General features: G+C 36.6%; 1 protein-coding gene across 1 annotated transcript; it reads right to left on the bottom strand.

The window, feature by feature from the left end:
- Nucleotides 1-3,888: 3,888 nt before the first annotated feature.
- LOC121422397 (protein kinase C-like) lies at nt 3,889-101,079 on the bottom strand. Its single transcript, XM_041617409.1, has 5 exons — nt 100,853-101,079; nt 83,691-83,722; nt 55,828-55,910; nt 29,787-29,898; nt 3,889-4,734 (listed from the first exon to the last, which is right to left on the bottom strand). Exons 1-5 carry the CDS (start codon nt 100,996-100,998, stop codon nt 4,514-4,516), a joined length of 594 nt encoding a protein of 197 aa, XP_041473343.1. The 5' UTR covers nt 100,999-101,079; the 3' UTR covers nt 3,889-4,513.
- Between the last annotated feature and the right edge of the window lie 5,310 nt (nt 101,080-106,389).

The raw sequence follows: 106,389 nt of genomic DNA, 5'->3' as shown, positions 1-106,389 counted from the left end.
TTTTGTGGATAACTTAGGCTGTCAATTTACCATTCCAAATGTAATTATTTTCCTTGAATTTATTTTTATAATTTACATGCATTCAATATCTTTTTCAAAGAATAAAACAGTGATGAGTAATGCCATATACACACCCCGAAGGTGGATAACTGCCCGATATGTACAAAAAACATATTACTCAACAACATTTAATGCAATAAATATCTAATCATATAAAATGCTTTTTGCTATTTAATCACCATTGAGCAACTTGTCATGTAGATTGATAGTCTATCTTATAATGGAAAAAAATATATTATTGTCAATTTGAACAGCAATAAATGTGTTTTTATTGTGCATTATTCCAATAATCTCTCAGAGCACTTGATCCACTGGCAAATGTACAATAGGGAAATTACAGAATTCAGTATTCATTTGGTTAAAAGCAATTTAAAAACTGTGTTATTCTATATTTTTTGTCACTAATCGGTTTTAAGGATTTAAGGTTAAAGGATTTAAGTGACACAAGAGTTTGGTTTATCTATATGCACCACTGTAATGGAAATATGCTTGATGTGGAACATTGTGTGAGTCATCAAAATCCATGTCCCCTGCACCATTCTTATTGACTTTCTTTGGAACCCAGACAGACAAAAAAATGTGAAAGCTAACAGCTTCTGCATGTTCAATGCTACGGTCAAAAATACCTTTACGAACACCGTACAGGCTATTCTATACCATTTATTGCCATAGATATCTTCATACAGTGTTCCTAAGGGTATTTGTGACATTTCTTGACACTACAAGTACATTAAAATATTTTAAGTATATTAAGTCAATATCTTAAGTCGTTTATCCTTCATAATTGATTCATTTTATCTTCACTTTCCTACATGTATATGTTTGGGGATACTACATGAATGAATTACTCAAAGGAGAATGAAACCATTGGAACAAGATAGCTTGTGTGAAAACAGAAAAATCAAAGAAACAGATCAACAAAAGTTTGAGAAAAATCGGACAAATAATGAGAAAGTTATGAGCATTTGAATATTGCGATCACTAATGCTATGGAGATAGCAAATTGGCAATGCGACAAAGATGTGTGATGTCACTTGTGAACAACTCTCCCCATTACTTTAGTATATTTTTCACTTGAATTGCCTCTTTTATCACATCTATCCATAGATCATGTGTTCTTTCTACATGAGGGCATGTAATACATATTTCTTAAGAATACATCATGGATAAAGAGTTTGTATCATCATTAGAAAAAGCAAAAAGAGACATTTTGAGGGTATTTTATAGTCCACCAAAGGGAAAGTTGTTCATCAGTGACATCACACATCCTTGTCGCATTGTCAATGGGAGGATCTCCATAGCATTAGTGATTGCAATATTCAAATGCTCATAACTTTCTCATTATTTGTCTGATTTTTCTAAAACTTTCTTTATTCTTATTCTTTGATTTTTCTGTTTCTACACAAGCCTATTTGTTCCAAAGGTTTCATTCCCCTTTAATATAGCTGAAATACTTCTACCTATTGACAGCAATTAGAAGTGCATTTTGTGCATGCAAAAACATATCTTTAAAAAGTGTCACGCATACAATCCTCACTTTAAAAGAAATTATCAAATCTGAAGTGTGCATTTCAACACAAACTAAAATCTACCCTCAGTTTCATTGATGGAAAGCAATAATGTTGTTGAATAACTGTCGGTCAACCAAGTCCACACACTCAACCATAACCCAGATCCTGTACTCAGCTTAAAACTATGTTTTGAATCCACAGCCTTTGTTTAGTGACCTCAAACATTGTTGTCATGCCATGAGTGCTTTCTACATAAGATATGAACACATTCTTTAAAAGCATTCTGTGAAGAAACACACAGCAAACGTTGATGCAAGAGTACTTTAAACATGTGGGTTATATATGTGACTTTATGTCAAATTATTATTAATTCTAGGTCTCTTTGAAAAAAAAATGGAATGAATCACCCTTTTTTTAGGTCAAATTAAGACCATGAATATTTTGATGCTTCATTGAAATGATACATTTAAAAATGGAAATGTTTCACTATTGGATATAGGTATACTGAAAGGAGATAGGGAAATATTTTGTTTTGTTTGTATAACTGAAATGATACAGCCAAAGAAAACACTTGTTGAAGTTATAGTAAACGTGTCTACTCTCTACTAATTAATATGACATGATAGAAAATGAAATGTGGGGTGAGACACATGATAAGATTATAAGATTGATGCTTTCCTGAATGGAGGAACAATAATTGGGGGCTACCAAAATTTCCTGCTATAAAGAGTCCATAAACTAGCAAACGATGATAGATGATGTTTAGGGGATAATTTCCAATATCGATATCATTTTCTTGCTGATATAATAGTTTCTGGTGGGAGGAAGACACAAGAGTTTATTGTGCTTAATGAATTAGTTCTGATGTAGACTTACCGCTTGGCTTTTTCAATGCAATGACAAGATGGAGATGAAAATGAACTGGGAGAAACAATGGAATTTTTTTTTTAAATAGGATGCTGAACCTTTTAGTCACCTAAATGATGTATCATAATTAGGAGTTACGTACTCCTAAAAGAATCAAGTCTGTGATAAATATGATCTACATATGAACGAGTGGTTTCCACCTAGCATAACAACTTAAAATAGGGAATCCAATCTGGTCTAAATGTAATTAATGTCACTTTTAAGGCGACCCCCAAACCATTCCTAGCGCCATTATTACATTCCCTTTTCACCCTATCACTTTCATCTGCCCTGGTTTCATCCATTTCTTCCTTCTTCTCCCTCTTTCCTTATCAATCCACCTCTCCCTTTCTCTCTCTCTACTACGGTTCAGGCGGTGAGGTGTGTCATCCACACATATTAATTCCTGCCAAAAATAAACTCCCAGCTATGGGTTGAATGAACTTGGCCAATACATGACATACTCCAAGTTAACAATGATATAAAAAAATCCTCAGACAAGGATGAGCAAGAGAACATGGCGACGACCACAAACAAGCCTGTCTTCATCAACCCAAGTATTCTAGTCATCCCATTATTTTTTGATCCAGTGAATGATTCCAGCCGGATCCTTTTTATGGTAAATGATGGGCATCACATTTTTATCAGTGTTGATGCAGTTCCTAAGGCTCACCATTCATTCATATACACTGTAAAAAAAACCCTGATTTTACACGAAAAAACAAGATTTTGCAGAAAGCAATAACAGAACCATTCTGTAAATTCATAAAACAGGAATTTTTCTACAATTTAACAGAACTGGTCTGTTTAAAAAGGGGAAAATGGTATTTTATTTAAGGAAATTTGTAAGGTTCCATACACTAAATACTAATTTCCTGCAATTTTACATGATATAATGTAAGATTACGCAATCTGGTAAGATTACAGGTGTTCTCGAGACTCTGCTGCAGGAGCTTCTTTTATTTTAAGGATGAGTTTTCTAACAGTGTAGATGCTTGCAACCTATGAACAGCTATAGGAAACACCGATCAGATTATCTACAATGAACATAGAGTTAGCGGGCGATTTCATGGGTTTTATCTCAACATCAGTCTAGAGTCAATCAAGTTTCTTTTTAATTTGTCGGCGGTCTTCCAAACTGTCGTATCACACATATGACGGTGCAAACCCATTTTAGAGAAAATCGACTTTAAAGTTTACTATAATTTTGACACTTAGTTCCCTAGCCTTATGGTTGGAAAGTCCAAGACAATTGCTTGACAATGATATACTTATTTTTACACAAAATGAAGGATAGGAGAACATATTGCAAAAGAGCTACATGCTTGTAATTTTGGTTTGAGCGGTTTAGATTCCCCCGCACATAAACGCCATAGGGAATACAACCCTGACCGCGTTTTCAATGCAAGCAGTCGGTCAAAACGTGGTATCGCTTTTCACATGCAAAGTCAATGCAGTGCAGATGGCCGATACGACGGTTTAGCTGACCGCGCGCTTTGAAATCGCAGTCAGTGAACACGTCGTATCGCTCTGTTATAGTACACGTTTCCAATGGGATTTCCGCATTTTATTGAAAAAATGTATGGCATCGCCGTGAAAATCCTCTCATATCTCAGAAAATGAAATAAATAGCTTTCTAGAAATTTAATTATGAGTAGAATAGGACCCAGTACTCTAATTTTCTTCAAACATCTCAAAATCAATTTTTTGACCAAAATTGACTGATACGACGGTTCGGATGATCGCCAACGAATTGGTCAGTATTACTTGAATTATTGTTCAGAGACACCAGGGTTGCGAGTTGGGATTAGTTTTTGTTTTCATCGTGGTACCCAACTATGGGCCCATCTTCTGGACCCTCAGAAGAAGCTTGGCTGGAGACCTATCCAGACATTATTTGGAGAATTAATTCAAATTTTGAAATATAAAAAGTGCACTCAAGGTAGTCAGTAGAAAAGAGCCATCGCATCAAGTGCAAATGCACTCCTATTTTTCATAATTCCATAAAGAATTTTTGATTAACAGTGGAATGATCTTCATGATGAGTCACTGTGCTTGATTCCTGCCAAACGCAAATGCAAAAAAAATTCAAGAAAATTGGTGTGAATAAAAAGACTTGCACACTTACCTGTGACCTGGAGTTTGTTTCCAATGACCTCGGCTTTGACCTTGATACGACCTCGTCTCTCTGTATGGTCTGCTCCACATAAATTTGGTACCGACTTCTGACATCGTTTGTGTACGTTCATGTCACATGCTGTAATAGAACAGAAGAATTAGGTCATAATCGTAATTACAATCCATCATCACAGTTGTTTACCCAATATTTTGTTAACAAAATTAATTTTGACTTAAATCATAAATGATCCATCAAAATAGTCCTTGACCTCTTCATGCAAGTGTTCTTTATTACTTGTGTTTTACCTTTACTCCATACACTACTAAGATGCACTTTTGCAAATAGATTCAGTCATCATACTGTACCAATATAACAAAATGAAAAAAAAAACAAGAATCATACTTCCTGTGTGTGATCGGTATACATTCCCCTTTCCATAATTGGCATAAAGTAATTAGGGGTCAAATTATTACACTTTCATTATATGTTAAAGCTACATCCAGCAAAACACTATTCGATCAACATACTATTACAGTTCCCAAATGCACCATAAATATAACAGTCGATCACTCTGGGGGCTTAGAACATTATTAAAATGAGGTAAATGATGCGGTAATAATAAATAAATTGAAAATTATTTCCATAATAAAAGATCACCGATCATTAATTGGAAGACATCAATATTGTGGAACCCAACACCTGCTGACACTGGATAAACAAGTTTAATGGTCCTAAGTACATATTTCCTTTCATTATCGCCTTAAAAACAGTTGAGATAAAATGGAAATTGTGAAAAGATCAAGTGTATTACTCATAAATCAATTAGGGCTATTCCATTTAATAATCAACCTTATTGTACATCCGCCCCCCCCCCCCCATTTTTCTCAAGTTTTAATTCACTTCATAAACTGGCCAAGTCATGGTCATTTGAGAGCATTACAGACTGTCAATAGAACCAGAAATCAGAGATGGAAATTTTCATGAGGGTCCCACATGGGGTCGGACGTACATATTTTATGGAATTGCCCAAGAGACAATTGGCAAATCAATCACCAAATCATTATCATACAATTATATTAAGCAAATTCTGAACAACTAATCATGAAAAAATGCATCATAGATCTAATGACTTACATGTAAAAATATATGGAAACATCTCAGTTGCTCCTCTCTTTTATTTTAGCATTAATTCAGAAAAGAAATACCTAATGTTAACACTACAATTTCCTTTACATTTGTTACCTAATGATTATAATCCAAATAAAAAAATTCATGTTTCAGAGAGTTTCCTTTCTCCCCTGCCCTCATTTTCTTCCTCCTCATCCTCCTCCTATTCCCCTTCTTCTTCTCCCTTCTCCTCTTCTTCTTCCTCCTCCTCTTATTTCTCCTCTCCATCCTTCTCCCGTTTCTCCTCTTCTTCCTCCTCATCCTATTCCCCCCCTCCTCCTCCTCCTCTTTCTCCTCTTCTTCCTCCTCCACCTATTCCTCTACTGCCTTCTCCCCTTCCTCCTCTTCTTCCTCCTTCTCTCCATCCTTCTCCCCTTTCTCCTCTTCCTCCTCCTCCTCCTATTCCTCTTCCTCCTCTCCATCCTCCTCTTCTTCCTCCTCCTATTTCCCTTCCCCCTCCTCTTCTTTCTGCTCTTCTTCCTCCTCCTCTCCATCCTTCTCCCCTTTCTCCTCTTCCTCCTCCTACTCCTATTCCTCTTCCTCCTCTTCCTCTCCATCCTCCTCCTATCTCCCCCTCCCCCTCCTCTTTCTCCTCTTCTTTCTCCTCCTCCTCCTAGAAAGCATTTTTCAGCCAGTTAAAATGATAAATCTTTCGTGTAATTTCCATGTAGAAAATCAAAGCAGGAATCAATTCCATTATCTGGCTAAAGATGAAATTTCCTACTACAACCATAAACAGTATTTAATATGAAACTTTTGCCAGATAAAGTAATTGACTTCTACATCGATTTTCTGCATATCAATCAAGGTTGATATTTTGATCCAGGGCCAACTGATGCAATGGCCGGACAAAATGGCAATGAAATAAAAGGTTTTCTTTTATACCTTTTCTGCTGCAGATCGCTTGAGGATTACACTGCATTTGAATAAACCTTGACAAAAATCCAAGATGGTTTGATGGAAAACCCTTTAATCCAATTCTACTCATGCAATCAATTATTGTTTGCTACACACCTATTTCCTGAATATCTCTCGCAAATGAGATGCAATGATCTAGGAAGCCCCCAAGGAATTATTAACATGCCACATCACTCTCCCTCTACACATCCGTGGAAAGCAAGATCGTCATATTTGCCGAGAAATGACGAAAGGAAAAGCGGGCCTCAAGTCAGATCTGTGCCAATGACTACGCAACATCCAACACACTAAACCCTTGGGGGAGATATTGAGAAACTTATCCGTCATGCCACTATTTTGATGAGCAAGATTCCAGGCATATTGATCAATAAAATCTATTATCTCTTCTGCTTAAAAAGAGATTTCCTTTTCCGTTTGCTTGTGATGCATCATAAAAAAGGAAATTGCTCTCAAAACATGCTTTGAGGGTTTGTTTCTTCTTATCTATTTTTGTCCTCACTGCCCCAAAACACTCCAGCAAATAAGTATACAACATGTACATGGGATCTGAGTGTGAACGTGCAAAGTATGTAACAAGTTAAACAAAAGATTAATAAATCCACACTGCAAATCTACTGCCCTGTTTTCTCAGTATGAAAAATAATTGATTAGACTTGAAACTCACAAACCCCGAATATTTCTTCATGACTGGTTTCGAGATACATAACACCCTATCTATAGTGTTTTACAGCTTCCATCACACAAATAGATGGAAGATGCTCCTTATTTAACGATAAAAATCCCATTCTACCTGTTTTATAAGGTGGTTTCAGATCGCCTCGAAGTTTGTCAGTTCCAGGTATTTTCTGATCGGGAAATTTACCCCGATCAGAAAATACCAGGTAATATTGGCAATGTTAAAGCAAATTTTTGCGTAATCTCCCTGAAAGAAAATACCCACTAATATAGGTACATGTCAAAATTACGAGAACTTTCGTGGGGATTTTCCCAAGGTCACAGGTATTTTGGCAATGTGAAAGTAATTTATGGGAACTTTGAGCCCAGTGTGTAGTTGGGTGTGCTTGCCGTGGGAGGCTGCTGAGCTAATGATTTTGAATCTCGCGCCTCGCTAGCTTTCAGGCCATACTGCGCATGCTCATGACTTCAGGAACTTATCCCGAAGGGTATGTTTCAGGGCAGTGTGAATGCAGGGATAATTAATGGGTATTTTTTAGCCTTAAAAAGTTCTCGAATTTAACGGGGATTCTTATAATCAAGGTGGTTTGAAACCACCTATATTCTGCCATCCCCAACCCCATCTCCCCCCTCATTACTGCCACTATATATATATTTCTCTTTCTCCCTTTCTTTCTTCCTTATTTTCTTTCTCTCTTTTTCACATCTCACTCTTTCACTTTCTCCGCTCTGTCAATGCCTTCCTATTTTCAGAATCCTAGCCCAATGTGATCAGTTCCTGACATTATGTGTCAGTAGATAATTCTCTCTATTACATATGGTGCATACAGGTGTTGAACAGTGAACTCAAAACAATATAGATGGCAAATTCCATTTATGATTTCCCAAACATCAATGGATTTAATCTGTATCACAAATTCCCTAAATTTTGCTCCATGTCTTTGTCACAATTGGGAAAATAATAATTACAGCTCTAGCTACACAAGCCTTTAGAATACAATGTCATTGGTTATTAACTCAATTTTCTCTAAATAAATTTTGCACTGTCATATCATGGTTTGCATGAATGACGATGATTAATGAAAATTAGTGATTGCTTACAAAGACAAGTGGAATGCCTCTGGCCGTCTCACCTGCATCACGCGGTTCAATATAGCAGCAGTGCTGACGTTGAATACTACTCTAACTCGCACAAGATGTTCAGTGATACATGGTTACTCTTATGTCCACTTTTTATGAACTAGACCAATAAACTTACAGAGATATGATGGTTATTCACCAAAAAACTCCAACATGGCCAAAGTTCATTGACCTTACATGACCTTTGACCATGATCATGTGACCTGAAACTCAAACAGGATATTCAGTGATACTTGATTACTCTTATGTACAAGTTTCATGAATCAGATCCATAAACTTTCAAAGTTATGATGGTAATTCAACAGATACACCCAATTCGGCCAAAGTTCATTGACCTTTGACCTTGGTCATGTGACCTGAAACGTGCACAGGATGTTCAGTGATACTTGATTACTCTAATGTCCAAGTTTAATGAACTAGCCCAATAAACTTCCAAAGTTATGATGGTAATTCAACAGATACCCCCGATTCAGCCAAAGTTCATTGACCCTAATGACCTTTGACCTTAATCATGAAACCTGAAACTTGCACAAAATTTTCAGTGATGCTTGATTACTATTATGTCCAAGTTTCATGAATCAGATCCATAAACTTTCAAAGTTATGATGGGAATTCAACAGATATCCCCAATTCGGCCAAAGTTCATTGACCCTAAATGACCTTTGACCTTGGTCATGTGACGTGAAACTCATGCAGGATGTTCAGTGATACTTGATTAACCTTATGTCCAAGTTTCATGAACTAGGTCCATATATTTTCTAAGTTATGATGACATTTCAAAAACTTAACCACAGGTTAAGATTTTGATGTTGATTCCTCCAACATGGTCTAAGTTCATTGACCCTAAATGACCTTTGACCTTGGTCATGTGACATGAAACTCTAATAGGATGTTCAGTAATACTTGATTAACCTTATGGCCAAGTTTCATGAACTAGGTCCATATACTTTCTAAGTTATGATGTCATTTCAAAAACTTAACCTCAGGTTAAGATTTGATGTTGACGCCGCCGCCGCCGCCGCCGCCGCCGTCGCCGCCGCCGTCGGAAAAGCGGCGCCTATAGTCTCACTTTGCTTCGCAGGTGAGACAAAAACCAGGTATTCACCAGAAGACATTGTTTTCCATGAGATAACCGGTGCACAGGTACACTTGCATGCCCTTGGTTATACCTTTGCTGGCAATTTCCTGCATTTACATGGGTTTTCACCCATTCTCCAGTTCACAAATATCTTTTATGTTTATCTTTATTCAGCCCCATTTTCATATTTATCTGACTTAAACCATGTCAGAATTCACTATATCATGCCATATCATCATCATGAATCAATCTTGAATTTGAAGAATTCATTTTTACATCTTGCTTAAAATGGTACATGACTTTTCTAATTAAAATCAAAATTTAGAAAATGTAAGATTATGTAAAAGCAATGTACCTTTAAGGTTTAAACAAAAGTAAACTTGTCTCTACTATCTCTCTGTAGCAGGGGGATGTCATGTTATCTGCATACCAAATTGATGGCAGGACAAGCAATGTCATTTACTAAATTGCTCTCCGTCTGATTGTTTGGGAAGATGCAATTCATTCTGAGCGTTGTATACACCCAACACCAGGTACAGCGATAAATGAATGGTCTAGTATCAAGTCAGAAGGTATTTTTTCTATTTCATTAAGCTGGCAATCATGGCATATTAAAATAGAAAATTGGTTTGTACCCCTGCTAGTTGACTGTTACACAGACATTTTCAGCAAATAATAAATGAATGGTCTACAGGTCTAGTATCAAGCCAGAAGGTGTTTTTGTTTTATTTCACTATTAAAGCCGGCACTTGTGGCATATTGTAATAGAAAATTGGTTTGTTCTCCTACTATAGTAAGAGTTACACAGATATATTTCAACAAAAATTAAATTAATGGTCTTGTATCAAGTCAGAAGGTATTTTTTTATTTCATTATTAAAGCTGGCACTTGTGGCATAATGGAATAGAAAATTGGTTTGTTCTACCAGTAAGAGTTAAATTACACAGAAATTTTCAACAAAAAATAAATTAATGGTCTTGTATCAACTCAAGTCAGTAGGTATTTTTGTATTTTATCAAGCTGGCACTTCCCCTGCAGAAATTTAAGCGTGCCGCTTGCTAGTAACTAGCATGCGACTAGCAGGGCGCTCGCTTAATAAGCGAGTGCATGCTAGCGAACAGTCCCTGCTCGCTAAAAGATCGCTTAACTATTACTCTGCACGCATATCACACGCTTATTAAGCTAGCCGCATGCTAGTTACTAGCATGCCGCAAGCTTGCGCAAGCTAGTCGCACGCTTCCCGCAAGCTTGGAAATTTCTGTAGGGGTTATGGCACTTTGGAATATACAATCAGTTTGCTCTACTCGTGAGAGTTACACAGACATTTTCAACAAAAAATAAATGAATGGTCTAGTATCAAGTCAGAAGGTATTTTTGCATTTCATTAAGCTGGCAGTTATGGCACATTGGAATAGAAAATCGGGATGTACTTCTGCTAGTTGACTGTTTAACAAGACATTTTAAACAAAGATAGATCAACTCATTTATTCATTTTATCAAAGATGACACTACAGAGGAAAAGTGTCCCCCCCCCCCCACCACCACCAATGATCATTTTTGTTTTGCTTTTTAGAGTAGTGAAAAACACAAGGAACAAAAAAAGGAGAAAAAAAATAAATCTGGTTCATGTCACTTTATATAATCCATTATTCAATTACACCAGCCCTGCATTTAAGCAGGGTGCTACATAAGCACTTGCCCGATTGCCCGGGGCAAGTAAAAATTATAGTTGGGCAGGTGTTTTGAAGTGAAAACCAAAACAAAAAGCCCGAATTTGGCAAGCAAAAATCATGTCTCACAGTAGAATTACCAAAATTACCAAAATTCGGGTCGATGGGATATACCGACCCTAAATTTGGTCATGGCGGGCAAGATAAAATCATTCTGTATAAAACATGCAAGAACAAGGTAATAAAGTTCATGTCAAAAGAGAAAAAAAGGCATTTGGTTTCTAAAACCATAATATTTTCTTTTGAAAAAAAAAAATTTAAGGATTTTTTCAGGCAAGTGAAATAGATTTTCGGGGAAGTATATTTCAACTATTTAAAAATTTACTTGCCCAACAGGGCAAGTTCATTTAAGAAGTTATGTAGCACCCTAATTTAATTAATCCATTCATATTCTTTTTTTTAACATTGACCAAAGTAAGCAAATGGAGGCCTGATACATAACTTTCTTTAAACAGGTGCACTTAAATAATACTACATTGTTTTAAAGTACCAGTAGTAAAAGTATTTGCTAACACAAGTGCAATGAATGTTAAAGTAAGTGTGCATGTAAATCTATTCATGAGATGCATTATAAGAGAATGAATTTATATCTTTATCACATCAAAAAAAGTTTGCATACACATATCAGTTTCAGTTTAAAAAAAATCAAATTAGGCAGCAATGCTATTCCCATCTAGATCAACAAGTGTTTTTCCACACTTGCTGCCAATTACTCTACATCCACTATTTACTTTGGAGAAAGTCAAAATGTCAACCCATCCTGCCATGCCATCGAACAGATTGAAATCAAGCATATACGGGCAATAATTGAAGAAAACAACTGCATACAGTTCTCCCTATCAAAACATGAAATGAACCATGAAATATCTCCGAGAAATGCCAAGAAAACATGCCTGAACCGAGACATGGCGTATAAACTTCTACGTCAAAACTGAAAACCTCGAAGGGGCAACCTGGGCAAACTAGGTAACAACCAGTGGGATATGTCAGGTCAAACAGTCCTGACTTGACTGTAGATAGGTGCTCTGTTACAAATGATTCCCTGGATTTTACCAATGTACCTAATGTATCCCTCTGACATCAACAATGTATATGAGAGTGGGTCAATTTAAAAATTTAAGGCTAAATTGATCTTGCCATGGAACCTTGGAGGAGATGAATGATGGAGGATTTGCCTAACAACGATAACCATGTTCGCCCTCCCCCCCCCCCCCCATCACATCACTCCAATCCATAATAGGTGCTTGGTAAATGCTCCCCATCGGTGCTCCACTTCATTTCTTCGTCAATGTGATTTTATTCCTTTGCTTGCAGAGTATTTACCCTCTCAATTAAAAAGGCAGGAATATCAAATTCCTACTTCAGATGTAAGAGTTCATTTACACAGAAAGTGCAACGGCACTTCGAATTGTTGTGCATGTTGTGTGTAATAGGCTTAGTATATATACTTGAGCATTACTGCAGGACTACAATCACTTTAAAAACACTTTAAACATGAATTACCGAGGGTAATTTTAAAGGTATGTGGATGATTAATTCTACAACACTTATATTCGTATCCAGACTAATACAAAACAATGTTGATTACATCAAAATATAAACAAACTTTTTAAATCGTAATAGGAAAAAGGTTCATCTAGATAGGGTCGTTTTCTTCTTGGCATTCTACTTTCCCTCGTAATTTTTCATTCCACTGTCTTTAAGAATAGAAGTCACCATTAATTTCTTTAAGAAAAAACATATTAAAGATGAATGGTTAATACTGTATTATGTGAGGGGCTTGCTCTGCTGTATGGGGGGGGGGGGGTAAATGCAACATAAGAGAATATAAACAAATCATATCACTAAAAGGGATATATTCAAATATAATAATTGAAAAGTAGAAAACACAGGAAAAGCAGTAAGTCATATGAAAAAAAAAGAGTAAGAAGACTTAATTCTACAGCCTTGGTGGTAGAATTATGTCTAGTGATCATGGGAAAAGTTTTGTTATTGCGAGTATTAAGTAATTGAATTGCAAATTAGGAATGGCGGCTAAATGGCGTCAAGTAAAGTCGGATAAGCTAAAATTGTAACCACTGAAAAACTATCCATTACTTAGTATATTTTCTTTAGCTCCCCCTCTTTTCTCCTTTTCTGACTCCTGTCCTGGTTATGTCCTCTTCCTCAGTCATTTGCAATCCCTTTTTATCTTGACACCATACCCTTCCTGTTCTTTCTTCCCCCTCCTTCTCCTCTTTGTCCTCCTCCTCCTCTCTCTCTCTCTTTCTATCCTCTTCCTCCTCCTACAAACAGTCCATTGCTCCTCTCCCTTATTCTCTGTTCATAATTCTCCCCTCATCGAGGCCTCTTCCTCCATTGCCTCCCACTCCCCCCCCCCTCCGTCCATCACCCCCTTCCTCATGTTTGAACCGTCCTCCCTCCAAGAAATTTAGCCAAACCATCTTCACGAACATTTAAGATACGGCCATATACCAAGAGTCCATGTCTGTTGCACGCTCTGTACAATATGATACCAAGACCTATTACGAAAAGCATGATCCATTATCAGGAGTACTCCATTACTGAATTAAAATGGACAAGGGAGGCACAACCAGGCTTCATTTAATAATTGGTGGGCTAGCAGCTCATTCTGCCTATAATTTGGCAAACAAACTCTTTCTCTACCTCTCTCTCTATCTTCCATCTCTCTCTCTCACTGTATCCATCTCTCTCCTTCCTGTTTTCCCTCCATTTAGAATACTTTGAAAATATTTTAGTCTAATGGCTCATGATCTCTCGCTTTGTTTTTGTTGTTTTTTGATCTCCTGAATAATAAAATCTCTGAGTCCTTCAACGCCATTTGTAAATTGGCAACACACATGCTGATAACAATAATTTATATTTGCATTCAAGGTAACTAACACTGTGAATAAAAAAAACATTACTACTTTATTATGTTAAAAAGCATTACAGCTTGCAAGGTAGAGGAATACTATTAAGTTCAAACAAATGAATATAGGTTCGTATCCATTGCCAAAAAAATTCTCAGCAATGGGCATGGTGTAGAGCGGGTTCAGAAAAAATATTCATGTGATTTCAATATCTGTTTTGCTATATTCCAAAATACCACTGTTAACTTCTTTTTCCCCCTGTTCTATTTTTCTTCCTCATATCTTTTCTCCAACTCTTTGTCTGTTCTTCCCTCTTCTGTGTTCCCCTTATCATCTGTTTTACTCCTCCACTTTTACCGTGTTTACACATTGACTCGGCTCGCGTGTTGAATCCGCGAGCCGGGTTGAACACTGCGAAGAAGGGATCAGAGATCGCGTTTATACGTACATATAAAAAGGCGAGTTCAACACGGCTCGCGGATCTCGAACGGAAGAAGAATTATGACGTAGCAAATTAAAGGCGGGAAATTCACCACCGGAATCGAATCTTGTCCGTGCGAACAACAACAATGCCAAAAGTGAAAGCGCGCGCAGTGACCTAGGTCAAGAGAGTTCGACACGGCTTTCTGTTTACACACGAAAAAATTGCCGAATCTGACTCCTTCCTCCCTTCCTCTTCCTCTCATGCCCTATCAACACTTTCATCCCCTCCCTCTCTCACACACACCCTCTCATCATCACTACATCCATTCTCCCCCCCTCCCCTCTTTCTCTCCCTCTCTCTCACACGCCCTCTCATCATCCTTCCTACATCCATTCTCCCCCCCTCACCTCTTTCTCACTCTTTCTCTCTCATCATCACTCTCTTCCTCCTCCTTTTCCTCTCATTCCCTACCCCCACCTCCATTCCACCCTCTCTTTTTCTCTTTCTTACGCCCTCTCATCATCCTTCCTACATCCCCCCTCCCCTCTTTCTCACTCTCTCTCTCATCACTCTTTTCCTCCCTTCCTCTTCCTCTCATCCCCTACCCCCACCTCCATCCAATCCCCTCTCTCACACATATCCTCTCATCATCATTCGTTTCCTTCTCCTGTTCCTTTCAACCCCAACCTGGACTACATCCGTCCTTCCCCCTCCCCTCTTATTCTCTCTCTCATCATCAGTATCACCCTCTTCCTCCTCCTTTTCCTCTCATCCCCTACCCCCACCTCCATTCCACCCCTCTCTTTTTCTCTCTCTCACGCCCTCTCATCATCCTTCCTACATCCATTCTCCCCCTCCTCTCTTTCTCACTCACTCTCTCTCTCGTCATCACTCTCTTCTTGTTCTCCTCTTCCTTTCATCCCCTACCCCCTCCTCTCACACACCCTCTTATGATCACTTGCTGCTTCACCCAGAATCAGTCAACGTGACCTGCATCACACTAAACAGCCAGTAGGTGCGTGAGATACTTCCCTTCGTTAATTTACCCTCGATATCGGTGTGTCTGCATGATGAATGCGGATAGCCCTAGCACACAGATGGAACACGGCGCAACCATACATCACACATAATCACAGCCGTCTCCAGGCACCATCAAATGCTAACGGACCACACATCTGTCTCTGACCAAACACACACACACGCACCAATCTCATGAAGATATGAACTAGCACCAGTCTCCCCTCTCATGCTCGATACATGATGTGACCAGATTGAAAATATAAAACATGCATTCCCTGCAAAAGTATATTGACTTACAAGTACCCTAGATGCCTATGACATTGAAAACATTTATAAAGGTGCCACAATGCATTCACCCTTTAATGCATGTATTTATTTTCCAAGATCAACCGAGACATTTTGATTCCTAAATGCACTTTTATTGTGCATGGAAAGGTCGTTTACAGCCCTGCAATGTTCGCTTGTGTTGAAGATGTATTTGTATTCTTGTCTACAACAAACCATTTTCAACATGTGTGATATAGATGAGCACTGTCTCTCAGCGAGAGAAGTCATCAAGGACCAAATGATACCAACTTTCAAATCTTGTTCTTGTGCAAAAATGAAGAGTGGTTTTGCCCTTTCAAACATCATTCTTTTTCGGTTTTCCATAAAGACTCTCAATATACGATGTATACAAAAGATATGAAATCTCGGAATTATGATGTTGAAGCTGGGATAAAGGAGCACAAAATATATACAGTAGTCTCAGCGTTTACATTACAAGTATTCAAGATGTAATTTTTTCAAACACACAGCTAGGACATATACTTTTTGTTGCAGTGTGGATGATAAGCTCTGAATAATGTTATTTTTTGTCAATATTGACAATGTAAAAAAAAGAGAGATTACAAAATAACGAGAAAAGAACATAAAGTTTGATATCAAATTGAACATTTGCTGTGCATATTGTGGATTTTGAGCTCATGTCTTACAATTATAGACAAAATTACAAGTTTACTAAATTGTATAGCCAATGAATTTTCATGCTGCCTACAATGAAGCTTATCTCCTCCCTGTCTTTATTTTACTAAAGCACCCCCAATAAAAATCACATATATTGATAACCATTAACTACTGGCTGGCAGATTTGCAAATGAGTTTGTATACAGTACCCAGCTCCAGTATACAATGGGCGACATTAAACCCAAGTTACATTCAGTCCTTGAATCTAGGTGACGGATATCTGTCTCAAGTAATTCACTTTGGAAGATCATCAAAATGCTTTATAATTACTGTTTCACATACTTTATCCATATAGAGCTATAACATCTGTAATAGCTCTATGCTTTATCCCATTATAATTACTTTGTCACCCATGGTGTTACCATAGAGCTATTATCTGTAATAGCTCTATGGTGTTACCTTTAATTTCTCTAATTTTGGGGAATGTAGGATTCACTTTCTTGGTGCTGCAGAAGCAGACTGGGAAAAAATATATGAACTATGATGTGGGTGTTCCGTTGTCAGATCTGGGGCCTGTTTCAAAAGATTTGTGCAATGTCTATAACAAATTTACTATTAGCCAATCAGATTAAAGGATTTCAGTAACTTTTAACGGTTATTGTAAATTTGTTATTGTAACAAGTTTTATGAAATGGATCCCAGGTCTAAAAACCCAAGCTATCATCTTGAAAAACATTTTCCATTTTACAAAGGTGGGATATTTCCAACTATAACACCATCATTGGGAAGACCATTACCATGGAAACAACATATTTCATCTCTCCATTTTACATCACTGCATAGATTGCATTTTTCTCACTTCCTCGGTTCCCAATAAAGGCATACTGCAGAATGGCAATTCCACAACTCTCTCTCCCTACCAAATTCTTAAATCTCTTTTCCATCTTTCTATATGGTTCATTGCAAGAAACATGCCATTAAATGCAATTACATGCTGGTCTCCAACCACTTAAGAACCATATACTTATGAATCAATTAATTTGCAATTTGTGCTCCAGTCTCCTCTCGCCATAGAAAGCAAAAAAATTATTTACTATATTTTGAAAACCTTACTTATCCATTGCAAATTAACAATATAAATTTTGGGTTTGAGTAAGACATTATTCATGCCTTTAGATCATGTCTTAAATATCAAACAAATATTTGCAAATAATTATAATTATCGATTTTACAAATGTAAAAACAAAATCAGTGTAAATCAGCACGAAACAAAAATGAAAATCCACTATTATACAAAAATAAACATATTTATGGCTGAAAGAAACTGCCATCATGGCAGCAAGCCTGGTAACAAAAGTAGCCTCAAGGGACTATTTATGATCAAATTACTAAGAGTTTATTTTTCGCAACAATTTTCTCCGTCTTCCTCCCTTCCCGGTGTACTTTCAGTATTTTCAGTACTTTTGCATCTTATTTTCTCTGTATTACAATACACTTTTAGGAAGCATTCCCCCCAAAGACTGCATGCATGCAATGCTATATTTGCAGCTGCACATGAAGGTTCACCACACATAAAACCATGAATACATAGTTTCATTCTACTTCTTTTTTCTTGATTCTTTTCACTCTTGATTCAACTCATTCAGTACATTCCCCTCATAAAATACAAACTGAACTGACTAAACTCCATCAGGAATTCATTTAACAGTAATTTTCCTTGCAGAGAGAGCTCAACCATCAACTTGGAACACCATCAAGTCTACTAAATGTATATGTACAAAAGGTCTGGGGAAAAGCATATTTTTTATTCCTCACCACATAAATTGAATTATATAAAGAAAGTGCAAGCATAGGGTGAGTAATTTCATATTTCCATATATTCATACTCATTCTTTTGTAAATATTTCAACACACATTTGCACTTGAGTGAGTGAATTTGGCAGTGCACATACATTCGTGGTGGAGGTTTATTGACGTAATTGTTATTCTGCTGGTCCAATACAGTGCGTATCAAAAAAAAGTTTACACTTTGCAAAAGCCTTGGGAATTAAAAAATATAAAACATGTGGGTAATTTTTTCACATATCTTGGGTTTGGGTCTCATCTATCCGATGAAAGTGAAAGTTTTGACAAAATGTTACACTTGAGTGAGCACTGTCTATTTTTGTAAAACTCGCAAAAATCTGTTTGCGCAGAAATGCTTGTTTTTATGCTGTGTCAAGGGAAAAGGGCAAAATCAAACTTACTCTGAAAAACATTTCTTACATTTCCCTTGCACTTTTTGTCAATTGAAATAAAACGGATACATTCAAGCATTTTGTAACAATTTTGCCACTCAAATTGAAATTTAAACACTTACTAAGCACGACCTTTACCCTTTTTGTGCAAGCTTGATCTGAGGACATGAACTGAATCTGAACAAAAGTTTATATCAGACTTCTCCCACATTTTTTCACTAAGTTTTTATCATTTGAAGTGGGTTTACATTTCATTTAATAATTGTTTCTCCTCACTTTTTCCAAGCTTGACAATGACCAACAAAATCAAAATCAAGCCTAAGCCATTTCATGTAAATCACAGCTCAGTGTAAAGCAAATATTGTCACGATGGCCTTGGTTTGTGGAAAGTGGGGTGGGGCGCAATGCACTCTTCAAAACGTTTGGGCAAGGAAACAAATTAAAAAGGGAAAAGATATCTTCAAATCAATCATTCTAGCTAAATTACACGTTATTCATGATTAAGTTCTACTTGTATTCGCATACCTATTTTAAAGTTCTGCGCAATCATTTTTCAAAAGGTATTTGGTTAATGAATGAATATTTAAAAAAAATTGTTGTTTTAATAAGATTTCAGGCGATTGTTTAAACTGTTTAAAAAAATAACGACTGTGCAGTTCGTACAGTGAACATGATGTATGATTTTTTTTAAAGCATTTTCACTGTGTGTATGGCTAATAGGCTATAAAAGTTATGATAGAGTAATGAATTTTACATAAAAATGGCTACAACAAAGTCATTTGTCTCCTACAAAAGTTGCAAGCCAGTATTGCGTACCATTGCAATGGGAGTATTGCATAGTGTGTGCCCATCAATTATGTATATAAAAATGTCTTTTTTTTAGCTCAAAGGTCATCAAATGTATGCATTCAATGTCGGGTAATTGCTTTTCTTGGCCTCAATTTAACAAAATTTCCATTAGTGGGTGGAAATCACCAATCATTATGCAAAAAAAATATCAAAAGGGGAATAAGGGCACAAAAACATAAAAAGGGTTATATAAAACTACACATACACATCCCGCGCAAGCCTTTCTGCTCCACCCACAGAATAACAAATAAAATAATATGGCTTGTATAATTGCATCTGCTGTATATTATCAGAATCAGACAAGTGTCACAAAGTAGTAGACAAATGACCGTTGAGCCGTAACGCAATGGTTTCTAAAAAAAAAATACTATGAAAGCATTGATTGCCCTGATCTTAATTGCAATTTACTAATGGGGAGAAAATTACAATTCGCTGTCAGTCCCTGAAACTCTACGCTGCTGACTGGCTTGCCTGCCTTTTAGCCTCCCTATTGCATGGCAAGAACGAAGGCTAACAACTAAAACATACATTATCTATTGGGAACCAGGCAATTAGGCCATATTTGTAAACCATATATCTATATTCAAGGCTTGTTAAGACAAGGCATGCCTTGCTTGGCTCAGTAACATTTTGTGTACAAAGTCAATGTTTTATATTTGCTAGTCTTGTGTAAAGACCCACTTGTTGATCAAAGTTTTAATTAGGGTCTGTACCTGCAGACTACTTAAAACCTACCTAATGCCCAATGATTTGGTATAGGATGAATAATGTGAATTATATTATAAATATCATGAATCAGTCTAATCATGAAAAGAGGTCTTCAATGAAAAGATAAAACTTTGAATCTCCACAATAATTTGAGCATCAGAGACTATTTTTTTTTTTAAATGTCACTTCCATAATCACAGGGTCTGAGGTTTTCAGATGTGTTAATTACAATCAAGTGTGCACATCCTTTGATATTCAGGAGAAATCATTTCAATCAGGAAACATGCTGCAGCTGCTAACTTTAAAACTATTAAATTGTTTACGTCTGGTTATGAAGGTACCGAGGATATATATTGGGAACTTTCATGTTTTTGCTACTTGCCACGGATAACAATATCATGTTTTTGCTACAATCACCAGAATTGGTAAGTAGCATTTGTCAGCTGATCAGTAAACATGTCATCCAGGCATTACAAAAAATAACATGTTTTATGCTCCAAATCGACATAATTGTGATGTATGATGCATCACAATCCACAATGCGTATTGACCATTAATACGTTGCAATGCCAATAACAGAGTTGTATGTTTCATCTTTATTAATCAAAAGAAGTTATACATTCAACCCAGGTCCATGGCATAGGACTATAACAATATAATTGTTATGCCATTCGCAGGGAGTAATGTACATAGACAATACATACATGACATACATACAATAATAATACGATAAAAGTAAGATTCGCACAATTATAGGCAGGGCAGGGGTGATCAGGAATGTGTTCAAAACATTGCCAAATGGTAGCAAAAGATCACATATTAATTGTGAAAGACCATTAAGACAATGGTCCATATTCTGAACTCGGGTCTAAATCAAACCCCCGTTTAAAGTTGTGGTTTAAGTATGGAGAGCCACTTGGGGCATAAATCCCTAACAGTACACATCCAATTTATTACCTTATTTGACTCTCAAATTGTTCATAATTGTCTGGGAATGATAACTGAAGGATTTTTCTTTATTATAAAAGCAAAATGAAAGAATAATAGTAAACATATTAAAGAAATATAATAATAATAATAATAATAAGCATTAATTTATATAGCGCAGCTTTCATATGGATATATTCCGCTGCGCTTGTTCAGAGCTCTTTTTTACTTATTCTGGTCTACATAGCATATTTTCTTAACTAAAGAGATATGTTTTTAATTTTGATTTAAAGAGAGCCAAGGATGGAGAGCTTCTTATATCAATTGGCAGGCTATTCCATAGTTTGGGGGCAGCAATACATACAATATAAACAGAAGTCTTGCCTCCCCATAATTTAAGCACAGAGTTAGACCGTGGTCTAAGTTACACCCAACTTCAGAATACGGGCCAATGCAACCTGTTGCCTTTTGAAAAATGTAACACAAGACATTTTACAGCAACCAGCCGGTTTCACAATTTACAGCTACAGGCTCAAACTGCAGGGGAAGCTATCTCATAAATACAGCAGTTCACCCATCATGATTACGGAACAAGAAACTAGAGATCGATTGAGGAAAGGTCAATTTGTACTTCAACCTCTTGAAACAAGTGGACCTAGATGGAGACCGAATGTCCAGTCGCGTGAAAAATCTGTTCTTAAAAAGAATAAGAAGAAAAAAGGGTTTAGCTATGGACATGCTGAGAATCAGGAATGCATATCCTGACCTTTTTAAAAACTGTCCTGGGAATGCCATATGCCTGATGATTCAACCAAAAATCAAGCGGTTAAAGGACAAGTCCACCCCAACAAAAACTTGATTTGAATAAAAAGAGAAAAATTCAACAAGCACAACACTGAAAATTTCATCAAAATCGGATGTAAAATAAGAAAGTTATGACATTTCAAAGTTTCGCTTATTTTTAACAAAATAGTTATATGAACGAGCCATCCAAATGAGAGAGTTGATGATGTCACTCACTCACTATTTCTTTTGTTTTTTATTGTTTGAAATATGAAATATTTTGATTTTCTTGTCATTGTCATGTGAAATGAAGTTTCATTCCTCCCTGAACACGTGGAATTCCATTATTTTAACATTTTGTGCTTTAGGCAAGGAGGTCCTAATCATCAAATTCGTAAAAATTGCAAATTTGTATTATTCAAACAATAATCATTGACTCTCTCATTTGGATGTAACTGGCTCGTTCATATAACTATTTTGTTAAAAATAAGCAAAACTTTGAAATGTCATAACTTTCTTATTTTACATCCGATTTTGATGAAATCTTCAGCATTGTGCTTGTCTGATTTTTCTCTATTGATTCAAATCAACATTTTTCTGAGGTGGACTTGACCTTTAAAGAAAAAAAAATCAGGAAGCAAGGTGCAGATCAAGAAATTTACATAAACTTCTGAAGGTATATTTTAAATGCAGCAGTTGGTGACTTTATTATACATCTTGAAGAAATAATTTTGTTACGTTTTCCAACATCATGTTGACCTGGAATGCACAAAATTACAGATCATAATATTTTTTTTGCTTTTTCATCATTATGCCAGATAGACTTACATAAAATTTGGCTAATATAATATGAATTTTAAAGACCTATCTGCAAAATAGCCACAGAATAAGCATTCAAAAAGAAAGCAAAATACAAGTTTAATTCACGTAGTCCTATTCATCTGTCATCAAAAGAATGATATAGAAGACGAGCATACATGTATCTGAATGAGGAAATTGATGTTAAGTTTCGACTGTAACTAAACCGAATGTACAAACTTGCATCAATCGCATGCAAGGGGTTAACTTCAATCAGGGGAACATTTCATGACGAGTTTTGACAGTGATTCTTGCTGACCAATGTTATAAGCTACTGAAATCCTTTCATCTGACTGGCAGAGAGCAAACTTATCAGTGGAAATCACCGACAAAATGCTTTGTGAAACACTCTCCTTGACCATTCTCATGGAAAGTTTACATCACGTTCCTTGCCTTTAACCTGATTTCATGGGAGACATAAGTCTGGCAATAATCAAATAATGTTCCAAAACATACATGTCCAAGTCAAAATTAATGTACTTGAAACGATCTGTCGTGCATCATTTTTTTTTTCAGAATCATCGGCTGGTTGAACATGATAGGGGGGTTACAGGGAGATATCTGCGTATCTGGGAAACTTGGTCTCCCCTGAATGATTGAATTCTATTTGCTTGATGTATTTGAACTGTTTGGATTGCTGGGGCTCCATTTTGTGTGACATGTTTAGATCATGAGCATGCATGCCTTTGCAACAATAATCAACAGACTCTGTCTCTTTCTATTCATGTAATTCATCAATTTACTCTGGTCTATTTCTGTCTTTCCTCCTTTTGAATGTAAAGGTCGGTCTCACAGTCAGTCAGTTAGTTAGTCAGTCAGTCAAGTGGCCTGCCTGTCTCTTGTTCTCCCCCTCTTGGATTCCCTCTCTCTTTCTCACTTTCATTCTCATTTCTTCCCCCCCCCCTCCCCTGTCTTTGTGTCAATTTTCTGATATCTCTCCCAGTCTAAAATATGTAATGGTATTGCACATGAACTGACAGACCCTACATCAATATACATGTATGTCAATGATATACTAAGATATTTTCTATCAAAACTGACCCCCCCCCCCAAGAAAAAAAAATCACAATAGTAATAAATAAATAAATGAAATAAATAAATAAACAAATAAATAAATATATAAGTAAATAAATGAATGTATATGTAATACTAGTAGATACAGAGAGTGAGGGAGAGATAAACAGATTAGAGGAATACAGGATGCAAGTCACACACAATACCCACTTGCATCTTCCTTCTCTGATCACCGTTCTTATCAAACGCCGTGACAAAGAGGATACCCATGATGCCATTCCATCAAAAGCCAAATTGGTCATGCGACAGCCATACAGGATGCAAATGACCAACCCCTACAATGGTAGCTTGGTGGAGAAAACCTTTTTGGGTCATACAGCTATTCTGATGATTTATCAGAAAAACAAATGTAAGAAGCGATAGAACCATCCCCCCAGGCATTAATTACAAAAAATGACCCCCCCCCAAAAAAAAAAGGATGAGAAAAGAAAGAAAGGGAAAGGAGAAAGAAAGTAAAGAGTATGAAAAAGTCCAATTTTTTTAAGAATGAACAATAATGCCTGTATTGTCTTTTTTGTGTGTATTTTAATTGCTGCGAGAGTGTCTTGCTCCCTAACAAGCTCCTTAAGACCGATCCTGTTTGAATAATGATCTACTGTAATCACGATTCTTTGTATTCTTTCTCATTGAATTACTGCTCACTGCAATGTTCAAACTTCTACAGTTCAATCAAGGTCTGTACCAGTAGACTATTTCCAAATTGTCCCGATCCATTGGTCTCTACATCAAGCGGAACATGGCCTAGTTGGACAAGACGTGATCTGCAACAATGAATGTCCTGTGTTCCAGTTGTTATTCCATGCATAGTAAATTATGTGCTTTATTGCATGAAACACTCTTATAGGCTATAAAGGAATATCTGAACATCATAGCCTATATCGGAACAAGCTGGTATACCTGTACCATGGTTGCCTGCAGTCAACAGGTAACTGGTGGAGTGGTGAATGCCTTCTTGATCCAAATGGTTCCTATTCAAAATCCAAGGCATCCACTTTAAGAGGTATAATAGCTCATTTCGAAGAGCTTCTGAATCAAGTTTGAAACCAATTTGGCTTGCTAGTAAACCATTTGGGTCAGGCATCTGTCCTTAGAAACTTCTCGATGGTCTTTTCACACGTGAATCTCGAATCATCATTGTAGTGATGATTGCTATTGTAACCGTGACTGTGAGTAGCGTTTGTGATTCTAATTATGTTCTAGTTTAGTTTCACACATGCTTAAAGAGAAATGCCAGTAGCTGCAGTAAACACTGATTTCATGAGAAAGTCTGTAAAACCAGGCTTAAATGTCAGTACATCATCGAGGATCTAGATCTGGTACAGTTACATAAACTGAACTTTGTGAAATCTTGAAATCTACGCTGAAAAATGTTCACACTGAAGATCACCAACACAGATAGGCACACGTGGGACAGTGTATTACTATTGCTGGAATAAAGACCCGACGGAAGTCACCGAATCCGTGCTTATTTTGCTTATTTATCAGCAATTACACAATTTCTTCCAGAATCCTTTGGCACATATTTTTTTATTCATACAAACAGACACTTGGGTGGTCATTATATTAGATTCTGTAAAAAGTCATTTTGAGATCGTTACCAAAACTGGAATTTATCTTTAATATTCGTCATTAGCCTTACTATTCACTGGAATCATATTCAAATTACGATTTGTTTACGGTGTGAAAGGGCAGTAAAGAAGGTTGAATAAGTACAAGCATCCATGTTTCTCAGCAGTTAAATCGTTAAAATTAATGCTACTGGAAGATTATAATTAATTTGATATGGTAAAATACTGCCTGAAAACAAATAATTCTATGTATAAAAGAATTTGTGAATAATTAAGACATTTTTTTTTCTTGTAAATAGTGTAAATATGTTCACTGAAAATGATTGAAACTTTCTGCAACATTAATAAGTAGAATTAGTATTGAATTAGTTGTACAATATTGAGATTTAGTTAAATTTATTGTTTAAACTATGATAATGACATTATTTGGGGTTAACCTCGATTAGCATCTTGCTATTATGTTAGCTCCAATTACCAAATGTAAATATGTGATGTACTATTCCTTGTGATTGTACCCGACAGTAATATTTGGTAATAAATTCAATTCAGTTAGGTAAATAGCCATCTTATCACACCAATAGTGGTGCCTGTACATAGCTGTCTTAGAAGTCTTCAATAATTCAACATTCCACATATTACCTTGATTTGAAAAAAAGAGAGACCTGAACACTACCAAAAAAAGGGAAAGAATAGTTAGGAATAAAATACTTCTGAGAAATAAGGAACCTGATCACTCAAGATAGTAGCCCCACTTTGATGGCAGAGCAAATCATCAATGCTATCATCTGTAGTAGATATGAAATCCTATCACTCATTCTATTCATGTCTCTAAAATATACCCAGTAATGATATAACCTCAGTATAATAGTGGAAGTGAAACCTATGCATTTGTACAATATTTTTTTTTTATTATCTTTTGTCCATTCTTTCTGTACCTTACTTACTTTTAACACGCAAAATATACAAAACCTTTAAGAGTTCCATTTTTTAATCGAATGATACAGTTCACCTATTTTTCTCACATGTAGCGGTGGACAAAGGGGGCAGCCCACTGAGAAGGTAAAGCCCATAGCTCATTAACATTCATAGATAACACGATCACCTGGCAAGCTGGGATGCATGCTCGTTTATCATGAATAATTCATGAGGGCTGACTGTCGGTGAGATACCGATTATTTGGTCTTTCCTGGACTAACCAAGCTAGAAGGCAGTCTCTCATACCCCTTTCACAAACCAAATTATGCAGATAATATCCGTAAAATGTAACAACAAAAGGTGTTGTAATAATAATAATAATAATAATCCGCTTTTATATAGCGCTTAATCCATCGGAACGACGTGTCTAAGCGCTTTACAGATATATTATTACCCCGGTCATCGGATTCAATTAGTCATTCCCGCACACAATGTGTGCACAATGTGTGCACAATAACACCTATAGGTGTAAAACTAACACCACCAATTTAACACCGGTGTAAAATAACTGGTGTGGTCCTCTATGTACACCGGTTAACACCACATGCAGGAGTGAAGATTCTCAGTATCCGGTAAAATTTATATTTTAAACAAATACAAAGCATAGAAAAACATACTACATCTGTGTCGATGAATCCCCCACCCCTTAAAAAACCTGTTTGTACCGGTATACATTTAAAGTGTGCAGTACATTTCTTAACTTGGAAACCAACAATTGAGGCCCAGTGGAATGTAAGACTTTGATCGTAGCTGTGTGGAGTTCTGCCCAAAAAGGTTGCAAACCTTATTTACAAAGGTCAGTGCAAGCAACACAAGCCGGCATGCTGTCAAATGTTTATCTCTCTTTCCCTCATCTTTCATGCACTGCGAAGATGCTATCTTGGGCCTGTAACCACGGCACATACTCTTCAGTGACACATAATTATGTAAAACAAACATCACTTCCCCACTGAACTCTAATGTAGACAGTATACCAAAGGGGGTGGTGCACGACAATGTATAGCACTCGCCTTTCCGGGCCAGCAATGAGAACGCGCCTGTTAACACAGGTATTCTGGGATATGTTACAACTCTAGGGCATTGCATGAACGCATGGATATCATAAACATGGGGTGTATTTCGGCACTCAGCATGCTCTCATGTTCTGTATTATCTGGTAAGAGGCTACATGAATACCCCCTATAAATGCACCTGCTTGGCCTTAAATGGACTGTAAAGGTAAATAAACAAGAGAAGTAGATTGAGAAAGAGCCCGAGGGCAACAAATTTCATTATCCTGCATCATTAAGTATATTCTGCCAAGTGCAGACCCTTTCTCCGATAAATTTTTTATAATTTCAATAGTAGATGTTCATTTGTTAAAAAGATGTATGTGTATATGTACCATTCATCTTTTATTTCATATTTTGTGGAAATCGGTACAGAAAAAAAAATTACATGTGCATGTATGAGCAACGCTTGTCCACATACAGCATGTTAAATATGAATATGTGACTAGATACAAATCTAGATGTAAATCAAGGGGGAATTTGGAATAGGAAAGAGAGAGAGAGAAGACAAAAAAAAATTAAAAGATGAAAAATTCACGTACATGTATAATAGATGAGAGAGAAAGAGAACAGGGGTGAGAGCAAGCAAGTGAGGTGACAAGATAAAGAGAGAGAGAGAGAGGGGGGGGGAGACGGAAAGAGAGAGGTCAAAATACCTTGAGGGCAAGAGACATGGGCAAAGATTGCGCGGAACTGATCAGATTGATGAATTGAATTTACTCTTAAAAAAGCCCTTGATCCATATTCATCATGCCTGTATGATTGGATAAACTATGATTATGCCTCTGGCTATGAATAGACTGAAAACTGATAGAACGCCGCAGTCAATATGCTCTTCCTTTAACCAATCCTGATGCAAAAAAAGACACAGGGAAATGGCGATTGTTCTTTTGGACACACCGGCAACGTCCAATTCTTGGCTGATTAATTCATCACAAAATGCTTAGTACTTTTTATGTCTTGTTTGAGAAGGAACTTTTCTGTGATTAAATTCCATTAGAAGAACAACGACAATCATGATATTTCATTTCAAGTATTAAAGGTTTGAATCCTCTTAAATAGAGAGGCCAGATTTGCATGTAAAAAGTGAAAAAGTTATAGCTGAATCATAGCTGAGAGTCACCCCCACCCGCCCCAGCAATTAAATTCCAAAGGCTATTTTATTCAAATGAATTTGCTACTGTACGTAGACCACTCATGCTACATGCAAGTTATCCACATGATACATGCACACTAGCGTACCTACGGGGAGGGCAGGACAAGTCACAACCCATAGAAAGGACGTATCCCCCTGACGAGCTTGAATACCTATTTTGCCCCCCCCCCTGACAAATGTTTTTTTTTGTTTTTTTTGGCTTGTCAAATTTTTCGGCGGACGGTTTTGCCCCCCTGTGGAAAATCCAAGGTACGGCACTGTACATGCACATTATAAAAAGCCTGGTTTCCGACCTGCACTGAATGAACATCAGTATAAATCCCATTACTCCTCGCTGTATGAATATAAAATATCATAACTTGGAAGTGGGATATGAGCCATGAACATGTACATCCATCATGATCATTAAAGAGGAAGAGATTACGCCGTAAATCAGTTATTGGTCCGACTCTAATGGATTCAAAATATGATTTAGCCTGATCCTGCGACCGTCGGTCTGCGATGTTTCGGATGTAGCACTGCCAGAGAATTTCATTTTCCTGGAGGAAAGGAGATTGATTGTCAGTTGTTGCTCTTGTTATTGTCCAATTTGGATATTGAGTCTGTGAAAATTATTTTTTATCAGTCCGAGTTATCTCCATCTCTCTCTCTCCCTAACTCCACGATCACTCACTTTCTCTTCCTCTTTCTATTGCTCTCTTCATCCCATCATTTTCCTCCTTCTATCCCCCCTTCTTTAGAAATCTGCATCGGCATATCCTGCAAATCATCACCACCATCATTATCATCATTAAAACCATCACTATTGAAAACACTGTCTCATTGTTTCATCATCCATCATTACCATCATCAACACCATCATCATCATCACAATCACCTCAACCATCATCACCATTAACATCATCATCATTCTCATCATCGTCATCATCCTCATCCTCATTACTATCACTGCCATCATAATAAGTATCATCATTATCATCATTATCATCATCATAATCAACATCATCATCACAATCAAATAAAATATTTGACTTACCTCCACATTTCATGCCCTGGTGATAGAGCCCATATAGGAGAGACCCACAGTGGTCACAGAATGTGGGACTGTTATAACTGTGAACTTTGAACTTATGCTTGTTCCTAGGATCCTGTAAAAAACAATACAATATTCTGTAAATGTTATCGTACAACTCCCAAGAATGTTCTGTAATCTGATTGGTCCGAATCGGATTACATGATATTCAGTGAAATGCACTGTTGCATCCAAAATGCACTATCCTGCACACTGACGTCATACCAAAAGTACTATCCTGCACTCTGACGTCAGGTGCAGGAGAGTGCGAGGTCTGGAATTATCTAGAATTTATATCAAATATAGCATTCGGGGCAACTCAGTAACATGAGGGATGAAGAGGTTATATAAAACAAACAATGCACGCATTCTTGTGCATAGAGGACCTAAATAAAGAACTCTGTGCTCAACTCGCCAAATGTAATACTGCACTCGGTCATGCAGACCTCGGTGCGGTATATCCATTGGCTCTTCTTGCACATCATTCAGTATTTGGCCCTGCATGCACGGGCTTAAATGTATTATTTGTATACTGTCACTATCATTCATCACCATGGTTAGATATCCCTTTAAATCAGGAACCAAGAAAGTATTGGTGAATTAATACCATGTTCATACACAATGGATACCTGCAAAAAAAAAGTGCAACATTTATGGACATGCTCCTTTTGATTATGCCTATGAAAGGCTCAATGAATTTTTTGCTTCCTACATTTTAGTGATGTTTGGTGACTACATGTACGTTATTGGATAGGACCCTTATACAGAGTATCAAGTCATTGTGGGGAGTAGGGTTCATTATCCGCACCTGTAACTTGTAACACTGTTAATTAAATGCTCACTTTACAATGTTTACCATCATTTCATATCCAATTATTTAGGTTATGGAGATGAATGGTGTACATTAGCTGCTTGAAAGGCATTCTGGCTCATCCCCATTCATTTATGCTTCTATCAAGATTACAGTGTTAAAAAAATCTTTTTTTTAATCTGCTTACCAGTTTCACCATAGACTCCTTCTATACCCTGCATTATTAAAAGGTTATAACCCTAAATGAATGATTTCCCCCTATAGGAATCTATAGAGTTCGGCACGGCTCTAGACTTCTAGCATAGATAGGCCAGAAATCCTGTTCACTCTTCTTTTAAAGAAAATATGCAAAAAACAATTCAAATGGGATTTCGAACGTGTATATGGTTTAATTTATTATTGCTTAAATTTCATTTCAATTTCAGGAAATACTTAATGGTTTACATATTTTTTCTTCTTAGATTCCAAATTTATTCACGGTAATGCAATGATACATCATTGTACTATTGAACATGAAAGGTTGTGACAGTTTCTATAATGAACAATTTTTCTAATCTGTATTTTTCACTTATAAATGAAAAATGTTTGCAACTTGAGGATCTACCAATATAGCTATTCATCATTAAAGTTGAAATCACCCCTTATCATATCCACATGAAATAATGGGATTCCGTTTTCCATGTAATGATTTGAGTAAGGTAGCTCCAATTCTCATTATACAACAATCTGATATATATGTGAGCAAACTTCAAGCCTGCAGGGGTTGGATAGAAGAGATGATATTACACACATGCATGAAAAACAAGTTTATGGCTGGTGGCTAAAAGTCTTGTTTGAATTAATAACCTGGAATAGAAACCCAGTTGGCCTGATTTATACGGGATTGTATTGGGCCTTCATAATCACCCCTGCCATTCTCATTTACTCCTACTGACAACCTTTCAAAATCATATTTACTCATGATGATATGAAGCCATTGCTTAAAGAAAAAATCACAGATGCCTTAGAAATGGTGATCATTCAAGATTAATCATCGTCGTACTGGAATTGAATCGGTAGAACTATAACTTCAGAAAACGAATGGACTACCTATCGCATCCCTCCACACAGACATTCCCTTCTATACCCTTGTTTCAAATTTTTATTTAATTTGTTCTTTTTTTACCATTTTGTTATTGTTCCTACTGAATAGAACACATTTCACTTACAATTGCTGATTCAAGAACATTCTTCAACTTGAAATAATTTTATTTAGATTATATTTATGATATATCCTTTTATCTTCTGGGCCTCAGACCACAGGAGGCTCTCTACCAACCTACGTTGGTGATGGGGGGAGGTACAGTACACTTGCTCTGGCGACAATTGCTCCGCTATCAATTCCACACACAAATGGAATGACCAACTTCAACCCTGGATTTAACACTATACCCTCTAATAAAATCTAACCCTAAACCAGCATAAAACCCTTATTCGCAACCCTAACGCTGCATGTACATCTTAGACGAAATACTCAGAGCAATTGTCACCGGAGCAAATGTCGCATCACCGGTGGGGGATCAAGTGAAAATAGTTGAGATAAGCCAGATAAGGTAAACCTAGCATGGTTATTTCACAGTAAATTTTCTAAATTCACTTCAGGTATGTTTCATACTAAACCTTGTGTAAAATAAGTCATATACAAAGGCTCGATGCACACATAGTCTCACTGATGATAACGCACAACTGTATATTCCATGGCAATGACCTGACCAATGACATGTAATGCTACTGTTAATGCAAGAGTGAACTTAAGTTACACTTAAGGCTAAAATAATAGGAAAACCCCTCCCCCCCCCTCAACAAAAAGGTGACAGGATTATAAACAATGAACAAGTTGCTATGGTGTCCATTTTAGTGCAAATTTTTAATGGAACTGCATGAAATATTTAAGTAAATGTGACGCAATTCATAATCGCAAATAAAATTGTGCACCAATTTGGACCAATTTGTTTAATCATATCAAAGTGTGTAAAGATGTGTATTTACAAGTAGGTGTAACTTTAAGACATCTACAGTAGATCTTAAGCTGTTGTTAGAGTAAAACAAGTATAAAATTTAATCTATGGCATGAAAACAAACCTGACACTTTAACTTTAAGTCACACTTGTGAGAATTTAATTCATGTATGTACAGTAATTCATCCTACTGATCTACAGAGTAGATCTGAGTCTCATTTTATAAACATATTTCTATAACAAGTTTACTATCGGCCAATCAAATTGAAGGATTTCAGTAGCTTTAAACTGTTATTGCAAAGTTGTCATTATAAAAAGTTTTATGAAACTGGCCCCTGGGCCCCGTCTTACAAAGAGTTATGATTGATCCAATCAATCGTAACTATGGAAATCCATCAGTGTCATATTTTTTTCTACAGGATATTTGCCCTTTGTAAACAAAGACAAGCACAGTATATTTTCAAAAAAAATGGAATGCTTGAATATGCATCATAGGAAATACTTTGAACAAACAGGCATAATAGATGTTGACGCTGCTGGCCGCCCATAGTTGTGATTGACTGGATCAATCGCAACTCTTTGTAAGACGAGGCCCAGATTGTCTTCCTATTGAAAAGAAATCGTTAAAAGTCTATGGCTCGAATGTACATGTAAATGCATCTTTGTCGCACAGTACTCTCTGTAAGTGCACCCATATCTAAAGTAGATCTGAAATGATTTATCATCATAACTACATGTATTTATGGCATATTTCAAAGAAAAAATGCAAATGCTTTTGAAATGTAATAATCTTAAAATGCTATTCTACAATAGAATATTCTTAAAATATATTTATAGAAGCAATTGTCAAATCATTCACATGTCACAAATTTTAAAACTTAAAAACAAAAAAAATGGAATGTCAACTATTACACCAACTCACTGCTATGAGTGACACAATGTCAACATGCACTGCACTGCTATGGGAGTAAATTCTATCTTGAGATGGACACGTAACACACTTTGGACCTTAAATTCTACATTCTTATGATTATGCACGTAGACGTGACGGCCAAAATGCAATAATCTTGCTTCATTCTCAAGACCAATGAGCAATGAAACGTGTCACAATTGAATCGAATTGAGATAATTATCTTGAACAAGAGAATAATATAACGATATCATGATACAGCTCTGCGTTTTTGCACAATAATCAGGTTTGTGTATATATTCACCATGATATAAGTGACAGCATAAATGGCAATGATAATGTCATGCTATATAGAAGGTAGATATTTGTTAGAGAACACCATCAGTTAAATTTGAAAAACACTAACGAAAATGGATTATATACATGACTGTACGCTGCAAGGGGCAGATACCCCCCCCAAAAAAAAAAAGAAGCTGTATTAACTGAAACTTGTCATGAAATTCACCAAAATTGTGCACAAAATCCTTCAACTTCACTTTACAAAACACAAAAGCATCCCCATGACAAACTTGGTCACTTTACTCCCTCGACTTCAAGTGTCTATGAACATTTCTATCTGTAATTCCCTCCCAGGAAAAAAAATTGTGTACAGCAATGATTATAAACATGTGATTTTGGAAAGAAGTTACATTATCAGTACTAAGTCATACCTACATACGTGTGAAGAATGCTGTATACAGTTCATATAGAGTGTAAACAGCAATAAGAATGAAAATCATAATGACAATATCCATGATGAAGTTGAAGTGACCGATATTAACATTCAATAGAGATATACAATGGTAACCCAAACAAGAACGCCAATGTATGTCAATCAATAACAACATGGATGTTGAATATCACATGAATAACAGTGTGAATGATAAAATGAATGATATGACTGACAAGGATACATATAATTGATGACACGAAAATGTGAATGGCATCATGATCATGAATGACAACATTTATATGGTTTATATTTATTTATTTACACATATTTGTGTTTTATTTCACAATGCCCTTTTCAGATGACATAAGCTATCTCTCAGTGAAATATGTTGTGAATGACACAAATGAATCTTATCGTAAATAACAACATGAATGAAAGAATGATGGAATGAGAATGCGAATGATTGACTACAACATGGATAATTAATATGAGAATAAGAATGTCATCATAAATGATTTGGTGGATTGAAAATTCAAATGTCATCATGAATGGCGACATAGGGATGACATTATCAAAGGAAACTTCACAGCAAAAACTGTGGTGTTAACCGGTGTACATAGAGGACCACACCAGTTATTTTACACCGGTGTTAAATTGGTGGTGTTAGTTTTACACCTATAGGTGTTATTACAACACCTATGGTTGTTACATTTACACTCTTTGGTGTTATGTTCAATCTCAAGGGTGTTCATTTAACACCTCAGGGTGTGGTCCTCTATTAACACCAATTGGTGTCAGTTTTAACACCAGTTTTTACAGTGTTGTATTAATGGAAATGCGACTACAAGGCATGATATTGCGCATGACATGAAGACACATTGAAACCATATGGAAATGAATACATATATGACATCTGAAAACTAATCATCTTGAAGTAAAATGGTAATGACCAATCGAATATCACATGACGCTCATGTGCATGACCCTCTTTGTATGTCTTCAAACCGGCCTGTTTATTTACACAGAGTAGAAACAGTCAACGCCGATATGCAAAACATGCAAGAAATACTGATATCAATCACACATCAGTGTCAGATAGGAAAATATTTAAGTACATGGAAATTGATACAAATATGATGGTAGCTAATTGTGTCAAGTAAAGGGTGGGGCTTTTATAAACCCAACATCAAATTACTACTGTGTTTTTATTCACAAGATAACATCCCTGTATACATGTAAAAACTATCAGTTCATTCTTATTTCCTCACCTTAAAATACCAACACACAACAAAGTTACAGTTCAAGAACTAATCATTTGTGAAAATATGGACAATTCTCCCTGATTTAAATACTGGACACAACATTTGCAGTTGACCCAGGAAGTAAAGGTCTCCTTACTGTAACAGTAAGGGATGTATATCAAGGCTGGAGGCAAAGGTCAAAGCAATGGTTTTCCAAAATGAATGAGATAGGCCTACTTTCAAGCAATTCCTACTGACCATGGTTGTGCAAATCACATAATGAAGTTTTGCCAGCATTTCAAGTTTGCATTTTGAAACATCTTCATTTTAAAACTAAAGAAGACATGAAATACAACCATGCCTTCATCGAAAAGTCTTTGAAAAGGACTGTTTTAGGGTGAAAAGATGGACGTTTGAATTCCAACTTGGTACAGTTATTTTAAATCTTGAAGGGCACGGTGAAAATAGTGTAGGAAGATGCATTTGACTGCCAAGTAACAACTCACTTCTCTCAACGAAATTAATGTTTTCCTACCGCAGGGGAAGGAAGAAACTATTGATCCGAAACCCAGATTTTTTTTCCCTCCCTCGAACCTCTTCCTTCCTTCTCTCTCTCTCTCTCTCTTTCTCCTCTCTCTCTTGCTATCTCTCAACCGTCCAAGCTTTTTAAGACACTTCATAATTCCTAGCTTTGCCCAATTGATTTTTCTCTGTTGGCTCATTTGGATACTGTGTTAGCAAATGTTGTTTAAAGGTAGTTGTTTGATTAATAAAATAGGTTGTGCCTCAATGTGCTTGCATGCTAATGGCATTAAGAGCTTGATGGGGTATCTATTTATTGCAGATGGGAACTTTAACACAGCTAAAAAATAATAATATTAAAGGTCCAAAATGCACCCTTCCATTCAGTTGAAAGCAAAATTGGATACATATAAAATTATTGATTGCGAATCTTTCTGCAGTAAGCTATAGGAAAATAAGTTCTGTCAATACATTTTCTTAATCACCTTCTTTAAACACTGGGTGATTAAAGGTTTGCTGTAGGTGTTGGTGTTGATATTTTGGGCTATTGATCGAGCTGCTAACGCTTGCTCCAAGACAAGAAGTGGATTTACAAAAATGACACAATTACAATAGGATATGTGAACACCTGGTGGTGTCATGGTGTCCAGCAACACTAGCTGTTGATATCAAAATTTAATTTAAAAAAAAAACACATAATCACTTCAAAGCTATATGATTTTTGAACAACCCCAATTATCGCTAACCCCCAAAAAATCATGGTTTCTGTTAATGTGAACAGGCATGCACAGCACAGCCTGCGTGCAGAGGCTCTACATAATAAGACTCTCTATTTATGTTACATGAGAAGCTTGCCTATTAGCTATCAACAGCAAGGCCCAGCTAAACACTTATGAATTTCTGCTGCTCTAGGACTAAAATACCAGCATGTAAACAAAAAGGTGAAATGGGATACTTTAGCACGGGCTTAATAACCAATTTCAGAAAGGAGAATGAGTTTACACAGTTCCATTTAGGTTTACTCTACTGCCAGGAGAAATACTAAGAGCAAACAGGCCAGATGAGAATGTAACCTCTACAGGCTGGAAATAGGCAGAGAATCAATTCTAGGTTTATTAGTATCGTCTCTTTCATTGCTAACTCTTTTTTTTTGCATCAAGTCATATTTCATTCATGAAAAGGATGGATAACAATACACAATTAGCTCTCTAATACTTCTCATTTTTAATTATTTTTTATGTAAACAAAGACAAATATTCCACTCCACTGGATTACTTTTAAACAGACTTAATAAATAATGAATGTGTAAAATGGGTACAACAGTCAGGCTGACAATTTCTGTCTGGTCCCATACACTTATTTTTAGTGTGTGCTGGGTGCATGTGATTTGCTGGAAATTTGCATCTGATCAATATCAAAACTGCAATTTCAAGAGCGAAAGTTGGAGCAAACTACATGAACCTGCACCAATGACTCATTCAATAAAAATGGCACCTAAATTCCCAATTGCGCGTGGTTACATCACCGAATTGGTCAGATAAAACAAATGGGTCAACACAGTCAACCATAAATCGAATGAGATTATGAGTTAGATATTATGTGTGGATGAACATGTTGATGATCAGAAAGAGTTGTAGGCCTTCTACTGAAAGAGAGAAAAAATTAATTATTGTAAGAAACATAAAGGCAACAGGCAGAGAGGGGTACTGAGAGCTTTGTAATTGGTTGCAAGTTCCTGCCTGCTATGATAAAAGAGGATTATTACATACTGAACATGCACGATCTCTGGCACTGTTGGACGCTGTTGTTCTTGCCTCAATCTTCATCACGAAGATCAACGTAAGTTGCATGCAGGTGTCAGTCATCAGCCAGTCGCAGGGAACATGCATATATTCACATACGCTATGCTGCTTTGGGCTACATCAGCATTGGCCCACATCTGTCGACATTGCTTCATGTGCACAGCAGAAGGAGGCGGAGACAGCCCTGCCAAAATCTTCGAACACGCAGCAGCTGAAGTGTAAGCAAACTGACAATCACAGACCTTAGGTATTTAGAACATGGTATCTAACAACTTTCTAAAGTTTAAATAAAATCCATGTCATTTTCCATAATTTTACATAGAGTTACTTTAGCACCAAATATGCCAAAAAAACATGGATTTATGTGCTTGATTTTTTGCAATCGAGCTTTGAAGTTCACCCGATTGGTAGATCTCAAGAATTGCACATTCAAAAGGATTGGACATTTGTAGACCTCATGAGGCTACTCTGTTCAGTTTAAACTCTATTACTACATAAAAATCCATGTAAATTTGATCAAATTTTACAGTATAGTTCAAAAATTGTGTATACTTAAGATGGAGATTCCATTCATTTTGTTATTTGTTTGCCCTTTTAAGGCTAGCAGCAACTTCACAGGCTTCCCTTCCTGAAAATGGTGCCAAAAGTCCACAAAACCTATCTCAAAAATTCGAAATTTCTATAAACATATAGCAAAGTACAATAAATGCTGCACTTTTTTTTCAAAACCTATGTCATTTTCACCAAAATTTGCAAAATTATATAGGAAAGTATACCTAAGAAGAGTAAACATTAAAAAGATGGTGTTCATGTGCTTGTTCTTAAATTATCAGCACTCTTGTTGCAGCAAAGTGCTTTTTTAATCACCAAAATATGCCAAATGCTAATGTATCTACGGGGAGAATAATTTCAAGCTACTTTACCACTCATTCAAACTCGAGGTCATATTTGTCATACTTTGCAGCAACGCAGAGTTAAGTATTCAGAAATTGTAGAGATTTATGGATAATTTTTAGCTTAACAACTTCATAGAATAATAATAAAGGGAAAATCATCTATACCTAAAGCTAACCAATCAAGAAATGCTGCCAACCAACTTCTTTGATTGTGGAAGACAAAAGCCTAAAACTGAAGAAAAAGTTGGTGGAGTATAAAGTCCTCTACGGAGCAGAAAGCTGGGCATTAACACAAAGTGACAAGAAAAAGATACAGTCATTTCAGCTGTGGATCAGTTGGAGAGCGAGGAGAATGAAAATGCATGGGTTCGAGAGGAAGTCAAGAGTCCCTGAAGACAAAGGCCTACAAACGCAGCCAAAGAAGAGTAAACTCTCCAAATACAGCTATTAGAAAAGACCAGGTAGCTTTTTAGTCCAAATGACGGTTGAAGGAGACGTGGAAGGAGAGGCCAGACCAGGATGGAGGAAGACGGGATGGGATTGGACAGTGGGTGGCATAGCCATGGCAAGAGAAATGCATACATGAGAACGCCAATGGGATTTTGAGAACTAGGGCAACGCAGTAGTAGTAGTAGTAATCAATCACCTGTTCATTCATTGTGACGTCAAATCGCATGGCGTAATTATGCGCAGATCATGATGAACGCAAACGTAACCATGGAACATCCTTAAGCGTCGCATAACGTTGGTCTAGAAAACCGGCGCCGTCTGCAGCGCGTGCGTATGTCCAACAGTGCCCTCTGAATCTGGGTATTATACTCCTTTATAAAAGAAAAAAAAAACAATAAAAATTGTAGCTGGTATAAAGGTACCACACCTGAAGTTTGAAACACTAAAAGCTTCCTTTAATATGCTAGTACTACATGTACTTGAAAACAAATAGGAGCCATATTTCCCCAGAGAAAGAAACCAAATTTCAGTTCGAGATATTTTGCCATGGGAATTCCTTAGTGGCCACAACTGTAACGCCTCAAACAACATTAAAGACGCGGATGGAAAACACTCTTTAAGATGACAAAATATATAGCTGTGTCTAAATATATCCCTAAAAACAGCTATATTCCCATGAATGTCATGACCTTTTAAATGCCATCTTGGATCTACTTTTGGATTCTACATTTACTCCGTTGAGGATACCATGCCAAAAGGGCATCTGCTTGTATATCATTACATTATACAGTTAAAATCCCTTTGGCTTTGACCGAAGGTGTTGAAAATTCAGTGGGCATGGTATGGTCAAGTAGCGTAGTGGTAATTAAGATACACCTTAATTCAAACAGTATCGGATGATCAGTATTGGTAAGGCTTCAAGAATCTGATAAGACAGCAATAACTCGAATCGTGCTCATTAGCCGATGCAATCGGAACCTTACCACTAGATTTTCTAACCTTAAGAGCAGACATACAGTGACCTAACTTGAAAAATACCCTAGTTTCACTAAATTATGCATTCTATTCATTATAATAAAATGGAAAAGATGTTGAAATGCCATAAAATATATAAACAATATGTTCTGATACACTGTTCTGTGTGCTAGACAGCCCAAGAGTCCAATATCAAAATGTAAAATAGGTAATTTGTACTAATTAAAGTGAGGATTTAATTCTGTCCCTTATTTTTTTTTGTACCAGGGACGAGGAGAAAAAAAAGCATGGCTCATGAATACAAAATAATGTTCTATTCCCAATTTAAGAACATAATACCAAATTTATAATTTTCTTATTCAATTCATAATTAGTTTTAAAACATTTATTCAAACAGATATGCTACTCTCATTCTCACTCATATCTACTCATCAGAGTACTGTACCAAAACCCAAAAGGATGTATCGGTTTAAACTGCTTTAATGATAACAAACCTGCTCTACAGACCACCTGCTTAGAAGGACCATCTATCTTTTAAGACCCCAAATTTGGTTTCCTTTGAATAGAACTCCTTATATAAGCAAATGATAAAGGTCCATAGAGACCACCTTTCTTACCCCTTGTAGTGAAAAGCACATGAATGCAAATGACAGAAAGATATCAGTACTAAGACAGGGATTGATTCTGGGAAACTGGGTTTTTCCCCCCAAGAGGTACCTTATCTCCAATTATACATTCGGGTCGCGGCGACGGGCTCCTTGAGAGGCGAGTGTCAGAGTGTCACACCCCCTACCGGAACTGATGAAGTGCATTAGACTGTGTTATGCATGCATACAGGAGAAGGGCGCTTATCAAGTAGGGCCGCAATGAAGTACTAGTAGTAGTGATATATGATTGTGCGAGCTGTATAATGCATGACTGTGTCCTGAAATGAGAGTTCAATTGTAGCTTCATATCGGTTAAACCACCACTCCCAGATGATTAGAGGAGTAAATGAGGCAAGTTCATTAGAGCAAAAGATATCACTAAGTTAAGTACTGCATTCTGCAAATCATGAAACGGTTGAAATTGGAATATTTAAGGATCACAGTAAAAGTCTGTAACACCCCTTTGACATGCATGCACTTAATAAATTCTGCAAGTTAACATATCATTAACTTTATATGTCACTATTCAATTTAATAGCAACTAAATAACATTCTGAGATTGCATTCCTATAAACACCCATCCAATTATTGGGCAGGTGCCACCAGTTATTAGACAGCTTGTTCGGTTAAGGTCAAGACAATTGTGGAGAAGTGAGCTGATTTTGAAAAAAGGAAATTGGTTCAAAGGAAGACGAATGATGAGAGTTTCACGATGAACAAGGAGTCAAAATGAAGGGGAATGGTAGACTTGTACACACCAGGGGGCCGTTTCATAAAGCTGTTCGTAGTTAATAGCGACTTTAAGAACTACTGGTGAACCTTTCTTACATGCTAAATAATCACCAACGAACATTAATGGTGAATATCATTTACCACAAGAAATGATCACCAGTCATTCTTAAAGTCGCTCTTAACTTACAAACAGCTTTATGAAACGTCCACCAGGAATGAAAAAAAAACATTGAGGATTAATAGGTTCTTATCCCTGTGCTCATGTCTGTCTGATATGGCACTCGATCGAAAGAAAGAAAGAAAGAAAGAGATATAAAATGAAATTGGTGAACTGCTGAAAATGATAAGAGGAAGAATGGTGGCTGAAAGAGAGAGAGAGAAGGCGAGACGAGCACAGATAGATGATACAATGCTTAAGGGAAGAGAAAGAGAAACTGAGAGAACAACAGATAAACATAAGGCAGTGAATGAAAATCCAGAAGATAATTGCTATTCAAAATGCAGCGTGAAACATCAACAAGTTCATATCTACTGCTGCTCAATACTAATGCATTATGCAGACAGGTTACACCAATGCCCTCTGACACCGAGCTAAGAGACCAATTGGAGGACTGCTTCTCATGTTCGATCAATCCCTATGCTTTGTGGAAGAGGGTCCAGGTGCAACAGAAAAAGCAATCATCTAAGAAAAGTCTGGATGATGTTCATTGCAATTTGAATGAATAAGGATGATAATCAGTCTGATGAGAATGAGACAGGGAATACAGGATAGAGAGAAAGATGAAAATGAGATCTATAGGAGAGAAGAAAAGAGAAAAAAGAGGAGGTGAGAGAAGGAAATGGAAAGGTAGATGGGAGAGATAGAGAGGCAGAGAAGGAAGAAAGAAGGGAAAGATTAACCTGTTGCCCACTAGAACCACCGCCAATCCTACAAAAACTGTAGAAGTCGGTAATCAATGGCTTAAATACGCTTGACATAATGACTGAAAATGAAAAAAAGGTGGAAGGAAAAGCATTGCTTCCACTGTACTTCAACTGCTGATAGCAATCACTGCCTAAAAAACTTTATACACTTTTAATATTTAAGAAGTTATATTGCATTCCATCAATCTACCTTAATGACCTTCCCTATTACTTGTGAGGAAGGATTAAGGAACCAATGTTTCTAACAGCATACAGTCACAGACAGGAAGACTTTGTTCCTAACCTTGCATTACTTTTCAAATACAATTCAATTTGCATGATCAAAGAAATGGCTGTCTGACAAATGGACTTCTGTAACTTCTAATTGCATTTCAAATGAGATGGGCATGGGAAATCCATCTGTGCATAATCGCATGGTGACGTCCATAATCAACAGTGCTCACTTCTTAAAGAGAGTGTAGAGTTTGAGGAAAGATCAAAATAGCCATCATACTATTTCCACGATATCTAGCAAGAATGATTAAAGGGTAATCGTTGCAAAGAATTACTATTTAAATACCTTCACATTATAAAAATATCCCTGAAAGTTGGCCATCACGTTGTGTCTACCCCTACAGAAATTTTCAAGCTTGCGGAAAGCGTGCGACTAGCTTGCGCAAGCTTGCGGCATGCTAGTAACTAGCATGCGGCTAGCTTAATAAGCGTGTAATATGCGTGCAGAGTAAAAGTTAAGCGATCTTTTAGCGAGCAGTGACTGTTCGCTAGCATGCACTCGCTTATTAAGCGAGCGCCCTGCTAGTCGTATGCTAGTTACTAGCAAGCGGCACGCTTAAATTTCTGTAGGGGTAGTGTATTCCAAATTGATCCCATTGACTTACTGCAAACACCAGATGCTTTCTTAGCAGTCCCTTCTTCTTCTAAGTATCACCCACAACCCAATCTAAAATTAATTTTCATTTATTCTTGCTAAATTTTCATTCTTCAAGATATTATGACTTAAAATTATTCTATTCATCTCCTGATAAGCATTTACTATTACCTACAATATCTTAAACATGAATCCCCATACTCTTTCAATGATAAACTTACATGGAAAGTACTGTTATGAATATTTTCTTAAATATTAGAGGTAGAAACGTGATCGCACTTTTCCATACTCACCGCACCACTCTCATATCTTGATAATCAATATCATTACAAGTGGGTTTTTTTTCACAACTCTTTCCAGCTTTTTTTTTCAGCATTTGTTCTGTGCCTCATTGTTATGACAAACACAGCCTCCCCCGCTTTTATGAAAGTGCCACAATTAATTTAAGCAGAGAAGATGTACGAGGTGCGATGCTGCGTGCGATAGCAGTATAATCCCTCCAACATTGATGCTACATTCGATAATGCCCAGGTAAGTGCTCAATACTAATAACATCAACCAGACTGGGATGCATTTCTATGATATCAACAGTAAAAGCATGTCTAAAGTTTCATTACAATCCTGTGAATATCAAATTTACAAAACTATAGTAACTGTATTATAATTCTACATTGATTCTTTCTATCACTAATGTTTCTATTGGAACTGGAAGGTAATGCATTTTGAGCCTATGGATAGTAAAGAATCCACCCGTCCACAGGTTCATACATGTAGCATGTCCTTTCTTAAAGATTATTAAAGTTATAGAAAGCTAAGTGAAGATAAATGCACATTAAAAACAATGTTAAGATTCTTTTAAACAATACTGTTTACTATACTAACTGCACAAGAGTTGTTTAACAGCTTAAACTAGTGTTTAAGATTTTCGACAAGTGTTTTAAATCATAAACAATAAAGTTTGATCTTTAATACTTATCTTCAATGAATGAGCATGGTCAATCTTAACCTATTTAAACATCTACAGTAATTGAGTAGAAGAAATAACCAGTTGTCTCACGATGTAGCAAACGTAGTAGGAAAGCGACGTTTCGTCTGCAAGCTGCTAGACTTCGTCAGGCAATGAGCAAAGACGCTGCTGCGCACGGGTTATATAGCGTCGGGAGCTATTGTCCGGCTCCACTCGGGCGTGAGCCGCGCTGTGATTGGCCGGAGCCGCTGGCCAATCAGGGTCCGCGCTGGTGCTTGGTGCCCGCTCGGCTCCGTAAGAAGAGAGATAAATGCTATCCTCTCCTCCGCCGAACCGCCTAAATCGAACATTACTCCCGGCATGCGCAAAGCCTTGAAATCGCTCAAGGAGGACGAGTCTATTATGATTTTGCCAGCAGACAAAGGCCGCGCCAGTGTTATTCTGGACACCGATGTCTACCGCGCCAAGATGTCCGAGTTAATCGAATCCGGCCCCTATCACGCTATCATGAAGGACCCGACCGATCGCCTCTCCCGCAAGCTTTCCACTATTCTTCGCGGCTTTCACAAGAATGGTGACATCGATGATTCTACCTACCGTAAGCTAAAACCTTCGCAGAAGCAACCGCCAAGGATCTATGGACTGCCTAAGATCCACAAAGCTGACATCCCGCTTCGTCCGATTGTGTCATGTGTGAGTTCGCTTGCTTACAACACGTCTAAGTATCTCGCTGATATTCTTGCTCCCTTAGTCGGTTCCAATGGGCATGCTGTCCATAACTCCGCGTCGTTTGTTGATTTCCTGCGCAGCGAAACCATACAGGAACATGAGGTCATGGTTTCATTTGATGTGGTATCATTGTTTACCAATGTACCCATCGACGCCGCATGCAAGGTCGCACTTAGCAGGCTCGAACGTGATGAGAGCCTACCCGAGCGCACACAGTTATCTCCGGCCCAGGTAACTGAGCTTTTGAGTTTTGTTTTGCAATCTACGTATTTCATGTTTGCCGGCAATTTCTACGAACAGCAAGAAGGAGCAGCCATGGGCAGCCCTGTTTCCGCGGTGATCGCTAACCTGTTCATGGAAGCTTTTGAGGAACGTGCGCTGAATAGTTGCCCGCCCGACTGCGCCCCTAGAGTTTGGAAGCATTACGTAGATGACACGTTTATCATCACGCATAGATCCGCCGCCGATGACCTTTTGAGCCACATGAATTCGCAGCAGCCCTCCATCCGTTTTACCATGGAGATGGAGTGCAACGAGCGCATTGCCTTTCTAGACACTTTGGTGCACCGTGACACCAGCGGCCGACTGTACACCACCGTATACAGGAAGCCCACACACACCGATCAGTACATTGCTTATGATTCGCATCACCCGAAGTCCGTTAAGCGCGGGGTAGTGAAATGTCTTTACGACAGAGCTTCACGCATCGTTACTAAGCCCCATTGCACAGCTACAGAGAAGCAACACATCACCTCGGCTCTTATTTCTAACGGTTACCCGCGCTCCTTCGTTAACCGCGTCGCTAAGAAGAAGAGCGCCCCGTCCGAACAGCCTGCGCAATTTAAATCCGCTATAGTAATCCCGTTTGTTGATGGTATCGCGCATCTTCTCCGCCGGCGCTTGGAGAGGCATGGCATCCGAGTTATATTTAAGTCCGACAGCATCCGCAGCCAGCTGGTCCGTCCGAAAGACCGCCCGATCCCCGACAGACGCGATGGGGTTGTTTATAAGATCCCTTGCTCGACCTGCGACAAAGTCTACATCGGTGAGACTGGTAGACCTGTGGGGGAACGCATGAAGGAACATCGCCGTGATGTTCGGCTTAGGCGCACCGATAGCTCTGCTGTTGCAGAACATGCTTGGGACTCGGATCATCCACCTAACTGGGATGAGGTCAGCTGCATCGCCAATGATAAGCATTGGTATACGCGGCGCATTAAGGAAGCGATCCAGATCCGTTTGCACCCGAGCAATATCAACAGGGACAGCGGCATTGAGATCCCTGATGAATGGTTACCTACCATCCGACGGCATACTGCATCCACGGTTCACAGCGCGCGGCGCCCGCACCAGCGGGTGCCTGACACCAGCGCGGACGCTGATTGGCCGGCTGCATCGGCCAATCACAGCGCGCGGTGCACGCCCGAGCGGGCACCAAGCACCAGCGCGGACCCTGATTGGCCAGCGGCTCCGGCCAATCACAGCGCGGCTCACGCCCGAGTGGAGCCGGACAATAGCTCCCGACGCTATATAACCCGTGCGCAGCAGCGTCTTTGCTCATTGCCTGACGAAGTCTAGCAGCTTGCAGACGAAACGTCGCTTTCCTACTACGTTTGCTACATCATGAGACAACTGGTTATTTCTTCTACTCAATCCTTCACCACGATGAACCTCTTCCACATCATCTACCGTAACGTTTATACAGTATGTACAAAAAATATCAACAGTATTTTGTGTTAACGTGTGTGTTCAGTCAGTATTAGTGTTTCTTCTTTTTTTTTACACTTTAAACACACAATGATAGATTTAAAGAGAGAAACAAAACATCATTTTGTGGAAAACAATGCTTATATTACATTGCACTTGAAAAAAAACCTCAGACATCTATGGGACTGTTTCATGTAGCCGAACAGGAAACTACTTCACAGACAAAAAAACCAAGCTGCATTCCTAACTAACCACACACCTGTAACTGTGGTAAGGAGTTCATTCACTGTGTTATCAGGAAGTGATAGGTATGGTACCTTACAATACTTGAGATGGCTACCCCCCCCCCCCACCACCACTGGACCATTAATCTTCATACTATTATTTATTTAGTTATTAAAAATATCTTTATACAGGATAGCAGGCTCAGATTAACTGTTTTTCAGCCTGGTCCTGTTAACATAAAAATAACAATATATACATAATAGATAAAAAAGTAACATTGGGTTCTGTAATGATTGCGTTCAATAACATTTAAAATTAGAATTATTACAAATACAAAATTGTTCAAAGATAACATACACTACCAGTGACAATTCCCAGACTTACCGCTACCTGCCTCAGCCAAAATCCAGCCGAAACAGGCAATAGTGATTCAAAAGAATGGTGACTGGTATTGCATTCATTTATTTAATTGATGAAATGGGAAAACTATCCTGTATTAAGTACATGTACATACATGTAATACATGTATAAAAAATAAAAAAAAGGAAACATTAAACATAAATACAATCTAATTAAATTGTCCATTTTATTGATCATCATAAAGGCTTTATATGTATCACACATATTTTCTTTAATATGGGGGGGGTTGTCGTGGTCTAGTGATTATGACTCTCATCTCTCTATCTGAAGAACATGGGTTTGATTCCTATAGCCATAATGCATTTTCTTTCAGCAAAAAATTTACCCACATTGTGCTGCACTCAACCCAGGTGATGTGCATGGGTAACCAGTAAAAAATTCCTTGAATGCTTGAGTGCCTAGGTAGCCGAGTTGAGGCCAGGGTAACAATCATAGCAGGGTCTGCTGGGAGAACAGTTTTCGGAACTGAAGTGGCTACCCTAGGAAAATATACCGTTGTTATTATTGTTATTAAGTTTATTTCTAAAAATGACATGTTATACTTCCTATCTAATATCCTGCATGGTTTCCATCAAATTTTGATCAGTTGGATGATATTTAAATCATATCAATTATTTGAAGCCCGGATCGGTGTGTGAGTGATAGCCAGGAAGTGGCATGTTCTTGTGTGGGGAAGTCCCTTTTCATTTATTTCCAGAAAAAGCCACAGACTTCCGGGCAAGAAGTCTTATCTACGCACGGCAAGGAATATAGTATTACTCAATCCTGGATCAAGACATCAAGCTCAAATGTTGTAACCATTTATTTTATCATTTATTGTTTTAGATTTTAAACACATGTTTAAATTGTTTAAACAACCAATGTGAGGTTCATATGGTAAGCAGCATTGTATAAAAAATCAATGTTTTCTTGTGTACTCTGTATAAAGAAGCAAACCAAAAATTAGAATATTGTTCTTAAATGAAGCATGCTAAGATTCATAGTTTGGTATTGATATCAAATTTGAATGTCCTCCTTAATATACTTTAGTTGTTTTTTTTATGACAGTCAGCCCCCGTTCCCCCCCCCCCCCTCCCGCCTACATTTACCTGTTTTCTGATTTTCTTAAACTTTTAATCAAAATATGCATCAGATCCTTCAGTTTCATTTTTATTTATACATAATCAACTCTGTCACTTCATTACTTCACCTAATGTAATATTGTATACTGTGTACACCCCCACCCTTCAGAGAAACAATGTCTGTGTGCTGCAATAAATGTTCTTCTTCCACAAGTTTCTCAATAAAAAAAAGACATGACGGATCTTTCTTTTACACACTTGACTAACTATGACCATCTGAATCAGGATTCAATGTTCTGCAACATTTGAGACATTACAACATTCCTATAAACCTCAGGAATTCAAATGTGCTGAAGATGACAATTGAAAAATTACTAACTGCCTCCCTGTCACACAGAAATTATGAATGCATTTCTTTCCTTTATTTTCAGTCAAAATTAATATGAAAGAAAATATGGTAATGGTCCAGAATAATGATGGGTACAACACAATAAAGAATACTTCCTTAGATCAATAACATTTTTTATGCCTTTGTAACTCCATTGAACATACATGTACATGCAATTTTCCACTTCCTTTCCCATGTGCATAAATAAATTTTACATCAATTAAAATGCATTCATTTCACGAAGCAACACTGGGTTCAATTATTTGTAGAAATTCAGAAACTTCTGTAATTCATCAAATATAATAATATGTAATTTTAGAATATCTATATCTTTGAATAATATCAGATTTGCTGAAAATGTTGTAGATAAAGGATGAATTATTGGTACTGGAATATTTGGCTAAAAAAAGAATGCTGACTAAAACTTATTATATACAGGGTGGGAGGTATGTAGGTAAAGAGAGGGGGTTAAGAGGTTGGGGAACAAAAGGCTTCTGCCTGTTTCATGTAACAAAGAGAGTTGGGGGATGCAACTATCTACACCGGGGTAGGAATAAAAATTTATATTTTAGGGGAAATCTTGTCATGACATTTGGCCGATTGCAGAATTTTGGGGGCTATTTATTTCATTTTAGGGCTACTTTTAGGGGCAACAAGCAATTGTGCAGTAGCCCTTGAATGCAAATATCATTCTGCCATAATTTTAAATGTTGTTTGTGACAGATCTTGGGGCGACTCTAAAAAGAATGGCCGCCCCAAAGCATGCATTTTGGGGGAATTTTAGGGGCCATTTGGGGTCTCATGGGGACCAAATCACCCTTTGCCTTCATGTATTTCCTGCGCCAATCTACGCTAAAAGCCTCAAACTTGATAGCGCTTATCTAGTAGTATACCAAAATAAATCATATTCATGAAAACCAATTAAGTTCATATCCCCCCCCCTCATGAATACAAGTCCCACATAGCATAACTCTGCAGGATATTTCCTTATTTTACCATTTAGCAGCCCACCCACTCCCTTTGCTTTCAATCAAGCCCAATCAAGTCTGATAATTCTGTAGCTTTTCTCGAGTACAAGAAAGGCTGACAGGGATACACCCTAAGGGCTCTGACATTTCAAGTGTTAAACCCATTCCCTGTCTATTTTTAATGGAGTCTGCCCCCATCTAACTACATCAGCCAATTACTTGGAAGCTGCTCAACTCATCCCCCCCCCATCATCAACTCCAAGCATCACATCCTCCAATGTGCCCTGTTGTTCCTTGCAAGGACCTATCCATAAATTAGCAATCAACGGACAATTGCCTCTCCCCATATATTGAATATATATGAGATCCACTTCCTAACTAGGCCGATGCCCTCGCACATGTTGGAAATGATCCCATACAAGAGGTATCAAGAAGATTGTAAGGAGGTTAAGGAGGTTAATGACGGCCTGTTTGGCAGGAAGAACTTGTAGAATGCGAAAGTGGAACTGTAACAAGACCAAGAACATGAAAGAAAAGTTCAAGCAGAATATTGCACTGTAAAAACTGTGATGTTAAAACTGACACCAGTTGGTATTCATAGAAGACCACACCCTGTGGTGTTAAGCTAACACCCTATAGATTGAACATAACACCAAAGAGTGTAAATGTAACAACCAAAGGTGTTGTAATAACACCTATAGGTGTTAAACTAAAACTGTCAATTTAACGCCGTTGTAAAATAACTGGTGTGGTCCTCTATGTACACCCAATAACACCACACTTTTGCTGCGTGGGTTTACGATCTTAAACAATGTAAACAAAATAATCATGTACAATGAGGGGTGAACATATCAGTATTGTTTTTTATTTATGTATTTTTTTAATGAAAACTTCATGCATCTAAGTGATATTCAGATGGCCACCAGGGAAAAGTGGCATCATTGATCTGTACATAGTCAGCATAATAATACACAAAAATATAGGTATCTGGGGAGGGGGACCAGGCATGTAACATACAAAGAATTGGAATACGGGTACATCAAGTTTCACTGGTAAAACCACAAAAAGGACAGGAAAAAAATATCAGTAAAACTATTCGACATAAGTTTCTGATATTTTTTCCAGTATAAAAAATTCAGGGAGGTTGGTACTCTACACAGGGTCATGCAGATCAAGGATATACCCAAGGGAGTCCTTTTTCTTTTGAAAAAAAATTACAAGCAAAATAATAGGATATCCTCAAGTAAAAGGAGTATTTTCCCATCCAAAATGTATTGTACATGAAGCATGCTCCGCCCACCCATCGATTCCCCCCCATCCATGACTGCTTTGATATCGTGAAATCTTCCATTCCATTACGAGAGTCTGCAGTTGCAGACTAGCCTGCGAATGTTTGGATGTACCTCAAGGTGATTCTCTATCTTCTATATATTAAGATGGGATTTCATGTGATGAATAGGTGGGATCTTCCACAGAGATACACAACACATTTCCTGGTTCAGAGGAAGATAATGCATGCAGTGAACCCATCCCCGTATCGATCCCTCTCTGGCTACATGTTTGACGACAGATTTTCTGAGACGTGCCTCAGCTGCATTTGAAATATTCATGACCAATGATTACGCATAATCCAGCGTTATCTCGGGGAAAAAAGGTTGAGTTCACTATGAATAAAATGTGGGCATTTCTACCAGTAATAGAACTTGATTGATATTCCATCAGCTTTTTATCATGCAGTTGAGCTCAACAATTTTCAAATCAACTTTGGATGCTGGAAATACTAGTGCTTTATTTTTGTGAAAAAGATATACACACATATTTTGCACATGGCCTTGCTTTCTATAAGTCTGCACATTCCATGCCTGAATTTTGCAATTGTGATACCCTCTTTTTTACTTTACGAGAATACATCACCCAATCTGAAAGAATTACCCAACTTATCAAATATATTGTTCAAATATTAGAATGATACAGAGACAAAATATTGATCAAACCATGTGCCTTTAAATATGTGACATCATGTTATTCAAGTATGGCGAAAGCTACAACCATCCCCCCCCCCAAATAAACACACACACATAATAGGTTCACAGCTTAAATCCACAATAGTGGAACAACCAATGACTCACACGTTCATGTAGAATTTACAAAATATTCATTTCATGATTAATTTAATGGTTACCAAATGGACCCACTGAAATGACTTGACACATACTGGATTCATCAGCATTTCTAATGCACATGTATGGAGGACACCCATCTGAAATTATATGTGACAGTTTGACAGATCTACCTACACCCGGTGTGCCAGCTGCACTTCCATAGATCTTGCAAACTCGACCCCTTTCAGACAGATGAAAAACCTACAGGTATGAAGGACCTGTCGAGGAATATAGATGTAAGGCCAACCTTGGTATTGAGATTGTATTATGGAACAAGCATACGCTTTGATGACAAACTTGAAACAAAACCACCATTCTTAAACATAATTTTTTTTTTTTGAATTTTCATGTTTTTGCTCATTCATATATTTTAGTATAAAAAATCAGACTGAAAGTATACATAAGTTTAAATGGAGTTTGCCTTTAAACAAGATGATCATTATGAGTAGGCCTATGCATGTCCTTTTAAGACCCCCTACATGTACATGTCATTGGGATGACAATTGATACTCCATGTACATGAATGAGGGAAAAATGAAGTACCATTTCAATGGCAATATTGACTTTTGAGCTTTGTTCATATAATGCTGTTAAGGAGGGCAGTGAAAGAAAGAAAAATGCTTCTAATACAGAATCTGAACACGAAGGTGATGTAAGATTTGCAACTATTCAACTCAATCTTAAGTAAGTACTTAAGACAAGAGTTGAAGTCACACTCAAAATTATGAGTGTCTGCTTTTAATACTGTTGCTCAACATACAGTCAACGTACAGTGTGTTTTGGGGGGAATGTGGCATTATCATCTCTCTTTTCATTTTCAGTTTCAAAATGTCTTTCTTCTTCCAGGATGCATGTTGCGTGCCAATCCCATAAATTGCCCCTTTTTATTTTGGTACCTATCCCAGACAGGTACTATACTAACTCAATGATGGGTTATTAAGGCTTTTGTTCAAAATTAGGTTGTGGTTTGCAAGTATACTGTGTTCTCATGATCCACATAGACTTGTCCACAAATTGAAAAAAAAAGACCAACCATTTTGAATAATTTGAATAGTATCCAGTAACAATTCAATCTGTCACAATGGGGAAGCAGTTCAGGCAGAATAAAAGATGGGATTCCCCCCAACAACATTGCAACATGCATTTGAATTCAAAAAGATTGATTCAAATACCAGACGGTGGGTGGGGTAATGTACATGTACCACAAAGGGGGGGGTGTAACCTACCATAATGGCCACTGTTCAGAAATGGTGGGTACAAGTCTACTAGCTCCATGATTCAGAGATCTATAGGACTTTAGTTCACATAACTGTTCAGACCATTAGTTCATTTTTTTTTCAATAATTGGCAAAAATATTTGCCCAATGATCTTGGGCAAATATTTTCATTTGATATCGATATCATTGGCCAAATATTGGTCAATGATGGATGAATATCCATGTACATGAATTATAAGGAGAATGGCTTTAATTCTTACAATGCAGGAACCAAAAGTTTGGGCATGTCTTTAATGTTTAAAAACGACCATACATCAAAGTTAGTGCAGTGCAATGTACATGTTCATGTTTTTAACATGATTTGTAGAATCCAACTTCAATTCAATTAGCCATTCATCAGTTGCGTACTGAACGGAAATCATTATCCACAATCACAACATTACTTCATGATACACCTTTTTATTTTCATTCTCAGAAGTAGATTACCAGATAACAGTCGGTAAGTGGTGGTTTCACAAATGCAACTTAACGTCATGCTTAGTGCTAACGCGTACTACATTATTTGACGCCCACTCTCATTGATTAATATGGAGTAATGGGCATCCTCTTGGTAGGATTTTACTAATGTGGTGACATCTTTTATAATGCGCGCAACTGAGAATTTAAGTGCAACTCTAAAGGGGTGTTGCAAGAAACTTGCAATCAATTGCAGTCAATTTTTGGTCCCTAAATCAATCATATGTCTTGCAATTAATTGCAAATTTATGATTGATTGCTAATCTGCTCCTTGAAATGAGAAGTGTAATCTGATTTGCTATAACTAACGTTGATCTATCCGTTGTAAAATTGCAACAGAATATTTTGCAATTGATCCAAAATATTTTCTTGCAACACCCCCCTTAGTCATACTTAACTCTGTTTGAAACACCCCCTCCCCCTTGACTCATCCCATCTGGAACCTCCAATGCAAAGATATGTATTCAAACACAACTGCAAGATTTAAACAGAACTTGATTAACAACCAATAGAAAACATCCATTATGAGACCTGCCCTTGACTTTTTGAGTGGCAATTAAACACAGTTCTTCCTAAAAAGGAACCTTGGCACAATTTCACAAACATTTAAAGGGTACAACGAGTCATTATAAGCGCTTTAATTCAAAGACACTGAAAGACAAACGTTTTGATTCTTGAGTTGTTTCACATCTAATGTAGATATGAGGTATCCTAAATGTGAGCTTTGGAGATTCTATTTCAAAGAGTCACTTTGAATTACACACAAACATTCATATCATATAAAAAACATAGTTCCATTAAAATGAAATCAATCTTAAATGAATAAACAAATAAAATATATAACCTTTTATACAGATTGGTGTAAAAACTGACGGGTTGTTACATGAAAATGTTCCAGATATTCTTACAGGATTACATTGCTGACAGCATATTACTGTTAAAACTGAATTTTATCTGCAAGATGAAAAGTAGCATCCAACAACTACAACACTTCCATGTAACCTAAAATTTCATGAAACCCGAAGGCATGTGGAAATAAGAGTTCATATAGATGCTTTCTTTAAGTACATACTTCTCTTTAAATATGCAATCTAAGAGTGTAATAAAACCTTGATTGGCTAGACGCTGCATGTACGCATGGCAAACACGTTCCTAATTTGCTCAATATGCCTGCAATAGTTCTTACATGATCGCCTGCGCAATGAACCGTTTGGCCCATTTATCCATGGAGAGGTGTTTTGTGCTGTTTTTCCCCGTTTTTTTTTCATGTGTATTTAAGACTTCTTTGCCAATATATTTGCTCTTTATTAGTTTGTTAAAGGACAAGTACACCCCAATAAAAAGATAATTTGAATAGAAAGAGAAAAATAAAACAAGAATAACACTGAAAATCTCATCAAAATCGGATCTGTATTTGGCCTTTACTCCAAAATATCTAGGCTTGCAATCTTTCAAAATGGTTATATAAGTATTAGAAAACTTTCAATTAATTTTGACCTCAAATAAAATGATATGTTCCATTCACATTTTCAGAAAATGAGGAGAATGCATTCCAAAATCGGATCGCGAACAGTCGTAAGGTGTGCGGTGGACTTTATTTAAGCTCCACAGCTTGGGATAGAATGCTCCCCTGGGAGTGGAGATGGTACATAGGCAAGCCAAAACTGGTGAGGAGGGGGTAGTGAATCTAATGATACATCTGTAAAGATTTTACTTGAGACAATCTGACATACTATAAAAATGAATTATCATTATTATAAGAGCAAGAATATATTTATTTCATTGAAATTTCCAAAAAGTTACTGAATGACATAAAGAGCATTAGGAGCTCGATTGCAAAATGTGGATAAAAATGGATTCAAAATTAATGGTACACCTCTATTACCAAGACTATCTTATCAAATAATTCTACAGTACCCTTCTGCAACACTTCACTCTAGGCTAAAAAAACATATCTTGGAATGGAATTTGGTCATATGCACCTTTACATCATTTGATGCCGATTTTTGTCTTTACAAGCATTTTTCAGTTTCTCATATATTCGTATGGCACAATATGCTTTCTGGCACGTACGCCGTAAGTGTAGAGTCATCACTACAAACAAAACGAGGTTGAAAATAAAATTTGAGCTCGAAGAAAGCAAAAGTTTGTTACTTACGTCAGAATCGACTCCTGGGTCGAGTCCAGGGCACTGGAAAGTGACAAATTCATGGCAGCGCTTATGAACTACAAAACTGCACACTGTAGATAGAGAGAAAAACAAAAAGGAAAGGGAATCATTCATATTGATTTTTTCAATTTTTTTACGAAAAGACAAGACATTGACCACAAATTTAACAATGAAATATACATGCATACAATAATTATAGATGATTAATTATTATACTCCAAAAGATTGAAACAGTGTGAAAAGAACCCCTAACATAAGATCACAAATTTAAAACGAATGTAACCCTTTTTATTCATATTCTATATCATTCTTCATAAAGTCAACACTATTTCTTTTAAAAAGGGAAATGTATTTTTTTCATTGTATGTTCAAATATAAACGTAAAGTGACACACCCAAACATAAGAAAAATCATCCTACAATTTGAAGCTTATTATTCATGTTGTGAAAAATGCACATGTGTATTAAACAACATTATACTATGTTTTCGTTTTCAATTTAAATCCGTGGAAATATTGATTAAGACAATTGTTATTTTTCAAATATCAGAAGTCTTTGACGAATTCATTCATTCCAACCCCAAATAAAAAGCAGGCCCCAAGCAATCCATGCACATTGCGGGGATGACTTCATTAATTGAAATATCCACATGAACATTTCATTTTGGTCGGAAAATGTCAAAACTGATGTGCACCCCAGCATTATTAGAGCCTTGAAGCGCAAAACCTTGCCTGGGCCAAGGAGCAACTGATGCTACAAGGGGATCCGTTCAGACGACAATTATCAGAGTCAAGATACAGGTACATGGAAAAATGTGAGTGCACTTGGCACAAAAGGAAGATTCCATACATGTCGTACGGGACATTTTGTCAACAATTTCTAATCTCTTAGCTGATTGTCTGAGCAATGAAAAATTATTTTTGGTCAATAATAATCAATAAAGTTATAGTGGGTATTCATGTGAAAAACTGATTACCAATAAAAAATATTTGTTGTGTGTCATATGGGACTCAGAAATGTCCCGTACGACACGCAACAATTTCACCTCTAATTCACCCATGGACAGCATATTTTTGTTGGTTGTCATTTTTTCATATGTCTACCCAGTAGTACTCTATTATTACCACAAAACAAATTGAAGTTTTTCATTTGTTTGGACTATAGGTTGAACAATGTGAAAATAGCTGAGTTTTCTAGCATGGAATCACCCAAAATCTTTTGATGGATGATCTCAACCTGCAAATTGAATGGCATCCAAGGAAGTCAATTGCAGAGTTTGGTCATTTAGAATGTGCTGAGACACAGTCTCAATGGTTGGACCCTTTGATAAACAATTCACAATAAATACAGTTTGCTGCAAGACATCTGATCTTCATGTAAAAAAATAAATATCTCTACAAAGTTGACCATATATTTTATCAAATTGATGTATTCAGTGCAAGGAACTGGGACCCGTTTCATAATGCTGTTCGTAAGTTAAGATGACTGGTGATCCTTTCTCACTCGCTAAACCATCATCAATGAACATTTAGTGGTATACCATTTAAACAACCACCTTGTGCCAGTTGAGATGTTAAGGACTCGAGCTCATGCTATAAAATTTGGATTTCTTCAAGCACCAATGGCCTAACTTGTGACCGGTTAGTGTTGCCATGATTATCTTTTTTGTAATGTGAACAAGGTAGATATAGCAAATTGTATGTGAGGCTTAATGCCTCCTGGCCAATTTGGAGAAATTAATGTGACTGTCTGGCTCTGGCTTGCACTGGTTATTGGGTAAACTGGATTGATGGGAGGCAATCATGGAGGGATAATGGTCCTCAGTTTGCGTGGTATCTACGGTAGATAGTAGTGACGCAAACTTGACGAAATGGGCAAGAGGGCTGTTTATAAGGTCAAGGAGAAGGAGAAATTAAGCATCAGGGGGAAGAGATACACTAAGTAGAGTGAGCTAAGGAGGAAGAATGGAGGGGGGTCTCAAGTTTATTGGTGTACACATGTACCACCAGAAAAAATATACAACAAAAAAGCAAGCAAAGATGCAATATTTTAGTGTATTTAGGATTCCAATCACACACATAAAAAAAATATTATAAGTGGTACAATTTTGAAAATAAAAGTTAGACACTGAAGATTGAAGAAGAGATGTCTATTTATCAAACTTATTCATTAATGATTTGGGTTTCTTTTTCATCATAGCACTTGGTTTGATGGCCTCTATATTTGTGACGTGCATGTAGGGTTGTATCACTGTAATAATGTAAAACTGCACTTGACCCAATCAATACTTTAATCATCTGATTTGGCTGAAACCTTACAATGTTTCACCCATTTAATATGATTTTATTAAGTATTCAAATCATATCATTAACAATATGGAGTACTGCTGCCACCATAACGAAGGTTGAGCAGGCTAGATCTTCAAGAATAAACAAACTTTGGCGGAGGTAGAACCAATTCAAATCCTCTGTGCTGCAATAATGAAAAATGGTCCATCTAAAAATTAATATGCTGCTTTGTGTGTGTTTAATCAATAATCCGTTGGTAAATGCAGCCTGTTATTAACAAACATGAATGTTTGAATGGCGTCTTGCATTCCCGATTGCACATGGCCAAGGTTATATTCAGAATCTGTAAATAACTGCCTTCCTTCAGCATTCATGCAATGCTAATGACCGTGTTCATACATGCTCTAAGGGGAGAAGGAATCTATATATATATGCCTTGGAAAATTTCACTCCAATGCGTCTATACAATAATAATATATAGCATTTATGAGGCGCCGATCTATCTACTTGCCTATTCAGTGGCGCACTATATATTACCCCGGCTGTAGCTCCAGCTGCTAAAGGTGCTTGGTGCATTCAAGGAATTAATCCTGCCAGGTACCCATTCACCTCACCTGGGTTGAGTGTAGCACAGTGTGGATAAATTTCTTGCTAAAGGAAAACACGCCAAGGCTAGGATTCGAACCCACGACCCTCTGTTTGAAAGGCAAGAGTCAGAACCACTAGACCACGATGCGCACACTTAATATGATTTAATATGATTAATATCATTATACAATCTAGTAATCAGAGCAGTGAAAGTGACAAATAACCGTTTCTCTTCTCCCCGCATGACCAAAGAGGTTTGTAAGACAATATTTGGAGGAGAGAGTGATCAGAGATGCATATTGATGGGCACAGCTGTATTCATCAATCTACACCTGTGCAAAATGGAATTTGAATTACACATCATTAACAGCCACACATAATCCCTACATGTATATCAAACAAATTTGCATAATTTCTTCGGCAAGTTGAAATCAATGTATGAGCTTTGGAGACAGGTGTCAACTGTCAGACGTCAAAAAAGATCAGTGCCAGCCGCGCAGAAACATTGTTAGCCTATAGATGCAGAACAGTCACATCTTTTGGATTGTGAAGTCTAAACCAAAATGTGTAAGTTATGCATTGTTGTAACATGAGGCATCGCTGCCACAGTACCGGTTGTAACAGGGCCTTTGTTAAGCGCATTGTTAGCGCTAACAATGTTTCTGTGCAGTTGGGACAGATTGGGAGAGGTATTCCCTCACCTAGAACAATGGTCTGATCGGCTCAATATATCATTTTGAAGATCTAAATATGTATAAAGGTTGATGTATTATAAAAAGAGAGATTGCACAGAGCCAGTAAAACTTTGTTTTTCAGTTGATGTTAAGTCAAATGGGTAATGGGTGAAACTAAAAAAAAACAAAGCATATTCTACCATCTCACCTCAGTAATAAAATGAAATAAACTGAAAAAAAGAGAAAAAATATATATGCTCTGTGTATTTATTTACACTTTGCAGGGAAACTTTTCCAATGTCAACAAACACGTTCATGGATGAAATGATTTGATTTTAGATCAAAGATTGCGCTCTGTCAGTGATCTCACCTCCCCATTGCAAAGTTTGAAGCTTCTTTTGAATTAGGCCGTGTTTATGCTTCCACTTTTCAGGCCAGAATCAGCGTTTCCAAACTTAATAATCCAAAACACGGTTGCGTCCGTGCTTACTTTCATTTGAACGCTGTTTCAAAACGCCGATCGTAAACTCACAAAAAGGTGCGTTTGTAAACGTCGTTTGACCAGAATCAGGCTTTCTGGGGAAGTATAAACAGAACCACGATCGTAAACGTGTTTAAATGACGTCATTTGGTACATGCTTCCGGTGAGATGAAAATCCGCGGGCAAATACAGTCGTATCACTCCATGTTATCTCCACGTAATAGCAACACTCGGAAAAAAAACTTTCGAAAAAAGGCGCGCTCAATTTGACCTCGCTTTACGATGCGAAGACGATGCGAAGCCAGCTGGAGATCATGATTTGCTCTGAAAAGTTAAGCATAAACAGCACTCCCAGAACCACGTTTACGATCGGCGTTTTGAATCGACGTTTGAAATCGCTGATTCTGTCCTCGCAATTGAAGCATAAACACACCCTTACATGATCAAAGCAATTATCATCCTCCAGCAATGTACATTAATAAAGGTAAAGTCCAACCCAGCAAAATGTTGATTTGAATAAGTAGAGAAAAATCAAACCAGCATAACACTGAAAATTTCATCAAAATCAGATGTAAAATAGGAAAGGTATGACATTTTAAAGTTTCGCTTATTTTTCACACAACAGTGATATGCACAACTCAGTGACATGCAAATGAGTCAGTCGATGGTGTCCATCACTCACTATTTCTTTTGTTTTTTATTGTTTGAATTATACAATATTTCGCTCTTAGGACCAACTTGACTGAACCATATATTACTAAACAATGCTAATTCCACAATTTCAAGGAGGAATTAATCAGTTTCACTTGACAATGAGGAGAAAATGAGAATATTTCATATTTCATTTAATAAAATACGAAAGAAATAGTGAGTGGATGATGACATCAGTCTCCTCATTTGCATACCGACTAGGATGTGCATATTACTGTTTTGTGAAATTAAGAGAAACTTTAAAATGTCATAACTTTCTTATTTTACATTCAATTTTGGTGAATTTTTCAGTGTTATGCTTGTTGGATTTGTCTCTCTTCATTCAAATCAAGTTTTTGTTGGGGTGGACATGTCCTTCAATATTGATCATCTGAATCCCCTAAAGCGTATATGTCCCTGTCACTGTTTGATTTTTTTAAGCAGTGTTAAGAGGAAATTTCATTTTATTTTTTTATTTTCTGCTAAAAGGCATCGAGTTCTGTTAATGACTCTAAACATTTTGTTATCATCTTCCTATTAGGCTTATTTCATTTCATTGCTTCTTCTTCTCCTTCTCCCAATTTCTTTTTCTTTCTTTTTCTGTCTCTTTCTACAATTCTTGAGTTCCCTGCTCTTTTTCTTTATCTACCTTTACTGTTCTCATATTCTCCCTATCTCCCAAAAATTTTGAATAAATATACACATCCTTACAGGGGTCTAAAGAAGACATCTGAGGTTTACCTGAACCGACATACTTGACTCAAGATCCGATTTCGCTTTTCTGTGGCAGCATTTGCTCTGTAGCACCTCCATAATAGCATTAAGGACTGCCGAAATCAATAAGCAGTTGCGTACATGGGGGGAAACGGTGAAAGAAAAGGCGGTCGGCAGCCAGGTTGGCAGGAACTGTGCCATTCACCCACTGAGCTCGGATGCTCCAGGGGACTTACGTGCACGGGTGCTCTTTACTTCCACATAAGGCCTTCTTCAAAAAGATATGATTTCATGCTAACGGATCAATCAATATATTCTGGCGCATGAAAATTGAAATGGAAACAGCCCGTTTCCTCACTTATCTGGAGCATAGAGCTTGGAATTATATTTAGGTAGAGTTTTTGTTTTCATTCTTCTAATCATTTGTGCATTTGAAGGAAGGCTACGAATGGGAATTGGCAAGGGCATGATTGCTCAAGTGAAGTCAGAATATCCATAAGTATACGATCAGCTACACAAACAAGAGAACTATGAAGCAAGAGGAGCATGGTTGTGCCATGGAGCCAAATTCACAGGGGTGGGCAACAAACAATCAAAACCATAAAAACCTATTAGAAGTTAACTATGAGCAACCATCAGAACACCGACTCCAAATTTGAAAGGGATATGGCAGCAGATCTTGCGCCAAGATTGAAAAGATAAAAGAAGCATGATTTTTAGCACTGGCCACTGGGCGGTCTTGGAAGATTTGCCACTGAGGAAGTTTGACAGTGCACCAAAGAATCAGTGACCTTATAATGCTACTCATCTCCACCTAAGCAGGATTTCAGTTCAAGGTCACTACGCTTCAATTTCAGTTTATTCTGTCTCAAATGGCACTACATTCTTAGATAGGAACCTGGTAGGAAGCCAAATTAAAATGAGTTTGCTCAGCAAAACACTTGACAAATAAAGCCTATTAAAGAGTCAGTGAGGGATCAGAGTGAGTGATCTGTGAAGGGGGCAGGGTAGGTCTTCTGAAACTTGAGACATTGACCAACTTTAGCATTCGAAGGGGGGCGGGATTGTTTTTCTGAGACTCACGACAATTTTAGCATTCATTTCTTACATTTTAAGCCTCAGAAGATGCATGATACTGCATATTCATCAATGACAGTGTTACTTATACTATCAAAGTTTTCATCTTTAAATTTCCTTGATTGTCTAACTGGGTCTACTGATTAATGGTTTAAATCCATGAAAGAGTATTGAAACATGTGGACAATTGACTCGCTTGCTTTGGTCTATCACAAATCATCAGAGAAAATGCACTGAATCCAAAACACATTCTGCCACCTCTGGACAAGGGTGAATATATTTAGGAGGTAGTATGCATCAATTATCATGACAACTATTACTGATAATAACACCATCATTTAGGCCTACTTGTTCAGTACTATTTTCTTCACTTATACAGGTTTTCAAAAAAAAAAACTAACAATGAAATTTGCATTCATGGTTTAGGCCTACTTTGCCGAAATTCAATTTTCCCTTCCACCCCCCCCCCCCTCCATATGCATTGTAAGTGAAGAAAATGGTTCCTTTTGCAACTTTCTATTTCATCTTTGATATGGTCATATAGGGGGTTGGTGAACAGGGGATTTGAGCCTGAGGACACAACTTTTTTTTTTCATTGCAAAGTGTGAAAAACTTTAGAGACAAGTCAAATTTAAAAAGCAGAAAGACAAAAAAAAGTCAAGAAGGAAGGTAATCAAAGATGGCAAAGACAGATGTGCTCAGCTCTCTTGGGTATACACATCATCATCACATTTCAACATTAGCAAAGACCGGGAATGTGACCAGCTTGGCTGGATAAATGCTTGTAGAATTGCAAATGCCCTCTCTCAAGCCGACACAAGGAGCTGCAAAACACACCGCTGCTCATCGCGAGCAAAAGCTGTATCAACATCCTCACATTCAGTATAGAAGCCTGGCTGAAAATAAGTAAACATGGAAGAGGCAACATCATCGAAAGGGAAGATGAAGGGGAAGATGATGAGGATGGAAGCAGATGAAGAGGAGAGATGATGTTACAGGGTCGGATGAAAAAGCAAAGTTTGCTACCAAGGGATTTGTGTCTCAGAAAGGTGGCTCAAAACATGCTGACCTCACCCAGGGATATGTGTACAATGAGGGGGAATGTAATTGGAGCAAACTTTGTGAAGTCAAATAGGTGCCATTAATGATACAAATATTGTTTCCTGTGCAACCCCTCCCCCCTGAATCATCATGTTCATTATCATCAACATCATCATCCTCCTCCACCTCATCATCATCATCAACATCCTTATCAACATCATCATAATAATTATCATCCCCACCACAACCAGACACCATCGTCAACATCATCATTAACATTATCATCATCAATATCAACAAACATTAAACATCTTCAACATCATCATTAACATTATCATCATCAATATCAACAAACATTAAACATCTTCAACATCATCATTATCATAATGAATGTACATGTACAATAGCCTCATAATCAAAATAGTAACACCATAGTAACAATAATAATAATATGCAATATTTATATTCATATTTGCTTAATACAAATGTTGCGCTGCATACTTTTACCCCGGCTTTAGCACGGCTACCCTGATTGGGCACTTGAGCATTCAAGGAATTCCTTCCTAACGGGTATCCATTTACTACACCTTGGCAAAAACAGGCAAATGTAGATAAATGCCTTGCCAAAGGACGCAAATGCTACGGTGAGATTTGATCCCCGGACCTTGTGGTGCAAAGTCTATCTGACTTCTCCACTGAGCTACAAAACCTCTACCTCTACAACACAAACCATGATATCACAACCATACCAGGTTCAGGATCTATACAAGATCTTGACAACATCCTGCCTTGATTCAAAGGTGGTGCTTGTCTGTGGTTGGCCAGAGGGGTCTAGTTTACACAAGGGCACTTGAAACATTATCTCATGATTGGAACGTTAATGACCATGGCGACAGCTTCCCAATGAAATTCAACACGCACATCATGTGGTAGGTGACAGGATGAAGCGCTGATTATGAAAATATTTATGAAATAGTCTCGGGAGAGAGGTGGAGAGACAGTGAGCTAATCAAGGATAAGATGGTGTGACAAAGGCCATTTAGAAGTTAAGGGCAAGGATAATTGGCAGTGAGTTGATATTGTCTCCTGCTTTCATTAAGAGCTGAAATTTACTGAAGAAGTGAGATGGACATAGTGGAACAAAGAGCGATTTGAAACAGGTACTGAACAAATAAATAATGACATATAATAAAGCTATTTGCGTGCAGAGCCAGATTAGAAAAATTCCCGAAGCCCCCAACCACCCCCCCCCCCTCTCCTCCGAAAAAAATAATAGTAATACTAATAATGATGATAATAATGATAATACATGAGATTTGTATAGCACACATTCCATCTTGAATAGATGCTCAAGGTGCTTTAGAGCAGAACAACAACAAAAGCTACGTGTATTTACATATATAATACATGTCTGAACAATAAGTCCATGTCTATTAAAAAACTCTCATAAACAAACAGGTATGCTTTCAGGTTGCCCTTGAAGGTGGTCACTGAAGTCTGGGTTTCAAACTCTGTGGAAGAGAATTCCACAGGTTAGGCCCTGCATGAGCAAAACCCATTCCCTGCATGATTTCTAAGCAACTGGAATTTGTATTAAAAGATTAGATGATGAGGATTGTGAGGATCGTAAGGTTCTTGAGGGTGTTCTGACCCTAGATAGAGTACCAATACACGCAGCTGCATTTTGCAACCTCTGCAATTTCCCAATTTGAGAATCTGGTAAGCCATAAAAGAGGCTATTACCAAAATCAAATCATGAAGAAATGACTGAATGTACCAGTTCCTCTGTTGCTGAGCAAGTGAGATATTTTCTTTTGAAGCCAATATTGCGCAACTGATTACAAACTGATCTGCAAATGGGCTATTCCACGGTTACTCACGTTACATTTGGAGACACCTTGACTCATACTTGGAGCTGTAACTCCATTATTATTGATAGGAACTAAACATCTCCGTATCACAACAAAGTACACAGTCTGACTATCCTTTGTATAAAAACAAACTTGGGAAATTCTATTATGCTCCTGGCAAATCTTTGGAATGTGTCGGTTACTCACGTTACAGATTTGTCCCAACCTGTGGCAAATTGCCTACAAACTGATCTGCAAATGATTATCTGATTGGACATGGACATGTGAGAATCTAAAATAACTCTAAGACTGCGACATGATTTTGACAAGGGGATGTCATTGCCTGAGATAGAAATGGAATCAATGTTGAATTTGTTAAGTTGAAACTTTGAGCCAAGAACTAAAAACTCACATTTACTAACGAGTTTGACTTCAACCATGTGTCATTGTCCATTACGCATGGTTTGTGTGGCACTAGTTTGATTGGGTAAAAATGAAACAAAAATCTGAATATCATGTGCATATAAATGAGAGTGAACAGAGTGACATTTAAAACTATCTTGAAGCCCTGTTAAATAAATGGAAAACAAAGTGGGCCCTCCAACGGAGCCCTGGGGGACGCTGCAAACCCAGGGCATAGATGAAGAGGTAACGCCATTTAGGAGGACTGCCTGTGAATGGAATGAGAGATAAGATTTCAGCCATTGTAGGGCCTTTCCCTGAACACCTTAACTTGTCAGTGTTGTAAGTAAGGTGTGGTCTACAGTGTCAAATGCAGCCGACAGATCTAGTACCCTTTTTAGACAGGCTAAAATTTCCTTAACCCCGTACTATTGGTGGGGCTAAATGGCAATTTAGCCCCACCTATAGTACGGGGTTAAGCTTTGCCCACTTTCGTTTTACACAGCGTTTTTGCAAAGTGGGCTAACCCCACCTATAGTACGGGATTATTTGGCCCTGCAAAAAAGCAGGGTTATCCCACCAATTGCGGTGCTAAGAGCAATAGTACGGGGTTAAGATCGCATGTGTAAAACGAAAGTGGGCTAAGCGCTCCCATTCATGCCCCGCAACAGAGCCGGCCCTGTTGTCCAATCAGAGGTAAGTATAATGAATATTCATGAACAGCGATCACGGCGATGAAAAAAAAAGCGCGCGCCAGAAGTCAGCGATTTTGGATATGACCCGAATGACCCCTCAGTGCGCTCGTGAATATTCATGAGCTACCAATAGTCCGGGGTTAGCGAGTTTCGTGTGTAAAAAGCAAGCATTCCTTATCCGGGGTTAGCAAAAACAATTTGGCATGTGTGAAAAGGAAAATAAATAGTACGGGGTTAAGGATAGTACGGGGTTAAGGATAGTACGGGGTTAGCGATAGTCCAGGGTTAAGAAAATCCTGTGTAAAAAGCCTATTTGAGTACCATTGCTGTGACAGATCCACTGTCCATTTTTTGTAAGACTAGAAAAATGAGCGAGGAGTGTCTCGACACTGTGATGAGGTCAGTAGCCAGACTGAAACAGGTCAAATAAATCATGTTCTAACAAATAATCAGTGAGTCTTGAAAAGACAACCCTCTCAAGAATCTTGAAAAAAAAAGGAAGATTCCTAAAAACTGGTCGGTAATTTCTTAAGTGATTCACATTGTAAGGATAAACAAATAGAAATAACAATAATAACAATAATAAACAATACTACACTACTATTATTACTACAAAAAAACAGAGACAATAAAAAAAGAAAGAGAGATGAGAAAACACGATAAATAAATCTGATCAGCAGAATATTTTGAAATGAATTATGAAGAAATACTGTAGGAATAGACAAACAGAGTCTGATACACACAGTCCAGGACAACAACCTCAATCGCTTTCCATTGGAGTATAGCAAGACCCTTTTAAGGTATGAAAGTATGAGTTTATGATAATCTGACTTGATCTATACAATCATGATAATGTCTCAGCTTCTAAAAGCCAGCTAAGTGCTTGCAGAATTTTTATGAAGTGTAGAGGCACCCTGCTGCCTCCCTGGATAGCAGCTAATGATATGTTTATCCTCATATATGTTTATAAATACATAGAAAGGCATAAAAGAAATCATCTCCTGGATAGGAGGAATCACATGAATACAGTTAAGTGTTTAAAGTATTTTTAGCAAGCTTTCTTTAATAAAATAGACTGTAAAGGTAAATGTTTTCAAAGGATATGTGCAGAAACCCTATTTTTGGTATGTGCATTGCACATGCAACTTCCACACAGTGTCAACTGAATTTCTACCTATTTATTTATTTATGAAATTCAAACAGGTTTTGTCCAGGCACAATCTGGTTCATGTAAAAAAAAATGGGTTGATGACCTTTTTCAAAACTTTGATATGTTGAATTTTGTTTTAAATTCCTACCAACTTACATATTTCCCCATGTATCATTTACAACACTGTAATACAGGGAGCTCTCTTTCTCTCCACGCCTTTAAAGCATTTCCATTTTGATTGCATGAAATATGCATACTGGCATATACTCGCCACTGCAGATTGTTAAAAGAGGGGATGTAATTGAACTCCGCTAATATCCGGCCTGAATTCATATATGTTTTGGGCTAAAAGGAGGAGCTAAGCATCACTGACATCGATTAGAAATTCAAAACGCTAAAAGACAAATGAACAATATCCCATTAGGGCAAAAAGGGGATTTAACACATGATTTCAAAAGTCAGACATATATCCTTCTTCAACGCACATGCAGTATTTCTTTTTCAAGATGAGCTTCAATCAGAGCGTTCATGAAAGTTTCTTTTCATCGATTCTCCAGTGACATATCAGCCAATCAGATTCCTATATTTCAATAGCTTATAACAGTTGCCCATGAAAACGCTGACAAATCACTTCTTGATTCACTCCCTAGGAGGCAAAACAGTGTATTATAAAATTAAGGAAAAAAATTGTTTTAATTTGAGGAAAGGTCATTTTGTGAAGATTATATTTTCTTCAAATTAGTTTAAGATACACTGTAAAAACTGTGGTGTTAAAACTGACACCAATTGGTGTTAATAAAGGACCACTCCCTGAGGTGTTAAAAAACACCCTAGAGATTGAACATAACACCAAAGAGTGTAAATGTAACAACCATAGGTGTTGTAATAACACCTATAGGTGTAAAACTAACACCACCAATTTAACACCGGTGTAAAATAACTGGTGTGGTCCTCTATGTACACCGGTTTACACCACAGTTTTTGCTGTGTATATTTAGCTACAATGTTCCCCTTCTCCCCTTTTCTGTCATAATGTCTCTCCCTGTCTGTCTCTCTGTCTGACTCCCTCTCTCTCTCTCTCCTCTCTCTCAAATACAAACATTTCCCATGCGTAGCGCTACTCCGTGCTCCAATACAGACCAGAAGTGGGGCCCCCGACGTGTCAGCTGCATCCACAATGTATACCATCGATCAATATCAAAACACATCCAGGCGACTCGCTATCAAAAATACATATCTCCCAGACTTGCCGAGTTCACTCTCAGCATGCACAAACCACAATAACAGAGGTTATAACTACAAGTACAGTGCATACACTATCATATTTAGAATAAATGCTCATATTCCTAAGTGTGTTCAGATTAAGGAGATTGGGTGAGGTCATGTAGATTTGCATCATGGGAAGGGATGGAAAATATGTCTCATACTGTATCTCTCTCATTTTGTCGAATGATCATTTTAAAAAAATCATCATGATTTCACATATTATACTAATTGTAAGAGGGCCTGATGATTCCTATTTGCAATGATATCAATACACAGGGTTTTAACTGTTTTTCAATCTGCTAAATTTTTCAATAACCCTGCTATTAAAAGATATTAATGCTCAAAGATGAACGTAATATGATGAAAGAAGATCATAGATGACGATTAGCCTTTCCATATTTACCAACTCCTCAACATTTTAATTACAGGTGCCCATTTAATCATTCAAAGAATGTATATGTTGTGGTTTATATTTTTGCCGAGTCTTTCGTTTCAGTAATGCAGCTTTGGAGAGTCATATCATGGTACTGTCTACATGTAACTCTTTCTCTTAGGACTCTGAGATTTCTCCCTTTCCGACTATCATATACACAGGTAAGTAGAAAGGTATAGGAGAAATCTAAGATTGTAACGAAGAAGCAGAAGAAATCCTCTTGAGGAACCTTAAAGCTTCCAGTCCAAAGTTTCCAAAGACTCCACGGCAAGCTACCAACACGCATGGCTCATTGCATCGAAACTGATAACATTTCTATTGGATTATCCCGATTTGAAGGTGTCCTCAATCCAATTATTTACCCTTGTAATGTGATAGTTGTGTTTCATCTCTCTCCCATCCCCTTACTTGACCGTTGATTGAGAGGTAATTGAATTCTTTTTCTGTGACTTCTGAGTAATGAGGTTTTGGCAAACAAGTATCTTCATGGTACGAGTATTGAAAAAAAGAAAAATAGGTTATGGCAATTGAAATGTCATTCCAGAGGCCATTTTATAAAGCTGCTCAACGGCTATGAATGACTTTATGCGCGACTGTTATCTCTTTACTGTGCAAAATGAAATGAAATATCCCATCGTAACACAATGCAGTGCATTTTCTCTCGCCTCACCTACCAAAGTTTCAAAAAATATTGAGTTTCAAATTCAGATGCTTTACATTCATAAATTAAAAAACAAAATTACATTCTAATATGCTCTTATTATTCTTGCTATTTCATCCGGGTGTGGCCTACCCACTCACCCCCCCCCCCTCCCGCCTTCTCTATCTGGTTTTAGGCCAATCCCTAGAGAGAATAGTTCCCCAGTAACTGACAACCTGGCTTCACACAAAAGAGAGGAAACATCAGTTTGGTTGTGACTCTGGGAAGCTGTCCTCCGGGAGAAATGGGCTAGAATAGATTTTAAAAAAATTGTAAGAATCATAATAAAAATGTTTAGTTGTCCTATCAGAGGGGTAGTCATGCCATCCAATCATAAGATACAAAATGAACTTAAAATCTATAAACCAAGGCCTTTTTTTAAACTCCTCTGAACCCAAATTTATATTTCTCTATGTTCATATCTTACCCTGATAGCAGAGAGATCTATGAACATTTGCTATACATGTTAAATGTATCCTGACTAAAAAAAAATGAAATATTATTGATAAATAATATATTATATTATTGTGGAGGTGCATTCTTATGAAAACCAAACATCAAATTTAAAACAAAGTATTAAGTCATTTAAATTCTAAATACAAACTATTTGAGTTGCCCACATGTAATATACCTGTTAGTAAGAGAAGCATGACTGGATATGTTCTCAGGTACTAAATCAGATTTTCAACCATTTCTATTTTTACCATGCATGATTCTGATCTTTGTGCATTTTTGTCATTCTTAAGCATGTGAATGCAAAGATGACTTTTTCAAAATTTGATTATTAAAAATTTTGATCAATTATACATAAAAACTTACATCAATGAATACAAACATTACAACAATATGCCATTGATGGTAAATCATTCATACAATTATAAAGCTTGAATTCATCAAAACTTTATTTACTTTAAATGGCTGAACCTCTACCCGACATGTCAGAGCAGCGGAACGGTTAGGCAAAAATTACTGTTTTGATTGAACAAAAATAGTGGGCTTAGAGCGCAAGGGCTATTATAAATAGCTTGAATAAAGGTTAGAGCTGGGAAACGCATTTACATCATCATTTTTCAGGACATGGTGTCCCATGCAATCTAGATGAAGTCAAAAGTCGGGAGCTACAATTTCACATTGATGAGGTGGGTTGTTAGTCTGGAAAACAGACTCACTTGTCCATCGTCCCCGGGCTTAAATTTCTCTTTTGTTATCTACAATATTATGCTAAAGACACACCGGTGAAACCAACTCAAAACCGACCACTGGCATGTCATTACTTAGAAATTAACATTATTAGGGAAAGTGATTTTCCGTTTAACCGGTGTTAACAGAAATTCTGTTTGCTTCTTATACTTTTCATATAAAAATTCATGGAATTTATCTTTGAAAAACGGAATTCATGTTTTGCTATGTACATTTTCAGCGAAAAAACAGAATTTCCATTTTTAGATCAAGTTGAAACGGAATTACAGATTTTCAGAAACGGAAAAGACCATTTTTTTAAACGGAAAATCACTGTCTCTATATTAGAGCTTTGGTCGACCTGGGGTCAGGTTTCACCAGTGTGACTATATGACTCCTTAACAAATACAATGCTAACAGCAACTTATGAGACTGACCTGTAGAGGATATACTTCAAAGTTCAAATAACATTGTTATTTCTTATATCTTCCTAAATGACGCCAGAATTGTTTTTCTTTGGGACTACATCTTTTAGCAAATCCTACCACACATTCTTAAATATACAATACTAATTGCATGTATGCAAGGGGTATCACAAAGTTCTGAACTAAACCTCCCATTTTTTTTGTCTGAATGAGTAAACCAATGATCCTACCAAATCATAATGTCAGCCCACCCCTCCCCTCCAAAAAAAGTGTTATAACAATAATAAATAAATGAATAAATAAATAAATCAGAAAATCAGCCTCCATTTATATCTTTAAATAATTAGATGATATTAAACATCATGATCATCTGATTTTTATTTTATATAAGCAAGCAGTTACCCATTATTCTGCCAACAGAATTGTATACATGTGTACATCGCCACACTATAGTATTCATACATTAAATTTTAAATGTCATGTGCTAATCACTATTTGTTACACTACTTAAGCTATAGCATACAGGTGCTGAAATATCAGGGTATCAACTACACAGGTTGGCTGTGTGATAAGGGTGTTAAGAGCTGAATTCATTATAACATGGTCGTATTGGACATGTACATGTACAATTTAGCAAACTCCAGTGCAAAGATATGTTAATAATATATCTTTTTTCTAATTGGTCAAATGTCTAAAAGCAAGCAAATAATATGTTATACACTGTGCCATTGAAATTTTTTTGGACATACACAGTATTAAATTTATGATTATAGGTAGTTCAAATTTCCCTTAAATGCAATATGTGACATTGTCATAAAAATTGCCCCCCCCCAAAAAAAAAAATAATAATAATAATCAAAAATTAAAAAAAATCTGAATATTTTTCTTTTATGAGGAATCTTAAGAATAAAAATCATATGCTATTTATATCTTTACTTGATTCCTGCCCCAGTGAAAATATCCACTTATAACTAACCACACAGCCAATAATCAAGTTCTCCCAACCACTTGTCATAAATCATTGAATTGCTGACTTAAAAGTCATATTGTCTGAGTGATATGATTTTTTTTTTAATCAGCTTTCATATTCCTAGTCTGATTTCTTTCAAATTTAACCAATCTCGGATTTTTATATATTTTTGTCCTCTCATACACACCATATCATTACCAAGGTTGGATCCCCCCTTTAAGGAAATAACTTAAAATTACTCTCTGAAAGGTAACGGAAAACAAAAAAAAAATGTTTCTGTTGCACAGACTGAATCCTGGGAGATACATAAAGCTTTACTCAGCTCAGGACATATCCCTATGAATAAATCTACCTTATTTTTTTTTCAAAATACGTATCTACATACATATGATGCCATAAAACGAACTTGTGCTGTAGATCTTCATGTCTAGTATCGCAGTATTGTTGGATATTTTTTTACTGCTTAGATAGGATCATTTGTTTATACCATGGATTGAGAATAATAGTTTGCAGGGAACAACTTTCCTGGTATCGCATCGCAATATGCTCCAGATTTTCGAAAGACTGTCACTGCTATGCATAAATTCTTTCGTATAACAGTATAGCAAATGTTTACATAGGACTGGACAGTGTACACTACTTAATGGTTGAGAGCTTTTCTCTTATGATCAAAAATGCTACTCAAATTTGTCAAGCAAAGTTATTCCGAGTATGACAGAAGTTAATTAGTGAGTAGGTATTTTCCCTTCTCATTAATATTTTTCAAACATACAGCAAAAATAGGTGTTCTTCTAATAAAGCAGACATGCCTAGTACACAGGGTGATGTTTTGTATGGTGCAGAGTCAAAACTATCCCGACATCTGAAGAAAGAGATTGCTTTTCAAATAATCATTATCGAAAATTGGACAAAAAGTATGCTTCGCCTTGAAAATGTTAGCATTACTAATGCTTCACAGTGTCTGCACAACACCACTTCCGCTGATTAATGCAATCCAAATATATTACGAGAGAAGTGGGGCTAAGTATTTTCTTTTCTAAAACTAGACAAGGATGCAATATCAGAAAATGTACGTGCAACTTGTTGTCCAACATGCATATGAAGTAAATAAAGCCTATTACAATAAAGGCAGGTACCTGCTCAATCGTGGAAACCACACAGTCCCCTGTACCGCATTAACATGTACTGATACAACACCACATGACCACAGACTTCACTACAAGGTTCGTCACAGTCAGGTGGGTGTGTCATAAAGCTCTTTGTATAAATTCAAGAGCGACTTTTAAAAATGACTGGTGATCCTTTCTTGTGGTCATTTATATTCACCATTTAAAGGTCACTGGTGATTTTTTAGCGGTAAGAAAAGTTCACCAGTATGAAAGTAGTTGCAGTAAACACTGATTTCACAAGAAAGTGTGTTAAGCCAAGCTTAATTGTCACTATATCATCGAGGATCTAGATCTAATACAGTTACATAAACTGAACTTTGCAAAAATCTCGAAATCTACGCTGAAAAATGTTCACACTGAAGATCACCAACACAGATAAGCGCACGTGGGACATTGTATCATTATTGCTTTGAATGTCGGCCCGACGCTTGACCCGAATCCCAGGCTTATTTGCTAATTTCTCTGCAATTACACAATTTCTTCCAGAATCCTTTGGCATATAGTTTTTATCTATACAAACAGACACTCTGGTGGTCATTTCATTGGATTCTGTACAAACTCAATTTGAAACCGTTACCACAACTGGAATTTATCTTTAAAGTCACTCTTAACTTATGAACAGCTGTATGAAACAACCACCAGATACTATTTCACACATGATGTAATTAGGCGTACTCAGACCAACTTAAAGTTCAAGATCACAGGATGTTCTCTGATCCGTAGATTGCCATGAAATTTTGCTTGACCAATTATAAAACCCAATCAGAAAATACTAGGTAGTTTTGCTGGTGTGGAAAAAAAATACTAGTGATATTCCCAAAAGAAAATATCTGATAAATAGGAGAAATTTGACATAATTATAAGAAAAATTTTCAGGAATTTTTCCAAGACCACACAGTATTTTGGCTCTCTGAAAGCATGATGATGATTGTAGTGATGATGATAATGATGATGACGACGACAACGACGATGATGATAATGATGAGCTAAATGCAGTGTCAATCATACCGTTTTTTGGGCAATTCCACAGGTTGGTCCAAATCATGTAACGTGAGTAACCGACACATTCCAAAGATTTGCCAGGAGCATAATAGAATTTCCCAAGTTTTGTTTTTATACAAAGGATAGTCAGACTGTGTACTTTCTTGTGATAAGGAGATGTTTAGCTCCTATCAATAATAATGGAGTTACAGCTCCAAGTATGAGTCAAGGTGTCTCCAAATGTAACGTTAGTAACCGTGGAATAGCCCTTTTAATATTTTTTTTTAACTGTTCATTATCATTTAAACCCCATTCCCCATAAAGATCAAGATTTTTGGCCTGCCATAGTCTACCTGATGCAAGTCTTTCCCACTGACAAGATTTAATTTTGCCAAAAGCTTCTCACTGTTGGAAATTAACAGACCTAATAGTTATTATCAAACACTAATTATAGCTGTTTCGATAGAACTTTTGGACAAAATGAGCATGAGCCAAAGTGGTAATTAAGAAGACACCACATTCAAATAGAGGACCAAATGATACATGTATTTTTACTGTCAAAAGAGGAATATTACACCAGAACAATAGATTCTAGCTTGTAGGATTTCAATAGACCATTGTCTTTATGGAGAAAAGCAGAAAGATATTTGCAATTCAATCCAGCTTTCGCTGACATGGAAAAATCGTGCCATAGATTTGGAGAAATGTTTTTTCAAGGGATTCACAAATATCTTGTAAATTTGCCAAGCACCTCAAAGTATTTCCCAAGTAAATTGGATCTGCTTTCAGAGTAAACAAATTGCTAGCTTGTCAAAATATCACATCTCCAAAATAAATACCCTTTCAAGATCCATAGACTTTTCCAAACAAGTAAAGCTAATGCCTTGGAAAAGAGTGTGAAAGTTTCGATATCTTTTTAAAGCATTCATGATTTAGATATGTTGTCACGGGATAAGGCTTCAAAGTACTGAGTAGACGGATGAGGGAATCCTTTTAATAATTGCTCCATATTCATTGGGTCGGGTGAAATGGGAAAAAATGAAATAAAGAAATTGGAAGAGTAAACTACAGTATTCTGCACTTTATAAAGTAAACTTCATGTATGCGCCATAACTGGACATTTTCCACTCCCTGGTGGGCAATTTACTGGTGTGAGAACTTTTCGCATCTTACTGGCTACAAAGACAGTAAATGTACATTAATGTTAATTACAAAGGAGCATTCACGGTGGGACTTGATCCCTAGACCTGGTGGTTAATAGGCAAATGACTTATCCATTATTCACTCACCGCACATACATGTATAACAACAAAATCTTCCATAATAATTTATAAACAAAACCTTCTTTAGGGAAACCCAAATGACCAAGTCCCTTATTTCTACTCACTTATTTCAATCAGTCCTTCACTTATTCATCGCTCATAATCTAAGATGGCATTCTAATGATTCAAGGTAATGAAGTATGTCTATACTCCACCGCATGATGTCATTAACATGCAATCCATACACCACCTTGTAAAGGCCTAAAGGAAGCAAGTAGCATATATAGATCCAGCATCCTTATGATTCTAACATTAGGATGGTGCACGGTAGGCCTGTACAATAAGTCTATGTATTTACGCCAAAGAGCTATTAAATGTGGTCCCAATTCGCACTTCACTCAGAGTTAGACCAAAGGACTCTTCATTTTAGAGGTACATTTCCTTCTTCTGAGAGTGAATTTCAGCTCCTTTATAACTTGTGAAAATGTCCAAAAGATAACGAGTACTCTACAAAGATTTACAACTCACTCAAAAAAGACTGATTTCTAATCTCACTCTTACAAGAGTGTGATTGGGGATGAGGTTTATGCTCTTTTGTATCATCATTATTATTATTGTCATTAACAAAATGTTCCGTATCATTATGATCCTGTAGTTTGGGTATTTGACAATCATTAGTATCATCTACTGGCATACAGTACCCTATTCCTATTATTCCTACATACCTGCAAATATACCCAGAGTAGTATAGGTTACACGGTCATGTGACATTGATCCCTTGCTTTCTCACATCAGATGAGTGATCGTTGTGGAGGTTTCGGGGACCTAGAATTTTTTTGTTTTGAGCACTTGAGAAAGATTTTGAATATCAGTTTCTGCCTTTATTGCTCGTCATTCTTTACACCAGCTTATCTATTCATATCATTTACAGTAGGCCTACATGTATTGACCTACATGTATGTGCCTAGTTTCCGCTCTGCATTTATTTCATTTTTTGTGTATTAAACTGTTAAATAAAAAATGCACAAATACACGTATCAATATTTACATGTTAGTGTTTAATATCTGCCACTACTGACATCGCCTCGGAGGTGTATAATCATGAGAATTGCATTAATGTGGAAATTATCAGAGGTCAGAGTAAGCATTTAGAGCACAGAGCACTTTTTTTATCAGAGGATATAATTTTTTTTTTAAATTAATATGAACACTGGCAGTGATTAGAGAGTGGTTGTTGGGGGATATGCCTCCCCAAATTAAAAAAAAAATTGAATTTTATGCAGTGCTTACTACCTGTATATAAGAATTCAAGAGAGACCTATCTTACCCCCCCCCCCCCACCCTACTGGAATCGTGTGACATTATCTGCATGGAATCTTGACTCCATGACTAAATCATGCATCAGAACATAAGGATCTGTATAAAGCCTGAGCACATTCAATCGTGAATACATTGTGAAAATTTATATGTAACCTGAGCATTAGTTCAAGTTTAAAGTTGTGACAACAAGCACTTAACTAGCTGAAGAGGCATTTCAGGAAGGCCTTTATCATGGCCTGGATATACAAAGGGTGTCATGAAAAAGCATGCCTATTTCAATGTGCAACCAAAGCAGTTATCTTATAACAGCAGTCACTATTAAGAAAGGGACCTTCACAAATATTTTTCAACAAGGAATAACTTTCATACCAGCCTATTTGCAAAAATATAAGCCTACAGAATGACAGATTACTCCTATACAGCTACATGTAACTGTACATGCACAGCAAAAACAGTGGTGTTGACTGGTGTACATAGAGGACCACACCGGTTATTTTACTCCGGTGTTAAATTGACATTGTTACTTTAACACCTGTAGGTGTTATTACAACACTGTTACATTTACACTCTTTGGTGTTATGTTCAATCTTTAGGGTGTAATTTCAACATTTCAGGGTGTGGTCCTCTACTTTTAACACCACAGTTTTATAGTGTGTAGGCTTATTTGTCAGAAACAGTAAAGGTAGAGCATAATGTATTTTGGGCTCAAAAGATGTATTTCATGGTCCGCTCCTCTTTATATCTTTATTAAAGCGCTTTTGGGGGAATCAACTGTGAACCGTGTTTTCTGGAGAACCATCAAGGAATTTCTGATAATAGTCAACTTTCTTTCATCCTCCCCCCCCCCCACACCTTCAAATTATGGACCCTGGATTTGTCCCAGGCCATAAAAAAGGGGAATTACATGTACATCTTGTTGAAAATATATCCTGATAAGTTTTATCATGTTATCATGTTTTTTCACTGTACATGTATCGTTATGATAAATCAAGTGATTATATCCTGAAAAAGTTTTCGATATTAATTACATTTTACTTTGGACTTTTACCCCCCTTATTTTTTCAGATCTCCAGTTACACCAGATCTGATAATCATATATATTTGAATTTCCAATTTCTATTGCAAGTTTATTTAAAAATACCCCTTTCATTACTGTTCAGCACCGAGGTGTTATTTTTTACTATGTTATATTTTTCCAATTTTGCAGTGGTATTTTTTTTTATGCATCTCAATACTATCTAATTAATTATTTTGGCACCCTTTTCAGTATTCCCTTTTTAAACGTGCAATATTTTGTGTAATAGTATTTATATATTTTTATTTATGTCTTGGGAGCGGCATGTGTGGGGGCTCATGCCTTCGGGCAACAGTGATGAATTTCGCTTTTGTGCCCCCTGACCCACATGCCGTTCCCGCATTCTTTGCATGTTAATGTACTGTAAATTTTCTAATGTAATGTGTATGTACTTTTTTATATTGGTCAAATAAATAATAATAATAATAATAATATTTAGACACAAATAAAACAAGTGGAACGCCTCTGGCAGTCTAGCTTTGAAAACGGCTATCAAATAATTATTCATAAAAGAAAACACTCATAAGATAATAAAATACTATGTCCATTTACCCAACATGTCCTTTGACCATGATCATGTTGCCTCAGACATGTGCAAAAGAACTCAATTACACTTATGTCTATGTTTCATGAACTACATGGATACATGTAGATCCATAAATTTTCCAATGATGCCGATTCAACAAATACTCCCAACACGGCCAAAGTGTTTTGATTTTGGTCATGTGACCTGAAACAAGCACAAGATTTTCAGGGATAAATGGTTACTCTATGTCCCAAGTTTCTATTAACAAGAACTATAAACTTTCAAAAATTATGATGACAATTCCATAAATACCCCCAACATTATCAATCTTCGTTGACCCTAAATGACCTTTGAACTTGGTCATGTGACCTGAAAATCGCAAAGGATACATAATTGCTCTTATGTCTAAGTTTCATCAACTAGATCCATAAAATTTCAGAGTTATGATGAAGATTCCACAAATACCCCCAACATGGTCAAAGTACGTTGAGCCTAAATGACCTTTGACCTTGGTCATGTGACATGAAACTCTGGCAAAATGTTCAGTAGTACTGATTACCCTACTTTCTGAGTTATGATGACATTTCAAAAACTTAACCTTGGGTAAGATTTCAATGTTGATGACGCCACTGCTGCAGCGTCTTGCTCTGCGATGCAGGCAAGACAAAAATGACTTCCACACACATGTCATCAAAATGTTGATCTATGTTCATGTACAATGAATTTCAATACAGCTTGCAATAAAAGCTCTACATTTTATGGGTTCATAGAAGCAGAGCTGCTAAATTTGATCGTATAATTATAATATAATACAATTCGATATGAAAAGAGGTTAGAATGGTGTTTTGGCCTAAATCTTTGCATCCTTTCCAATCATTCTTTCCTGAAATTCACATCCATGGCAAAATATCAATCGAAAATGCTAAATCAAAATACATCAGCTAAATTGTTTCTGTCAGTTGTGACATAGCAGAGATGGCTGACCGAAATGAAGGAATTGGAGCAGAAAGGCAAAACTCGATTACTTCCCAAATTACTTCTTGGATTGAGTTCATCAATCAACAGACTTTATTGTCTATTGCACCCTCGTAAAATGGATCCCGCTCCGAGCATGCCAAACCTGGCTCTATATCCTGCTCATTTCATTCTTCTCATTTCCAATGCTATCACTCCATGCAAGCAATGTAGCTACAAGATGCATGCATCATGCCATGTACATTCTAGACGTGCTTGTCACTAAACTGCTAAAAACTTGACTGCAGAATGCATTAAAAGTTAATAGACCTCAGTCAATCTGAGTCATTTCATAGCTAAAGCCATCTTTTAAAGATTCTTAACCATTCTATATTTTCTTGTACAGTCTTTCATTAGCTTCACTGATTATAAATTGAAGAGAACTTTTAGGATGAAAGTACATGTAGATAATCTAGCAAACCAAGATTTTTTTAATCTATGTTGTGTGAAACAAAAATGATAAGTGGTCGGGTTTGAACCAATCTCCACCCTATACACAAATGTCATTTTCACAGAATGCATTGATTCAAACTCTGGTACTTCGTAGAGAAATCCTGCTTCTGGTGGATAAGGCTATTCAGGCCTTTACTCTGCTTGACTAGGCCTGGGACCTAATGAGGCTGCACCATAACGATTAAAGGCTGGACAAGAATATTACACAACACAGAATGGATAAGAAGTTTTAAAATTTGCTCTCAAGTAGTTTGGTCACAGAGGTTTGACTCAGAAAGGCAGGGCCAATTATAATAAAGCAAGGTAGGCACACTCGCTCACACATCATGTACAAGTTGGAGCAAAAGATTTCTTTCACAGCAAAAACTGTGGTGTACATAGAGGACCACACTAGTTATTTTACACCGGTGTTAAATTGGTGGTGTTATTTTTACACCTATAGGTGTTATTACAACACCTTTGGTTGTTACATTTACACTCTTTGGTGTTATGTTCAATCTTTAGAGCGTAATTTTAACACCTCAGGGTGTGGTCCTCTATTAACACCAATTGGTGTCAGTTTTAACACCACAGTTTTTACAGTGTTTCTTTCAGGATGTGTAGACCTGTGTTCTCAAAGGCTTGGGGGCCTTGGCACCATCCAGCTTGTGTTCACACCCCCCATCCCCCCCCCTTCCCTCCCCTCCCCCACCTTTGACCCTGCTTGGCATGCAATTTCTTCCATGATATACATGTAGGCTTAGACATTTTGGTTGGGAGGGGCAATTGCTACTTGGGTGGTGACCTATACCTCTTTTTATACATCACCCCCCCCCCACCCTGGTCAATCCTTGATCCAACCATATGTATACACAGTACTTCTTGACGTGTCCAATGGAAAAAAGTGCACAAACTCTACACTTCACTACCTTGCACTGTGTATTTGAATTAAATCCGTACACCAGGAAATTGCAAAAAAATACTTCAATGAAATCTTTTAAAAAACAAGGCCAGTGGAATATATTCTGCTTTGTCACTGCATGTCGGATTGAAACAAGAAAGGCAAGTAGCTACAAAGACTTTAAGCAGGAAATGAAAAAACCAAGTGTGTCAAATATTTTTCTTTCATTTTATGAACTGATTGACAGTTCACACATCTTGTAAAATATACTTCCCTCAAAATTACCTCCTTTTATGTAAAGTCTACAACAAGACTAAAATTTCATGAAATCAAGTATTATTGCTCTCTCTTCGTTTGCTGACCCACTAGCCATTAAACAATCCAAAACCAAGCCCCCTTGAAATTTGCATCATATATACCAGTATGTAGATGTACATGTACATGTGTACATTTACATGAATATGCCACTGCCCACTACTTTTTTTTCTTTTCTTTTTTATTGAGAAAAAAAAATGAATGGAGCATTTTAAGGAAAAGTCCAATTCCAAAAACATGATAGAATCAAATCATATTCAAAATTGTGATTGTTGTTCTGAAATTCCCACCACTTTGAAGAACAAAGTATGTAAATCAATGGAAATCAAGTTTAAATATTACAGGGGGCTGTTTCATAAACTTTATAAAGCTGTTCGTAAGTAAAGAGCGACTTTAAGAACGAGTGGTTCTTTCTTACGCACAAACTATCGCCAATTACATGTAATATACCATTTACAAAAAAAGGATCACCAGTCGTTCTTAAAGTCGCTCTTAGCTTACAAACAGCTTTATGAAACACCCGCCAGAACTCTTTGTAAATTACAAATAGGACCCTGATCTGCTTCTAGTTATTTTAGTAGTAAATCATGATACATTAGTTACCAGCAATTTACCAGAATTTTAAAGGGGGTTTAAGGGTTCAAAAATAACATTCCACTACTGAATGCCATGACCTAAATGAAGGATTTTGAGGATGAGGAATTTCATGCTCACTGTTCCCATCATCAGCGACCATGCATCTTGCACCCTAGTCCAGACGCTGGCCCTTCAATAGTTTTTTCCCTTCCTCTCTCCGCGCACCATCCACTGCACGGTTTCCTCCACACTGCACTTACCCACTGATCACGCGACCCCCGAATTAAGGGAGAGGGATAAATTCGGGGGTCGCGCTTTCACTGGGTCAGTGCTGTGTGGAAGAAAAGGTGCAGTGGATGGTGCACAGAGAGTGGAGGGGAAAAAAACTCTCGAAGGGCCAGCATCTGGACAACTTGCACCCCCAACACCCATCATTGCTATCCCTACTGAGATCTTCGCTATAATCGAAAACTGTCTCTGAGCAAAAGCTGTGCATGGTGCATAAGTAATACCTCGTAGCCAGAAATCCCAGAATAGAACCATCGGATTCACAGTGTTTCTGAGTACAAATACTGTGTATCCCATCCAATATTCATTCCAACGTGACTCTGGACTGGGGATGGGATCTAGCATTTACTCTGAGTTCATTTCATCAATTGCTCCATATATGCATTTGTACTATCTAAAAAGAAGATGGCAACATAGGCATACAGTTATCAAAACTGTCAAATGAAAGAAAAAAATAATCTGCAATTTTTCATTGTAATAAGAAATTGTGGAAATTATATTTTCAATCATTTCTATTAAAAGAGTCATGCTTCATGAAGTCCTAACCAACAATTTGAAATGAATCAATAGGACAAGTCTAAGAAGCATAACGCTGAAAATCTCGTCAAAATAGGATATAGAGGAAGTATGAAGTTTAATAAGAAATTTCTTACAACTTTTTCACAAAATAAATGCAGAATATCGTCGCACGCACCACGAACCGTCCTCTCTGCGCACTTCGATGCGAAAGTTAGTTTTGTAGAGAACGCATTTTAAAAAAAGGTTTTTTAAAACCAGCAATAAGTGCACCTACAAGGAGAGCAAATTATTTACCGGTGTCTTTGTTCGATAGTTCAGGTTCAAAAGTTTCATCCCGTATCTTTACATTTTCTTGAAGTGAATTACTTACGCAACAGTGGGCATCGTAACAGAGAGGACGGTTCGTGGTGAAATCGCGAGGCGCGATAGCGCACTGTATCTGCGCAGAGAGGACGGTTCGTGGTGCGTGCGACGATATGGGTGATATGCAAATGAGGGAACTTATGACCTCACCCACACACTATTATTTATCATATTCAAAGAAATATGGAACATGACATTTCTGTCCTCACTAAAATGTAGAACACATGTGAAATCATCCGCTTTCTAATTTGCCTATCAATCACCTATTTATGAAAATAAAAGAAAACCCAAAAAATGTCATATTCTTTCCTCTCTTTATCATAGAATTTGATGTAACTGTGATGAAATTTTCCTCTTATGTTTGTGTAAGTTGATTTTTTTTGTCCTAATTACATATCAATCAACAAATTGTTATGGTCACTGATGGAGTTGACCTTGAAGGAGGTATATCAGACAGAAAAAAAAGAAAATGGTTCATGAGTTCTTACCTTTGCATTGGAAGCCTTGCTTGCCAAATCCCCTATGGAAAAGAAAAAAAAAGAGAAATTTAAAATTTGATTGCTCTTTTTAATCACATGTCCAGTCCAAATACATGTAGTAAAGAGAAGTTATGTACAGTACAGTTTATCAAAATAGCTATTGTGTGTATTATTAAAGAGACCTCTGATTTTTTTCCATTATCCTGAAGTTGACATATGACAAGAACCTTTTGAAATTCCTTGCTATTCAATAAATCATTCAAATAGGGGCCTACTTTACTTGCACACCATAAGCTACATGTATACCAATAATCAATGGCAATGCAGAATATTTTATGCTTATATTTTGAAGGGGTGTGATAGCTCCATGTTATCATCATACCCTGTGAGTTTAAAAAAAAAAAACTTGACACCTCAAACATGTCAAAAATCCCTAATTTAAGAAAAAAATATGTCATAAACACATATAATCATTATTTATGGCTGGGAAGAATATCTTCTCCCAAATAATTTGATACCATGTGTATGGGGTATGTGTTCATGCTTGGATGATCAGGATTCAGGAGGTATTCTTTGCAGTGAGGCAAATTTCTATTTGTGCCAAAGTAAGGCATGAATGCAATGAATGAACCCCAAATGCCAATGCTGTCATACACGTAATCCTACTATGAGTTAGTAAACATACTTATGTGCACATTCCTTTTCAATTAAATAAGATTGAGAATTGATACTAAAAAGTGCTTCTTAAATAATTATGTAAATTACTGAAAAAACTCTTGTAGGATTATGGCATCATCGACCTCTGGATTCATTCATTACAGTCATGCCTTAATTTGGCGCAAATTGAAATGTACATTACTGCAAATAATACCTCCTGGTCATCCAAACGTTAACACATACCACATAAATATGGTATTAGATCATTTGGGAGAACATACTCTTTCAGGCCATATACATAATAATTATGTGTTCATGGTATATTTTTGCCTAAAATTTGGGATTCATGAGGTTTCACATTTTTTTACTCACTCAGTATAGGCATAGAGCTACATGTATCGTATCGGCGTACATGTATTGCTGCACATACAGTACAGAATCAATGTCCACCAGACTGATAATTTTCTTATAGGGAATAAAACTGCAGCCAACCCAATAAACCCTCCCTGTACATGTACATACATGTACAGGTATTCTGTATACCTTCATTTTAAGAGAAAGCCTGTATTGTGATATTCAAAATGCCTAAAAAGGACACAAAACATGCCATAGTCATGGGTGATTGAAAGTTAGAATCCTGTATCCTCTGATCATAGGTCCATGCTCCGATATACCATTGGGAAATCAGTTATTTTTTTTGCAGATCACCACAAATCATTCATCCATTTATTTTGAATTGTGATGTCTAAGCAAACAAAGTTCACCCAACCACAAATGAGTCCCCTGGTATCAATAGATTTATAGAAAAATATGCTTTTACAGAACTCATAAATAAGAGGTCCAAAACTAGGACTCCCATAGCTCAAGGGTACACCCATCTGATTATCAAAATCAAGTGCCCGATTCAATATAAATTTGCAAATTATTGATGCATGCTGTAGACATGCGTTACAAACAGGCCCTGCCAATTTATTCCATATTTCTATTTTATATTATAATGAAATACCTATACATATACTCTAAAAGTAGATCTAGCAGTAAATTTGAAATGGGCTTGTTCCCACTTTCATAATTTGCGCTACGATCCAACAGCCGTCTCAATGATAGAGTAATCGTAGTGAATATCAGATTGTATCAGAGCAGTCCCGGCAGATAGTATAGATCGTAGATAGAGTCTGTACGGTTCAAAACTTTTCGCTATCCGAAAGGCCTTTTGTACAGGATCGCATGACAGTGGGAACAAGGTGTAAAGGTGCGAAGCACTGCTTTCATATTGCACACACAGAATAACTAAGAATGCTAAATGAGTATTCCAAAATACGGCCATCCATGCTATGAAATTGTCAGACTTTGTGCAGTGGTGAGCAGTACACTGTAGGTCTTCTGAAACCTAAAAAAAACAATGAGTTCCTCATCAGCCACTGTTCAAATAATTCCATGAGATTCTAGGCTACCTGGTCCCAACAGCCCCAACTCCAAGCGGACTTCTCTTTTACGATCCAGGGCTGGTAAGAAGTCTACTATCAGTTCAGAAATTATAATGCACTACGCCCCAGGAGCAAAATTTGACAGTGGCCCTTTTTTTTCATTTAAAGGTCAAGTCCACCCTAGCAAAATGTTGATTTGAATAAATAGAGGAAAATCAAACTATCATAACACTGAAAATTTCATCAAAATCGGATGTAAAATAAAAAGTTATAGCATTTTAAAGTTTCGCTTATTTTTTCACAAAACGGTGATATGCACAACTCAGTGACATGCAAATGAGTCAGTCGATGATCCATCACTCACTATTTCTATTGTTTTTTATTGTTTGAATTATATACAATATTTCATTTTTTACAGATTTGACCATAGGGACTGACTTGACTGAATAATATAGTATTAAACACTGCTAATTCCACATGATCAAGGAGGAATTAATCAGTTTCATTTGACAATGAGGAGAAAATTTGAATATTTAAAATTTCATATAATAAAATACAAAAGAAATAGTGAGTGGATGACGTCATCACTCTCCTCATTTACATACCAACCAGGATGTGCATATAACTGTTTTATTAAATTAAGCGAAACTTTAAAATGTCACGACTTTCTTATTTTACATCCGATTTTTATGAATTTGTCAGTGTTATGTGTGTTGGATTTTTCTCTTTTTATTCAAATCAACATTTTGTTGGGGTGGATTTGTCCTTTAAAATCCAATGCCTATTTCGCGACTTTTGGGAATAAGCTTAATCGCCCTTAGCCCCTACTTGTTTTTGCTGGGGTCTTCACTGAAGCAGAGGAGTTTCGCTTTCATGTCCTGTAGAATGAGATCTCATGGGGCGTGCAAACTTTGGACTCCATTTTGAATGACATGCTCTGATTTGCATTATGTACTTGTGATCCCACATGTACATTATAGCCATGAGCATAGATGACATCACGCTATTTAAGGAGAAATTCCAGTAGTTGCAGTAAACACTGACTTCATGAGAAAGTCTGTAAAACCAGGCTTAATTGTCAGTATATCATCGAGGATCTAGATCTGGTAAAGTTACATAAACTCAACTTTGTGAAATCTTGAAATCTACGCTGAAAAATGTTCACACTGAAGATCACCAACACAAATAGGCACACGTGGGACAGCGTATTATTATTGCTGGAATAAAGACCCGACGGAAGTGACCGAATCCGCGCTTATTTTGCTTATTTCTCAGCAATTACACAGTTTCTTCCAGAATCCTTTGGCACATATTTTTTATTCATACAAACAGACACTTGGGTGGTCATTATATTAGATTCTGTAAAAAGTCATTTTCAGATCGTTACCAATACTGGAACTTATCACGCTATTTAAGGGAATGACATAATAGTTTCAATGCTAATACCACAATGACCAGGGGCGGATCCAGGATTTTCCAATAGGAAGGGGGCACATTTTCCTAGGGAAAATTTGACCCCCCCAAAAAAAAAAATAATAATTTAGTCATTTCATCCACACTTTGCCACTCTCGACCCAGGTGCTAAATGGGTATCCGGTAGGATGCGAAAGATATTGTATGTTTAATTTTGCAAGCGCCATAATGAGGCTGCGATCAATGCAAGGAATGCTCCCCAGGGAGTGGAAATTGTGCACTTTTCGTGCGGGATTGAAATGAATCCAATGACCGGGGTAATAATATGCTGTAACATGCTTTGAGCCATTCTGGGAAAAGCGCTTTATAAAAATTGGCTATTATTATTATTTCATCCGGAAAAAAATTTGACAAGCAAAAAAAAGTCCTCTCTTTTTACTTGGGTAAAAATGTCATTTAACATTTTAAAAATTTTGATTATGGCTCTCAAAAGGGGGGAACAAGCCAGATGTGCACCCGGCCTCCCCCGGAATCTGCCAGTGATAATGACAAAGATACCCAAATCATAATGAAATTGAAATCTGAAGAGGGCAAGTGAAAATTAAGCAATTTTTTAGTTTTATCCAGGTTTATAAAGGTTTACACCAACTTGCTCTTTTCACAAGAGCAAATATACTTTTCTGTTGCAGATGTTTGCAAGCAAACCGGTAATCTGTAAAGGAGGAGCTCACTGTTGCAGCATTGACCTTAACTATTGAACCTAAATTTTTTAGAAATATTTAGGGGAGAATGTGTATTCTGTTGTTTGTCTATTTGTATAAGTTCTTGAGGTTAATATTTTGTTGCATTTTTTAACTGTTTGAGGTACATGTACAATGTAGGATGAAACTGTAACTGGAAGAAACAGTTCCATGAATCAAAAATCTGATGCAGCAAATGAACATTATCATATTGTTTCTCAGTATAAATCAAAATTCATTAATAAATATTTAAAATCAAAAGTTAAAAGGGGAAGTTCACCCTGACATTATATCAGTGTACAGTACTTTGTAAAAGTAAAATAAATCTTAAGAACTTTTGTTATTGAAGGTTAATTAAATTCCATCAAATAATAGTACACTGAACATTTTATTTTGTGGCATCACATGCGAGCAGCAGTTGCATAGATGAGATTAATTCCAGGGAGCTACATGTAGGGGAAGGCGGGGTAAGTTGTGACAGTTTTTGCTTTTTGCAAGTTAGAATTGATATGATTAATAATCTTGTCGAAATAAGTACCTTGCTTTGAAATTTCATTCTTCTGAAATATTTTCCACCTACATATAAATTTCTACCCCAACACTGAAAGTCATCGTGACCTTTGAAAAAACCGATGTCAAATGGCTCAACTTGCCCCATACATGGGGTAAGTTTGAGCCACCTTCTGGGGTAAGTTGAGCCACAAAAACTATGTACAAAATGTATGGGGGAGAACCAGCATGTCAATTTTTTGTTTAAAGTCTTTTCACTTGCTAATTCTCTATAAATACTAACATCCTGTAAAAGGAAAAGAGCAGTCATGTAAATTTGCTCCTTTCAGCCTGCATTTCAATCGATTTTTATGGTTTGTTTGTTTTTTAAGATACATTACCATAGGAATTACCATGGCTCAACTTGCCCCATGCTGTTTGGCTCAACTTACCCCAGTCCGAACTTAGTGCGATAATTTTTTATCCACACATTTATTATGCATCCATCATATAAAAGACTATGATAAGAATGAAGATCCATACCTGGACTAATAATGTTGTTATCATGTCTTTATTATATTTAAAGACGTGTGTGTTTATAAAGCACTTATCTATTTCACACTCTTTTTTACTTTTTTGGCTGAAATTCACATTTTTCCCTCTAAAAAACTACTTTATGTTTCAAAGTTGGAAACAATGTGGTGGGGTTAGGGGTTATGCTATGGGTCATCAATACATGACACCACCACAATGTCTGACTCATTCATTATTGGCCTGCGGCTGGTGGCTCAACTTGCCCCTATGCTCAACTTACCCCGCCTTCCCCTACATAACTTTTTAGAAGTGGTGCTTGCCCATTCGGGCAAGTAGATTTTTAATAGTTGGAATATACTTGCCCAAAAATCTATTTCACTTGCCTGAAAATCCTTGAAAAAAAAGCTTTACCTCTTCAAAAGAAAGTTTTGCAGTTTTATAAACCATTGTCATTGACCTTTGCCTCTCTTTTGACATGAACTGATCTACCGTGCATTTCTTTTTCCAAAGTGATATCTTGCCTGCCATGACCAAAACTAGGGTCAATATCATATCGACCCTGATTTGGGTCATTCTACTGTGTGAATTTTGCTTGCCCAATTCGGGCAAGTAGTTTTGGTCTTTACATCAGAACACTTGCCCAACTTTAACTTTTACTTGCCTCCGGCAATCAGGCGAGTGCTTATGCTTATGTAGCACCCTGAATTCTATAAATTTTAGTGGTTTTTTTGTTCACGATGATATCAAATACATGTATTTTCATTATATTATGAGGTAATGACTTTGATGACCCTATATTGAATGCAAAGTTAAAATCATTTTGAGATTTTCTATAAAAAGATTCATTTTAAATAATGGAATTCCGACAAAAAACATAAATCAACTATTTTGGACTTGTCCTTACAATACTACACGATATGACCCTGAATAAAAGTATTTGATGGATTTTTGATGACTCTATTTATGTTTTTCTGAATTTTCGCAATTTTTGTGTATTTTTCATCATTTTTATTTACAAGTAAATGTCATGGTGAACTTAGACAGGTGTGGATCCATGTATTGTTGGGGGGGGGTTTCCTTGCTCATCATCAACTTCTGAAATTTTCTGTAGTAAGCATAGAGAATATGAATGAATTCTTAATAAGCCACTTATTCGGAATCTGTAGAGTATGGCATCCCATAAAGTATTGTCAGATATCATTGGTCAAGGCAACTCCTTTTTAAAGAAAATAAGTAAACAAATGTCTTGAATAAAGCGGGTATGCTGTGCCTACAATTCCCTATTCTAGAAGTTGATGGACCATGCATTTGGTTTAGTATCTGGTAATAAAAAAAATTGAATGAAAAATTAAGGGGGGCAAGGACAGTAGGATAGTGGTGGGGTCATGTGTATCCAACTTTTACACCAGTGAGCATCTATGTCAATATGTGTGGATCTATACACATATATGTAGGATTATGGAGAGCTTTTCATTACTCCCCTCATAAATTGAGTACCTGAAAACTACATGTATCTCAAAGTGGTTTGGAAATTTTAATTGCATTGCACCTACATGTACATGTAAGAATGCATGCTGTAAGAATCACAATCAAAAAGGAAAATATACAGAAATCCTGAGTAAATGTAGAATACATGTACACACCAATAAGCACACCATTTCAAGGTGATGTTGCTGTTTTTGGTTTGATAATACATGTAGGCGTTGATTCAGAGTGAAAAAATTTACACCAGAGCAGTAATGATTACCATTCTTGTTCTCCGTAATTAAATAATTTATCACACATATCATTTATAATTTTGTTTTGTTTTTTACATCCTTTTTTCTTATTATCAAAAATTCTGAGTACCAGTATGCAGACTTTTAGAGAAAGGGGCCGAATAAAGCCTTTGATTGCCGTCATCTATAGCTGAGCGTATGTACGGACGTGCCAGCAGATTGGCTGGCACGTTTGCACGCCCAGCTGTAGCTGCCATGACGGCGATCCAATGATCCAAGAAAAACCTGCCTGATCCTGATCTGTTTGACATCAAAATGGCCCTCATCGGTCTTTTGACGGAGGGGATGCTGCGGAGCCAGACAAAGTCTCAGCGGAGCATATCCCTGACAGATATATCGGTCGAGTTTCATCCATGCTGTAGCATGCAGTAAAATCTGTATTAGCATGAATTTATGAATCATTTCATAATGTAGTGCCAAATAATGAGACCAAAGTTTTTCCTCATGCACTGTTACATATACATGTACAAATAAAGACTGATCCCCCACCCCAAAATTAATAAGGATACACATTTAATACAGATTGCAGGGATACTAGGTAAAAAAATATATTTTGGAAGTCAAAACCCAAGAAGAGCAGCAATCTTATTGGAAAGAGTAAATTAAGAGAAACAATTAAAAATAAGTTTCATCAAAATCTGTTATGAAATAAGCAAGTTATGGATGTTTAAAAAGTCTTGTTGAACTTTCTATGGGGGCTCTCAACATGGAAAACATGCTTCAAAATGGCTGATTTTGTAGACAACTCTCCATTTGTTTTGTACACAAATTTTCAGATTTTCCCCTTTATTTACATATTCCACATTATCTCCTCCTGATCTTGACATAATTTATGTCAACATAAATGAAAGGGGTTAAACACGAAACACATTCAAAGATGATACATTGGTACTTAAGTACAAAGTATCAAGCTCAAGTACAAAGTGGTACATGTAGGTCAATACAGTCTAGTAGGAAACAGTTTGAATTCAGTTTCTGACGATTCATTTCATTCATCAAGTTTGTTTCTCTTTCATCACTCTGAATTCTGATCATCAAATTTCTTTTGAATGAAGCGTCAGCAAGACTTCACTGAGCAGTGTGAAAGGGTATCCTTCAGATCCTCTCCAAATGTAAAGGTTTATACCCGAATACCATTCCGCATGGATAAATCTGATCTGATTCTATTTTTTTTTCAAATGCTGATTATGTTCACCTCAAACAGTATCACTCATCCTAATTTTCCCCTTCCAATACTAAAAGGGGTACTCCTAGCTGAATTTCAATCCGAAAAATAATAATCCACTGAATATCTAATCAAAATTGGACTAGCAACAAACTGCATTATTTTGGTGAAAGAGAAATGCATGCATGTAATAATGGAAAGTGCCAGCAGATGATTTCTACATATATTTTTTATCGGGTGAAAACATGCTACAGAGTAATTCAAATTTTCTCTTCAGGAATGAAAAATTAGATGTACTTCTGATTTAATTAAAATAATAATTTTTATTTTGTTACAATGAAGAAGAGATCAGATGTAATACACACAAAGGAAAGAGGGGACATGGTATGATCTGCCCACCTATTGCATTTAATAATTATTAATGTTTTCACAGAATACTGAGTAACTTTAAAATTCAATAACTTTAATAATATCCCCACCACTGTGTCTGGATCTCAAACTGTTAATTTGTTTATTATGGTATCATTTGTTTTCATTATAACCTGTTCTAATAAATCTGGGTGAATATTCTCCCTGACATTTATTGGTAATATCCATGAAGAAAGAGAGAGAGTCACTATCCCCCCCCCCCACCCTGTTACTTGGTATTCTTATGTGGGTGTCTATGGAGGGTAACAGAGGGCTAATAATTGAAATACAATGTATGTTGGTCTAAATGTTCTGAACTCTACACATTATCCTATTTATCAATACAGGAATAAAATGTGTTTTAGGACAAGGCCCTTTTCAAGGCCGAAAGGGCATATTTTTACAATGCATCACAAAATCTGGAGAAAAATAAAATAAAAGGGCATAAAAAGTATCCAAGCCTAATTAGAGGGGCATTGAGGTTTCAATAACATCCAAGACCAAGGCCTCTCTGGACTTTACTTAGCCTTCAATAATCAATATAATATAAAGAAGGGAAACTCATAAAATTTCCGGGTTTTTAATTAAAAAGTATGTGTGATAATGGGAAACCATGTTGGTAGCTCCATGGATAAACAATCCCGAAGTGCTATACTTTCTCAAAGCCTGGTATATTTGTTTAATAAGCTACATGTTGTGTGTATATCTAAGGTGATCTCTAAGTCTGATCAATAGAATAGAAAATAGTTGCGGATTAGCTTGATGTGCTTCACTTGATATGTACTTTATGTACCCTGTGCATGTACATACAATGTACAAGTAACAATATTCAAAGTTGATTCATATTGTGACATTTTTACTGGTTGGTCGTGAACAAGAAACGGTGGAAGGCTTTAACACAGATTTTTTTAAAGACTAATGTAGTACCAGAACATGGGCATGTATCTGTGAAGTTTGAATACTGTACAAAGATGTAAAATTAGTTCAGTACTACACAATAGTGCTTTATAGCATGTAGGTTTGATTTACATGTATCAAAAAGCACAATCTCTCACTTCATTTTCCATGCAACTAAGGTTTAGGCAGAATATCAGTGTCTGGGAACAATCAATCACTATTACAAACTTCATACATGACAAAGCAAAGCAGTGACCAAAATCTTACAAACTAGAGTAAACATATTATCATTCCTTTCAGTCCAAAGTATATATAACTGTACAGTGGTATTTGCCTTTTTTATCATTCAACAACAATATCCTTGCTCTAAATGCTGTCAAGTACAGTGTTACTTGTCACTTTTATGCTGGTAGTTTTAATAGGCCTATGTACTCACTGTACAATTCATGTATATGTATATATGTTGGAATTAAATGATGAAATTGTATTTAGGTGCTAATGCACGTGTAAAGCTCATTTTTTTATATTGAAGTGGGAATTCATGTACAGGCCTAAAAATTCAATGTAAAGTGGGTTTCAAAAGAAACTGATCACACTTTACAAGGGCACTGCACAAATTCCACTCATTCAAAATGAATAATATTTTTAATTTCTTACACTAGCTAGCTTCAATAATCAAGAGATTGGTTCAATCACAGAGAGACTATCGCCCCTCACATCGATTGGTTCCAGAATCCAAAGTCACAAAAAGACCAATGAAAATGAGATGGGAATAAACAAACTTCACAGTACTTCACAAATTACATCTCATCACAGTGATTAGCTCAATAAAAAAAATACAATTAAACATCAAATTATCAAATTAAAATGACAATCACACAGCCGCAAACAGATCCCAAGGGGATGTCCCGGTACGCAGGGGGGGGGGTAATCTGAACATGGTGTTATCTGTGTGCGGCTGAGTGTGATAAACACAGACACTTTCCGTGTTTAGATTATCCCTGGACCTCGGGGGGGGGGGGGGGGTGTGGCTGTGCATTGGTCCAGTCATTCAAAATGTTGATGTTAATTTCCTGTAGCTTCTTTCTGATAGAGCCAATCATTAAACATGCCAATGAAGGACACATTTGTAATAAACCATGAAGATTGCTAATAATGCCACCTCATTTTCATTAATTGTTCTTTAGCAATTTTGTGACTCTGGATTCTGAAACCAATTGATGTGAGGGTTATAATCCCTCTCTGATTGAACAAATCTCTTTTATATTATGCTTTAAAGATTTATAGTGAAGCTAGCTTGTAAATATTGTTCATTTTGAATGAGTGGAATTTGTGCAGTGCCCTTGTAAAGTCTGATACATGTATATGTTGCATCTGGTCAATTCCATTGTGACTTATGGGACATTTGATACTTTTTTCCACATAACTGAAGTACATATCTGAAATAGTAGCTGCATAAACATGGATTTACTTTATTAAACTGAAAGAAGAATACTGAAACTTACTACATACAAAAATGTATGCTTGCAGCTTGGTTGCATAGGGTGCTATACCTTCAGAAATGTCATTGTGACTTATGGGACATCGATGGACCACACAAATTGAGCTCTTTTGTTCAAAGTGCCATATCTATCTCAGTTTTATGACAATGTTTTTAAATTTGGACTTGGAGATTAACCAGTAATAGTGCTCACAAACAATACTTGAATTGGACTTGATTCATTTCATTTGTTTCAGTAGTTGTGTGCAGTCATGTGTGACTTATGGGACAAGTGAACGTGACTGATGGGACCCTATCTCATTTCATGGAATTTACATTTCCTCTCAATGACTTTTTAAGTCAAACTTAATTTCAGCATGAAGAAATATTCCCTAATAACATGACACCTTTAATAATTCATGCTATTGTGTCAGAAATAAATTCAACAAAAGGCAGAAACATCTTTTCGTGCACTTCATGAATATATAAAGGGAACATTAACCAAAAAAAACTTCTTAACTTCTCAGCAAGCTTTAAGAACTGTAATCAAATAATAACAAAGTAATCAATAAACAATTACAATCATAAATATTTAGCAAACAGATGAAAAATGAACAATTAGAATAAGAATGTACACACTTTCCATTGTGACTGATGGGACAAAATGATAGGACATATTTGTTACAGATGGGACAAATAAATGTTGCTTTTCTCTATCTGTCTCATACAGTATGGTAAGAAAATGACCTTTTCAGTGTATTGTATGTAAGCAAATTAAGACATTAATGCTGCCATGAAGTATATCAATATTCTTGTTAATATATTCTCTTTCATGTCGAAAGCTAATATTTTTCATTAGTTGTTGATGTTTATGATAAAACAGATAGATATCAGTGCACATGCAAATTTTTGACAAAAACAACAATTTTGGTATGATTTTTTTTTTTTTAATTCTACTATCTAAACTACATGTATACTTGTATAGTAAAAAGTGTATTCATTTACATGGAAGATTTTACCATTGTCCCTGCAAAAAATATTAAAATAATTGATTTTCATGAAAAATCCAGGAGAGCCGCCAAGATGGCCGCCAAAAATTGCCAATTTTGAAACCTACATGTATGGGACACGATTTGGCAAAGGGTACATCAAGATTCATCAACTACATGTATACACTTTATGCAATGCAAAAAAGTTAGTTAAAAATATACATCATGGGGTGCACCCTATCTCAAATTCTTTTTTGCCAGCTGCTTGGGTTGTTACATGTATGTCATCTCTTTCATAGAAATTCAGAATGCCTGTATAAAGGACATCACCATTTAGACAGTACCGAAGCGATGATGTCAGTTGCCATGGTGTCATGGCGGCCTGGTTCTAAACAAAATAACCAGGGGGCCGTTTCATAAAGCTGTTTGTAAGTTAGAAGCAGTAAGTTAGAAGCAACTTTAAGAACGACTGGTGATCCTTTCTTACATGCTAATACATGTACATTGCCAATTTATGATGACATTAACCACAAGGATAACCGGTCGTTCTTAAAGTCACTTAAGTTACGATTAGCTTTATGAACCAGTGCCCTTTTACGACTCTCAGAATGCTGGTAACCACCAGGGACAACACACATCACCATTTTTGCAAATACAAATGTGTATTGACGATTATGCAGCTGCGACTTTGTGACATTGTGACGTCACACTTCGGTACTCTGCAAATTGTACATGTTACTTTCAATTGGCAGGCGGCAGGAATGATTCTAAGAAAACTTGATTGCAAGCTTCTGAACAACTTTTTGGCATTTACAGGGGCTGGTAGGGAGAGCTGTATGTGCCCTTTTAATATCTCTGCTCATGGTAGCCTTATGCATCTGAGGACTGGTGCTCTTATTTTGACAGGATACAGAGGGTTGCTCAACTACAAAATTTGTGACTGATGGGACATTGCAATAAGTTTAGTTTCCATGGAACTATATACCAAGTTCACATCATATGTAAAACAGTGGATGCATACTCCAAGGAGACAAGAAAACCGAGAGAGTGATCTGGACCTTTAAAAAAAATGAATAAAAGCTGGGGTGAAACAAACCCAATTCACCCGTACTCAAGCTTTGCATTTTAGAGATCATATTCAGTTTTCTCCTTTTTGGGGGGATGGGCACACAATCCAAACTTTTTTTTTTGTTCCATGCACTGCCTATGATATTCTGACTGTTTTTTCTGACAGTCAGCATACTGTTCTCCAGCTTTTAAGCATTCTCATCTCACTCTTTGATGTCATGGACAGCTTTAAGGTGGCATGGTTTACGAACTGTATGTGTGACTTATGGGACATGTGACTTATGGGACTTAAATGTATGTCCCCCCAGTATAGTTATTTCAAGTCCAATGCAGACACAGCTTGATTTGTTGAAGCAAGCATGTACTGTGGTAGATAAAAAAGTCCAATACTTGTCTGCAGGAGTCTATGGTAGCATATGAGGGAAACTTAATGCTTAAAACTGTGACTTATGGGACATCAAACATACATACATTGAAATGTATTTTGTGCCTCACTGTTTCACTGCAGCATGTAAAACAATACAGCTAATGGTAAATTACTGCTTGGAGGTCACAAGGACAGTGGAATTTTTCGTCAGCACCCTTTGCATGCCAGGAGCCAGGGATGGGTCAAAGTTGTACAATTTCTATGAAATCTTAGTACCAAAGTGCAACAGAGTGCACATTGTGTATTTTATGAATGAATGAGGGTATAGTAAATATAATTATGTTTTTGTAAACCTAAAACTGTATACTTTTAAACAGAAGAAACAAAATTGCTCAGAAAAGAAATTTTTAAAAATGGAAAAATGCAACATTTGGCTGGAATTGACCATATACTGTAGAGTGCTTGGAGACTTCTGACAAAGTATTAAGCGCTATATAAGCAAGTATTATAATTATTATTATCGTTATAAGTTTCTTTTGGAACCCAGTTTATTTCCTATACCTACACTTAAAATTCTGCATCCTAATAAACAAACAACAATTTGAAGCACCTCCGGCAGTCTCACCTGCATCACATGATTCAATATAGCAGCAGTGCTGATATCAAAAACTAAGTACTATAAAATAATTATTCACTAATAACACCATTCATATGATTATACAATACTATGCTGATTGATCCTACATGTAAATGATATTTGACCCTGATCATGTGACCTGAAACTTTCACAGGATGTTAAGTGATACTTGATTACTCTATATGTCCAAGTAATATGAATCAGATCCATAAACTTTAAAAGTTATGATGGTAATTCAACAAGTACCTCCAACTTGGCCAAAGTTCATTGACCTTTGACCCTTGTCATGTGACCTCAAACTCGCACAAGATGTTCAGTGATACTTGATTACTCTTATGTCCACGTTATATGAATCAGATCCATAAACTTTCAAAGTTATGATGGTAAATCAACAAATACCCCCAACTTGGTCAAGGTTCATTGACCCTATTGATATTTGACCTTGGTCATGTGCCTAGAAACTCAGGCAGGATATTCAGTAATACTTGATTATCCTTATGGCCAACTTTCATGAACTAGGTCCATATACTTTCAAAGTTATGACAAGATTTCAAAAACTTAACCTTACATGTAGGTTAAGATTTTGATGTTGATTTCCCCAACATAGTCTATAAAGTTCATTGACCCTAAATGACCTTTGATCTTGGTCATGTGACCTGAAACTCAGGGAGGATTCTCAGTAATACTTGCCGAACCTTATGTTTAAGTTTCATGAACTAGGTCCATATAATACTTTCTAAGTTAACATGTTGTCATTTCAATATCTTAACCTCCGGTTTGATAAGATTTGATGTTGACGCCGCCGCCGGAAAAGCGGCGCCTATAGTCTCACTCTGCTATGCAGGTGAGAAAAAATATGAAAATGGGGGGCTTAGTAACAATAAAATAATGTTTTATTTACCCAGAGTAGCCACTCTATAATAGAAAACTACTCTTCCAGTGGGCCCTCCGGCCCTGCATAACATAATTTATGTTACTACCCTTCTCCAGTCTAAATGCTCAGCGCCAAGCAAGAAGGCAGAAGGTCCCATTTTTATAAGTAGATTTTGGTACAACTCGGCCAAGGATCGAACCTCCCGTTCAGGAGGCAGATGCTCTACCACTGAGCCACTCAAACGAGTACACCCCAACAAAAAGTTGACTTGAATAACTTAGAGAAAAATCTAACTGGCACAATACAGAAAAATACCTCAAAATTGGATGTAAAATAAGGTTGACATTTCAGAGTTTCGCTTAATTTCACAAAACAGAATATATGCACATCCTGGTCCGTATGCAAAAGAGGGAACTGATGACATCACCCACTCAATATGTCTTATGTTTTTTTAATTGTATGAAATATTCTAATTTTTTCCTCACTGTCATATGAAACAAATCTTCATTCCTCCCAGAACATGTGGAAATGCCATTGTTTTAACACGTTGTGGTAAAAATTGAAATATTGTGTAATTTAAAAAAAAAGATAGTGAGGGACATCAGCGACTCCCTCATTTGCATATCACTGAATTGTTCTTTTGTTTTGTGAAAAATAAAGCGAAACTTTTAAATGTCAAAACTTTCTTATTTTACATCCCATTTTTAACTTCCAGCATTATTCTTGTTTGACTTGTCTCTATTACATGTAATTGAAATAAACATTTTTCTGGGGTGGACCACCCAAGGGTTCATTACCACCCTGTCTGTGGGGAATCTACAGTTACAATAGGACTATGGTATGCCAATGCTATACACAGCACACAATTAAAAAAATCATTAGATATCACTTTTGTGACCAAAAATACTTATTTCTGTACACTTTCAATTTATTTTTCATTTTTTAGTAACTTGGGGGGGAATTTTGTATTCACCAGAGTGCTCAAAAACTTGAATTTCGGGCATATTTTTGTATACGCCCTCTATTGGTGGAAAGTAATATGGCAAGACAATTGTAGTTTTTCAATCTCTATTTTTTAATTGAAAAAATAATTTAAAGAATCAAATTTACTTAAGAGCCAAGTCATATGATAAATAGCTTTAATGGAACCTGACAGTGTCAAAAATCAAGCATTTGTCCCAAAGAAAAAGAGAAAATAAGCCAAACATTGCCAACCTTATTTCACCACACAGGGAGGAGTAACAGAGAACAAGGTAATATCATAACCTCGTTCATAGGACTTGTTCACTGCTACCACCCTGCCTGTGGGGAATCTATAGGTAGGACTATGGTATGCCAATGTTGTACAGAGCACACACTTTAAAAAAATCACTAAAATATCACTTTTTTGACCAAAATTACTAGTTTCCTTACAGTTGCAGTTTATTTTTCATTAGTAACTTGGGTATAATTTTTGTATTCATCAGAGCGCTCAAAAACTTAATTTTGGGCATATTTTTGTGTACGCCCTCTATTGGTGGAAAGTAATATGGCAAGAAAATTTTCATTTTTTTATCTCTATTTTTAATTAAGAAAAAAATGATTTAAAGAATCAGTTGTATGAAAAATAGGTGTAATGGATACTGTCAGTGTAAAAAATTCAAGCATTTGTCCGAAAGAAAAAGAGAAAATTAGCCAAACATTGCCACCCTTATTTTGCCACACATGGAGATATAACTGAGAACAAGGTTATATCATAACCATGTTCATTGTTTGAATGAGTGGTTCATAGAATGATTGGGGGTAGACTTGACCTTTTTACCGTAAATGAAAATTGAAAAAAAAAATTGACTTGTATTGTAATTTTCCTTTTCAATATTTTTGTGCATACAGAAATCAAATGCTTCAATAATTCAATATTTGCTTTAAAAAATGCCAATAAATTTAGAGTGTATTAATTTGTTTCACCAGTAAATTGCATACTTTTGCAACTGTAAACCTACATGTACCTTTTTTTAGAGAAGAAAACAGAAAGGACCAATCATATTGTCTAAGCTCAAAAAATAAGATGGTAATTTGTTAAGGTTTTGCAGGTCTAACAATATTGAGATCTACAAGATGATCTTTTAAAAGTGGGATGAGTTCTAACCCCCCCCCCCCCCGCACACTTGAGCTTGTGGAAGACCTGTCCACCACGGTCAGAGAAAGAATCATGTACGTAAGCAAGTGTGTAGCACAATGTACATGCGTCGAATCTCGATCTACCTACCAAATGAAATCCTTGCAGTGGCTACAAAATGTCGGCTGCTTGAAAAACCTCGGGATGAATTTGTGATTTTTTATCTCATGCACGTTCTTCTGACGCAAAGCTCCCCTCCTCGCAAATCCCTTCATCTCAAGTGTCGAATTCGACATTTTAAATCCACTGTCACGGCACACACCAAATGAAAATATCCACTTTTTGAATGGAAGTACAACGTTGGACCTCGACCTCCGCTACCGTATTATACATGTACTACCCCAAATGATAACGATACAGTAATCAGTATTACGACGGGCACATCAAACCAATGTTAATGTGCTTCGTTCTTGCACAGTAGGTCTACGAGAATATCCGCCTTCGATTAAATGTTCGTGAAGGCAACTAGGAAAAAAACTGTCAGGGAAAATGTCCACGGAATAAGATACAATCCTAAGCCAGGACAGGTCGTTGGGTACATGCAAGCTGTTTCGTTCTAGCTCGACTGGTACGATGTGCTCGCCAACTGGGCGTACACCACAGCGCTGCATGCCCGCGACTCTCGATGCATGATATGCTTGAATGATAATAATACCAGCACGCGCGAGATTTGCACACTGCCTGGCGATGCCGTTGAATGGCGGATTGGGGAAATTCCCCCTGTCCAAGCCCATCGTGCACAAGATGGGCGTGGTCGTTTAACTGGTCTCCCCAAGAAACGAAATTTGGGGAAGATCTGTCTACCACGCCAAGTTACCAATTCATTGGAGTAAAGGTGTTTTCTTTCTTTTTTTTTGCTTTGTTTCGTAGATAAGGGATAGTTTTCCCTAATGGACGGGGAATTCAAATTAAATCGGCAAACTGTTGTTGGCATACAAGCTAAGAAAGCCTAGATAAACCTTTTTGAGAATAGGTATGGTACCCAACGTATAATAATGGATAAAGTCAAGAATGGAAAAATGATCTTCGTCTAAGTAATAAAGGAATTTAATTGACTAAGAAGCAATAGATCGTTTTTTGTATCGACCTGCAATGAAATGATATAAAATGATTAATTGGCTTCTAATATTGTTAGGTTCCTGTTAGGGGAAAGGGTTTCATTCCTTCGATTAAGAAAGATAATTTAAGTTTGATCTCAATATTCATAAACTTTCTTCGTCCAAAATGGATAAATCTACACTGATATTGAAGTATTCTCGTTTTGATGTTATGGCACATAAAGAGACCATTAATGATGATTTTTTTTATTTGCATGGCAAATTTTATCTTTAAACTTAAAAAAATCAAAAGCATGTTTGAGGAGTTGCTAAAATTATTTTAATTATTTTCAAGTTTGAGAGAGGCGAGAAGTCATCGACGGCGGGATAGAGGACAGGACGACCTAAGAGTGATGTAATTTTTTTGGGGGTCTCAATTTATTGAATACTAGGGCCAATATAAAGTAACAAAAGTTAGACGATCAGGACCTTTTTCTAATTACTTTCTCCTGTCTTCTCTTTTCTCTCGCTTTCTCCTTTCGCCCCAGACCCCCCCCCCCCTTTGAAGATGATTAACATCGTCAGGGTATAGTGTTTGTGGGTTGAACGATATCTAGTCTGCAGGCACAGACCCTGATTGGAGAGGAAAACAGTTGTCGGGGACGAAATAGCCAATAGTTTGGACTTATGATATTTTCGGAGACGAAATGGCGAACTGTTTTGACTAATGCTTTTTTTCCTACTTGCTTGTTAAATTTTTCTAGCTATGGAGGAGAAGGAATCGATCGAACTCCCAATTGAAAACCCTGGCTACGGGGCTGATGACTGTTTTGTCTAAGAAGTTGGTGATTATATCGTATTTCCAATTGAAATACATTTTCCTTGGGACGGTTTACTGACGGTTGGTCTAATATCACTTGGTCTAATCATCAGATGGGCTAACAACATTCGGGCTAAACCCACTTAGTCTTTTGGTCTAATGACCACTTGGTCTAATAACCAATTGGTCCAATGACCACCTGGTCTAATAGCCACTTGGTCTAATGCCCAGTTGGGATAATCGTCACTTAGTATAAATTTCATTTGGTCTAATTGCCACTTCGTCTATTTTTTTATTGTCACTTGGTCTAACTGCATTTGGTCTAATACCAGTTTGTCTAAAACTCGGTTGGTCTAATACTAGTTGGTCAAATATGCAATTGGTCTAATCCTCACGTGATCCATTATTCAGTTGGTCTAATGTGCAGTTGGTCTAATGTGCAATTTGTCTAATTTACATTTCGGCTAATTTCCACTTGGTCTAATAGTCTAACATTCATTTCGTCTTCATGCCATTTGGTCTAATTTGTAAAGTGTGAATGGTGACTTGTTTTCAATTTTCTGGTGAGATTTTAAAGTTACTTTCCGTGCGCCGGCTTCGAATCTTCACAAGCGTGCCCCTCGAATTGGTGTACAGTTAGAGCGCGACGTATATTTCCATCCCCAAATTTTGAAAAAAAATTGGGATTTTCAAAAGCCTGTATGTGGGGAAGAAAAAAAAAAAAATTATTTGGGGATTAAACAAACTTTGGGGATTTTTGAAGGTTTTAGTGAAAAACAATAAAATTTTCTATTTTTTCTGTGAAATAACGCTAATATACGATCATAGAGGTGGATCCACCTCTATGTATATACTTTTATGAATACGGTGAATATAGTGAACGGCTGGCTTAACCCAATTAGGGTTCCCAGCTTTCAAGAAAACAAAAATCCTGATTTTTCTCTGATGAAGTTTGAAAATTCCCTGATACTTATTTTAACCCTTTCCCAGTTCTTATGTTTTCTAAGTTGTTGCAGTAAATTGGATGTATAATTATTATTATTTATTCAATTCAATTCATTTACTTCCTCTTTCAATCTTTTTACATTTACAATAATAGTTAAACGTTTGAATCAATTTTCATAATACAATACCATGAAATCGAAAGGGAAGGAGACCAACCAAAAAGCAGAGTCCGTATGGTGAAGGCCCCCTCCCCCTTTATAAGTACATGTTTTGAATAAAAAAAATAGACCAAAAATATATATATCTAAAATAAACAAACAAAACTAAAAGTAAATAAATAAATAATAACGAAAATATTTCAGTATACACTGTATACAGAAAACATAAAACCCTTAACGATGAAAGATATATTTATATACACAAAGATATTAATAAACACATTTACCTATCAAGTTCTGAATTACTTTTGGGAAAAAAACAATAATCTAATATGAATTCAGATTTTTTTTTTAAGTTTTCCTTTGAAATTTTGTATTGAATTACATTGTATAATATCCTTTAAAAAAGAATTCCACAATTTTGAACCTGTAAAAAACTAATTTCTTCTGTGCAAACGAATTTCATAAGCACTTTACTCGCCAGGCGAGTTCCTTTCATTTACCTCTGAATAAAACAGTTCTACTATATTCCGAGGTAAATGAAAGGAACTCGCCTGGCGAGTGAAGTGCTTATGATTTTTTTTTTTACAAACATATCATTTAAAAGGTAATGGTAATTGTTTATTGATAAACTTGTACATTAACTGTTCGTGTTGAAAAGAATATAAATAGTTTACCTTCAAGACTTTATTTCTCAAAAACAGAATATTTCTATGTGCCCTGAATTCTGCAATGACTAATACATACGAATCACTCTTTTTTGTAATATAAAAAGTCTTTTAATTTGAGAATTTGCTGCGTTACCCCATGCAACAATTCTGTAATTCAAGTTAGGTAAAAAAAATAACGTTGAACATATTGATAACAAAATATAATGGGGTAAGAAGTGACTTAATTTTCTAATGACACCAATGTTGCGAGCAATGATTTTACAATATTGTACATATTTATACATATATATATATGCGTATTATTACCAGTAGGCATATACTTGTACTGTAGTAAAAGAGGCTACACTAAAAAAAAACACAATAGCATGTCATTCAATGATTGCTGTTTTAATATACAACAAAATATAACAGAATCTAACTGAATATTGTGCTTTTGACTTTTGGGCCGATCAAAATTCCCTGATTTTGCCCTCATTTGAGGCATCATTCCGCAGTCACTGATTTGAGGCCAATTCCCTGATTTTTTCCTGACTGGAAAAACGTTAAAAATCCCTGATTTCCCTGATGGGCTGGGAACCCCGCCAATCTATTTCAAGGAGGAGGCGAAGAAGAAGAACAAAAAAAAAACAGAATGGGAAGATACATAAATGAATGACTACTGTGGTGATAAGTGATAACTGATACAAAATGACTACAGTAATTGATTAATTTGTATAATCTATATTATTTACAAATAAGGAAATAAACTTTCATCTCAACATTGTCATGAGGCATTGTCGTAGAATCTAGAGAATCTTTTTTTTAAACGACAAGATTTCATTTACCCCTAAAAGAGCACTCAACATACCGTTTGATGATCAGGTGGGTGTTTCATAAAGCTGTTCGTAAGTTAAGAGCGACTTTAAGAACGACTGGTGATTCTTTCTTTTGGTAAATGGTTTATTCATTGGCGATGCTTTAGCTCGTAAGAAAGGATCACCAGTCGTTCTTAAAGTCGCTCTTAACGAACGAACAGCTTTATGAAACGACCCACAGGTATGGAATGTCAGACATATTTCTGTCTGGTGGTAATTATCATCAGCCCATCAAATTCCACGATTCTTCTACGGGGGAAAATCATCACAGGTACGACATCTCAATTTGCGATAAAGCGCCAGCTGTGTTAATAACACGTCATGCTGATCTGTTACACAAAAAATCCTTAGGTAATACTAAGTGCGTTAGAAAATACATGTATAACAGCTTTGGCAACTTTTGTATTTAAATAGGTTGTAAAAGAAATGAATGAAGAGAACAATGGTAGACGTAGCTTAAAACAAGTTTCCCCAGAGCTATGTGCCCTTTGGAAAAAATCAAACCCGGGCCCCCAGCTTTTAGCAGCTATATATATATATATATATATATATATATATTATTTAAGTTCAGATTATCAGTTTGCACTTCAGTCCAGTTTATTCTATTCCAAAAAATTGAATGCAAAGTGGATACGAATGAAACTCAGAATAAAAAAAAAGGTATGAAAAGTTATGAATATATGAGTATTTCTTTTTTACTTCACCCATATTAGAATCCAGAAACTAAGAGTTACAAGTGCAACATAGAATTTTAGTTTCAGTTTGGTTAATTTTTATTTCAACTCAAGTCAATTTAACAGTAAAAGAAATCATTACAAAGATAGAAATGAATATACAAGTATATTCAGTATGACAATACGACATAGATAAATAAACAATATGATAATCATATTAATAATGATATTTAGAATAGAATAGAAATGATTTATTTGAACAAAAGAAATCATCCGCGGCCCAAAGGCCGAATTCTAGATTTTTAGACAAATACAAAAATATACATAAAAATTACAACATAATGAGAAACGGGAATTAGAAACACACACAAAAAATAATCACATGCCTGGTGTAAATACATACATACGTTATTGCCTTTATTTACAATGAACTATATACCGGTAATCATAATAATTACTGTAGACTAT

The sequence above is a fragment of the Lytechinus variegatus genome, chromosome 10, assembly GCF_018143015.1.
Source record: "Lytechinus variegatus isolate NC3 chromosome 10, Lvar_3.0, whole genome shotgun sequence".
NCBI classification, from domain to species: Eukaryota; Metazoa; Echinodermata; class Echinoidea; order Temnopleuroida; family Toxopneustidae; genus Lytechinus; species Lytechinus variegatus.
This window is presented reverse-complemented; position numbering and strand designations above follow the sequence as displayed.

Excerpts from the sequence above, each read along its gene's own strand:
- LOC121422397 (XM_041617409.1), bottom strand. The coding sequence starts at position 100,998 with ATGTCGAATTCGACACTTGAGATGAAGGGATTTGCGAGGAGGGGAGCT. Across the intron at positions 29,899-55,827 it reads ACCCAGGAGTCGATTCTGAC|GATCCTAGGAACAAGCATAA; the intron begins GTAAGTAACAAA and ends TGTTTTTTACAG. Across the intron at positions 4,735-29,786 it reads CCAGGGCATGAAATGTGGAG|CATGTGACATGAACGTACAC; the intron begins GTAAGTCAAATA and ends GTTCTATTACAG.